Source organism: Leptosomus discolor, chromosome 5, assembly GCF_034619465.1.
Source record: "Leptosomus discolor isolate bLepDis1 chromosome 5, bLepDis1.hap2, whole genome shotgun sequence".
In the NCBI taxonomy this organism is placed as follows: domain Eukaryota; kingdom Metazoa; phylum Chordata; class Aves; order Leptosomiformes; family Leptosomidae; genus Leptosomus; species Leptosomus discolor.
The window spans coordinates 8,075,136-8,219,314 of NC_141395.1; the positions used below are offsets into that span (position 1 = coordinate 8,075,136).

The 144,179-nt window shown below is 39.1% G+C and overlaps 1 protein-coding gene across 1 annotated transcript; it reads right to left on the minus strand.

The window, feature by feature from the left end:
• Positions 1–2,352: 2,352 nt before the first annotated feature.
• Positions 2,353–78,184, minus strand: MGAT5 (alpha-1,6-mannosylglycoprotein 6-beta-N-acetylglucosaminyltransferase). The gene is made up of 16 exons (XM_086465359.1): positions 77,947–78,184; positions 73,811–73,978; positions 57,346–57,422; positions 55,792–55,881; positions 45,187–45,258; positions 43,950–44,111; positions 42,470–42,639; positions 41,439–41,573; positions 35,247–35,380; positions 31,326–31,459; positions 21,681–21,830; positions 13,912–14,058; positions 9,818–9,934; positions 8,943–9,017; positions 4,287–4,444; positions 2,353–2,551 (listed from the first exon to the last, which is right to left on the minus strand). Exons 1-16 carry the CDS (start codon positions 78,182–78,184, stop codon positions 2,353–2,355), a joined length of 2,226 nt encoding a protein of 741 aa, XP_086321485.1.
• Positions 78,185–144,179: the final 65,995 nt, after the last annotated feature.

Consider the following 144,179-nt stretch of genomic DNA (forward strand, 5'->3'; position numbering starts at 1 on the left):
ATCTCATGCCAAACTAAACTCCTGAAGAGCCTCAGGCTGAACGGGTAAAGGCAAATTCTGCTGTCGCCTTTACTTTCAGCACCACGTACAAGAGTATGTATTTGAATACGCAGGGTTTTCCAGTTGCGCCAATATGCACAGGTATGAGGGGGATATTTTATATAAATAAAAAATGAATAGTTGTGCCTGCTCAGACCCACTCCCAACCCTCCCCCCAGCTTTTCCAGGGTATTAAACCCATGCAAACTACACTGGTGCTGACTGAAGCAAATGCTGAGCTATGGTAACAGTCGGGATTTTCAAACTAGTTTGTGTTTGTTTTCTTTTCATACAAAAAGTTTGCCTCCCATTACAGAACCCAGCTGTTCTGTTTCTGGAAAATTAAAACACAGCAGATTTTATCATCATCACAATCCAGTTTCTGGTGACCCTGCTGTTCCACAGCTCCCACATACTCATTTTGGATACTCAACAACCTCTCAGGATCAAGTCCCTGTGCAGTCCCCAGCAATGCTATGGAGTGTTACAGGGTAACATCGTCAGGAGTGCTGAGGCAGGAAACTAAGAACTTGAAAAAGCGAATTCATTGCTTTTAAATTGAAACTGTGAAAGTATACTGTTCTGTTCTCTTGTCTCGAGAATTCATCCACGATGAAACAGCATCTCCCTTGCTTGGTCTTTGGTAGGTCAAGAGATACATCAATATGCACACATAGGTAATGAATGCCAGTTACAAGAAAAATCTGAACCAACCAGATATATCCAAGAAAGGAAAATTTAAGGTATCTATGCTTTTCGTTATTACCTGGTGATCTTTGTTAATCTTTATGAAAAAACCCTTCCCAGTGATTTGAGCTTTTTTCCCTGGATGGTCAGAGCACGTCCAAACTGCAAACCTGCAGACTACGACTGCGTTCAAACCTACTGCAGATCTGTTTCTCACTAACCTTAGCATATCATTTCCTGACTACAAATGGTGCTGTCAAGCATGCCACCTTCTGCTGAAAATAACAAAAGTTACCTCTATAAAAAGAAGGCCGTTTAGCAGATTTTACTTGCTGCTCTAAAAAAAAAAAAAAAAAAAAAAAAGTTTGATTTGAATTCTAAACTCTTGAATTGTTTTATTCTAAATTTGTAACTGGTGTGCCTGCTAAAAAAAAAAAAAAAGAAGAAAAAAAAGAAACAAACACCCCCCCAACAGAAAAACAATCAAAGAACCTATGAGATTGATCAATGCTCTCCTTAGCAGTTGTCTCCTCTTGTCCTTCAGACAAAATTTCTCTTTAAAAACCTAGCTAGTTATGAAGACATTTTACATTTCTACCATACAATAATTATAGTTAGCTTAGTTTAACCTTTCTATGTCATTCAGCAACACTTTAACTACTGGAAGCCGTAGCAAACTGAGGCTCTAACGATAATATTGCTCCAATGATGCTGAATACTTTTTGCTTCACACAGTATTTCTAGTAGACAGACTAACAATAGAAGCGTGGGCAAATTCCAAGGATTACTCTCTAAATGGGACCGGTAAACTGTCACAAGTCCATTCCGAAAATGGCAGTATGTTTTGTAGCTTTTCCACACTGAAGAATGCCACAGCACTAGTCAGTTGTCGAGTCACCAACATGTGTCACACAGTGGCAACTGCCTCGTTCACGATACTCTCTGTTCAGACTGCTCTGATGCAGCGGCTGTGATGCAGACAATACTTTGTTGTATACAAAGGTTTAAAAAAAAAAAAAAAAGGAAAAAAAAAAGAAAAGAACTGGGCCCAGATAACCCAGTAACAGGGTACAGAGCTATCTCGTGATTCCGAGCTCTTGTGAAGTAAACCCCGTTACAGCCGTTCAAGCTGAAGCAGTACCCAAAACAGTGCATCGAGAATAAAATGTCAGTCCTCCCTCCCCTGCTCCCCCTCCCTCAAGCTTTTCAATTTTCTACTGGAATGAAGTTGAGACCCTTTAGCTAACCATGATGGGGGATGTCCTAACGCATTAAAAAAAATAGAAAACACTTCACCCAAACAACAAAAAAAGAAGTTTGATGGGTCTAGGAATTTTCTACAAACTATTCTGTGCAGTCATCTTCAAATCACTGTAGAACATGAAACTCACTTCTCTTTGCAAACAGATGAAGGAATCTGAAGAGTTACACTGCAAATGTTCTCATAGTCAAAAAAGATCAGTTAGCTGTTTGCTATGAACCCCTCCTCCCTTAGTAGACAATTCTGCCCAGCAAGGATAGCTCTGCCTGCAGCGAAAAACCTGGACAAAAGTGCAGGAAGTAATAAGTAGCTCCTCTCAAAACTACTTACATTTTGTCCTCAACTCAAAAGAAGCTCTGCTGCTGCTATAGGCAGTCTTTACAAAGCGCAACCTGCCCCTTAATATAGTCTCTGCAGGGGCAGATTCTTCTGTGGGTTGGGTGGGATCCGGCACAGCTGAACAGCAAGAGGTCACCTTGGAAAACACAGTGCTTCCTTCTTCCATCGAAAGAGGGGACCAGAATATCATTTGCAGACTCCATGGTGAGACACTCGACGTTATGCCTAAAAAGCAAAGCACACGATCTAAATCACAGGGGAGTTAGCAGGAGTTCGGTACAGTTTTCATCCTTCCTTGCTAAAAATAAACCAAAATGCTATATTACATCCCAAGTCAAGTTCATTTAGAATTGCAGATTTTCAGAACATGACTCTCATTTCTTTTTGCCTGCGCAGATTCTTTCTGCAGAGGGCAGTACAGCCTTTCCAGCTTTACTCTGCTTCCTAAGGATTAATGAAAGACGTTAAAAAGGAAAAAAATGATTTTGACTGTTCCCCAAAACGTAACAGTTAAATACACCATGGATTTCTAGTAAGAAAAACCCAAAGAATCTGTGTTCAGGAGATATTCTCATTGATTTCAGCAGGGATCTCCTCCAGGCCAGCCTCCCGGTGCCAGGCAGCCCTGGGCAGCCCGAGGTGCGGTCAGCCAAACTGCGAGGATGAGGTGATGCTGCTGTGTCGCAGCAGAAGCCGGTCAGAGCAGGACCACAAGGAACCAAGGAACCGGCTAGCGCTGGCTGGCTGGAAAAAGAAAATTCAAGTTGCCCTTTTCTCTTTTCTGACCACAAAGCTTAAGCACGAGGGGTAGCAATTCCAGCAGAGGCTTGTTTTTCACTTACTCTGGAAACATTGGTAGCTTTCAGCATTTAACAGGGTTTTTTTTTTCCCACTGAATTATAATCCTGTCTAGACAGCTAGAAAAGAAGCCTGACAAAGTTTTTACATGAGCTGCTTCTGAACTCCACAACTTTTCAAACAAAATACAAAAATAAAAACCTTCTACAATTTAATTTAGCAGAAAGTGGAGACGGAAAACCTAGGAAGCAGATTCCCTAGCAGCCATTTGTTGGAGCCCAGCATCGAGTGCTTTGTTTTCATTCTGAAAAATACACTTTGTTCCCAAGGAGACAGCACCTGAAAACAACATTAATTTCCTTAATGCATAGCTGGAAAGCTTTATAAATTGGTACTAATACCTCTAATGTACAAGGGTTTCCAATTCTTTACCTAGGACAATACTGACAAAAGGTTTGCAGAACCAGTAATTGCTAATTGCCAATGAATATAGTGAATAGAGATGTTCCAACATGGATGTTAATCGCGACCGAAGAGAAAGCTCTCTGTATAAAAGCACTTGCTAAGTGCTGTATTTAAAATCATGTGAACAACTGACAGAAATCACACAATACGTACAGAGTTCTATTTACTGCCACAAACTGCGTTTCGTTCCTGACCCAGCTGATGAGCACAGTTGGGATGAGCCTTCAGAGCCGTGCGAGGTCGCCGGCGCTCCGAAGGACACGGCAAAAGCTATGGAACGGTGTCCCTGCTCAGCCAGGGCTGCCAAGGGTCCATCCAAACACCATCACAGTCCTGGCATCTGTGCCCAAGCATCTTTGCTCAGTGCAAGCAACCCAACACGGAAGGGCGCTGCACAGGGCACTCGCAGAGGAGATGGAGGGGGAAGGAAGAGATGTAAACTTCTGGCCTCGGTGCTGTACTCCTCACTGCAAAAACACATGCTACGTGGAACGGTGCTCTCAGCACAGCAGGAACTTCCACCATCCACTGCTGCGAAGGACTGACAGCTAAGCCCCCAGCTTGCTGCTGCCAAACAGACGGTACTTCTCTCCCCATCCTCCCTTCTCACAGAATCTGTACGCTAAACTTCATGTGTGGCAAAAACCACTACGATAAAAAAAGACCTAATAATGTATTTGCGCTTTTAAGTACTTACCTAAGTAGAGCTTTGTCCTTGTTGAGATGCTGGAAGAAGGAAGGCTCACAGATGAGCTGGCTTTCCTGGCAAACTTGTTTACAGGACTTTCCAGGTTCAGCAATTTTTACCTGAAGGGCACTTAATGGAGGCCACATCACCTGCCCGTGACAGAAATCCTGCAGTGACAGATCGTATTTTATTATGATGCATCCAGTCGCCTGACAGCAATTTTCACCACTAATAAAAGAAGTGGTTATCATCACCCAAATACTCATTTTGCAACTCATTTCAGTTGTATTAAAAATCAATAATTTAAGCTCAGAGTATTTTTTTTTTTAATTTTTTTTTTAGCATGAGGGAATGATCACCTTTGATTGCTACTCGAAACGTGGTAGTATCATCCTTCCCAAAGAAGCTTCTTCCCTACCTTTACTTTTTTTAATTTATCATAAGCAATTCTAGCTAAAGTCTCTTTACTTCCACACACCCAACCCGTTTTGGCTTTCTCAGTGACTCCTGTTTCACTAACCCGGTGCTGGCAGAACTACTTTTTAACAGCACAAGTATCAGGAGGAAATTCTGGTAGGAGAAGAATTTCAGTTACCCTGTAGGCGAGAAACATCTCAAGTGGCCCATGTGGAGAGCCACGTGGAAAGGATCAGGGGACTTGCAGTGCTATGGAGTGAGCAGAACTCATAAAAGACTGAAGATTCCTATAAAGCAACCAGGATTCAAATGGTTTGTTTGCTCTTCTTGGTTGAACTGCTAGTAAAGGTGTTCTCCAAACACCGAGAAGAATTGGCTATAAATAAATAATGCATGCAGTCAAGTGTCACCACAGCGGAGAGAGGGAAGGAAGAAACAGTATCTGAGCACAGCTGCTAGCGAAAACTATTCAAAGACAAGTTCTTACAGTCTTGACTTTAAAATGAGAAAAAGCAAAGAGAAAATTCTAATCACTGGTTTTATATAACATTCCATGACATTCAGCCGTTATTTCAACATTCAGCAACTGTCATCAAAAGGTTATAAAAAAACCTGGGCCCGGTCCATCACGGTTTGCTTTCTCCTGACAAAACTAATACTTGGAGGAGCAGGTCCTACACTGTGACCCAAAGCTTAGAAAGGCTGAACTACTTGAAATTTGAATGAAAGTAAGACCACAAATCTTTATTTACCAGTCCTCAATATCAGTTTGGTGGGTTTTTTTTCCTCCAGATTGCCTCTGCTGAAGGAGGAAGTGTTCATACTCCCAGGTCTAACCATAAATTTAGTATTATACAATCATGAATCACAAAACATCCTGATTGGAAAGGGACTCACGAAGATCATAGAGTCCAACTCCCGACTCCACACAGGGCAACCTAAAAGCTAAACCATTTATCTAAGAGCATTGTCCCAACGCTTCTTGAACACTGACAGGCTTGGGGCCATGACCACTTCCCTGGGGAGTTTGTTCCAGTGCTTGACCACCCTCTCAGTGAAGAATGTTTTCCCATTATTCACTCTGAACTTCCCCTGATGCAGCTCTAAGCCACTCCCCCATGCCATGTTCAAAAAAACTGAGTAATTTTAGAGCATATTTATGTTAGAATAATTTTAACAAATCTTAAAAAAAACAGGTTAACAACAGATGGTTGGAGGTACTTTTTAATGAGGTTGTTTCAAAAAGGTCATTTTGCTATTTGGACTTCAAGTGCCCTGCTTATTCTGTCCTTTTATAAATCAGTATTTAAAATACTAGATGCAGGAGAAAAACTATATAGGTTCAAAATCCAATCCAATACTGTAACACATACTAATGTAACATAGACAATACAATACTGTAATGTCAGGCTGGATTCACAGCCACTGCAGGCAGAAGACAATGTTTTTCAGAGACAGCGAATCACTTGTGAGGCTTCACCATTTGCTGGGGGCTTCAGCTTTTAACATCTCTTAGTCGGAAATCCTTCCCCAAAACCAGCCACAGCCTCCTATTTCCAGTCCACAGCTTGGTGGGAAGCCTCTCAGCTTATGCCACCCTGAAGCCCATCCCAGAGTACATCACCTTCACAGGTATCGGCACTCAGGGCTGTGTTCCAGTTTGCTGTCTCTGGCTAGTTTTCCTATCAACCATTAGAAGCAACCCAAATTTGGTCTCTTCACCCAGTCTATCTTGCCCCACAACTGCATAAAGGTAAAATGAAGAAAAGATGCTATGTAAAACAGAAGGTTAACCTTCACCAGAGACTGCACTTACATTTGTTTTACCTATAACCACAATTTCAAGGTGAGACGGGCTTAGCCCTGCTGTCAAAGGAGGTGTCCTCCTCCCTCTGGCTTTTCTTCCTCTTGGATTAATGTCCTCACTCCGCTCCCTTCACCAAGCTCTGGTGCTCAGCTGACCCTCTGCTGAGCCAAGCTGGTTGCTAACCGAGCAGAGCCCTGCCAAAACCATTTTCTGCCAGGTTACCACGCACTCCGCTTCACCACATCTTTCAAACTCAGCCTTGTCTGCTCCATCAGCCCAGCCTGCCTCATCCAGCAGCTCCCAAGTTTGCAACAGGGAACCCCGCGGCTGCTTCGGCTGCAGTTGCCTGGCTGCTCCCTTTGATGGCAGTGCCAATTTAAGCAGTCCCACCCTCTGGTTCCCACCGTACGCTGCCGCTTTGTGGAGCTGACACAACTGTCTGTGCAGCCACAGAGCGAACGGGATCAAGGGATGGATTCAGCAGACGGCACAGACGCACCCAACACCCACGCTGGGCTGCTGGCAGGGGTAGCGCGCGGGCAGGGAGTAGCTTGGCGTGAAAGCTGTTTCAATCCAGCTGAAGGTGGCACTGCTAAACGTGAAACCACAGCTCACAGTAGCTCTCTTGCTTATGACCCTAGAGACCTTCAGCCCAGACACTGAATATGAAGATTCGGGGAATTCACTAAACCTGTCTTGTGAACACTGTCCTCCCTGCTGATCCTGAGCCAAGGCCCCAGAAGGGGAACTCTGGACTACTCCTTTAAATCTTATGGTTTCACTGTCCCATAGGGTGACTTGTGGGTGAGTGTATCTGGGACCATCCTTTTCACATTCAAACATTCCCTGAAGACCATACTCTTGTGGTCAATGCACCCCACAGCCTCTGAACCAGATCAACTCCATGCATCTTTGCTCCTGTTCCAAGCTTGTGCTGCTTTCTCTGTTCTGCCTGACTCCCACCAACAGACTCTTCAAAATAAGGTCTCAACCTTTGTTTTTGCTTCATCTGACACGTTAATCAGGCACAGTGCTAAGCACATGCAGCTAATGATGATGCTTGAGCATCCTGGGGGCTGTGAAACAATAATGGCTTTTGAGAATTAGTCAAAGCAGTGAACAACACTACAATGCTGTATTTATTTCCAAGGAGCACGCAGTACAGGCTGGGGCTTAGTCCTTGAGGGAGGTCCACAGGGGAGAGGCAGGTTTGCCCCACAGATGCCATCTCTAGATGGTTTCTTTTTCTCCCTTACACTAACCTCCATTTCCTCCATTTGACAAATTCCTTCATTTTGAGAAAAACTCTCAATTATAGCTAACTTGGGCAGAAGAATAAGAAGCAGAGATACTTTTGCAGGCTATGTCATCAATACAGCAGCAAAAAGCATCAAGTGTTTATTGGCAGGAAACTGGAAATAACTGTTACACTTCTGACCTGAAGCCGTGTTATTCTTTGCTACTGTCTGCAGTACTGTCCTCTTTCAGAAATGCATGTACAGGAGCACGTGCAGTGCTTTTGAAAGAAATCCTGGAAGCTAATTGGCGTAACAGAGATGTAGGTTACTCCTATCCCTCTTCTGCAGCAGCCAGAACAAAAGGCAGAGCTGGCCACTGCAACAGATCCGGCCTTGGGCAGAAGTCCAAGCAAACATACCATTTCGAGAAATCAGCACCCCACAGAAATCTCTGCAGTTTATTACTCCCTCTCAATACCTTCTCAGCTGGCATAGGGACCAAAAGTGCTTTCAGTATCTGGTTTCCAAACCATTTAAAACTTTATCGATTGAAATTAATACTTGCAAAGCCCACTCAGAAACATTAGTCCTTAGCCTAAGTGCAATTCTACCACAAAAGTATCTCTTTATTTATGTGATACTTCATGATCCAAAGGTTTTTTGTGGGTACACAGTTAAGGAAGTCACATATATACTGAAAAATTATTTTGCTTTTCTGCTTTGATATAAGATCAGGAGAAGGGATGTTCTTTGTAAATCAACTGATCAATCAATAAATTTGAAAAAAAAAAAAAAGAGGAAAATTTAAAAGCTCCTACAGCTCCTGAAATTCAGACAAGTATATCCATTTCTGCAAACACATGTGGCAAATCAAAACCCAATGGCAAACTGAGAAGCAGAATGAATATTCTGGTAGCCAGCATTTTGCCTTAATTTCTAGTCAGTCTCTTTACACATGAAAAATCCCACTGGTGCCGTACCTGGAAGAAGCCTCCCAAGCCCCACATGGCCAAGCCCACAGAAGTGAATCTGAGTCCACGTGGACCTCTCACAGGAACTTCATCTGAGCAAACAGCTGCCCAGAGAAGGACTGCACAGCTCCTGCTTCTACTTGAACAGCAACAACCCTGAGAAGCTTTAAAATGGAGAGGGTCCTCCCTTTCCAACATGAAAGAGTGTCTAATCCACCTTAACAGTTCATACCTGTCTTTCAATAAATGCATTCATCCTCTGAAGCATCCCCTCACACGTAAATTCATAGGGCAAATAAGGGTCAATCTGTGGAAACATAGTGGGTTCAGGTTAGAGTGGTTTTTTGTTTAAATGAACTTTGTGGTGTGCTGTGCAGTAGCAGCTTGCATTCCAAATACAGCTTAAGCAGTAACAATAATGCAAACAAACTCGCTAACTCATTAACAATTTCACAGAACCATCAGCAGTTGAAGCTGATTTTTGCTCCTTTGTAAAGGCAATAAAAGTTGCTCAGTGGTTATCTTTAAGGAAGCTCAGGGTACGCTGCAAAGTAGCAGATATAAAGCTACCCTGAGACCCTATGGCACTCCAGAGCTCCTGTTTCAATAAGTTTCAGTTCTGGAGTTGAAGTGAAAAAGGAAACATTATGACAAAAAGGAATGTGATACCTTTGAAAATGACTTCAAGCTTTTTCACCCCCCTTGAAGTGCCCTCATTACAATTCCACGCTGCAAGTGCACAAGCACTTCAGTGGCAGTTATGTCAAGGCTACAAAATTAGTCAAAAGAGTTGAGCACGTATTTGGACAGCCTGCAATGCTCTAAGGATCAAGAAGAAAACCTCCTCACTGAATGCACAGAAAATACAGACTGTATGTATAATTTACATATGAAATTTGCAGTTCTATACAAATGCGCTCATGCTTATTTTTTTCAGGTAAAAACGTGACATAGCCAGTACTAAAACGTGATAATCAGATATCACAGATATGTAATTAAAAACTTTTTTTCCCCAATATCCTACCAAAGCGCAGCGCACTGCTTTAATTAAACTAACGTTAGGAAGCAGTACACAATACACCCTCAAATTGAGGACACCTTTCTCACCTTTTGATTCAAAATTGATTTCACAGCCTTCTCGACTTCAGAAAGATCATTGATGTCTACAGTCCAGACATGGGGCTTCCCAATGTAAACTTCCGCATAGGGATGCTGAGATGTCAACTGAAAGGAAGAAATGATACTGGTAAAAATTAATGCGTCAAGATATCCTTCCCTCTTACTCTCTTCATCGGACTTTTGGGATGAAATGCACTAGGATAATGCAAGAATTCAGCTAGAATCTTAACAGTCAGTGTTACTCCTTCTGAGTTACCTTTCAGATTTTTCTGTGTAAAATTCAGAGAGCGAATTTACTTGGAAAACTGAAAATCAGACATTAATGCAGATCACAAGTTACATTTGTTCACCTCTCATTTGTGGCTTTAGTCCTCATAACGACCCGCAGCACAGAAGACTTAATGCTTACTGAAATTACTTTTACAATGTGACCCTTTTCCCCGCAGCTCATTCACAGAGCAGCCCTGTTGTCACAACCCGTAATTGCCACCAGTCCTGGTTAGACCTGCATGATTGGCTTCAAGAGATGTCATCCTTGCCCTGTCTCACCTTCAGACAACATCCTCACCCTCTCTCTCCTTCAAATTTCAAACACTTCCAAGCTTCTGTGGTTAGCAGTGAATAAAGAATCATTTCTATCATATAGGATGAATTCTGACTTTTGCTGCTGATACTACAAGAGCGATTTGACTTCAGTAAGAGCGTTAATTGCTATTTTTCTCACCACTTTGCCAGAAAACAGATTCAATAAATACCCAAGTCGGTAACTAAGGAAAAGTTCTGTCACAGGTTTCCTTCAGAACTAGCAGGATGGCACTAAAAGTGATTTTTGTGACAGGTTGTACAGGAGTAAGGAACACGCAAATGCACACACTGAGAGGAAGCAAAAGCTGCAGAAGAGAGGGGAAGGTTTCACACTGGCCTCAGAAGACAATTCCTTTAAAAATAAATACAAAAAAACCCCTACAAGATAGATTATTCATAGACAATTTTTATACAGCTGCCTCTTTATGCATGATCCAAAGAAAAATCTGGACAGTGCAAAAGATCTGAAGTAGGAAACAGCGTCTGTGGGAAAGAACCTTCTCCTGCACTGGGCATACACCACACTTGCTCTCTTCCTCAGCGAATGCAAGAGACCATTTCAAACCATTTTTGCCTATTGCATTCTGCTTGCGGACAAGAGAAGCCAGTCTTACAGTTACAGACGGGATCAGCTGGTGCAAGTGTGTGCCCTGAGACCAGCGCTCCAGGGGGCTCTCTGCAGGCTCCCACCTTTGGCTGCAGGGCAGCGGGGTGCTGAGGGCTCACAGAGCGGCAGCTGCTGGGCAGGTACCTCAGGATGCTTCTGCACACAGACAGCTGCTGCAGCTGCCTACACTCACTTGCAGCCCACTGCGTTGTGCTCCCATCGGAGTATTTTATATTTCTCAAAAAAGTGCAGTGCTTCTCAAAGACTGACAGGTTCTAATCTTTTTTCAATAGTATTTCTACTGCCGCTAAACCTGTATGTACCTAAAAATTTGGTTACCAAGACTGAGTTCCCAGGGCATGTATGTCTGCACTTCAGATGGCAGAAGCCACATTCCTATTGCTTTCAGTAACAACAACAAAGTCTTCTATTGCACCTATAAAATTATGAACATAAACCAGAGTTTTGAATTCCACAAAGCTTTAGGAATTATGCCTTAAACCACTCTTTCTCTACCACCTCTGACAGACAGATGGCAACATTAAAACCAGATCTGATCTGGAAGACAAACAACAAATTCTCAGACTAGTAGCTGTTTCAAGTATTAAGAGTAACTAGCAACGTATTTTCATTGCACCAGTTGTTCTACATCTGTATTCTCAAAAAATACTATTTCCTAACACTGAAATGCTTTAATTAGCCAAGGCTTAATGTTTTAGATATTCAGAAGATACTCCCTCTGTCTGTAAGTAAAATCTATAAGAATTCTTATAAATAGATTTGGAATTAATTTCTAATTTCAGGTCTTTTTTCTTTTTCCTTCCTAAAAGCACAAAATGAAAGAACCCACGCCCACCAAGTACTCATTTTGACTAGATTTAGCAGACAATGTTTTCTTTGTTTGGCAGGGGTGGTGGGTGCAGAATGGAGAAGAAATATTGCTACAAATACAGGTACAAACCAAGTTGCTTGAAGGTGATTTTTTTCTTTTTTTTTTTTTTCCCTGTCTGTTTCCCCCAGCAAAATCATGTCCTAGGACAAAGCCATTGCTGATCTCAAACGAAAATTGTCATTTCCAGTTCTTGTACAGAGATTTCACGACAGGACCCCATCTTGCAGGTAGAGGGGAAACAGTTAACTCCCCCCCCCCCCCCCCCCCCCCCCCCCCCCCCCCCCGGCCCCATTCTATCTAGAACAAGAGAGAAATAGTGACTTGTAATGGTTACTTTACAAAAGTACTAAACACAGACTTCATTTTTCAAATTGGTCTATGGATACCCAATTTGCAGGACTACACAAGCTTTTTTTGTTCTCCTTTAACACTTGAAAAAACTGAGAGAAGGATTTAAGGACTTTCTTAATCCCAAAGAACCAGCACATGGATTACTGGCAATCGGATCTAAATGCAGTTGGGAAAACCATTAAGAGAAAAGGTTACTCTTAGGACAGGTCAGCAGAGCATGTGAACGCAGCAGTATTTGTGATGAATGCTCATTATATTTTTTGTACTAAAGCAGCCAACAGGGATTACTTGTCTGTACAAGTCAGGTGCACAGCATTTCTGTTAGTGCCGCACATGCCAGTGGGATTTAGCACAGCATTCCAAGCACTAAAATTCCTAATAAAGAGCTAAGTGGGTCCAGATTATTTACCGAGCCTGACCAGTTTTAGTGTCTGGGCACAGAAAAACTGGAAACAAGACAAACAGTCGAGTGACCCACCGAAGAAAAGCTCTGAAAGGCGCCAAGCCCAAGGAGTAAGTTTAAACAGAGGGGTTTTTTCCCTTATTGCTATCTCCTTTGTTAGCAATGTGAGCTGTCAGAAGGGGCGAGTTTGAACTCTTGTCCTGTACAAGCTGAATGCGTAACAAGATGAAAGGCAATTACCGTCCTGGATCATGAAATCATAAGGAATTTATGCTCCTGGTTTAAAATGGAAAATTGCCTTTTGCTTATCAACTAGCTGGCACTGCTCAGTACGCAATTTATATATCCCAGGCGTAACTTGAATCGGGCAATATGGCTGCACAAAGTTCTCATCATCTAAGTGTAAGCAGAGAGCTTTCCCTTCAGGTAAGCATGTAAAGAAAATACATACATACACCTATGAACAAGCCACGGTCACGGGCAAAAATGCTAACATCAGAAATGGCTACTTGACTGTTAAATGCTTGCAAGTGGTATAGGCTGAATTTTACTTATGTCAAAGAAAAAAAATATTCCAGTCAGTGCCAGTATGAGCGGCTAGTTTACTTAGCCTCATTTTTCTCTTACTAGAGTCTAAACACACCGGCCGTTTTGAAAGCTTGAGGTTTGGTTTTCCTGTTAAAGAGTCCATTCTCCAAATATCTTCAGTGTTTAAGCACAAACATGGTGGGCTGTAACCATTAATACCTTAGTTCAACAGTGCCTTGAGCAAGTCTTTTCTGGAGGAAAAAAAATAATCCCAAAACACACACAACCCACAAATGTCATTTTTATGATTTACTTAAACACCTATTTACTTCCTGCACAGCCCACGCTAATGTTTCTTTCTTCAACAAAGCAAAACTGCTTTCAAGTGACACCTTATGTACCAGATGACACGATCTGTTCCTGGGCAGAACAGCAGGTTTTCAAGTGAAAGCCCGGTTTATCATCTATCCATAAGAATTAGCTAAATGTATCTACAGGCAAATCTAGAGGTAAAGCTTAACAGTATGTTAATGAAAATTTTTCATTATCCTTTAAAAATAAGAACTGACAATCCCATCAGTGACTAAAGAAAACGACAGCTGCACAACTTTTCCAATGAACTGTGAACAATTATGCAACTTTTCCTATCTCGTGTTACTACAAAGAAATCCACAATCATTTTCAATAAAGAAATTTCCAAGATTGATAAAGCTTACCTCTCGGAGTGTAGGTTTGCCTTTGAAAAATTCTGTGTTTTTGCTACTTTTTGGTGGGTTAAATCTTAAATTTAGAAAAGCACATCCATTAGCAATAGCCTCTAAAGGAGCTGGCCCTTCATATGGAAATCCGAGACCAACGAACAGCTGAAAAATAGAAAACAAGGACTACCTTAATTTTTGTTCTTTACAAAAACCGAAAGACAAGAGCTAACTTAAAAAAATGCATTCTAAATGTACCAGCCTAAAAAATATAACATTAAGAATAAAAAGGGAGAAATTCAGCAGCTCACCCCCTCCTACCCAAGCAGTAATGGAATGTCCTGTAAAACACATTTGACAATCATCTTCTGTAATGAGCTGAGGTGGTTTTTCATGGATCTGAAGTAACAACGGAGCCTTTCAGTTATTTTTTTGGGGGGGAAAAAAAAAAAAAAAAAGTAATTTGGTGGCTTGACTGGTGTTTAAATGAAACTGCTGGGGCGCTCTTGCAGGTAAAGGTTTTACTGCAGCAAGCTCACAGAACAGCTACGCTACTGTTTTCCCCCACTCGCCCATCAGCTAACCTGCTCGGTTTGCCAGTACGAACGTGCTCCTGCCAAACCGATGACGCCTGCTAATTAAAACGGTAGGTGGCAGCAGACGTCAGCTGAAGACGCGGCACCCCAGCAGCAAGGGCTTGCGTAGGATTAAGAGGGCTCAACACCTCCAAGGTAAACTGAAGGAGGAAAAATGCATCCCAAAGCTATTCTTACATCAGGCGAGATTACAGGTGCTCTAGAAGAGGCACTGCTTTTCTCTAATGTAAAGGAATTAAATATTTTTTTCAGAGTTGTCTGGTCTTTATTTGGATCTTGACCCCTTTTCCTGGCCCAACGTAATTAAAATTCCTGTATTAAATACGGGATTCTTCATCTTTATCTGAATGTCTGTGTATAACTGAAGAATTACAAGCTCCGATTTGTAACAACAATTTCTCAGCACTGCGGCATGACTTACATACTCATATATATATATATAAACCTACTGCTTTTTTCAAGAAAATAAAAAAGCAATCTCCATAACAATTAGGATCATGTATTTAGAATGTATGTATCTGAAGATGCCAAATTATACTATTCTGCATTATGTTTTCTGCAACATGGAAGTGAATCCCAGTAACAGAAGGTTCAAAACCACACGCCCTTTCTAGGAGATGATCTTAACATTGATGCATAAACCTGCAGCCAGTATTGCTGTGCACAGGCACTGCAGCATTAGTCCTCTCCGACCCCTGGCAACAACAGTATAAATTCTGAGTTGGCTCATTTTAAAAAGGAAGTTAGCACTTCTCAGCACAGCTGAGGACATACAATTTTCACTGCGTGGTGCTGAATATTGATGTTTCAGTTTTCAATTTTCAGGTTAAAAAAGTCGTCTACTTGCAAAAACTTTCTCAGCTATCTTGCAGATTTAAATCTTACAGGAAACTCTCCAGTGGCTGATAAAAACCAGATTTGGAAGACTATCTCTACTAAAGCTAGGTTATCTAAATTTGGGGGTTATATATGGCATAAGATACAGTACCTTTCAGCCAGCAAATATATATATTAGATTTCATCTCAAAAGAGGCTTAATTTAAAGACAGGTACTATCTTGAAAATAATCAGTTACAGACACGAATCCATTTCACGCAATCTGCACTCATAATGTTATTTATTTAAACTACTCCTCAGTTCAGGCAGAAAACCAGCTGAGAACCCGCAATTAAAGTCATCTGAAGTATCAATTCTCCGGTTATCCTGCGTCTGTCTGTTACGAAGAGATTGCTGGTTTGTTTGCTTCGTTTTTCACTTTTTTAATGAACTTCTGCTGTGCGCTGCTGAACAGTTCTGTGTCTGACTGGGCCGTTTACTTAGGAGGAAGCTCCATGGGGAAAGAAGCATGGTTTGATGTTTTGACAGCACGGAGCACACTGTCAACGCTTAATCTATAATAAATAGCTTACCACCTGTTTCACATCCATTTTCCAACCTTACCTCTAAGCAGCACCACACCTTTGAAGGAAGAAAGGAGGATGCGTCTGATCACCAGAACGGTGCGTGTGTGTGTGCTGCCTGTTGGCCTGAGGTTGCAGCCTGGCTCACAGCTGCTCGCAGCCCCCCACTCCTTCTTTCAACCCTCCAAAATTCTCTACCAACTCCCAGCTGTGAAATCTAGACCCTGCTCCTGAAAATTGCCCTTTATTAACGTTCCTTGGTTAGGGAGATAGTATTTTTGTATGGTATAAAGAGCAAAACTGAGGGATGTCTTAATTGCCTCAAGAAAGTCACATTCATTATGATTAAAAAAGCAAGCATTAGAGAACACAGGCCATTTCTGTAACTCATTCTTATCGTGCTCTAATTTGCTAATTCTTTGAATTACATGCAGCTTGTTATTTCCAGAAAGGGTAAAACAATCTGCCGAGGTACTTCCTAAAAGTATGCAACAAATTGCTGCAAGTCGCTAATTGAGAAAGCAACGAGGAAAAAAAAAAAAAAAAGAAAAAATATAAATAACAGGCAACAATTTTCAGGTACCAGTGAAGCAAGCATCCATCCTCGGTACAGCTGAGGCTGTGTGGAACACAAGGCTGTCTCCCACAAAACGGTAAAGATTTAGAACAGACTGTTCCCATTATTATGTGATATAAACGTACGCTGTTGCCTTCACCCCGTAAGGTGCTGACTGCAGCTTTTAGGGTGCTCTTACCAGACACTATGGCTGGTAACACAGTCCACCGTGGAGAGGCACCTTCGCCCTATGGCTGAAGATCTATAACGCGAAACTGAAAATTTGACAACGTTGGTAATGTAACTGTGGGTACACATGGTTCAAAAATGTTAGATTTTCTGTATGTGAGTGTTTTTCTCACCTTTCAAATGTTTTCGAAAGCCAGAACCATTATTTTTCATATGCTTTAAGTGGGCACACACCACAGGACACTCTGTATGCTAACACCCCATATGGCGAGATGATTGCCAGGAGGAGTTTATAGTATAAAAGTATGTCTAAAGAAGATACCAGCAAATAAACACAGATGTACAATGATCATGGTAGCAGTGGTGTGGTTTTTTTTAAAAAAAAACATTTCCTTGTTTGCACGGTCTGCTACCCAGGTGGGTCTGTGCCTGTAGGTCTGCATGAATCAGAAAAGGGGATTCATATCTGCAATCTCCCTTGCCCAACTTGAGTAAAGCCAGGTGTTGAAACCCTTAAGCAGGAATACTTTGGTTTTCATAGAAAGGCTGCTCCAGAACCTCTTCTGCCTTTGCAGTGAACTGAACCCCTCCTGGTTTGGAATTTCAGGCTTTTGAGCTGGCCACCCAGCATCAGACCAGCTGAGACATCATTCTGTTCCGATTATAATGTAAGCACTCCTTTCATGGTGCAGTAGCTAAGTGAAGACTTCTCTGGCATGAAAAGTGCTTCATAACCATTCCCATGAAAAAACAGTGTGGTTTTGTTTTAGTTTTTGGAAGCCACTGGCTTTCAGTTGACACAAAGCAATTTGTGGAGTTCACAGCACCAGATCGGACTATCATTGAAACGAGTACTTGAACAAACGGTCTTTCTAAATGACAGCCAAAAGTATAAAATAAGGAGTGAATGTTTTACTTCACTGGCTGTAATTCTGACTACCTGAATATTTAAGAGAAAAACTTCATATTCCAGAGACTAAATGCTATAGCTCCATCAACAGGAGCGTTTATCTTCTCTTTTCCCCTTTCTAATGTTACTGCACTTTATCTAATTTATTCTGGTGGGTTGGTAGGTTCATCACCACTTTTGTATGCCTCCTTACAGAATTTATCTATTCTCTTCTGAACTTCAGAAAGAGAAGCGCAGCAAAGGTTAACTGTCTAGATATATTTTTCTCATGAATATAAAATACTTTCTGGAAAAGTCAATCCTTTTGTGATTGAAACAACTTTAGAATAGAATTGCTAGTTAAGTGTCTTTTCAGCTGATTTTGTGAAGCGTGTGGAAGTAAAAAATACATTACTTCATAAAAGGCAATATGAAAAAAAAAGAAGTTTGTTTTCCTATTTCTGCTTATCCAACATTGCAATGGAATTTTTCCCAAACTGTCTAAACAGGGTGTTGCTCCTTCTTTATTAATCACCATTCGGAAATTGTAAATTCCACTTAGTAAAAGAATTTGGACTCCCTCAGAAATTCATAGCAACTCTAAGTAAAAACTAGCATCTGAAACTTTCTCAAAAGGGGGAATATTTCTCAAGAATTCAGTACTGGTTCTTCCAAGAGAGTCTGGTCCAACTCCTCCAGCTGCCCACTTGGCAAGAAGCCGCGTAAGTTGGCAGGAAGGCTGCCAGCTCGCCTACCCTATTTTTCTCTGACGTGATGAATGGCTTTACATCTTCTCATTAGGAACTGTTGACATGTCTCATTTCTGTTATGCACTACACAGCTGAACTGGCCATGATGAATCTCAAACAGCCCCCTTCTGCTTGGAAAATGCACTTATTCTGAAATGTGTTGCTTTATAATACACACCAGAATGAAATGGCAGCTGCATGCTTCTGCGAATAACTATGTCCTATACCAACTACTGCAGAGAGACAAACACATTTAGGGAATGCAAAGCTCTGACCAAGAATCATGACTGAGCCATTACCTATAGGTATTTTGCTGTCTTAGGGTAAAATGAAGCATGGCAACATAACCTGACACTTCTGATCACACTGAATTTGTGATTTTGTTAAATTATGCTCTGACTTTCTGAAGACTAGATCATTTGTCAGCTGACCTAGCAAAAACTTGCTAACATCATGTTGAAATCACAAGCAATGAAAGACAATCCTTGCCCTTGGGTGTCAAAACATATGTTTAGAAAAAGAAAAACCTGAGTTTCTGGAAGTTTAAAGACAAAGCTTGTTGCTTGGAGACAGCAAACAGCAGGCCTAGATGGTTGAGGCGAGCATTGTACCCACAGATGTTACCACCCCGGAGTTACGGCTCCAATTGTTCACCTACTTTCAGCACACTGATTGTCTAGTGACAAAACCCCATAACTAAATTCATTATGTGGCTCTGGTCATGTTGCCTAGCGATTAAAGTGATTATGATTAAAAAGTGTCCTTGAACATCACTGGATGCATGTGCACACATACACAATGCTCCTCAGGGCACAAAGCTCCCATTCAAGTCAGTTTGATTCTTCTGGAAAACCTGCACTTATTTTAGCAATTCAACCCATGATCCGTTTGATATAAACACAATTGACCCCCACAGGCAGCAGATGGCTAGTAGAGACAGGTGAGTGGTCTTTTATGCTACACTACATTCAAGTATTGTCTCTTAAAAGACATCAAAACCTGAAACTGTGAATGTACAGGCCACAAGAAGACTTAGAGCAAGTCAGTCTATTGATCAACACTGAGAGGCAACCACATGCTAAGGCAGAACAGCCAGTGTACCTATGAGATGCTAAGCATCAGCTAGCAAAAAAAAACAACCCAAGAAACAATCCAAAAATTCACCTCCAACTGAAAAAATCCAAACAAATTAGATGGTAAATCTGAGTTTCCACTTTCAGTCTCAGGATCCTGCTGTTTTTCTTTTAAACTAGATATATTGGAACAGTATTAGACTGGAATAATAAATCAAAAACATGATGCAGTAAGCCATGTTTAATTTCATTTCATTTTGTTGAAACATCAGAAATATATTGCACTACCATTTGCCTGACAATAGTAAGCATTAAGAGAAGCAGATGGACTTTTAACTGCTTATCATCGGGTCAAGTTTTGTTAGCTTGGCTGCATCATAACGAATTTCCTTAAAAGGAAAACAGCTAACAAAAGTACAGAAAAGCCATATGATAATACTGTTTGCAGACTTAATGAAAAAGTTTATTAAGAAAGATTGTATCAAAAAGATAGTAAGATAAAAAACACTGGCTTGCTGATGCAGGGTTCTGAAACACACTGATGTGTTTCTCAGTGCCACCGACTAAGAAATGCAGCAAATTCTCAAAGGTTTTTCCCCAATGTTAGGAAGAAAAAAAAAAAATAACCAATGCACAGCAATAGTATAGAAAATCCTTAAAATCTAAAATGGTCATAGAACTCGGAAAGTAACACAGTGTAGATCCATGCTTTTCACAAACATACAATTTGTGAAAAATAAGCAACTTGCTGATCTCTGGAGTATCACAAGATAGTATCTTCCATCTGATATTGCAATTACTAGTCAAAACCAGAGTGACGTTAGTCTGGCTGCTTCCTGTGCCACAAAACCCATCTGACTGCGCTGTGCTGAGCTGCATAATCTGTATGTATCAACTTAAATTTTATCTAAATTCAGTGTATCTTTACATTGCATCTCAGATCACAGCAAATATAACCAGTAACAACTGTATGAGCTATCTACTTAATACTGAAAATCAAGCTTTTGAGTGTAATACATGTAAGATAAAGCATTAGAGGAAGACTTAGTCAAACATAACTATTATTATGAACTACGTAAATTACAAGGACCTCAGTAATTCTATAGGAAGCCCATTAGCTTATTTTACTATTCCAGTGAATAGAACACTTCTTTTTTCAGAAGAAAGTCACTGTTTGTGCTTGGGGTTATTACAATGTCAATATTCTTCCCACGTTAGTACTATGATTAACACAGTGATTTCATACTCCACACTGGCAAAAGCTGTGTAATCTCAGCATTATCTATGACGAAAGTAAATGTTGACTTTTTAATCTGCAACATTATGTGTATCTGTATGTGTCAAGTACATACACACAGTGGTTGCCTTTAAAAAGTCATAATTTGCCAACAGCTGCCACACAGAGATGTCAAATTACCATCATTTTCCCAAATATTTCAAAAAGAAGGTCTCTGCAGTCGTGGGGGAAGACTGGGAGGTGCTTTTTTCTTTTCTTTTCTTTTTTAATAGATTCTTCTACAGAAGTGCACAGCAAGAACCTACCAACAATGGGGAGTAAGCGGTGCAGTTCCACACATTTTGGTAATTTTAAACACACAACCACTTCTTTCACCAACTGAAAGTTAAACATCCCATTAAAATGTAATCTACTGAAGTGTTTTCATGTTGTAAAGTGCCACAAAGATCATGGGAATGGCACAGAAAACCCCACAAAGCATTCTAACCAAGGGGACAAAAGTTCATTTCTTTCAATGTATATACTGTCCCTTATCTTGAGTTCCCCTGACTATGGAGCCACAGGCAAAGCACACCACAAAAAGCACACTCTTTTGCTCGGTCTCTCTGCACAACTGAAGTAGAGAAAGGAACTGAATGGCGATGAAGTGCTTGCTTTTCTTCTCTTCTCCCCCCCGAGAGCAGGGCCGCTTTAGGCTAAAGTCCTTGGCAGGGCAGAGCAAGCATGCCTACTGTACAGCTTTCAGGTATTACCCAACTTTCGTATCAGGGATGTAAAACAAAGCACGTTCTCAGCTGATAAACTCCCTGAGCTGAATATCACATTTAAGAAAATGAAAAATGCAGTTACCCATATTTCTCAAGCTGGTTGTTAAATGTGTCTGTGACTGTATGTTTTCGTCCCAATTCTCCAATAATAGCTGTCAATCCACAAAACACGGACATGATGAAAAATGTATTCTTAGCTCCTTTACATTTGATCATTAATTTTTCCAATGCTTTTAAATTAGGAGCTCATTCGTAGGAGGTGAAATGCATGCACTTCAGCTACTGTCTAGCTGTAGCTATTTTTGCCACTACTCCCTTTTGACAAACTTACTTTGGTTTCTCTCAGTAGAAACTGCAAATCCCGCCCACTGAGTATACCGTGGTTTTTTACGTAGCCGGGAATATAAATGGTGCTTGTCCCGTGAACAGTTCCATGGACTTCCATGTAGGTGTGGATGATGTCCAGATAAGCTTTCTTATCCTGCAACAGCAACAATAAAATATTTTCAGCCTTTACACATTTCAAGCAGTAGTGTTCATCAGAGCTGGTTTTTTTTTATCTCCAGTACCACAAAAACCAGAGAGAAGTTCATTCATTCTTACACGATTTCTGTAATAGTTGATCTTTCATCACATAATTAATTTTGTTTTCTAATAGACTGGAAGAAATCTGCAGCTTTTTATTCATAGTATAGGTATAAATAAATCAATACCAAGGTCCTATTAATTTCTAACTGGACAAACAAAAAAAAAAAGTCACCATCAGACAGCCGTAGTCTCAGGATGCCTAAACAATACATGGCCTAGAAATACATGCAAAATAATTATTATCTTCTTCGTGAAGAAAAAGGTGAATCTCACCTTCGCAATATGCACTCTTGCCAACTGAATAACCGAATACACAGCTTTACCTAAATACCTAGTATCTGAGACCTATGAGATACCTAGAGATACTCCACTTACCCAAAGTTTTAAAGGCATTTTGGAAAAGACCCAGAGAAGAGTAATGGCTTGTGTTGCATTAAAAAAAAACCAGCATGCCATCCTAGTTTGCAAACAAGAATTACTTTCATTTTCAATGCCATATGTTTTTTGAGTTTTAAAGACTACCAGCATTCCAAAAGCAATTAGCCGTAGACTGTATTTACAGCGAGTATGCAGCACAGATCAGAGAGACTTTCCCTCAATATTTGCACATAGTCTTAGTAATAGCTCTAAAATCAGGCAACAAGTTTCTGTACTTCTTGGCAGCAAGGGAGTTTTTAGGAATTCTACTTTCACTCACTATTTTTGTCATGTAAATTCTGTACACTGTTCAACACAGCACTGTGTGAAAGCTGGCCAACAGTTTTACTGAAGTTCATTCAAAGGGCAAGTAGACTGGTGAAAATCCTGTCTTTTCAAATCTTGGAGGAGCAATAAGGTATCAGGCCTAGGTGAATGAACTTCTTAAAACTTCCTTGTGAAATTATTTGTTGGTATACATTCCAATACACAGGGTATTGAGTATCACATAACGACTGGCTTCTACCTCTAGCTTGCTCTGCTGGTGGTATTGTTTGTGATGAAGTAGATTGCCTGCCTCATTATTAAATGGCCCGGTCCTGCCAGCTGTGCCAAGGCTGCACCAACCAGACAACGTCCTGGGCTAAATATTAAATAAAACAGCCAACAAATGGAGACAAATGTGCTTTCTTGTTTCATGTGGCTGCTGTTATTGTTAATCAACACAATTTTTTTAAGAAACTAAAACATTGCTGCATTTTCCATTTTTCCTTTTACTTCAAATTTGAATTACTCCAAAAGAGGATGCTCCTCCCATTACTTGTAAAGTAAAATCGCATAATTAGAAACTGTTGAGAAGCTCATGTACTTTGTTAAGTGAGAACATTGTAGAACTTTTTCTTTGCAAACGTGCAGGAGAAATACAAATGGGGTAGCCTGGTCTTGTTTCTAGAATGCAGCAGTGGTGTGTCGCTTGACACACACCTTAACCCTGCCTGCCTGGCTCCCAGTACAAGCTGAGCCTATGAGTTAGGCTTCAGTGTTCTGAATGGGAAGAGAAGGCAGTGAAGCACAGGTACTACTGACATGATCTGCCCTCACTAAGAACACTAACGCATTTGCCTCAGATTTTATTGGCTCATATCACACAAACTGATGACAGGAATGCACCCTAACTCAAGAAAAATATGAGAAGCAAGCAGCTAGAAAGAACAAAACCAGGATTATCTAAAATTGCACTTAACGATTTCAACAACAGTTTTAGAAACCTGTTACAGAATATTTAGCTGCTCTAAAATAAAAAAAATTACATTAAAATGATTTAGTCTTTACAATCTTTCTAATGGTTCCTGAAGAACTGCATTATTGGCTGTTGCACTGTTGAAGAACTTATATAGGTTCAGAAAGCCATTATGGAAGAAAAATCCATGAATCACTATTGAATAAGAGATATACCACTGAAATCTGTAAAGAACAGGGAGCAGCATCTTCCCTTTGCTCCCTGTATATGAAACAACTGTTCCGAATTTTTCCAAAAGTCTTTCTTTCTTCTGAAGGAAATAAACCAAGAAAAAGCTCAGCTGAAAACTCACAAAGCACAACTCACAAAACAATCACTCCTTTAGTCCCTTATTCACTTTTCTGCTTTCATAACCATCTATAAAGTACCATAAAAAATACTAGTAGCGCCTTACACGCTGCTATCTCACTAACACTGGTCTCCTTTTGCATTTAAGCAGTCTGGAATTTCCACATTCCTTGTGGAAAAGTCATATTTTGAATCATAAAAGTATATATTGTAACAAGCCACTTCACAAAAATAATAAGGGCACATCATTCAATTCCAAACATTAAAAACATTGAATTAGAAAACAAGTGTAAATATGGCATTTATAAATAGAAAGGCTACAAGTAAATAAATCAAGAGCTAAGATTTGCAAACAAACCAGCAACATTCCTTCAACTGTTAATCCACTTCCTGAGTTTGCCTGTTTGGGTGCAGCTCTAAATATTATCTTAAATTATTTGACAGTAAACTCTAGATTTTTACTTTCTCCAAAATAAATTCAAAGAGAAAACATCGTGGGCTGTTGGCTAGGAACGCAAACCCAACATTCTCTGCTGCATTCAGGTCACACTGTGCTGTTCACCCACGTGTGCTGTCCATACTGCAAATCTAGTCTTCAAGCAGGAAAGATAACCACAACTACAAAAAAAGCAAATTATTTCTCCTCAGAACCAAAATGGAAAAGTAACAGTGAGTAACAGTCATACAAACCTTTTCTGAAACAATTTTTCAGCAGCTAAAATAAACATGCCATTCAGGAAAGTACTTTTTGTTGATCATTGACTGCAGAACTGTTATTCCTTTTCATCAATTATTTCCACCTACTTTTAAAAGCATCATGATAAGGCCTTTCTCATCAAAGAAATCAAATGACAACTGTCTGATAAAGCCTTTTTGCTAGGACAATGTTGACAAGAAGACAGTCTGAAGGGCTGCAATTTGAAGTTTGGTGGATGAAAAAATGATATATAAAACCTACAAAAATGTGTGGTAGAAACACGATGCATTAAGAACTAAACTTGGCTTTTAGTTTTCTTGAGGTAGTAGATAATGGTAATTATAACTCTGCTTTACCATCAGTTTGCCAGTCCCAGGTTATCACAGTATTTTGCAATTTTAGATTACTCAGGTTCCTTCAAAGAACACCAGAAATTCAGCACTGAATGAAACTAAGCACCACATACACAGAACTACAGGCCAGCTACGTTACAGAAGAGCTTGATTCAGAGTCCTAAACCGGTTTATGGGCTGAAGGTTCAAACTGCAAAATGTATGTAAAACAGTCCATACACCCAGTCTCACTTTCCTACATTGAAAAAGTCAGAAGCCAATGGTTTTATAGAGCTTGACAAACGTAACTCAGAAATGTAAGTACTGGGATAGATCTTTGTGTATACCCTAAACGCACACCGTTAAGCCTAGAAGTCCTAGGACCTGGGTGCTTATTTGCTGAAGTCAAGGTAAGCCAAAATCCAGTGTATGTGCAAAGTATGACAATTGAGATTGTGACACAAATGTAAGATTGGAAAATAACTCTTTTAGAGAGCTCTCACACTCTCCAAGACTTTTCAAGACATCTTTGAATAATGAAAATCCTATCTACCTGGGAACTAGAAGAGAGCACAAATGCTGGAGAATTCAAGGAACAACAGTATTAAGAGAATTAAACAGATATAGTGTTTAATTGTAACAATTTTACAGAGGTAAATCACAAAGAGTAGATGATGCCTCTTGGAGCTCAAACATGAAACATCCAAACTGCTAGCCACAGAGTACTTAATGCCGAGTACTGAATTTATAAATGGATCTGGAGAGGATTCAGTGATTTACGACAAGCATATGTGAAGTCTACACTGAACAAATTATCTGAAACTTGAGGTGCTAACTATATAACCATATAAACCCAACAAAGTTACAATAGTCAGTTCTTTCTGTACAAGTAAATCCTCTCTCACCAAATCGGCAGTGTTCTCTGAAGAAGGCAGTCAGCATGCAGAAACTCTTTCAAAGGTCCCAAAGGAACTAAGTCTCTTTGAGACAGAAGGGAATCACTCTGGTGAATGAACAGTCATCATGTGAAAGAGAACTGAGAAGTGACAAAGTGCGCAGTCAGTACATGCTATTTAGAGTAACAAACTTGCAACTAACTTCAAAATGTTGCAGACAAACATCACAACACCGAGCACTTGGGGTTGTAAAGCTTTTGAAAAAGCCCCCTCAGTAAGTAGCCTAAGGGATGGTGTGACTAGGAAATAGAATGACTGATAAATTCAGTGTGAAGTGATGCATGTGTTGAAAACGAGTCCTAGCTTCACATATGAATAATGGACCTGAGCTAACCAGCATCACTCAAGAACAAAGACTTTGCGTTGTGATAATGTACGATTCCGATCCATGAAAAAAAAAATCAAGTCCAATGTCCAGCAGCAGTCACTCCACACACCAGCTAAGTAAATGACAGGAATTACTTGGAAAGGAATAGAGAAATAAAGAGAATACAACTGAACTGTTCTGTAAAAACACAGTTCTCTCCCTCCTCAAACACTGTTGTGCTTCTAGTCCCTTTACCCAGAAAGCAGCCGAGAACACTGGAAACGGCTCTGAGAGGGGCAGGAAGGATCCAAGCTACAGAATGGTTTCCATTGTTACATACAGAACTCTGTAACGAATTCATTAATGATTCTTCAGCTTGGAAAAGAGAACTTGGCAGAATATCAGAGAGGTTTACAAAACCATAATTGGCATAAAGAACATGGATAGTGACTGACTATTCATAATGTCTTGATACAAAAGAAGCCAAACAAAGCTAGTAGGAGGCAGCTTTAGAAAAACCCAGAAGTTAATGATTCCTCCTGCAACAGGTCAGAGATTTGAAGGACTTCATGACAGAGGATGTTGTGGAGGCAAAAAAGTTTGCATTGGTTCATGATCAGACAAGTGCTCTGAAGTCACCTTACAAAAGTGTGTCAACAGCCAGTTTATCAACAGACAGATTCAGAAAATACCCTGACTTGAAAAAAGGTAATAGAGAGGATATATAAAGGAAGTATTACTTGACTTTGCCATGCTTCTGCTCTTCCTCAAATGTCCATTTATGGCTGCTTTGCTAAATATGAAGCACAAAAACCAACTAGAAGGAAGGGAAAAAGCAACGCTGCCATCAGCGAGACACGGATCTCTGAACGTAACTTCACTGTTCCTAGAAGTGTAATTTTTCCTCTCTGACTTCTCCTCATTTTCTTCCTCCTACTTCATGCAGGAGGGCATATGATGGGGAAATTACATATGTCACATGGAGCTATAAAGCGGAAACGTTAATAAGAACAGCCTTGGTTATGTACATTCCCACTGAGAACAAGCTGAATGTAACCATTTCCCATTCCCAATTCTTCAAAACTTGTTATGCAGACAGTATTCATTTAAGAAGAATGCCCATGTTGTCAAGTGGCATTAGTAACAAACTCACATATTATTTTGCCTTTAAATATATAAATACTTTTAAGACAGCTTCAATACACTATAATAAAACCAACTAAGGCAATCCTCATACAATTATATGTTGTGCATTGATGGCTATTTTCTGATACAAGCAAAATTCTGACTTCTCTCACAGCACCCCATAGAAAAAGAAAGAGCAAATAGCGTAAAAGGAATCTTCACTCTTTTTTCTTTCTATAATTAAGGGTAGAAGTATTGGAATAGTAAGACAGGAAGTTGCAGGAAGAAGAACAAAGAAAAGACCTAGACCGAAACTGGAGCTAAGATGACATGAAAGGCTTCAAACACTCCCTTTTAAGGGAAATGTTCTCTAATTAAAGCCAATTCTGATAATGGAGAGCATTATGGGTTTCACTGACATTTTATTCATTCCTTCTTCACTTAGGCAGAGATAGGACTCTCTTTATTTCTTAGTATTACCACAAATCCCAGAGAAAACCCCAAACCTTTGATTACAATGAACACATCCAAAACTTGGCAAATGTTGCCCTTGACAGCTTAACTCTGAGAATAACCTCTAGAAATGTGCCAAAATTCTTTAGAGCCTCCTATTTGTAATCCTCAACCCACTTAAGACTGGTTTAGCTATCAGAGGGAAGTAAGTAAGATGTATCTTACAGCCTCTGCAGCTTACTACCTTCCTGACCTCCAGCAAGATGCACCCAGACTTGCCCACTGTAATCTGGGATGAATGCCACCAGTCTCAGGCCATGGGCTGACATTTTTTTCTGTATCCAGCAAATCCAACAGAAGTCATCGCTGTGTTCCACCCCGTCACTCGTCACATTCATACCGGAGTTTAGCCCCATGGAATGATGTGGGAAGACAGAAGATTGCCTGTAAGCAATCCGTAATTCTCTAGCTACAGTAACCTGGTACGCGTACACAGGTTAAGCAGGTCTGAGCTAGCCTTGCTGACTCTGCTCAGCCATGCAGTGGAGCTGCGAATACGGGGACTTCTAGCAACAAGAAAGCTACATGTAATTTGGCATTTTATTTATTTTTTTTTTTAGAGGCCTAGCCAGATGCCGAAAAGGACCCACGCCCATGGCTAGATAAAACCATGATGGCAGTTAGCTATTCTAGTCACACTCCCAGGGAAAGGAGGTCTTGTCCATACCTCAGTTCCATTTCAACTGCTTGGTTTAAAGTTAAACAATTTCTTTGCAACTGCTACTCCCCAAAAGCACCTGAATCTGGGGACTGGAATCCTCTCCCCTCCACACTGTGCTTCACTAACGACTGATCAGATCCAGCAGTGAAACATGTACTCTCAGGAGATTACACTTTTCATTAATTGGCCACGTTCAATATAAAGGAGCACGATAAACAGATTAGTCTGGTTCCGTACAAGCCACGGTGGCAGATTAAAAGAGCACTGAACAGGGAAAATGAAGGGAACATGAAATAAGCAAATTACACAGACACAAGATTAGTTCAGGCTTTCTGTTGATCACAAGGATTGGATTTTATCACTCCAGATAAGACATCCCACACTGTCACCAATTTGAAGCCTCTCTGCGGTGATTGCACGTTACATACCAGAGCGCATATGGGCATGACTGCAGTTACAATCTGCAAGTTACAGTCTTAATGTGCTTGACATCACAAGCGTACAGTGAGCATTTTAAGATGGGCAGGTATTAAGTCGTACATCTTGGAAGAAACAAGACAGGCAATACTGACAGAAACGGAGCAGCAGTTCTAAAAAATGATACAAGGATCTTGGCTGGGAAGTCGTCTAAACACAAGTTCCTAATGGTGAAAAGGGGATACGTCTAACACTGCAGATAGTATTTCTTTTTGGTTTGGTGCTGGTATGGCCCACGTGTCCTTTGCTAACATTCACATTTCAAGATGAATGTGAATGATCTCGCAAAGGTCGAGAGAAGACAGACATGCAAGAACACTTAAGCATTAGAAAGCACAAAGCTCTCAGTGGTTCAGCACATACAGGCTTTTCAAGAGATGACTATGGGTTACTCTGACCTCAACCTATATATTCCCACAGGGAACCAGAACAAAAACATCATCAGTCCAGCAGGCAAAGTCCGTAACTGCTACTAAGACTGGAAATTACCATTTGGAAATCTGTACCAGAAATAACGTGAAGTCTTAAGGGAGAAGACAATTATTCAAGGATTTTAACAGAAGAAATAGCGGGGTTTCCATTGTGTGCTATTTAAAAATCAAGATTGAATGTTCTTTTCCAAAAAGCCATGGTTTTGTCTTAATCAGCCCATGAATATCCTGTGTGTCATACAGAATCTCAGACTAGGCAACCACAAATCTCCCCTCTGGGCATATAAGCTATTAATACATATTTCTGAATTCATGCAGACTGAATAAACCGAGAAAGATATATACGTCAGTGAAAAAAACCCCCAGTGACTAAGCAACTATCTCGTTCCTTAAATCCAACTAGTATTCAACAGGTTGTTCTGCTGATACATGCTACAAATCAGGTCAGGAAGTACAGGTGATTATCACATGCAACTATTCCTGAGAGACTGATAATGAGATCAGAACTAAAAGTACAACAGCCTCAGCTAGAAAAGACTCGAATGAAAGGATCTCAGCTCTGTTCCAGCGCTCTGCAGGCAGAGACATTCTCAGTTGTTCTATACCATGAGCCAAACAGAGTAACTGTCACAGTATTTACTATGATGCAAAGCAAGATTTCCTTTTAAGACACAGACTACATGGTTAGCACAATAAGCCTAAATAAAAACCTGAGAGATCACAATCGAACGCGTACAGCTAACATACCCACTTTTCTCAGGACAGTAGCCAAGAAGCAATCAGCTCTACCTTTTGCTACCACTGGCAACATTCTCTCATTTCTCTTAAGGTTTTTTTTTGTTTTATTTTGTCTCACAGATGGACCATTTACTCGTAGCTATAATTTTTCAAGAGTTTATTCTGCATAATCACAGTTATCAGACTAAATACTGCTTCTGTGGTTCAGAAAACTGTGCAAGACTGATATTCTCACGCCAATGAAGAGAAAAGGAACGAAAAGGCAAGACACGGGTGCTCTCACACTGTCATATTGTTTGGTCCTATGTATGGCACAGCATGTACTGATCGGTTACTTTTTCAGTTGACTAGAGGCTTAAAATAAGGTCTTTTTAGGTAGGAGGGAAGGGATACAGAGTATATGGACAGATAGAGCTAGAGGTAACTTGGAAGAAATCCAGTTATATTAGTAATTGCTTTTCTTTGAAAACTGCATGAGACACACACTCCCAGGTGTAGCAGCATGGAAGAAGGAGCTCCAGAAAAGGACAGTGGATGAAAAAGAGAGACCACTGTAAGCTTAACACAATATACTTTAACTTGGTGAAAATATGACCAAACCTTGGTGGGGGTGGTCTGCAGCTGTTGTCTGCAGGTGGGAGACAATACAGTAATTGCAATATTTAAGAAACAAAACTCTGATATTATTACAGGGAGGTAAAATGAGATTGAACACTTCTAGGGTCTTTAGTGAAACAATTTCCAGTTCAAAATGCAGCACATTTTTGGTTGTAGATATAAGAAAAGAAATATTTGAAAGACACATTTGCTTGTGACTGATTAAAGGTCACAAAGCCTCTGACCCCTTCAATTTCTCATTACTTTTAACAGCTTCTGCATTTTCCAAAATTATTGTCATATCAAGATTACAACAAATTTTTATTCTATCAGAAAGGTACATAAATAGCAAAGGATCCACATCAATCTAGACAGAAGTTTCCTCATCAGAAAGACTTCAAAATGTTCAATTTAATTATCTGAATATGTTTATTTTCAGAAAAAGAACTTAATAGTTCTAGAGAGAGGGGATACTTTAAAATTTAGACTTGTGCTTTATTATATTGATCAAAATAAATTTGCTCAAGTGTATGAGTATAGAAAACTCACCTTCCAGAAATTATCTACTTTGCCATAAACAAGAGATTGATTCTGCCTTTTGATGTCATTGATGTGTTTAATGTCACTGGAATTCAGATGCTGCTCTACCACAAATCCAAGGAAGCTGTTATCCGGAGTGTGAGCTGTAAGAAACAGACCATATTCAAAACCTTTGAAAGTATCAGTTAATGTTACAAAAGAGTGAATGTTGTCAGAAAAGTAGGTATAAGGAACATATTATTCAACAGATCACTTCCTTCACATGCATACTGAAAGAAACATTTGCTTGCTTGATTACCAAGAATAGCTCCTATCAATTTCAAGTCCTGCTGCATATGTCTACTGAAGCAGTTATTTTCTGGCTTGTTTCTGATAATAAAAATTCTGTAGCTGGACCGAGGCCAATGATAGTGATTTTTTGTGTGCTGAGCTTTATTTTATTATTAGAAATAAGAGAAACAGAATAAATGCAGCTTGACAATCTCAGAGATGCAATACCGACAAAACCCCTGGATTTATGCTTGTTAGCAAAGATGTGTTGCTTAATGCCGTAAATAAATTTTGGTAAATCTCTTGGGTTCACCACCTATACGGGCAGAGCCAGCAAAAACCATCCAACTCCCTGCATATTATGTATCCATGCTAATTACTAGCCTACAAAGTCCCACTATGCAGATCGGAATACAAATTTCACTGCTTAATTCACTCAGATCTATCTATCAGAAAATATTGAAAGGCAACAACTGAAGCTGGCAAAATCGTTGTTAATCCAGTGTCCAGACAAAAAAAGTGCATGCAAAAGATATGCAATTTACTCTTAGTTCTCTGCATTATTTTTAGCCTCTGTTGGTCTTTTTTCCAGCAGGACATGCAGCAGTACTAGCCACTGTTCTCCTCCTATGAAGACACAGGCCTATACGTCACAAAAAACTTGTTCTTTTGTTGTTTTGATTTTTTTTTTCTTTTTGTAGACAGCGTGTTTAATTCCAGGGACAGACTCCAACATTCAAGGCTTCAGGTAAAAATCCGTCCCTACTACATACTCCAACATGTGGGATTTTTGCACCTCTCTAAAGGCCTGTCATGGCCTCACAAGTTTACATAGAAATAGGCTACAATAAACACTAGGATCTCCTCCTGACTTCTTACTAAGGACATTTTGCAAATTAAAAAACAAACGAAAAAACCCCAAACCCACCCCGAAGACAACAAACACCCCAGCACTTACGATACATGCAATGCTAAACTTATAGTCAGAGTTATTAAAAAATGTAATTCCATTGCAATTATGAGGTTTTGCTTTTTTGATTCCTGAAAATCAGCCAACTGGATAATGCAGAACAGAGAAACCATACACAGAGCCCACTTCCCTCTGCCATTACATTTAGTCTTTCAAATGACAATTACTCTTTTTCACAAAAAATGCCTCAGCAACAGCTAAGCACTCACTTAGACCCAAGGACTTTTTAGAACTTAGCATAGCAAATGGCATGTTGCAAATATGCCTGAAAAGGGGCATTTTTCCATCCTTTCATATTTTTGGACGAGAAACTGCATGCAAAGGCGAGGCAAGGCAGTACACACTCAAAAGAAAAATAAACCTCTGTTAAAGTTAGCACTTGGAACTGGTGGAATTCAGTGCCTCAAACATTGACAGGAAGCATTCAGATGGATTTTTAAGTAAGATCATGCAGTTTTAAAAGTACCAGTGCTGTTATTTTGCATAAAAGAATTTAAATTAAAAAACCTAAAAAGGACAAAAAAGCCCTCATGCTTCTGGAGAGCCCAGCGAACACTCAAGCACTTGGTAATATGCCACAGGTTTGAATGTGGCTTGCTTGTTGCTCAGTAATAATTTTCTGCCCTTATAATCAGAGTTCTCAAAACATAATAGAGTCTGGGGATCTTGGGAAGCTGTCCAGGGTTCCAATCTGTCACAAAATCTTTACTGATGCATAACACGCACTTTTAATCACAAGCCCATAAAGATGGTGCTATCTCTGCAGCAGAGAAAAGCCAAAAATAAACTTCAAATATCACAAAACACACTGAATCTTCTGCACCTAGCATAAAAAGAAGCAAAATCCTTGAATAATCTACAGCGCTGGAATCATGCTTCAGAATGACTTTGCTTGCAATCTATTTACCACTTTTCCTGCAAAGAAAAACCTGCAGTCTTTTCCAGTATTAAAAATTGGAAATGGTTACGTGTTGACATTCCAATATAGTCATACTCTTTGAAAATTCATTATGAACTGATTTGCTCCACACAAGAGACTGTAACAGTAGTCCACACTGCCACAACAGAGATCTTCTCTATAGAGACTAACTTTCTTCTCCATTTCATGGAGTGGGATTGAGGAACGAACACACAGAGCACAGAGCTGCACCACAAGTATTCACGTAACTGTTTTCCTCAAGTGCATCATCACCCCGGTGCTGTCTTGAACAGGACCTCACACACAAATTTCCCGACAGCTGGACTACCTGAATACAGCACGATTGAGCTTTCAGCTCCTTTTCCATTGAGGACATAAACCAATAAATATTAGCAAATCATGTGGATACGGAACAAGCTCTGCTTACTGATATCCAGACACAAACTCTGCAACCACTTCCAAGCCACATTTCCCCACCATACGTTTTGTTTCTTGCTTCGAAACAACTGTGAATGCAGTCTTTTATCTTTTGAACAACCTTCACTTATATTTCTCTGGAAAAACTTGCACAGCAAATGCTGACAGACAAAATATGCCTTTCTCAAGAATTTTACAGGGCAAATGAAATCAAAAGCATGTCAGCCAGACAGCAGCATGTATAATTCTGCTATGAAAAGCAGCAAAGTTTGAAAGACTTCACTATGAAGTCTGATGAGAGAGAACAGTGCAGGCCCTGGCCTTAGTCTCATACAGGGACCATCACCAAACTTTGGAGGTCAGGCTGGTCACTACCAAGTGTTTCTTTACAGACTTGGGCTGAAAAGCTGCTGCACACAACAGCATGTACTTTCGTCCTTCCTAAGCCTTGCTTACCCTCAAGCTAACTGGCAGTTGTGAATCTTTCTGCAAGGTAACATAACTACTACTACAGCACGCAAGAGAAAGATCCTTGATTCTAGCACCTAGTGCCATAAAGTCAAAGACTAGAGTAGGTCACAGTAATATTTTAATCTGATCTAATTTAGACAGAATTTAAATTTTTTTTGTGTGCTCTGTCCCGTGTCCGTGTCGTCCCCTCCCCCCCAAGATATTTAACGAAGTTTCAGTGCTGAAAGCTACTACTTGTTTTTCAGCAGCTTTGACACTGCTGGCAAGTACATGTGAATCAGTTCACCTCAGGATGAATGCTCGCAAGATGAAAACAAACTAGGTGAAAGTTTGGAGAAATCCACAGAAAAGTAGAGACAAAAAAATACTTTTACTGAGTGCTAGTTTATTAATCGTGAATGTGAAGAAAGAGCAAAGGCATTGTACTGCTCAGTTGCTGAGGGAGAAAAACAGAAATTACACATCATTAACGTAGTTACAAACTTCAGTTTAACATGAAGAAATGCAAGAGCGCAGTTTATAAAAAGGCACTCTAGCAAGCTCCTCAGAAACCTATCACTCCATAGCAGGAGTTGAGAAGGCAAAACTAACAAAAGCAAACTCGCTGACACTTGAAGGAAAAGCCAATCACCAGTTTCCACAGGTACCCTGAGAATAAAGTTCCCTACCATTGTTTACATGAAGTTGACATTGTTATTTTCTGATTGATGGATGGAAGCACGATAGAGCTTTTGCACGGTCTACAGACACTTACTGACACGATTCTGCCCATTAGCAGCTGCATTTTATTAAACCATGAACTTGTCTTTCGTAATACAAAACTTCTCAATGACAGCATTCCTTTTTAAAGCTCCAAATTATTTATAAACACAAGGATACTCACGGAACATTGTATAAAACTGCTGTGGATTAAGGTTCCACTTTCCCCATGGTGTCTTGTGGCCTTTAGACTGGGCATAATGGGCATGGTTAAACTCTGGTTCAGTTCCAAAGGAATCCAGAACTCTTAGCATACACCTAAAAGAAAAAAAAAAAAACACAACAATTTACTGTAGGTACACATGCATATGTATATATAAGCATGTGTGTGTATATGTACATAGTTATGATAATTAAGATGTGTTTTGTTTTTGTTTGCAACTGTGGGTGATTTATAAACTGAAGGTACATTTTAATTTCAAACATTTCTGTTCATATTATGTTCACAAAGACATTACAATCAGCAAATTCAAGGATATATCAGACATTCAAATAGCAACCCTGGAGCTTATTTTGGGTTTCTTTGCTCTTACAGAACAAAGCTATGCTTTAATATCTATGTAGAGCTTATGGGATGCTACTGTGGTCACTTACATTCCTGGGGCTTGAAGCAGAGTTTAGGCAGAAGAAGAGAGGATTCTTCATCTATTTTCTAACGTTCTCACCCGTTACCAAAAAAATCAAATGCAACAGCCAAAGGCCACATGCCAAGAAGTTAAAAGCAGAACAGTACTTCATCTTTAGACAATAGTATTTATCCTCCAGGTTCTGACTTTTGGGTCAATTCGACCCACTGGAGAAGCACTGAAGACAGTTTAATTTGCTGAACACCTGGAGTCAGATAAGACCACTTACTTGTTTATGAAACATTTTGTCACAGACTTTTGAAGAAACAATATAAAAGTCAAGTGTCTGCAACAACCAGTCTACAACTGAAAGAAAACTCGGCATGGGATTACAAAGGGTCTGGGATGACAGAATCACACTCAGTCCTTTTATTTAAACTCCTATTAATTCCTTGAAAAAAAAATACTTCATTTACAAGCAGCTCCTTTCAAAACAGGGCCCATAACACGTGAAAGGCAGAAAAAGGCTCAGTATGAATAAGGTGACACACATTCTAGCATAGAGATTCTAGAAGTTATGTTTCCAAAATGCAGCCTGCCAAACCTTTGATATGGCTTGGACAGGAACTTTATGCCATCATACTGGCCACTGGCTCCACTGCAAAGGAACTGGATTACATGGCTCCAAAGCTGCTGGCCCTACCATTCTTCAGCCCTCCACAACCAAACTTTTCAGAAAAGCCTTGTACAAGATGTGTTCCTACATGACATGCCACTATGTTGTAAAAACATGAACTCTTATCACTGCACACTGTACCACTGGGCTTGTATGTACTAAGGAAGAGACACAACCTCACAGGTGGCAGAGAAGGGAGGTCGCTTCAAAAATTACTAATAAAAATGGCTGTATTTCCCAGTCTTCAACACTTCCCATGTTCAAAGCCCCTATACATTCTGTTCAGTAAAACACCAGGATTTTGGGTTTTAAATGTGAAAGAATTTAGACTCCAAAAGGTGAAAGAACTTTGCTCCAACCATTTTTCAGCTTTAAAAGATAAAATAATTTAGTCCCCAAAATACATTTACATATTTCTTATCTGTTGCTCCTTTCTCTAAAGTATCCATTAAATTGGGAAACAGAAAAAAGCCAGCAACTTTTAAATTCTCATATGAAATGCCACTTTTGTATTTGAAAGTACAAACAGAGCAAATTTCCTTTTTTTTTAATCTTCAGAGACCTTTCAAGCGAAAAGAAAAGTCAAAATATACAACACATTATGATTCACCAAACAACAAAGCTGACAGATCAGTTTCTGTGCAGTGTTTTATGTCAACTGTTCTCAATGAAAATATTTTACAACAGTGGCAATTATCTCTGCATCATACAAAATACTCCAGCAGGACCAAAACAACTTCTGCACTGATGAATCATCCAGTAACAAAAGCCCTCTTATTTCTTGGCAGGCATTAAAACAAAATTCTTATCAAGTATACAGCTTCTGGCCAGATACCTGAACACAGGGGAATGAAAAATGGGTGAAAGCTACTGAAAAACCTGCAACATTACTGGAGTTTGTCAAATCATATACGTGAAGAACAGAACGTCGCACGTGATCATCTCACAGCGCTTTGTTTCCTCTCTTTTCCTGTACTCAGATACAAGGTTTGTAGCACTTACTGTTCATAGGGATATGCATAACTATGTCCAATACACACAGGGTCTCTGAAGCAGGACAGGAAATGTGATGCAACGGGAACTAAGCTAAGCCAGAGAGCAGGGAAAAAATATTTATATGATTCAGGCACAAAGTAAGTCAGAAAAGAGAAACAGATCACGGCAGAAAATGCAAGTGTGTGCAGAAATGGTATGAGAAATCAAAGGTTCAAGCAGTGAACTTAAGCCCCGAAATGCAGCAGAAAAGAACTGGTGAAGATTCAAAATTTAGAAATTAATGTAATTAATGACAGTTATGCTGAACTGATATTTTAACATATGTAGGAACACCTCAATTGTCTGCCCCAGTACTATATTCTCCTGTTGTTTCACTTAGTGGTTTAAATCTTTCAACTGAACAATTTTAAACTAAAAGTTTGATTTTGCATACAATGTTTTAGCATTTCCAAAGTGAAATAATTCATTCTGAAAATGGCAAACCAGTATTTTTTGGTTTAAATCAGGTATATATTTTAAATAAAAATGTTAATTTAATGTGATTTTTAACTTTGTTTTTTCACTCCATTCCCCCTTCCTTTCTAAAATGTCACCTAGCTTTAGGAGTGAAGTTGCAGAGAATTACAACATGCCTTGGAACTGATGTCAGACTGATTAGTCTATACACTAATTAATTAAAAAGAGGATTGGTGGGTAGCAAACTGCTTATTGAAACATCCATATTAAAGTCTTCTTTCTTCTAGCATATTAGAAGTGATAATTTTGGGGCTTATAAAAAAATTAAACAAAGGTAACCCAGGATTATCACCATTTTTAATGTGAGCTCTTTTCCATAAATATTGGGCATAAGCACGATCTTAACTGGGCTGTCCTTGTGGAAGTATTTATACACATTTATTCATATCCTTCTCCCACCTGAGGTTACAATTTTTCTCACTTACATACTTCACCTTTGTTTAAACAAGCAATGCTGTCCAGCAGCACCCATTGCTGTCAGCAGCTAGTGCTTTTGCCAGCATAAACTGTTAAATAAAGGGTATGTACGTGCCAGTGGCTGCAGAACCCAACCAGTTCTGATTTGGAGGCTTTGCAGGTGCACTGAGCTCAGGCATAGCAACGTACCAGCACAGGTACCTGGACTCCAGACTGTTTTGGCTTCTGTCCAGCCAGCTCAGATCACGAGCAGCTCATATCTGCCTACGGAAATCCTTGCAGACACACACACATTAACATTCAGGCCGCTCAGTACTTGCATTTAAAATGTAAAAACTTAGTCACAAAATAACCCTCCTGAAACAGATGCATTCTAGAGAACATGTAAGAAGCAGGAATGTTGCTCATTTTTCAGGATAGCTGTCATGTTAATTTATTTCAAGAATAAAGACAGTTGGATTTTTGGCATATGGGAGTGAGTCATTGCTAGAGAGACTGTAGAAAAATGAAAAAAATACCAGATTTTTATGTGCTGTATGGAGGATGTGAGTGCTAAGAAAGGCAATGAGCTGCGCTCCTCAAACTATATTAAGCTACTAATTTTTATATTGCTTCACTGCACATAAACCACATTGAAATATCCAGACTTCAGAACTGAAAAATACAGCATGTCCAGGCATTCTTCTCCTTGAAAATAAGGTGCACTCAAAAATGAGATCTGTTTTGCTATATTCATGCTATTTACAGCACCAATTATACCACAGATAAAGCATGTACTCCCAAGAGTCACTGAGCTACAGATCTCAGACACACAAAATGGTCTTTCAGTTGTTCAGAAATACTCATCCCTCAGAGCAGCAGGGTCATTCTTTTGAGCTAGCAGTTCTAGAAACCTGATTTGCAATTACCTAAAATTTCCTCAGGCCTCAAGTTCACTCACATAAATTATACACTGCACTCTTATCAAGACAAGGCAGAGGTTTATTCTACCACTCTATTCAATCTGAAGTGAATAAACAAGTTTTCATTTATTTGTACTTGACTCTGGTCTGCATAAACCAGACTGAGCTGACCTGCATGTGTCTGCTGAAAAACTGTATGGCACAAAGCGCAACACTTCTTCCAAGACAAAAAATTATTCCTACTGGCATTCAATACAACTGAGTGAGAAAGCCAAGTTTATAAAGACAGCTTTATTTGTGGCAATGTTTATTTTACTGGAACGAATTAAACAAAACCATATAATTACGTTATTATAAAATTCTATTAATTATTATATGCTAGACTCTGGACCCCTGTTCTCTACACTGAACTTGAGAAACAGTATCAAGTAATTAGAGAGATTCCCAACAAATGCAGTCAGTTTGATGAAAGGTCTACAAAACCTGAATTATAAGTCATGATCCAAACCCCTAAATTTATTTTGAAGAAAATCAAATTGAAGGAAAAGCAGTGTAAGATATTCTTAAGGCTGGCAGAGAGGGGAAGGAAGTAATTTATTCCCAAGAACCATATCAGAAGAAGCAGTAACGGGCAGTTTGCAATAAATCAGGCAAAGAAAAACACTTTAAAGAAAAGCTTAACAATATAAAACAATGGGTGGGGCATCTTTTGCAGTCTTCAGTAAAAGTTTAGGCAAAAATCTCTCAGGAAGGACAAATACACTCGAACTACTATTCAGCAAGGCTACGGACTAGATGAGGTCCCCTTTCATCCCATAAAATCCAGTATTGTAGAAGAGAGGCATGAAGAAATTTTTTTTCATCTTCAAAAGTCTAACGAAAACTTCTATACTACTCAAGGTATTTATTTAGAGTTAAATTTAATTCTACTCTCCTAAACCAGAAAATGTCAGTCATTATCACAAATTAGGAATCAACGAAAACCAGATTGACAACTTAAGACTTAATGATTCATGAAATAAACAAGAAAAATTGAAGAGCTAATCTAATAATCTCAATGTCATGGTGTATTTCCATATTTTTGTTACAAAATATACCAAATAGGAAATTGAAAGCAAAAGGGAAGACATATTTTAAATTTTTAACTATGGTTTTACATCCAGGTCACAATACTGTATGTGATTGCCTAGTGACAACTACATTTGGCAGACAGACAACCAACTTGTAGCTCAGTGGAAAATGGGATTATCTTTATTAACAGGCTCCTAAAAACCAGAATATCTGTTTACTCTTCTGCTTCAAAAAAAAGATTAAGAGTAATCTAATCTGCAACGCTGATTACAGTACTCTCTTTAAACTTACATTGAAAAGAGCCAGTGCTCTAGAAAATCCTGAGGTTGAGAGAAAACAATTTTTCTGCCTGCAGTGAACACCTTTCAATACCTTCCTTCAAGCAGGATTTACTGGACTTTATGGATCATGAAACACAGCTAATTCGATTAGGTAAAGAAAAATCAGTCAGTAATTTAGATCTGGTTTTATTTCACGCTGATATGTATTCGTACAATACACAGGAGGCTTGCTGATTTAAAGGTATTGATTAAAAGAAATGTGCTTCTAAAACTGCAGAACCAAGAAGGCTCTACAAAGTAATTTCTTGTGGCCGCCATCTTTCATTTCTAATGGTACAGAAGCAACAACAACTGCAGTTCATTCTCTAGACCTACCCCTGAAGACAAGTCGTTGCCCAGAATCTTAAGGGATGGAACAGGAAAAGCTGCATTGTGGTTGTTGGGCAATACAACTAGTATAGATAAATCTCCACAATAGTCAATTCAGTATGGCCACAAACACTGATAAGCAAAACATGCCATTGGCATTCCAACTGAACAACAAACCCCAGTAATCTCTCAGCTCATCTACTAATTTACAAAACAAAAATTAGGGGGAGGGAAAGAAAGGCAAAGATCATGACTCAAAAAGATAATATAATTCATTAAGATTAAAAATGCTTGAATCCAAGAATCCCAGACTTGCTGGGGGGGAATAAGGATGGTACGCCACAAACAGGTAATAACCCCATTATTCCTAAGAGGGAAAGACAACAAAGAATCACATTTTCACTTTTAAATAAATCAAATTCATGTGAATGTGAATGTACTCACCTCGGTATTTTGACACGTGTTACTCAACAAAAGGTCTTTAATAAAGCACTTAAGAGGTCAAATAAGTGTTGTACTTACTGGTAGTGTACCCATGATGGACCAAGGGTTTTCTTAAACTGAGTGAGTCCCACAATGTCAATGTAAATGAGTTCTACAACTTTATCCCCCTGGGTAGGGCAGCCAGATCTGTTACCCACAACCTTCTTCATAATCCTAAACAAAGAGAGAAGGAATATGGAAAAGTATTACTTTCCCAATACCTTGAATAGATGCTATAATACTATTTATACCAGTAATTCCCCTTTCCAAAAAAGCTTTACTCTTATCTTTTCCAAATCGGGAACCATGTAAGAACACTCAAATGCTAAAGATGCTCAGCATTTATTAAAGAAATGTTTATACATCAGTAAAGCGCTAATTTAAACTAGATGAGGTTTTTAGTGAAAACAAGGGAGTAATATGGTTGGAATGTTTAAAAATAGAGTGCTTTGAAACTATTCGAAATAATTTCTGACTTATACTGACAGCTTTATAGTGTAAGGGCTCTCTATAAAATGATGCTGTCATGTTTGTTATAAAAAAAATGAAAGCTACAGAAAAAGCGTATGTGCTCAGGCTTAAAACAGATGTTTTATGCCTACTGCTGAACCAGTATGCAAAGCACAACAAAGATGAGTGAGGTAGCAATTTGACCTAATAAGCAATTAACTACACCAAAAGTAATGGGTTTAAAGGATTTAAACCTTTATTTTAAAATGAGATGCTGAGTGAAGAATAGCAGAAACTGAAGAGGAGGACACAGAATTAGGCCAGTCTGTAACATTTCCTATTGCAGTTGGTTAAAGCACCTGGAATGTCAAAAACTAAGCTGCTTAGTTTGAATTTTACAACATTCATTTATGAATTCTCAGGAGCCTGAAGCTACAATGAAAACACATTATCCTTTTTGTAACACATATACTCAGCTCATGAAAATAATCTTATCATCTGTTTAGTGAATTATCACTTTCATTTTATGCTTCGAGAAATTATATACTGTTAATAGAAGCTTCAAGAGTTTACAATTTTTTTTTTAGTTCCAGTTTCAAAAGCGAAAGTAATCTCCTTACTCCTTGAGCTCTGCCAGTGAAGCTGAAATCCTGATGTCATGGCCCAGTAAGTAGAGAGATGTAATTAAATCACTCCACTGGACTAATTCACCAAGTGGGCCACCGCTAAACGCATTTTCTGCGATCTTGAATCCAGATTCTTTTGTCAAAAGCCCCAGATGAACAAGAATCTGGAAAGGAAAGTCACATGCTAGTTACTAACATTAAACATGCAGCTATTATACCTCACAGCTTTCTGAACCTCTCCTCTCCATGTCACCAGAGGAGAGTTTTCTCTGTAGCTCCTTGAAATCTGTGCTTGCCTTTCTACCGAAGCACAGAAGTTGAGGTCCAAACACTTTGCTACATACTTGAACTGTTATTTGAGTGTGGGTACATAAAGTGCCGTGCATAAAAACTCCCTAATACCAAAAACCTTTTCCCTCACTCTTTGTACAGAAGCGACATTCCAAAATCCATTTTGTTCTCATCTCTTGCAGCTCCCAGAACAGACCTGGACACATTGAAATTAAATCATCATATGTTTTACAGAGCAACCTCAAAGGACTTTTAAAACCTGAGAATAAGCACTACAGCATCCCATCAAAACTGCCTGCGCAGGACAATACCGCTTCTGTTTATTGTGGAGTTTATGGGCTCTCAGATGTTAGATCTCTTTAATAAAACAGGCTGGAGGGCTGCTTGAAAGAGAAGGATTTCTCCTTGACAGAGGGTGAGCCTACTCAGGGACTCATACTGCAGTAACAAATATCTGGGCCACATGGAGCCCAGACCTCATGCAAGGACTAAGAATCTGAAGCAAGGAGCTGTGCTGCAGCCAGCCAGGCTTGAGAGAGGACAGAAAAATGACTGTGCATGGCCTGCTGTCACTCAGGACTGGCTGCAATAAGAATAAGGCAGCAAGGGACACTCGTTGTGTTTACAGCTTTCAGCTTTATCTTAACTAGTTGAGGTAATTAAAAAATAAATAAATCAAATTGTATAAAGGAGAACTTTTTCACTTTAAGAATCTCATGGTTTTTAAATTGAACTTATTACAGGTGGTCTAGACTGATCCAACCCAAAATTGTGGTCACCTTTAAGATGACTCAAACCCAAAACAGAAATAACCCATTTAAATTCTCAATTTTGGATAAAGATTATGTACAATTGTTGTTTTCAATGACTACGTAAAACACTCCAGTGTTGCCACCCTGAAGTAAATTCAGAGTTTCTCTCTTTAGAAACTTCTACATAGTCTGTATTTTATCCAAAATTAAAGGGGTTAGAAAACTTACGTAAAAATTGACTCATGGGAAGCATGTAAAACCATTTGTAAAGCAAATACGCATTGTAACAGCAATTTTAAACAGCAAAATACTTCTTGAAAAGATGCATGAGCCTTTTAGACATATTTGGTATTTTCACTCTGAAGTTACTTCTGGAACAAGAAACTTCAAAGAGTCTGTGTGACTGCAACTGGCAGGAATGAAAAAATTACCTTTTTTCGTTTTCTCTTCTCCAAATTTTGTTTTTCTGCAAGTGATTTAATTGCTTCAATCCAGGTATCAGCCATTCGTCTAATGCGTAACATCATCCACCTGAATTCCTCATGTCTTGACATCATTTTGTAGAGATTATCAAAGTTGATACGAATTTCAGCCTTTGATTGAAGCATTAAAAAAGCCACAAAACATTATTCTTCAAATAGCGTACTTTCCAGAAGTGGAAAACTTCTCACATGTGAACTCTGTGCTTTACATTCCTCATTTAATACAAAACCACTAAAGTCAAGTTGATATTTTAGTTCAAATGTTTAAGGTATCTTTAAACAGACATTTCTAAGCCACATAAATTACCATTATTTTTAGTAGTAGTATTTAGCAGCCCCAGAATATGTTTGCAATGTTTCACAATGTATTTATTTCTGCAACGTAAGATTTGATTTTGTTCATGTGCTTCGAAATGAGGTTAAAGTATCTCTAAAACAACAGAAAATCAGAACAGTAGACTGAAGATTCATGTGTATCATGAATCTTTCAAATACAAGGAAGTCTCCTATTATATCATGAAAGAAGAAACATCACCAGACTATAAATTTTGAAGGAAATATTCAGTTTAAAGCTAGACTGATCTAAGAACAATTGCTTTTACAAAATGAGACAGCCTGTATCTGAATTATGTAAGCAATGTTCATATACAGCCCAACAACTATCTCAAAATACCTCAGTGCTACATCATTAGGCTGTAACAATTTAGAAAGAACTCTGCATGCTGTTTTTGATGGGAAAAAATCAGAGGTAATCAAAATGTTACTCCAAAACCGAAATGTATATAAACCTCTTCCATTAAGACATTTTTATATATAAGGCCCAGATTTATGGGACCATAAAAATGGACAGTTTCACATATGGTCACTTAACTCTGGTGATCAGTCTATGGATTTGTAAATTTTCTCAGTATCTGTGTAAAATATTTCATAAATTTAAACACAAAAATGTTTTTAATGGAAATCTACCACCAAGACTGCAGTTCAATATAACGACTGGAGAAAATACATGATGAGCTACACACATACAGTCAAGGATGTTTCCCTTCAGTTTTGAGAAGCTGAGGAATAAAAATGGTAAATTTGAATCTTATTAGCATTTATGTGGCACAGAATTCCAGGATCTTGTATTGCATGTCCATGAATCACAATTACTGAATTATTTATCGTGTTTTAACATTGTTCTTACCACTGTTTTTTGATCAGTTTCTTCATTAGGATTTTTTGCTCTCCAAGGTAAACGAGGACACCAATTTTCAACCTGTAAAACAATCACAAGAAAATAAATCATGCTATTCTACTTTCAGCTGGTTTACCAAAGTCTCTCACTGCCTTTATATTACACCTTTCTATGGCTTAAATAAGGCATCAGCTGATTAGTAAGTCACTGAGAAGTAAAACTGATTTTTGCAAGAACAGCTTAAGAAGACTTTGCAATTCAATACTATTTTAACCTTGCAAATTTACAACGAAAAGTCGCATTTAGATATTCATTCATGATACTGATTACAAGAGATAAAACCCTTTAAAGACAGAGGTCAGCTGTTAAATGCTTGAAACAGCTTCTCTGAGCAGTTCCTAAATGTTTTCAAAAAGCATTAACTTTTTTATGCTTCTAGACCTTAAAAAAATACATATTTTGGAACACTTCCCATCTCCCTAGAATATCTTTATAAAAAAGCAAAGTCTGATAAATCCCAAGGATCAAAGTTCTACCTTGTAGCAATCTAGACAAAAAGTTGAAAGAAGAATAAAACAAAAACCTATTTGAAGGGTATAAGTAACATAATTATAAGTAACAATATCCACAAGTACTAACAGCTATATTTTGTGGAGAAACATAATCAGTGCAAATGCAATACTTCTACTATTGTCTACAAGGAAAAAAAAGTGCAACAGCTAATAGTTAGGGAAGAAACAGCAAACGGATGCAAGTCATTGAAAGCTCCTGTGCCCTCCCTAGGGATCTTGATTGTCCTGTAGAATCTTCATTATTCATGTGTCTTAAGAGATTAGACCATTCGCTTTGGGGAAGAAGGAATCTCACTGTTGGAGGCAAACCCACAAAACCAGAAACATAACTGTGCTCTGAAAAGGGAGAAACTCAAGAATTTATAGGCCAGCTAAGATACCCCATCACTACTGATTAAGTTCACATTCCCAGAGAATTAGAAGTCAGAGTTGGTCTTATAGTTCCTCCAGTCATAGACCTGTCAAAACACAGTTTTAGCTTAATCATGCGGCAGTAAGCCTGAAGCACTAGAGATTAAAAGCTTAAGATCATACCAACTGATTGCCTAGAAGACCGATCATATGAAAATACATTAATAGACATCATAACCTCATTAAACAGAAGAAATGTATCAAGTTTAGGTTCCTCAGACAAATTACACAAAAGCATTAATTCGAATGCTATAACTTAATCTACTCAATGTATTTAATGCAACATTTGAAAGAAGCGACTTGATCAACCTCATTTGAAAACACCTGATTCTTCAGTGGTCTCCAATTCTACAAACATACTAGAAATAGTAGCAATTAACATTTCTAACTTTTACTAACCTAAGTTTAGGAATCACTGCTAGAAAACAGTTGCAAGCTCCATATTACAAAATATGCAGAGTCCCAATCTCTTTTTTATTTTTAAATAGTACAAATAATTTTGAATTATTCCTAGCATTAAAACTGATCTAAATTAAGATATGACATTTCAAGGACTACTGTACATGCCCCCTTTCTGGCTTCATATATTCCACACTGCACCATTAGGCATCCTAAGGGAACTGAAGATTTTTCAGAGCTGCCAAGGACAGTTAGCTGCATGCTTCACTGACTGAAAAACAAATACAGTTCTTTTGTGCTTTTAGAATTATTCCCTCTAGTCTAAATTAAATTACATTAATTCTAATCACAAATAAACACTTAAGGAGTAAACTCAAAGTAGTATCAGTACACACAGTTGGTCTAGCACTCGTTTCTCCTTACTGATATTCAGTCAATTCCTCTATTCATTGGAAAGACAAACTTAACTCACTGGAGGATTTTTCAACACATACTCTTAAAAGTATAGCAGTTGCTTTGCTATTTTCAGGACTGATAAATGCACTGGGAAGAATGCACAGGCATTTTTTAATAGAAGAAGGAGAGAATTCTGCTCATTTTTATGAGCCAATGGCTCACAAAGACCTGTTAGATTGGGGGATAAAAAGTAACAATAGCATTAGGAACGCAAAGATGAAGCAAACAAGTCTGACATACCGTGGGAAGGGGAAAGAAGAAAAAAAATCTTATTAATTTAATGTATTGATATAAGCAAAAATAGGGATGGGGAGGCAAAATACTGACTGGCAAACCAGCCAAACTAGGATGCTTTTAATAGTGAATTTCAGGTACTGGGTAAAAAAGATTGCGGTATACATGTCTTAAGATGGAAACATTTATGGTGCAAAACCAGCCAAAATGCTAATACAAATTCTGTTGTTCAGAACATGAGTTAATTTTGCAGATAATTAAAGAATCAACAGGAATTAATAAGTCATGGTTCCAAGAGAAACTGAGAGGAAAATCAGAATATGATTATGATTAGAGTGACGGCAGAAGGCGTAAAGATTCAACACTGAAGCTCATGTACCAGCAGACACTTTTAGCTCATAGTAGATATTATCAGGTAGATACAAAGTGAAGAAAGCACAAGTGAAAAACTACAGCAGGGAAGTCCACACAAGTTGTAACATCTGTATGTAGAGGTGCCCAGTACTCAAGAAATAACGCACTTCCAACAAAAAAAAAGGTTTTCAGAGGGAACAGAGATATTTCTCTCCATCTCTGGTTCTTGCTTCCCTGCTCAGCAAGAGCAACAGTCTATATATGCTCTGGTGAAAGGGAGAGGGGTTTCAACCTACACAACTACACAAGACACCGAAGACTTCAGAGTCTTTGTAGAGCTATTAGGAAAGGAACGATAACATCGACAGGCTTCTCCTAGGGAATTAAAAAGCCTGCTGATTTGATGTTAATTATACAAGGTATCTACCAGGCTGTTAACTTTCATTGCTGCTTTCCTCAAAAAACACAGCAATTGCATTTTTATATGTATTTCAACTAAAAAGCTTCCAGTTAACTGTGTTTTCACATTGCACTACGTAAAATTAAGGTCTACAGGGGTACAAAGCCTCAGTAAAGAATTTGTGTCAGAATCAAAAGCAACAGTTTGCACTACCCCAGGTGAGCAGCAAAATGAACTTTGTGTTCCTATCTATTTAGCCCCATGTAATGATACACCCTAGTGCAGAATACATACTACTTCTGTTGCAAATAATTTATATAACCATCCTGTTGGCCTTTTTCAAGACAATCACTTCCTGCTCTGCTTTGCTCCTTCATTACTTGGCCTTCCTCTCTTGCCCACGTACCAGTATTCAATTCAAACTGAGCACTTCAGCATTTCCTGTCCAGAACATGCAATCTCTCACCTTTAAGCCTAGGAACTACTTCTAACTGCAGCTCTTGGCCGGCCCTACAGTTTCATGAGAACTTCGAATGACCCAGAAAGTGGGTGGGGTGGGTTTTTTTGTTTGTTTGTGTTTTCAAGAACCAAGTATTGCTACTTTGACTAATCACTTCAGGGTTTCTCATGCAGAACACCACAAGGATGCCTATAACTAAATGTGAAACCTAACTGGTTAAGTGATTTTCCTGGTTACCTTGCATGACCCAAAAATGGCCCACAACAGCAACTCTAGTTGTACTCATCATTTCTGACCAAGTCCTGCAGCTGCTGTTCTGTCAGATTCACACTATTAACCGCTGCCATGGAACTTTGAAAACAAAGGTGGGTGCTATAGTTACTGGAAAATGCAGAAGGATGCTCATAAAATGATCTTTCCCCCCCAAATACCAGTAAAAATACATTTTTCTCAGACATTTAATAAGAGAAGTACAAGTCAGGTTTTATTTCAGCGAGCACTAACTATACATGTGGGAGAAAAAGGTAAGGAATGTCCAAAACTGCTCAGATCCACTTGAGGGGAGGCCTCCAATCTCATTTGTCTTGTGTGACAAATAAGCACCAACAGAGACACAAGCTCTGTGAAAACACCTGGTGCCTGGAACTTGCTTTTCTCCCCTTGCTCCCAAATTGCCTAAAGAAAGCCTTTCACTGAAACTACCAAGGATGAGACAGAGATAGAGCAGGGAACATGAGGGGAAGAATTAGGGACGTTGTTTTGCAACACATTTTCTGGAAGCTCCCAATACAGAACATGTGACTGAGGGAGGAAAAAACCTGCTTTGATTGATAACTCATAACAAATAAGTTGCAGAAAATGCAACAGCATTGAAGTATAACTTGTCCCAGGCCAGGAATATTTATGATTAAATAACATGTACAACAGGGAAAAAAATTGTGTGTGTGTATACATACAAATGTGTATACAGATGTGTACGTATACGATTATAAACCAGAAGGTGATAGAGCATGTGCTAAGGCTGCAGTATGCAGTTACAAATCTGGTATTGCTCCATTCATATGCACCTTTTCTCTGTCATTGGCAATGATGACAGAAAGGGTGATGATATCACTAAAGTGGGTCTGGATGAAATCTCTGTCAGAAATATACAAACACTTCAGCTTTGTATTTGTTTAGGTACAGAACATGCAAGGAGCCCCAGGTTTGAGAATGGGGAAGGAGGGCAGTGGTGTTCGTTTGAATCCTGCTCTTCAACTTGTCTACGCCTTTCATTTGATCACCTATGACAAAACACAGAAGTTGTCTCCGAAGAAGGAAGCAAGACCCTTCTTCCCCCTTTCCAGGACAATCTTCCTCTCACAGGGTCAGCATCAGTTCGTTCTCTAGCTTATTCTTTCCACAGCAACCAACGATTACACTGTCATGCATGTGATTTAATAAGAAGGACATCACATCAGACTACAGATCAGCAGTTAAAGAAGATTGTTGAGAAGCAGCAACTGCATATTTAAAGTCTGACCATTATTTGAACGAGTGATATAAACGCTAAGCTATTATTCAGAACACACTACATTTATCTTTGTACTGTCATGTTTTTTAACAAGACCAGCTGTGCCTCCTGTACCTAGTGTCAAATTCACTGTCAATCAAATCCATTAGGTAGTCTTTGGTCATGCTCAAGAAACTAGATCCAACTGAGAAGTCAAGTGTTTCCCACTTGTTTTTGAATCACAGTAGCCACAGCATTGTCTAAAGCATATGTCACTGGCTCCACAAGGTTAGGTTGCACGGTAGTTTAGAAGTTCAAAATTTAAGTGCTACATGATTCCATATATTAGTGAAAAGCTGGTGTTCTGAACTGCTTCAGGGTGTGAATGCCTAGACCGCTTAAACTGAACTCGAGAGTTTCTCTAGTCCCTTATCATAGACTCTTCACAGTGACTTTATCTCTACCTAGCTTACTGGTAACTGAGATAACACAAAAAAACACCCCAAATGAAGCTAAGAAATTAGAAAAGCATATTTATAGAAGCTTTGTGGGTATCTGTTCCAGTAACCCTTCCTCAGAAACACAGTGAAACTGAAGGGAAGCCAAGATTGCAGCACTCACCTATAGCACAGAGAAAGTACTTCAAGCACAGTTGTAAGAACCTGGCAAACTGGGGTCGTCTGAGTGTCTTCCAAACTGAATGGAAGTATACTCTGCCAGCAGCTCTCCACACCCAAAATTTCAGGAAGTCCTTTATGCTTTTAAAAAGCCATAGTGGGAGTTTAATAAAGCAGAAGCTGAAGGGTACTCTCTCTAAATACCTGGGATAATCTTAATTTTGGACTCTTCTGAAGGGTAGGTGCAGACTGTCTATAGGGAAACTAAAGCAACTTTCTCTGCAGATCAGGCGAACAGCATTATTGCTCAGTGTACTTCTATCCATGGTAAAGTGCTGCTTTTAAGTATCTTATGTCAGTCCCACAGCAGGAAATAAAATAAACAGTGCTGCAATATCTGGTAAGAAGGTGCATCTTTACATTTATTAGGCAGTATGAAGGCAGGCAGAGAACACATAATGTTCACTTAGAAAATCCACTTGAGAACTTGATGTGAAAGAACTGCTCCCATTGGGAAGGTGACTTTCTCAACTCCTATAGAAGCTGTAATATCTGTACTTTGTTTAGCATTTCCTCAGCAATAGGCAGTCATTTTGAAAGTGCTACAAAATCTGCGGTGTGCAAGATGACTGCCTTCCTGTGTAGTGAAATGGAGGACTGTATAGATAACTTTGATTTGGTTGTTTCCAAAGGCAAACACCAGGTGTTAGGTACCCGCAGTCCCAGTGATACCGCAACATGAAATTTTATACATAACCATCAATCAACAGTCTCTTATCTAACTTCAGTAACGTGCACTAAATTTGACTCCTCTCTTACACTGGCATCTACACCTTTTCCAACAAGACAGAAGACGACTAATCCCAGTTCAAAGTGACAGAAGTAGAGAAGACAACTGAGCCCAAATTGCCCAAATGCAGACCAATATGCTAATGGATGACCTGGGGACAAAGTACTGACTATCATTAGCATTTCAGTTTCTTAGGGACACATGTAAGGTGACTGAAGAAGTTCAAACTGTCGGTGCTTTACATTTCAGACAACAATACTGTATTTGTCTGTTCTGTGAGTAATTGCCTAGAATTTAATGAAGCTGGTTTGATGTTATATTACACTGAAAAAATGCAAACCATTAACTTACCTCAATGTCAGAAATTAGCTTATGCATGCAGCAGAACTTGTGGAAAGGGGACACAGGTATCAGCAAGCTGCAGTAAACTAGCAAAACCATAAGGATTTAAGGAACCCCTATAATTATGATTTCCAGGTGTTTTTACTAAAATGTGCTTCAGACTACAGCTTGCATTCTGGAAACAAACCCATATTCAAATCACCTTCAGTTTGTGTTTTTCTGCTTTATCCCTCAAAGCAAAAGTAGCAGTGTAACAGAAAATACTCCTGCAACCAAACCATGCATCATTCTGTTTCCATCAAGTCTGAAGGACTGAAAACAAGAATTCTCTCTAGTTGTATACCAGCACACATGCAAAAGCTACAGGAGTCTCAAAGACTGGGGTTTGAAACAGTTTTAGTCTTCTGAAGTGTTGGACCCACTTCCAAGATGGGTACTAAAAATTACACTTGCACCTGAAAGGTAAGCTGGAGATCCAAAGCCTGGGATTTTAATGAGATCTGCCCAGTTCCAGCAGGTAAGCATCAATCTAATGACCCCTGGGGGGGTGGTAACTTGCATCACAGCTACTGGCTGACCAGCAGGAACAGCAGCAGTCCCACTCCTGTGTGGCAGGCAGTCCTCTCAGACTAAGCACATATCTAGATAAAGGAGCGGTAAGACCCCTCCACATTTTTTTTTTTTTTGTTAAGCTGGGAAACTGTGTGAAAAATTCATTTTCTAGAAGATATTTTTTAAAGATTCATTCATCATCTGCAAACTGACATTTTGCAGTGAAATGTATTTTTGTACTGTCTAGAAATTAATCTTTTCACATTTCTCCCCAGAAGCAACGCCATCCATGAGCACTACAGCTGTGCCAGTAACACTACAATGTTGAACAACTGGCCTTTTCATAACTAAACACTAAGTTTAGGAGAAAGTAACTCTTCTCCATGGGAAAGTTTGTATCATGGTTAAAAGGAGACAAGCCCCAACTATCCAGAAACCTTAGATTTAGCTTAACTTGCTTTTCAATTGCTACTTCTAATCCCTGTCTTGCTCTGTTACTCAAGAGAAGTGAGTCTGGTTTTGCTATTCAGGCCATTTGTGTCTCCTCCAGTCTTCAAAGGCTTCAGCACAATTAGTGTTATGGAGAGTGCACAGTTGCATATCGTCCACCAGGAGTGATCCAATGCCTCCAGCAAAACAGCAACAGAGAAGTGCAAAAATTCTTGAGCTCCGTCTGCAAGCCTGTATGAGGGACAGCTTTAAATAAAACCCATAAGCCTGGATGTGCTGGATAGCTTCTTGCTTTCCTTCTGGTGCCACACTCGCCTCCCATTGTGCTCCAGCAGCCAAGACACAAGAAGAGGGGGAGAAGAGCTTGCCTTCCTGCAGGAGTGCCATCCAAAGCAAACAGGAGGAAGCAGAACTGCTAATACTTTCACTTGTGGAGGCTCTGCAGAAGAGAAGACTTGGGGCGGCCTGGATTTTGACTGCACTGTTTCTGTTTTGCAGTCACACAGGGTGGAAACATAACGAAGGCACATGACAGATACCCCAAGACTGGGTTTTGTTCCAAGCTTTGTTTCTAAACTTTTGCATAAACTGTGGGCAAGTTACTCTGTGCCTCTGCAGTTCTGAACCATATTACACACCAAAAGGCATTATTTTGGGCTCCTTTGTTTACAAGTTTAAAAATTGTGTTACAAAGAGTGCTAGATGAGTGTAACATAATACCTTAACTGAACTGCTTTGGAAGAAAAAAGTAGATCCCAAGAGAGTATGAAAGAGCACAGGCTCTTGTCACACTAGATTGTAGAGGTGATTTTAAGAGCAAAAGTAGACATATGCACCATTTGATGCATATTCCGTCCTTTCAAACTGAGGTTGTGCATAATTTGATGTATATATTGACTTTTCAAACACAGCATGTGTACATAACCATCTCACTCCTATACTGTAACCTTGAAGTAAAAAAGAAAAATCTTAACAGTAACAGCCTTCCAGTACCCTAATGCATTTTAATATTTTAAATCAGCAGTTTTGACTTGAGAGCTCTGTAGACACATTTATCATTCAGCTGTGCAACCATACTATGAACTGTCAACTTCATCACTGTCCACTTTGACAAATTACTCCCACAACAGCATTTCCAAGTTATCCTTAGCATCCAACACACCTCATAAATCCACAACATTGTAGTGTTATTAGAATTTCGTTTCATGCTTGCATTTGCAAACATTTAAGCTTTCAACCTCTGCTGTCGGGCATTAATCATAGAATTAATTATAGGATTAAAAATGCCAAATTTAAACTCAAGGTTAATAACATGCTTGCCCAATATCAGTTTTACATTCTGTCATGGGAAAACACTTTAAAAAAAAAAAAAGGTACAAGACCTTTGTCTGAAGTTACCAAATATACACATAGACTAATTGTACTGTTGTTCCACCATGAAATGAGAAGTTGCCCAAATTCAATACTGCTGCGAAAAGAAAAATTTCAAATCCCTAGACCCTTGAAAAAACAACCATTTGGCATCTGTAATCTGCGTGCATTTTGTCATTAGGATGAGCTGAAAGACCAATTATGGAAAAACTAACAGCATGAACTGAGTTTTCAAAACTGACGATCAGAGAAGAATGTCATAGAAAATACTGTGATTTAATAGAAATAATATATGTCATTTAAGAATGTTAGATTCTCATATTCAGTCAGCATGTATCTTCATTTTCATGACACATCCGCATTAAAAACATGAAGCGCTTGCTGGTTCACAGAATACTGACGTACAAACGTAATTCAGCTGATGCTAAAACATAACCTTTCAGTACAAACTTAGATCAACTTCAGATGATTATGAAACTGTACCTCTAGCTTCTATGATAAATAACAGGATAAATAATACAGCCATCCTGTATCTTTTCCTTCCCCAGCTTTATAGTCCATAAATAAATCAACACTTAGTACTAGCAATGGAATGAGTCACATTTGTGATTCAACCCAGCCTATTTTATTTCTTCAGATATGTATTTCGGATATGCATTTAACTATTGCTGCTGCTTCAGGCAATGTCCCCAAAAGTTCAATGACAGTCAACTGAGTAATTGAACAGAAACTGCTTTCATTAGAAAAGAGTTACTTATATAATAGACTTACTGTTTTAATCTCAGATATGTAATTTAAAGACCCAGCCCTACCCCCTAATCCTGCAGAAACGACAAAATTAATATTGGTTTGCAATTCTGCAGCCATATTGGCTCTTGCAGTTCTTTATAAGCAGTAAGCCACTAGATATCGACACTACTTCCAAGATCAGCTGCCGTACATTATCAAAATTTTACTAACAAGAAAGAAGAGGTCAAATGCAGCTGACTTCTGGCACGCACACTACAAGCCAGTAATAGAGCTCATAATAATAGATTGACAAAATTCATTCTTGGAAAACAAGTGTTACTCAGAAAACAGGAAGTTTGTACAACAAACACCAGGGCAAGCACCATCCTGAGCTGTGTACAAAACCGGGCCTTTGGTTCTGATAGGTACTAAAAGCTTTAGCAATATATCTGCAACTTCACTCAAAACCTCACAACGTTCAGAGGGTTTTTTTTTGTTTTCTGTTCAGGTTTTTTTTTTGTTTTCTGCTAACAGACTCTGCAATTCATGAACAGTCTCAAAGCAGGATGTGGCCATACTGCTTAGGAGGATGTACCATGTAGTTCGACTTTCCAATTTTCACATTCCATATGTCTCCCCTAAAATGCCTCCCTATTACTACCTCAGGAGCTACACAGAAAGCAACAGAAGTGTTCCGAAGCAAGGAACTATGACTGAGATCCATACTTCTGTTTAACAGGATACCTAGTGTGGACTCCCTGGAGAGTTGCCGCTTACATCACTTCAGTTACAAATATTAGAATCCTCCAGGCTAGAAACCCCGGGAGGACTTGTGAATAATAGCGGCACACATCATAATAATTCTGTTTTAATAGCTTTTTCCTCTTCATAGCATTTTTCTGAAGAATGTTATGATTTCTTTTGAGAAAAGTTTGCAGTTACCAAAAATACAGATGTTCCCCTTCCGCAGATTAAGATTACTGACCTCACTGAGGTAAATAAAAAAGGAGCATGTGGACCCATCTACACCGTAACTTGCGTAACAGGGATCTGATCGCCACATATCTTTCATCCACTGTAACAGAACAAAACCACAGTCTGTTAGGTTTAAGTACCACATAATAACTCTATACTATCTCACACTGAACTCAGCAATAACAGGTGGAAGCTGCAAGCGATTATATCCACCAGATAAAAATCACAAATAACAAAAAAAAGGGATTTCATTAATATTTTGCAGCATACTGCATCTCTGCGTTCAGGTATATTGGGGAAGTAACTACATACCAACGTGAGCACAGTTTACACAAACCGGCAGCCAGGCAAGCACAGACAAATATCAAAAAGAGAATATAATCAGGATCCAGACATACGGGTGTGGCTGGAGTTGACTGCATTGCCCCCCCCATGTTTCACTTGCTCTGGAATTTAACAGATCATTTCAGTTACCAAGATTGAAATCTGTCTAATTCTGCCAAGAATCTGCCATTTCTGCAGAAGCATGTAATTAATTTAAATTCATATTTTAATATTCAAATAATGTATTACATAGTCACCATGCAGCCAGTTTGTCAAAAACGGATCAACACACAGACCAGAGATTTAAAATTTACAGACTATTTTTTTGTAAATACTCTTGTCTAAGAATTTTATTTAGAGAAAAAAGGCAACATAACTTCACATATACGTTGGTAGTTACTTGTTTTCACTTTCAGAAAAAAATTGTAATACTTGATAATGATATTTAAGTGTCCAGCAATTTTACTTTCCCCCCCCCACTACTAAAATAGTACCCTTACATTTTAAATGTATCTTGGGGAAAAAAGCCCAAAAACCTCCATTCTCTTCAAGTTTGTTGGTTGGGGTTTTTTTTTTTGGTTTGGTTTGGTTTTTTATTGTGTTTTTTTTCCAACCAAAGTCTGCTGCCTTTCAATATTTGGCCTTTCCAATTGCATTATTAGGAAAATACAGGATTCATGTAGAATCAACTGTGAACACCAAAGTTCTGGTTGCACTCTTATTGCAGTGCCTAGCTTGTGAGCAGAAGAGGCAGAATGCTTTTAACAGAAAAGGGGAATAGAAGAACGGGACACAGCTGTTGGCAAAGAGGGGAAAGAAGTGTAAACGTCTTGCTGAAACAGAGAAAGGGCTGGAGTGAGGTACATATGGAAGCCCAGTCCTGAGGTAGAGGAATGGCAGTGACTCACAATGGAGAACAAAATAGGGCTTTTCAAAAAGGAGAAAAAAACCTTCTGAATAACAAGACAGCATTCAAATAGTAAGGCATTTTATTAAATAATACAGAATTCTAATATAATACGGCATTTTATTCCTGTCTTAATAGGATGCCACTTTATTTCTCTGCAACAGCAGTATTAAAGGCTTGAGGCGAGCAATGCTGTTGTGACACACACTCCTCAGTATCCTCTTTTGTGACTCTGTTGTTCTTGCCTTACACCACTGTCTGACTAGCGACCTCTTGCAATGTATGTTCAGTTTTTAACAGTGTACACATAAAGATTAAAACCAGTTCACTTACCTTTATTTTCCCTTCACAGTGAGGAAAACCATCCATAGGAGGCAATTCACACTGTTCTTGGGCTCCATTTATGAGATCTAAAGAGAAATACAGACCATAACTGAATTTCATTTTACAGTTCCGACAGATAGCTTAATGAATCCTTCCTTTTATTTTCATGAATCCACAATCCAGACTGACTGGAGTCCCACTGTGTAATATTTGTTGTAACATTAAAAATCAGTGTGCTCTTTTTTGACTATAGAAGAAAATGGTTGCCTAGATTTCAATTCTGACTTGCTGTAAAAGTGCTGAATTACAAAAACTGGTCTATGAAGACTTAAAAATTAAGCCAATCCATACTGAGAATAATAAAAACCAAAACATCTTCCTAATCAAAGTGTGCTTAAAACTACTAAATTGTAACAATTTGATTCCAATTGTCAAACACTTTTAAGATGTATATTGCTCTTAAACATAAAAACTAGTTTTTCAAGTTCTGTTATCACTTTATCAAATACACATGATCTGAAACATGGCATCAGATATATGACCCAATTAATAAATGTTGCAGTATAATCTAATTTTACAACTGAGTAGCACTACATTGTATCTCATGAGAAATATTTCCTATGCTCTCCCAAGAAGTTTTTATTTTTTGCCTATTTTAATATTTTATCTTTCTAGATTTTTGCAACACATTAAAGAGTGTAATACAGAGCAACACTTCTAGCCCATGAGCAAATGAAAAAGGAACAGTTTTAAAGGACTTCATCACATCAACTCCAGGATGGGACTTTCTTCTAAGAACTTAGAAGAACCCTCTAATGCAGGTCTTTAAGGCAAGAAAAATGATTAACGTGGTGGAGAGATTCTTGCCAAAGGGAGCAGAGGATAAGGTTTTCAGTTTAGTTCATCTCAGAGTTACCCAAATTATACCTGCATCATTTCTGGCTTTTCCCATGGGCAAGAATCAAGATCATTAAAGTCATTCATCCATCAGCCTAGGAATACTTCATGCTATGGCAGTTACAGTGCACAACTTCACCCAGAATATGTTAATCAGAGATCTCAGAGGGGGAAAAAAAACGCTGCAGCATTAGAATAAAGCAGCAACAAGATCAGTGGATAAAAGTTAGAACATTGTATTACAATCAAAAACCACTTCCTGCTTTATCTGAAAATATATATATATATATATATATATATATATATTTGAAATGGTTTCTTTTAAAGATAAAACTTGAAATGTGAGTGAAGCACTGCAAAATCAAGTGGATGGGGAAAGAAGAATCAAGCCAGGAGGAAGACACTTACTTGGCAGTCTCTGCAGCAGCAGTAATTTGACAAACTGAGCTGTACTGCCAATAACACTGAAGCAAAGTAGTTTTTAAGATGACTTTGTAATTTCAAATCTATAAGCACTTCCAAAATATTCTCCTATTCTCCCTATCTTTTTATCCTAACAGAATTCTTGCAGACTAGACCACTGACATCTATCTACAGTTCTGATTTCTGCTCCAAGTAAGAACATACAGAGCATGCACACAGATATCAACAATTTAAAAGTATGTTCTAAATTCAGTCAGTACAGCTAGGCAACAATGGGACTTTTTGCTTTACTACAGTTCAGGAATCAGACCTTCCACTTGAGTCACACTGAAATCAGTGGCTGAGATCAAACAGTAACAAACCCACCTTAAACCAAAAAGAGGTATGGTTAAAACAATGGTACTTTTCAGTAATCAATAAAATGCCACTAGAAGAGCTTCATGGTCTAATTTAGATCTCCGTAAAACATAGAAAGTATCTGAAATCTATGATATGACATCAGAGATGCAGTTCAACCACAGGTAAAGTTCAACTTTCAGCATCAAACTGAACTTAGGGTTGAAAATTCTGAGTGTCTGGGCAATTCTATCTAATCAAACAAGTCTTTCTATCAATTTCAGCTGCACTTGGGCAAGTTTTACTTGTTAGGCTCAAACGTTATAATTTACTTCCCCCATAGCTACTATATATAGAACCAACCAACTGTAATTGGCAATTTTCAGAAAGGTAAGAGATAATTATTAAACCCTTAAAAAGAAGGCATTATCAGTGGTATTCAACATGCATTTCCACGTAACTTTTCCTCTGCAACAGTGCTTTCTTGAGGGGCACCCTTCCTCAGTCACTACCCACAGATCACCATGCCAGCACTGCTATTCTACTTGACTCTTGGCTGGATCACTGATGTGGAATCAGTAAAAAATAGGTCTTGCCCAAAAGTATTACTTGAAAGCAGAAACAATTTTTTCATTGGCACTACAGAGGAAGCAAAGCAGAGGTGGGAATGACAGTCCCCTGTGAGCTGCAGCTGCAGGACGTGCCACTGGCACAGCCTAGCAAAGCCACCTAAGAAAGCATAACATGCAGCCTTTGCACTGCTTGCTCTGGGCTAAATGATCTTCTTCTGCAAGATGGTCATTCCTCCTCAGACTTGATGTTACTCCTTCAGTTCCCTGTTTGTCAAAAGTAGGAAAACATTAAAGAGCTGCTCTTCTGCCCTTTGTGTGGATTGGAAGGTATAGCTTGCCAACATGAAGCATCCATGAACTTGGTTATTTAAAATAAAAGAATAAAAAATGTCTTCTATCTCAAGCTAACTATGCTATCATACGATGGCTTTCCGCTTCAGAAGGTTAGTCAAGCAAACCCTCTCTTCTTCTGAAGTCCTTTTAAGAACAGCGTAATACGTAAGCACAAGCTGTAATTCTTTATTTTACAGCATAAGTACCTATTGTGTCAGGTCTATCACTTATACCATATTGCATTTTAATGGGTATCTTGTGACCTGTCAAAGAAAGGAAGGATGGAAAACCCCACAAAATACAGACAATGGCCTCAACAACTGTAGTCTAGGTATCTGTCTGCTTTTGTCATGTGTAAACACATTCGCTGCATGCAAGTGCATTTTTGTAGATGGGCATTGATCTTTGTTCATTGTTCACAAAGTTTTACAGAATCCCTGTACTTGTGAGATCTACATGCAAGAATAAAAATTGCCTTCTTCCAACACTCATATGTTGTACCAGCCACACGTTCACTTCAGAAGATCAGCTGTGGCAGTACTACATACAGATACTATCCAAGAAAGCCATTCCTCCCAGCTCTCCCTGTTCCTGCCCATTCCAAAAAGTAAAAAGCAACAAGCTACAGATTTTATCAGGCTTCTGGTCTCCCCTGTGGTTACCTGCACTACGGCTTTTCCAGAGCAGTCCCACTCTTGCTCATCCACTGGGATGATTACATACAAACAGTATACTGATCTCTCCAGGGTGATCTGTATGTATAGGGAACACAGAACACTAACACCCACCTTTATCACCTCTAACCACGTTGACATGCTCAGTGAAGTACTAATGCCTCTGGTAGTATTTCCAAGTGTACCTGACATCTTTCCCCCTCCTAGGATTCACCTTCCTCAAAAATGTTAACATCTTTTTTCCACCATTACACACTCTGAAGACGCTTTACATGCCCACCAGCTCACCGCTCAGCCTTACCATGGATCTATCCCAAACACCTATATCAACTTTCACTTGCTTCATTCACAGCTACTGATCAGGTAATGGCATAGTGACGGTAACTCTATAAAGCTTAAATATAAATTGTCCCATGAAACAATTTACATAAAGTATTATCCAGAGCAGAACAAAATGTAGCAGCATCTGCACACAAGAGGAAATGAATGCGAAAGAACAGCAGAAGCAATAGAGAAAAGCAAGTCTGTTCCATCCGAGTACTCCCTAGACAAGCAATTTTTCCTCCGTGCCTGCAAATAGGAGGCTAGCTGATGTAATCAGACTGGAAATACATCTACACCGAGGACAGTTGTCCAAAGCTACACACTGCCTGCAGAAATGGTCAAGTCAGTATGGGAACATACTGGTTTCCACACATAAACTGAAGGATTAAATGCAAAAGTCTGAATTCACTTGTGAATAATTTTGATGATTCCAGTCAACTACTACTTGTACTGAAGCCGCACCCTTTCTTCTTGGCATCGTCAGTGCGAGTTCTAGGTTGAGAAATATCCCTCCAAACTTTTTTCTTCCTTAATGATCAGAACCTGTATGCAGAGTTACACGCCTGCTCCTCTAGCTGGTCACTAGTAACTAGATATGGAGGGTGTGCTGGAGACTGTTGGTAACAGCTAGTAGCCTGTGGGCAACAAAAAGGCTCCTTTCCCCATCCTTACTAAACCAGCTGTCCTGAACTACAGAGATAAACTTAGGAAATATCCTTGTAAAATTTCTGACCCCAACTGACTAAAAAAAGCTGGAGGAAGAAGGAGGAAGGGGGGGACACATTTGGAGCGATGGTGTTTGTCTTCCCAAGTAACTGTTACACAGGATGAAGCCCTGTTTTCCTGGAGACGGCTGAGCACCTGCCTGCCGATGGGAAGTGGTGAGTGAATTCCATGTTTGCTTTGCTTGCGTGTGCAGCTTTTGTTTGACCTGTTAAACTGCCTTTATCTCAGCCCACGAGTTTTCTCACTTTTACTCTTTCAATTCTCTCCCTATCCCACCGGGGGACTGAGCAAGTGGCTGTGTGGGGCTGAGTTGCCGGCGGAGTTTAAACCATGACACTGATCTACCTGTGTGGCTTTTCCGAAGCATGAAAAACAAGCATTGAAATACACATCAAATGTTTAGACTTTTTCATCATTCGGAGATGACGAAAAAACCAAAACCCTAATATTTTATGAAGATTCTGATTTAAAAAGTCTGGGTAGAAGTATTATGCTGTTACCAAATTCATGTCAGACAGTTCGTTCCTGAAGGGGAAGAATACATTATTAAGCCAGACATTAAAGTTACTTTTGTTGGAAAATAGTATCTGAGAAACCACAAGGATTTTTATCCTTAATTAGGGTTTATGTAATTTAAAATGCAAGTTCCAAGATCTCTTTTCCCAGACAAAACTCAGAACTTACAGCCCAAAATAATTAGAAGTACAGCAACTGCCAAGTCAGTACAAAGTAACAGTACTTAATACATGTACCTTTTTATTTTAAGCTTTGTGTGAGCCATGATATTTATTTTTATTCCACAGACAGCTGTTTTTGAAGTCATGCACAGCTTACCTCCTCTTGACTGCTCTCATGTACTAAACATTTATCTCATATGATGTTACCCTAAAAGTCAATGCACTGACAAACTGAAAATATGGATGTGACTATATCATAAACCTAAGAGGACACAGGTGTTACAGATATCCTGCAAAAAATGGAAAATATTGATAAAACATCAAGCAACTCTAGATTTAAAACAAACAACTCTTCAAATGCAGTGCTCTGTTTGTAAGGTCCTGGGATATTCAATCTATAACTAACAAACTCTATCCCCATGTTTAGAAAGGAGCCATATGTTCACTTTGCAAATGTCTGTGGCCGTTTAAAGATACACAGCTCTACATCAGAGATCGTCAGTGCAGAGCAGGCAAAATTGAACTTGTGAACAGTCATCAGTTATTTCAGTGCAGTCTGGCACTTTCGCATGAACGACTTGGCAGATTTAAGCTAAGCCACCCAACCTTGCACTGGAAAAGATACTTATCTTTTGTTACTCTGCATGAGCAACTATACTGGCTAAAGTCCCATGCCTTTGACACCGCTCTCTTTAAACATCAGTTCACAGGTACAGGTCTTGCAATTAAACTCCAGGTCCACAGGTTTCGTTTGTTTTAGCCAAGGCGTACAACACCCAAGAGAGAATTATGTGGTTAAAAGCACAATCCGTGATAGGGAACTGATTTTTTGTTTGCTTCCCAGTTACTCTTTAACAAAACAGTAAAAATAAGTGATAGTGACTGCTACATACATATTTTGTCCCTTCTTATATTGCACATCCTTCAAATAATGTGCTTTGTAACAGGATAAAAAAAATTCTGGTATAATTTCTTCTCCAGCAGACAGTTAGGAAGTCTAGAAATAATCCACTAAGACAGTAAGATGAGTAACAGTTATAATTAGTTACTCAGCAGTGATTGTTGTTTGACAGGTATTCTATTTGTCATAAAAGCCTTAAAATGGCAATATTGGTTAAAGCAAATGAAAAAGACACACTACTGATGAAATTACAAACTGTGACACCAGCATCCTATCCAGTCTAAGAACCAACTTTTCATTCTTCAGAAAATGGAAATACCTTGAGAATTTAACATGACACAAAAGTTTATTTACTTTGCAACCTTGAGGCGAAACCCCAGATTTTTAGACTAGTGCAAAAAAGCATAATAGACTTATCTTTTGACGACATTAGCACAGATAATAGCTCAATTCAAAGTGTTTCCCATCAGCAGATCTCATAAAATCAGGAACAGCCTTAGTATTAAAAGGACAGAGTAATCATATCTGATCAAGTCTAATCACCAATTTTATCTCTATTCATTCCGTTTCTAGTTTTGACCATTAAATAAAAGTACTATTCTTAATTTAATTCATGGAACCCTTCTATTGTTTCCATTCCAGTTCTGAAATCCAGTATCTATGGTTAGACACAACACTGTAGTTAAGGCTGGTTTAATTTGTGTAGGGTCTCCTTTCCATTCTCCCACTAGTTAACACATTCCCAATTTAACTCATATTTTTCATCTCCAGGTGATACAATTTCTTTCAAGAGAGAATTTGCAGCATGAGCTGAAAGCACTATCAACATATTCAATGAAATGAGCTAAAGGTTTCACGATTTTAAATGCAGAGCTCAAAATGCTTTCGACTGACATTTTAGAAACTTCACTAGCAAAGCATGGGTATGATTTAAAGAAAACTAACTTTTCTACTGCTATTCCGTTCTCACACCACCTGTACTACTGTGTTCCACTAGCACTACTGAAATCAATGCTGTCTTAGGAGAATTCAAGTACTCGTCAAGTGGTTAACCAAAATGCAGCCCAGGGGACCACTAACAGCCCCCTTCAGCATTACTAACACAGCTTAGCACTGCAGTGGAAAATATTCACGTGTGGTCTTCTGCACAGTCATTACACTGTGCTGCAACAGTGAGGCTTGAAAATACAGAATTCTCCTCAGCTCCATGCCAGTGCCTTTCTGGGAAGCGAATGGACAGCAAAACGGGAAAAACCACTTGATACCATATACAGTGTAGAATAAAAATACAACTAATAGGCACAATAAATATGAGTCGAAGCGAAGCATCACCCTGAAAAAGCTGTAAACTTGGCTATTAGAACCAATGCAGCCCATATCCTCTCACATCCAGTACACACCGACATTCTGCGGGGACAACCGGTTTGGTTTTTTAAGGCATGATCACACAGAACATTGTACATACTATGTTATCTGCAGAAAAGCCTACTGTAGTTCTCTTAAGACAGTAGCACAGCTTTGGAAAAATCAAAATAATATGCAGTATCTTCACTTTTTTAATCTAGTTTGTCTCTGCAAGTACAGAACTATGGGCTGAACAACGGTTGCAGACTGCTACAACTACGGAGGCTGTTCCCTGTGTAACAAAGTTGATAGGAAAGAGAGCCATGGAAGCAAATCAACTGATCATGAAGTTACCTGAGTCTTCCTCCCCACCTAAAACTCTTCAGTGTGTCAGCCCCAAGTCTTTAGGAAGAAGGACATGGAAATACCACGACAAAGGTCCTTATCACCATAGAAACGTTTAAAAAAAAAAAAGCAGGCGTGCAGCATTGCCAAAGCTGACTTGTCAGCCTGCCTTGCTACATATTCATGAAAGATGCCAGATACCTGACAGGCATCCAAGCCATCATGTCTTAAATGACAAGTAAATACTGAAATCTGCATCCTAATGAGTGCCTTTAAAGATGTTAACACTAAAGTTGTTAAAAGAGAACTCAACAGCCAATACAGCAGAACAAGTTAATACATAAGGTAGAAAAGCTACTCAAACTTTCAACACACACCAAAAATATTCTCCCCCTCTGAGCAGTGCCACATAAGGCAACCTGGTATTTAACTGTTCTTAGCCTCAGAAAGAGTTCTCGAAGCACCAACTATGAACAAGGGGGGTGCATGGAGGAGGATTTGACATCAGTCTTCACCTGCTCATTTTCATGGAATTGAAGATACACAATTAAAATCTTCCGAAGTGGCACTTTTCAAGGCAAAAGAAAATTCTGTAAACAACCAGTCTTGCATAGTTTTCAGTGCAATTATACTATCTGAGGTGTTAGATGGCTACACTTACAAAAATTTTAGCTTTTCACTGAACAAGCACAGTACAGCGATGACAATTCCCTCAGAGCACCTTGGCCTTTGCTTTAAATCAACATTTTTATTTTTAAAAAATTGTTTTGCAACATGCATATTCAGAATTAATACCACTATTCTTTATTAGTGTTTTAAAGCATAGGAATTGAAACAGTTTCTTTCAGTTTGCTTAAATTTTTTCCCATAGCTGCCAGAAGAACATAGCAAGAGTTCACAATTTAGGAAAAAACAAAAAAAAAGAAAAAAACCCCACAAAACAAAGCCCGAACCAAACCCAACCCACAACACACAAACCCCACACCCCCTGCTTACCAAAAAAAAAAAAAAAAAAAAAAAAATCACATGAAGAAAACAGAGGACTGATTCTTTGATCATGTTTGTGCAAGCAGATTGCCCTATCCAATGAAATATGCTTAGTGCAACACTGTCCCACAAATATCAAGGATTTCTTTCATAGTTGTCTTAGAAAAGCACAATTGTTTAAAAGGCAAGTTGCCTAAACTGAACTGACCTTGTGCCTGTCACATGGAACCAAGGACTCAGCTGCACAGAAGCAGCATGTAGACAGGCTCTGCCATGGTTTCATATTTCCTTATTTCCGTTTAATCATCTCCAAAACAGCAGCTTTAAATTTACCTAGCGTGTTACTTGTGGCAGTGGCTCAAAGCTTCCACTTCTAAAGGCTCATGAAAACTCTTATCTGCTAGGCACCCAAGGTGTGCCTTAATACTTTCTTGCGTGAATGGGAATACATTACTTCCCACAAATTCAGAAAAGGATGGCTACCAAATATCTTAAAACCTTTTCAGATACAGCTTGGATAAATAAAGACACAGGAGAGAGACAGAGAGAGAGAGGAGGAAAGAGGACTTTGTTGCTTCTGAAACCAATCAGCTGCACCCTTATAAGCATCTTTATTAACAATTCACTCTTTCCTAAACAAAATGGGAGGTCCTGAAAATGCAGCTGAAAATTGACAGTATCAAAACAATCAGATTGTTCAACGGTTTTGAGAAGGGAAGAAGAAAAAGGAAAGTATGCTTATGATTTTACACATGGATCTAAAGAGGGGGAAAAAAAAAAGTAACATCTAACCTCCCACTCAAGTTACCCAAGGTGCTCCAGGGCTTTGCTTTTTAACATAATCTATGCAGGCTCACCTGCTAGCAGAGGTCCCATCCTCAGTTTCTTTGGGATTAGGATTAAAGATATGTGTGATACCAAGAGCTCATGCTCTATTATCCTTTCACACAACCCAAAAAAGAAGAGAAGCTGGTTTGCTCTTGGGCTTCCCTCAATGAAAGATTCTGCAAAACTTCAGAGGAAGAAACCAGGTGTAGCACCACATTACAAACACTAAAACTAAACACGCTAAGGATATGAATACACAGTATAGTCTACACTTAAATTAACAATGCCAGTTGTTAGAGAGTCTGAAAAGGAAGAGAGCAGTTTCTGGTCTCTAAATGGGAACTCAAAAATTAATCAAATAGAAGTTTGGGTTCACCTACTTCAGAGACAGCTGAGTTACAGTCCTTGCTAAATCCTCAACATTTCCTCCTACCAACTGTTATCACCTTCTTATCATGAATGAATATAACCCAGATGGATTTTCATCAGATCCCTTTAGCTGCCAAAAACTCTACACACCACCACACAGTGGTATTTTCCATTGCAGATTTCACCACTGCCACCTCAGTTCTACACCATGCTTGACCCCCAGAGGTGGAAAAAAAATTTTTTTTTTTTTAATAAAGCTGTTTTTCTCCATGTCTTGCCAAATAAGGAGCATAACTGATAAAGAGACCTTTGTAAAGTGATGAATAACTTTATTTCCAAACAGTCCCTGAATTTTAAACACTTAATCATAATCTTAATATGTCTGCACGTCTGCTCAAAGTACAATTATAAATCTTGGTCAAAGAGTATGTTTTACTTACGCTTGGTAATCTCCAAATACCAGCATATCTCAGGATTCAGTATGGTAACGAAGAGGCTACTCTACTGAAAGCCAAAGTCATGGGCTTATAAGTAATACCTTATCACATTAAATCGCTTGTTCAGGCTACAGTGATCAAAACCATTCCTGGGAAGCCACAAACATTTCTATTAGGCTGTTACAAGGCATAAATAGCCCTGTTGGCTACTGTTTGGCCAGAGACTATTCAACTTCTGGTTTTATTAATAATCCTAAACCAAAGATAGATATTTTTTCAAATATCTTCGAATTTTTCAAAGTTTATCTCCCATGCCAGTGCCTCCTTTTCCGTTTGCTGACAGGCTCTTTCAGAGAAAGTATTGCTCATTCCTACATGAAGTAATTTATAATGGATTATCACAGCATAATATTCCAGGTTATAACACCTCCCGGTCCAATGCTTATCTGGACCTCCCCAGGCTTTGTGGCTCACATTGCCTAACACTTTCCACAGTCAAAGCTATGTTCTGTTTTGTTGAAGACAGTTTTTAAAAAAAAATAATAAAAAAAAAATCTTTGCTAGCCATCTACTTCCCTAATGTTTTTTCTTTTCCTCAAGGAACTGTCCTACTTCATGCTTCTGCTACCAGTGCTATCATTTATTCACCAAGAAAACCTACGGAAGTTGCTGATAAAAGTTTCAGAAGACATTTGGCAGCCCTTCAAATGACATCCTAACTAGAAACAGTAGATACAGTTGTTTTAAAAGGAGCTACAAAACTCATTATTATTAGGTCTTTTTTCATCCATACACTTCAGAGGAAATTTTTCACCTGCTTTTACACCTGTAAAGCTGCAAACGCTGTGTAATGCATTATTAACACCGTCATCGAGTTACTGGCAACTGCTGCCCAATAGCACAGAGCAGATCTGTTCCTTAGGGGAACGTAAACTACTCAAAACTTAATTGCCCAGGGTGCTGCAGTGACCACTCTCAAAGTCTGGACATCTACACCCCCAAAAAGAGTATTAAAAACAGTAAAAAGCACACAGAAGATTTTTTTTTTCTTCATTAGAAAGAAGGATGATAGATTCCATGTTGCAATAGCAAGAGCCTGTGGCAACTGAAGGTAGTTTTAGCTCAAATGTAGTGCATTAGAAGAAGTAACCTTGCAAGTTTATTAATTATAAGGAAGAAATTTCCTGGACCAACAGACATTTTGCCGTCAAGATGTATACTGGGCAGAAATTGAATACCCTCTGAACTCGGTTCATTGAGAAATGTCAGCATTTTAAACACATTGATTTTTCAACCACTTTGCAACATACGTTGTCTTCGTCGTTACCTGGATTATTTACACAGTCACATTCAAACTTGCACCTGAGCATAACTAAAAGCAACGTATATATGAACTGAAGAAAACATCCATACATTCTATTACTACAAATATTCCCTTTTTATACTATTATTCTAGTTGTCTATACAGAAAAGGTGTTTCTTTTAAAAAATCCCTATCTTGTCAATTGCCAGTGTCCTTAATCTCACAGAAAAAATTTCTCAATCCATAAATCTCAGTCATAGTCACATACCAGTTGTGCTTATTAAAGTCAGATAAAACCATAAGCTGCACAGATTTCAGTAACTTGACCCTGGAACTAAGCCAGGATTCTTGCATTATCATGGTCCTCTACTTGTAGCACACGGACACCGTTCTTAGGACTGCTTTCTGAACACAGCAACACACCTAATAAAAGAAAATTGTATTTGCAGAGAGGCTTTGGGAGGAGAAGTGCTGACTGAACATTATCATCTCTGTTCTTCCTAGTTTGCAGATACTAGAGTACTATTTTTTCCCATGAAAGTGTTACTAATACTTAAAACAGACAATGAAGAAAAGCTCGTAGCACATCCAGATTGACAAGTTTAGCTTGCCATGGCAGTCAGTTTTAAATTATAAGAAAAATATTATGTTTCGCTCGAGCTTGTGTCCAGTCATAATTAGCAATGAGGAGAAATATTTACAGTATGATCACCTTCCTGTCATTCTATTATGTCTTATTTTATCACTTGTATCTACTCAGGTAGCATATAACACACAATAAACTTTACACAAGGTCAGGGAGGACAAAATGCAGATTTCAGGATGATTAGTGACTTTACAAGGTTTACAAGCAGTGTCAATAGACGCTAAGGTGCAGCTTAAGCCTGCACGAAGCTTCATTTATTTCAGAAAGGCTTTCCATAAGTAAAGAGACATGATTATACAGATTATAGAATCAGGTCTCAGTGTACTGCGACAGCTTAATCCAAAAACAATAAACACATGAAGTAGCTCCACTGGAAGCAAGGCTCTTCTAGGAAAGCCTGCTAAGGACACTGCACTGTTGCACTGATGGATGAGGTTACAAAATGGTAAATTTACTTCAGTTTTAAGCAGCGACTCCAATGCAAAAAAAATTTGCAAAAAAAAAATTCAAGAAGCCTTTAAAAAACACTTCTAAAAACAGTAAGCATGGTGTTGTTAGGATACTCCATAAATACTATTGCTGTCCAGACAGAGTGAAGTTACTAACAATAGCTAACATTAATTTGTCTAAAGGCAGCACTAAATTATTAAAGTTGATAAAGGGAGAAATGGTAATCCTAACATGTTTGCTTTCTGTGATCACTTCATAGCATAACAGCTGCATAAACTATTATAAAGAAAACAATGGAAGTATCATGTGTATTTGTACACATACATGTTTCAGCTCCAGTAAAATGACAAATTGTTGGGTAACAAAATGCCTTCTCTACAACAATTTTCAGATCATCTCAACTGCTCTAGCACAATAAAAAAAAAAAAAAAAGGATGCTGTTGAAATATTACAGACAAAACCAACAGTCTAGCTGGCATTGTAATCACAGTTTACACATCTGGCTGATTTTCAGGAAGGAACAATTCCTTCCTAACAGAGAAGGTATTTGTATCATGATTTTACTGGAATCATATGATTTCCAGAGTTTGCTTCTGTTAGGAAACTGCTGTGAAGACAGCAGTAGAAACAAGTTTTTCATTTCCATTTGGCTGCCTCTGATCAGAAGAATTTCCACTGATTGCTTCAAATGGAAGAACAGTTAGGCACTTTAACACAAGCATTAGCTTCAAGCTCTATTCTACCCATCGGTACCATTCAGTCTAAAGATACCCAAACAGTAATATTATCCAAACAGGCACCAGACCAATACATTAATCAAACCTTAAGAAACTGTTTCCTAAAGGTTTTTCTGTTGTTGCTGTTTAACATAGTCACTTTAGATATTTTAAACATAGTGTACCAAGTCAAAGGTAAAAAACTGAAGCTCTAATAAGACAAATAGTGATCTTTGCCACCGAGCAAGCCTCAGCTAAAAGCCATGTAAACACTGCAAACTGAAAACTCCTACCAAGCTCCTTAAACGTTGCTCGTGAGTACTAAAATTGTGAACCTAGTGAACTCCAAGAATAACAAACAAAATTCAGTTCACCCTAAGAACTGACTAGAGATGTTTCCTAGTCAGATAAGAACAACGATCCTTTCCCTATAAATGTATAAGCAACAACACGAGCATGCTTCTTCCAATTATCTGAAAATCTACTGAAATAACAGCATCAAGTCTCTCTTTTGTCCAGCTACAAAAAGAAAATATACAGAGATGTTTTTTATTTTATATATAGGCCAGAAACTATAACAATACTGTGCTAGCTCATTTTCCATCCAAGTTGAAGATCATTCTACGAAAATCTTGTGTTGTATTCCTTGAGGCAGCAACAGGGTTCACCCTGTTAGTAGTCTGCAGGTGCTACACCTCTTCAGTTACTTGTTTCTACTCTGCCTTCAGCCCAACCAAGACAAGAGACACAAAGGGGGAAAAAAACAAAACAAACAAACCACAACAAAGGTACCACAAGGCAAGCAGTAGTAAACCACACACATACAAAGGGCGGTTGTAAATGCCTATAAGCATATTTTTACTATGTGGCAAGAGACACAAAGATCTGTCTCACCAAGAGATAACATGCCTTTAACGTACTGGTATAGACAGGTTTAGAGCAGCTGACACAGCAATTCTGCTGGTATATTGTACTCAGGTTACCACCTCTACCTCCGCTCTCCCAGACTTCCTTTCAGTGGTATAACCCTACACCAAAGGCAGCATCTGCTTCTCTGTTTTGACAAATTTAAGAGGATAACACCCTCTCAACAGAAGTATTTATTTTTACAGGAAACCCAAGCACAGGCAACACTTAGGAGCACAGCTATCAACCTGTTTACCAAGCTGCCCTAACTCTGCTGCTCTGCTCCTTTTTTGGGACTGCAAAGATCATTAGCAGGGCATAGTCAGACCTTCCTATGGGTCAGGACAGACTGTATCTGTTTAGACTTGGTGGCAGAGCAAAATACAGGGCAATAGATGGGGCAGTATAAACAACAAGATTTATTCAGTGTACCAACCACACTCACAGCTGGGAACACTAAGGGAACTGAGACATGCAGGTGAAGAGGCCAGCAAGGCATTCTACCACCATAGGATGACTCAAATACTTTGAGAAGTTTCAAGACTAGCAAACAGTCCATTCACCGAAGACAAAATAACTGCTTCAAATGACATTTTAAAACATATATTTATTTAAACTGAAGGTACCAGGTAGGTCATCTCTGTGTGTCAAATCGTATGAGCTATTAAGCAGAGTAATGAACGATATTTTTATATCATAACCAGTAACAAACATAATAAATGCTTTCTTTCAGCTAGTAACCAATAAAGTACATATGGTAGAAATGCAGAGCAGATTCATACCAGCTCAAGTGATGAGGCTTAAAGACAAAACGTCTGCCCAGTTTCATTGTTCTAATGTGCAACTATTTAAAGTATGAAACACCTAATATGAACAAGGTAGACCATACCCCTTTGGCAGAGAATATTATTTTCTTCAAGGTGTTCAAGTTACCATAGGAAACAGTCTTCCTCTGAGCTTGTGAAAAACCACTGGACTTCTAAGATTGCCATTAATACAGGCTAGACTTTGAATTTTGTTTCACAGAATCATAGAATGCGCTGGGCTGGAAGGGACCAACAAAGGTCATCTAGTCCAACCCCCCTGCAGTGAGCAGGGACATCTTTAGCTGGATCAGGCTGCCCAGAGCCCCATCAAGCCTGATCTTGAATGTCTCCAGGGACGGGGACTTCATCACCTCTCTGGGCAAACTGTTCCAGTGCTTCACCACCCTTATGGTAAAGAACTTCTTCCTAATATCCGATCTAAATCCACCCATTTCTAGTTTAAAACCATTGCCTCTCGTCCTATTGCTACGTGCCCTTGTAAGCAGTCCCTCCCCAGCTTTCCTGTAGGCCCCCGTCAGGTGCTGGAAGGCCGCTATAAGGTGTCCCTGGAGTCTTCTCTTCTCCAGGCTGAACAACCCCAACTCTCTCAGCCTGTCTTCATAAGGGAGGTGCTCCGGCCCCCTGAGCATCTTCATGGCCTCCTCTGGACCCGCTTCAACAGGTCCATGTCTTTCTTGTATTGAGGGCCCCAGAGCTGGATGCAGTATTCCAGGTGGGGTCTCACCAGAGCAGAGCAGAGGGGGAGAATCACTTCTCTCGATCTGCTGGCCACGCTGCTCTTGATACAGCCCAGGATGCCATTGGCCTTCTGGGCTGCAAGCACGCATTGCTGGCTCATGTCCAGCTTTTCATCCACCAGTACCCCCAAGTCCTTCTCGGCAGGGCTGCTCTCTATCACATCATCCCCCAGCTTGTATTGACTACAAGGATTGCCCCAGCCCAGGTGCAGGACCTTGCACTTGGCCTTGTTGAACCTCAAGAGATTCACATGGGCCCACCTCTCCAGCTTGTCCAGGTCCCTTTGGATGGCATCCCGTCCCTCAGGTGTGTCGACTGCACCACTCAGCTTTGTGTCATCTGCACACTTGCTGAGGGTGCACTTGATCCCACCATCTGCATCACTGATGAAGATATAAAACAGCACTGGTCCCAGCACAGACCCTGACGGACACCACTCATTACCCGTCTCCATCTGGACATCGAGCCATTGACCACTACCTTCTGGATGCGACCATCCAGCCAATTCCTTATCCACTGAACAGTCCACCCATGAAATCCATCTCTTTCCAACTTAGAGAGAAGGATGTTGTGGGGGACTGTGTTAAAGGCCTTGCAGAAGTCCAGTTTGCCAAGACATTCCAAATATCTAACACCGAAAAATCATGTTATGGCCAAGAGACAAAAAACACAGATTAAACAGCCCATAAGTATTTTAAAGAATAGCCATACCCACCTGCTACATTAAGCTTTTCAACTGCTCCTAAGCTGGGAGCAGGAGTGGTAGTATTGTTGGTAGAGTTTGCTCCTGTTGCATTAAGCACAAGATTTTCCACCTTGGACTCCAGCTTCCCAATGCGCTGCAAGATATTATCCAACAAGACAGCAAGTGTCTTCTTCAAATCTACAAATGAAAATGAGAAGTTAAATCGCTTAATAATGCAATGCACACTGTCAGACAGAATCAGAAACAGATATAAGACTGGAATATATATATAGACACTATAGACACTTCCTCAGTGCAAACTGTTGTCATTAGCAGTTCTATGCACTAATGTTCCGCAATTTGTTCAGCCTCAGATACAAGATTCCCTGGGTGTGGAACTTGTCTTCCTGTGTATTTTATAAAGTGCACTGCAACTCATATACATACCCTGTATTCAAGGTGAAGTGTGCATCTTTACGCGTTCATACACAGGAACAAAAAAATGCATGCTTTGTAGCAGCCTAAGTAATAAGAAACTGCTTAAATAATAATGAATCTAAACCTAAATCCATATTCAAGCACTATCCCCCCCAAAAGGGACAGTTCTGAGCCAGTACAAAAACCTTCTCCTGCATCTCCTGCACCACAATCAGGTTCTGCACTGGCAAAATAAATAAATAAATTTTTTAAAAAAAAAAAAAAAAAAAAAGTTAAGCTCAACCTTTCTGTATACACAAAAGACCACAGATCACCTGTTTCTTTTCTTCAGTGTGTTGGTGATTGCCTCTACCTATCTTTTTAGTCTGACACAGCAATTCCTTGGCATGGAAAGCAACAAACAATAACAGGAGTCTGTATATCAAACAACAACCCAGAAAGGAATTCTCTGATATTTTTTCTCTCCATTTTCTTTCGTTCAGATTTCTTGAAGTAACACAGACAGTTGGGCAAGCTAGAAGAACTCCGTGCCAGAGGGGAAAAATAGACCGCTATCAGACTAAACTGCGTAGAGTGGCAACAAGCCAAAGAAGATGAAAGTATGGGGTTTCGTTAATTTACCCTCATCTCAGGATTGAAGAATTTTATATGACGAATTTACATTATTTTCCCATTTAATTACATATAATAATTACACGTGCATACGTATAATACATTTTCTGCTTTCCACAACTTTAGAATCAAATAACTTTCTGATCTGTAATACAAAATTTCTCCATACATCTAAAGAGATTCCTCTGCCCCTACATCAGTTGTATTTTCCCATACTTACTTTGTGCTCCCTTTGTAATTTTTTTCCATGACTAGCCCAATTCTTGTGCAAATGAGAGAGTAAATAAGAAAAGGCTATTACTTTTAGAAAGTTTATGACTCTTTTTTTCCAAATAAAAGGAGAGTTACATTTATTCCATGAAGCCATAAAGTAGATCTTTTTCTTTATAACTGCGTGTTTTCCTTTGTCCTTTAAAGATCATAAGACGGGAACTTAAGCAGTAATGATCTGGTCTATTTTAAAAGAGGTCCAGAAGTCACTTAATGGTAGAGTGTCCAGAAAGAAAAAGAACATGTGGAGCAGGGATTTAACATGAACAAAACCATGGTACAGAAAGAGGAAAAAATCTAGGGAAAAAAAGTAGTTAAAAAAAAAAAAGAGGAATGCTGAGGAAGAAACAGCATACATAAAGGCATACACAGATCATAAAGAGAAAAATGGCTAAACATGGTAATATTTTAATACTGATACCAAAACACTGATACAAGAGACTGCTTACCGAACAAAAAAGCAGCTGGAGGCTAGTTTGAGAAGGGGAGGGCAAAAGGACAGATTCACAGTAATTTTTGTAAAACAACTGTTTATTGCTATAAAAAAATCTAATACTCACTGTGTATATTTGGACTACAACTTTTAAAAGGGAAGTGTTTGATCCACCTACCTGACAGGTGAACATGGGGTAGAAAGAAAAAGTGACAAGATGAACAAGCTGTGCAATCACAATTAAAGAATGACTGAAAACCTTTTGGGTGGGTAAAGGCAGCCAAATCAAGCAAACTTAAAACTTCTTGAACATAGAAATCATGACTGTGCTCGCTAATAGCAATCAGAGGATAAGATTAAAAGAAATAAAAAGGCTAAATAGCAAGGGCATTAATTTTCAAGAAAGAGTGATCCAACTTCTACCAATTATCATTAACGTTAGTCATTAATGTGTTTATTCCTGAACAGCTAACCTGATCATTTGCTAACAACAAACCATTTGGCATGCCAAACAGGACAAACTAACTTACATATAAAGTAATTACCTTACTCAGTTTGATGAAGTATTGTTTAACATGGTGTTATTCACTCACCATAGCATCTTTCCCTCTAATATTTTAAATAAACACATTACCATTATTTTGCGTCCTTCCAAACTCCTTAATTGAAAACACCTGTCCAAACTTCTCTTTAAACTTAAAATTTGTCTTAGCCACAGAACTTGAAATTTCTACACATAACACAGCCTTACCTTCACAGAAGCATTACAAAGTTATTTACCCACTTTCAAATGCAGTTTAACTTCTCCCAGGGAACCTGACCATGGTTGGGCAGTGAGTGAACTTATTCCTCAATGGGATTTGGAACAGGAAATTAATGCCACAGGCAACAAGCTGCAGGGGGAACTTAGCTTACAGGTATCCTGTACCCTCAGAGCTAGCTAAGGCATGTATTAATGCAGTTACCCTTCCATTTCTGGAGACATATTGTTTGGCGTTTTTTGTTTGTGGTTTTTTTTTTTTTCTTCTTTAATTCACCTACCATCAAGCACCCTCACAAGATAATGGGACACTGATGATGGCTATATAGCAGATAGGGCTTTGTTTAAGCCTATGCATACAATTCTCTAGGGACTTCTACTTGCTTGGAGGTTTTCAATCTAGATATTGATCGAGTACCACTCTATGTAGCTCGTGTTGCTTTGTAAGATTACAATACCAGTATAGTTCAACATGCAGTCACAAATCATTAGAGTTACAGAATAAGGATGGCTCGTTATTTAAACAACAAAGCAATGTAATTGTTAGCTATGTTTGGGATGATAATCTCAGGCTTACAGGCAAGCACCTTTGCACAAACTCAACCGTTCTCTTTTTAGAGGAAAAAAGTGGTAACAGAAAAAAGAGACATGGAGAGAATCACCCAGCAGGATATTTTCATTACATGCACCAAAAAGTAAAGAGTATTAAGAGAAAACTAGAGAAAAAGGTACAGCTATTATCTGTTGCATCCTTGTCTTCATTCTTTGTCTAAGCCTACAAAAATATCTATCCAAATTCTTCAGTGCTGAATATTAAGGCAACTATAAAAGGAAATAAATCTAGATCACTAATTAGCCATTACCTTTCCAGGTAGCCCAAAAGTACATAGGTAAGCAGAAAAGAAAGTGACTTTAAAAAATGCTAAACAAGTAAGGTGTATGAAGTGATCTTATTAGACTGAAAAGGGGCAACAACTAACCTGAAATTGGATTATATTTTTATTTACATAATATCTGGTAATATGCTTTGTTCTTTTCTGCATGCTTTGTCTCACACATGCTCACAAACTTAACTCTCACATTGTACAAAATGGAAGGCTAAGCATTAAAACTTACTGCTGAACAAAGCACTGAAACCCACAAAAAGAGTTCTCTACCCTGAGGCAAATACGTTATATTTAAGCTTAATTTAAGCTTATGTGAGATAAACAAATTTAAAAGTCAAGTAAATTGACTGAACAAAGAAGTGAAATGGGAAAGAAGAACAAATAAACATAGCAAGTCTCTACTTTATCAGCAAGGCAAGTTCTTCCACACAGAATTTCTTAGATCACTGACATACAAACTGAAAAGCCTCCCAGGTTTCTCAAAAAGAGCAAAAAGGTTTTTTTAAATGAAGTTCTAAGAAATAACTTGAGGCATACTAGATACAGCTATTAGACAGATGTAGTAAAAATAAGCAGACAACTTCATTTCCAAGTGACTGGAAATGTAAAATTTTTCCCATTTCATACTTACAAATGAAGACCGTTTTCTCTATCTGTGCAGAAAATCCACAGTGCAAAGTATTGTCAATCGAGCAGCATTACGAAGCAAAATGTTTCGACAGCTTAGAAAAAAACTTAATCAGGTTATCATGTAATCCATACATACCGTATGCTGTCACTGTCCCAACATAAGGTCCATCAACCACATTTTTATTTTCTTCGGCTAATGCTTTGATGTATCTTTTGCTGAGATCCAGAATTTGCTCACGCAGGACTGAACTGCTTTCGTGTTGCGTTTGCTGCTGAATAGTAAAATGCAGAAGCATCATTCCCCAAATGAAGCCAAAAGTCACCAGGAAAAAGCCGAGTTTCTGGGAGGACAGCTTCCATGGAGAGAATGCCATGATTCCCAACGGCCTCACACAGTTACTACAAAGGTTCCTAAAGCATGAAGCCAAACAGCAAGTTCATGGTCCAGGTATATAAATATCACAGAGCAGGACTCAGTCTTATTCCAACTCCTTAGTCAACGTATATCTGTATTTCAGTTCCATCCTGCTGCAAGAGGAAAGAAAAGCACAGTTACCACAACATATTAGAAGTTTTTACTAGCTATACTAGGTCTTCACTCTAACTGGTACAAAACAGGAGTAGACAATATGCTTTCTTTGTAAATGTTTAATCTGTATGTATCAACATTGTACTGCACTAGCCAGAGCACAAAGAAGCTGAGAAAAGCACTGGAAAGAGAACAAAGAGGCAGCGATGCGCCTGAGCAGGTGTAGAACACCTCTCAGTATCTGGATCAAATTCAATGCTTGAAGGAGTTTCTAAGCTGAATTTCAAGGTAAGGCTGCTTCTACATAATTTTTTGTGTGTGTGTACACAAAACTTTGTGATGTTGCCAGTGCAGCAATTTAAGACAATTCTCAACATAATTCTGTTCTCAGAAAACAAGTAATTTTAGCTGGCAGTGACACTGCTTGGAGTTCCTGGCAAGAGCTACAGCATATGGCTAGATAGGTGATCAGGAAATCAGACTCCCTCAGGGGTAAAGAGGAAAAGAGAAATCTACATTATTTAAGCCAATACACTCTCCTGGCTTACAGCGCCAGCAGACAGAAGGCTGGAATACTCTCCTCTTGCTCCTGTGTGGCCTCTGCCATGCATACTTACTCCTTATTCATAAAACATAGTCCAATGAGTTTGCTCTTTACAATTAAATTCAAAACACATAATTCTGAATGCTACATGTGTTTAGTATGTAATATTAATATTCTTGGAGCTTTTCACACACTAGGGAAAAAGAACTGTAATAACGGCCTTCAAGATACAGCAGGATCATCTTTTCATGGTAAAATCGAAGATAAAACCTGGCATAAACAATCCAAAGGCAAAAAAATCTCTGGGATGAGGGCTAGAGGCAGGGTCCTTAGCAGAAAACCCAGCGAGAAGAAAGGTAATTAAAAGGTAATTAAGTGTAACCTATCATGTTAAAACACAGATTGGTAAAATGTTATCCTTTTAACTTCATAATGCTCCCAGACAGGATTAGAGAACATAATGTTCCCTTCCATTCTGCACTTGCACAGATAATGCAGATGTTACTCTGTTTTAATAGGATAATTACACAGAGGCCTGCTAGCAGCGCTCTCTGTTTGTTAAAATTCCCTTTGGATCTTTTGCTTTCAGTTGAACCAGCAGTTCCGCAGAGGGACAGAAATGCCTTTGGACCATTCATCTTGCAACATGGCTTGTGTATGCATTTAGCATTATTGATTATTCTTGATCGTAGAAGTGAATATGCATTACACAGTAAACTAAACACAGACAGGGCAGTGGCTGTACCATGCATTCATGTTGCCAAAAGAACAATTTGTAGCCATTGTTTGCTTAAGGAGGAATGGTGCAGAAAAAGGACTTGCAAGTACAGTGAAAAAGATTATAAAGCCCTCAAGTTGACTTTTTCCATACCTAAAATATATCAATAAAGAAAATGAATGGTCTCGACAGAGAAAAATGAAGGACTCTGCTTAATGCTGCTCATCCACCATAAACTTCAGTTAATTTTCCAAGAAAAGGCAGAGGGAAGCTGTGCTTCTTTCAGTTTATTTAACTATAGCCTTGGGACACTCTTGGGCTGACTAAAAGGCAGAGAATTGGTATTTCATTAAGAAGTGAATGCTTTACTATTCTCTTGCAATATCCAGTGTGATAAAATACAGAAATATAGAAAATTCCATAGTTTAAAACAATGTAACAACTTTAAAAAGGAATCAGAAATATTCAAGATCAACTCCCTAAGTGACTTAAATTTCAAGTAAGAACTGACGTCTTCTACAGCAATAAGATCTGTTGTTTCAACAGTCAATATTTCTTTCCCCAATTATCAGTTGTTTGTGAAGTGGAAAACACTATCGCCACCATGTTTCAACAGACAAGTGTAAGGTTTTTTATGACTAGTTGTTTAGGGAAAAGACCTGCAGAACATAATTAATGTTAACAACAGCAATTAAAAAATGCAACTATTTCACGGTCTTCTTTTTAAAGTTCTAGAACAGAAACAAGGATGATTACAAAAACCAGTGTGTGTCTAACCTATAAGAATGATCTCCTTACATACAGCTGTTGACTTTTCTATGCGGTTTATCAACGGAAAAGAAGCCTTAAATCCACTCAAAAACTGTTAAGAAGGTAGACAGGAAATATTAAAGTTTTGCCATAAGAAAGGATTAAAATTCATTGACAGACAAGTGCTAAAAGCAAAGACAAACAAACAAACCCCAAACAAAAAACCAAACCCACAAAAAGCCTCAACACCACAAGCCAGCCCTTTTTTTACTGCCATTTAAGCAATTCCAGCGGATAGCAACTTGATGAATGCCCAACAACATGTATGTTACTAATTAACTTCACAGCACTGCTGGTGCCCACAGAGGTTTGTAAAGTGCACAGGAGAAGAATCTCTGTCCTTCCCACCGCTTCTACGGCCAGATGCACACCCACACTGACTTCAGTATATGTTTAATCCTAGATTTCACAGATGTCAAGGACTGCAACACAACTATTACACGGTTAATGATTCTCACAAACCTATAACGACTCATTATTTGGTACCTAAGTGGAAAGGGGTCAGAAGGTGACAAGGACTTATGTGGAATGCATGAAGACAGCAGCACAGAAACTTCTCTGTGGTACTCCTGTTTTGACAAGAAAGTAATAACTTAAGTGAGCAACAGTTGAAGCAATAAACACACATTTGTCTACAGTAATCACTCACGGACTTCGACAGTCCCTGCTGACTAATTAGCTTTCTGCCCATACCAAGTAAGCTACTCCCAAACTTAAGGTGGTGGAGTATTTCCTTTATTCTTCCCCTTGTCTTACAAACGTTCTCAAAGGAGCTGATCCTGTTAACTATCAAGGCCTTTTCCTAGTCTAGTCTCCAAAATGCACAATGGGAGTCACATCTAAAGAGGATATGGAAACACATATTTGTATGTGCCTCTAAAGAATGACAGGCACTTTTTTTTTTTTTAAGCTTTGGAAAGAGGTGGTCTCACTCTAACACACGTCTTGAAATAATTCCAGCACCTCTCTGGAAACTGGGTATGTCACAGTTGTGAAGTTGTTTGTGAAACCGTTAGGAAGATAATTCCTCCCGATTTACTGAGAGTAGCTAATGTACCAAAACTAAACGCCAAGTGTGAAAAACAGGGTGAAACTGAAAAGATACACAAAGCAAGAAAACCTTTAATAAAGAACAGCTTTGTTATGTTCTTCCTTAAATTCAACTCTAACTAGCCAAAATCTCACAGCAACTGAATCAACACACTGGTGTTTTGTTTTGTTTTTTAAAATAGACCAGTTACACCCTTCGTAATAAACATACCACAATTTAAAACAGAACTGCCTCTACCCTTAACAAAAATGATTAGCATATTCCTTTGGGAAAGAGCTAACCTTACACCCACTTACATAGGCATAAGAATTTTAATAGTCTTAGTACTTTTAGTATTTCAAACAGCTTCATTAAAACCACATTTTTTCTGTTCTATATTTAATAACATCCTGCTCAACAGCTGGTCAATTCACTAGTTACAGAGGATGACATCACCATGCCTATGCCATCACAACAGAAAAAATCCCTCATGCTATTTAGAATCATATCGGGAATGTATCCCAATGCTAAAGTGATCAGTACATCAGGGATGCAAACCACACATTTCTCAGCATTTGACACCTTTTTTTTTTTTTTTTTTTAAAATGCTTAAAATAGAGTACAAACAGTTAATGTTCATGTGAATAGACTTCGGTGACACATATCTATATATTCCTCTTCACTTTTCGAAAAGGAGAATTAATCATCTACAAGAGATTCAGCAAAGTCTCTTTATAAGTACATACATATACACAGCTTGACGCTCTCTGTCCAACCTGTGCCTATATAAGAAATGGTGCTCACTCAGGGTAAACTTGGAACAGCACTGTCCTCAGGATAGTCAGGATTCGACTGTTCATCACTAGCTCCACAGTTGTAAAACCTTAACTCTCTGTAGTCAAAGACAAAGCTGTTGCCCCCATAAAATTAGCAGCAGATTGAGTAATATTTACTTATTAGCTTGTTATGGACTCAAACATAAGCAAACTTATACAGTATGACTACCAAACAATGTAGATGCATTTTTGTACCACGTGGCTCAGTTAAAGTAACATTGCCACTGTTAGGAACAGGCCTCAGACGTTAAGCCAACTACGTTCCTATGCCAAATGGACAAGGCCCAAATTCTGGCCTCTTATGCTTAGGAGAAGTTGTGTGAGCTAGAGGTGGGTACCAGGTGCCTCTTATTGTGGCACACAGCTTAGGAGGTAAAAACAAAGGCCTTGAAAATACCAGTACAGGTTGAAAGCAGAGGCCCCAGAGCTATAAGCAAATCAGTGATGGTCAATTACTAGTGTCAAAGATGAAGCACAACCTCGAGATTTGGAAAAATTCTGCTTTTCTTTCAACAGCAGCAAAAGCTGAAAAGCAGGAATAAAAGCGCTAAGCAACAAGAAAAGGCCTTGAACATCTCACTGTCAAGGACCATAGCTATCAGTGCTATAAATACATGGGATCAGCTCTGTGGTACTGCGTGCTCACAATTAATTTATAATGAGACTGTTACAGACTAATTGCTTTGAATATGCAGTGGCAATGACTAGCAATGAGTAAGAACTATCCATCAGCAACATGTATTGTTAGTAAACACCAATCTAGTGGTTTTGTTACAAAGTTTAAAGCTGGTTTAAAACACTTTAGTTTTAGGAGCCTTCTAAACCTTCAGTCACAGCAATCTCTCGTTCTCTCCTTACAGATCTCCGCACACATCTAACACGAATTCAGTTGCAACATTGTGCCACCATGTCTGACCCCGCACAATCTGTTATTGTATCACAACCAGCTCACAGAGGTACTCTTAAAAACCCACACATCGAGATACTAACACAAATACAGATCTATTTTCCAGACTTTTTTCCTGAAGAGGGCATGCTGCACTTCTGTTTGCAACTGTTAGATTCTGCAGAACAACTTGTTACAGACCAACAGAGGACAAACATCAAGATGTGAATTTCTTCTATTCTAATAAAGTGTGTGTGAACCTAAAAGCTAATGATAATTCAAGTGTCAATCCAGTGGGCTGCCAACACACCAGAGCTACAGCCAGAAAACACAGTTGTGAGTGAAAACACCTGTCGTATCCCAGCACTTTTCTGCTAAGGGATGCCAGGAGTCGTGCTTCATGCAGAAGCTGATGTAATGCATCTTAAAAGGGATGGGCAATCTTCTAAAACCTCCTTTCTAGGAGTAATGAGTCCAAACTGGGACTGCTAGGTTTTAACAGTTTAAACCAGACATGATTTAACATACACATAAACTAGAATTCCAGGCTGGTGTTAACCACTGTCTCCTACCGCAGCTGCATTGCCTAAACAGATGTGCACTACATCCCAACTGAATGCAAATTAATGGGTTTCCTGGTACTGCAGTTCTTTATTCCTGCAGGAATATCTCAGCAGATGTCCCACCCCAGTTGGCCAATCTGTGTTCTGAAACAGCGCAATCCACGCTGAAGACACCCTGCCCCCCCGCCCGAATTTTACTTATGGCCAGATGTTGGCTTTCTTTAGTCCTTTTGGAGGCTGAATCTACCTTTCCTTCTTTCAAAATACAGCATTAACAACGGGATAAGCTACAGCTTACTACTTAATACAGTCAAGTGAAATCAAAGAACAGTCATATGTCATATGCTGTGTTGGTAGAAGATAAGAAAGGATAAACCAGATCAGATAAGAAAAAAGAAGCCTGATTTCCGATACGAATAGTCGCATTTCAACTCTATGTGTGCTCATACTCTGTCAAGCATCCTCGTACCACACACATTTTGACACCAGTACTGACACAGCAATTGAATAACCAACAAACTTCAGAAATATGTTCTACTAACATAAAACCATCCACACTTCTAAACAAAACTCAGAGCCCTCAGTTGTTACACTGAGTTCAGAAGCCGTTCAGTTGCCGTTTAGTCACTGACCGTGTCAAGCGCACAAAGCGGACAGTACGACAGCCAAAGGCTAACTCCACACCTGCTTAGGTGAGAAGGGCTGTATCCTGCCCTCCTAGCCTGACTGGGTCACAACCACAGACGAAAAAAACTACAGCCTTGCAACCTTCTGAGAACTTACATTAGCTCCTAATTTTTTCTTCCAAGAGATAATTCAGCAATATAACATTTTACAAGTTTTCAGAAGAAAACTAAGTATCACACACTAACCTGAAACACCAACGTGGTGGTTACTCTGAAGAGATAGAAAATATGATCAGAACAGAATTATTTTATAACTAAGTCTGGAAGACTCCACTGATTTCAACAACTAATCAGTAAACAATTGATTTATTTCAACAGTTCAAGACATAAATTTTACGGCACCTCAAAACATTTTTGTTAATCCTAAAATAAACTTTCATCATTCAGTTGTGATCAGTCCTACAAAAGACAATGATAGCATGTTCTGGAAGGAGCATAAACATGCTAGCAAAGCCAATAAATAATATTAACCCACACTTGCAAGCCCAAAGTCTAGGTGAGGCTTTCAACTGGCTGAAGGTGCTACACACTCCCTACATACCTCGCAGGCAGTCTCTGTTCCCAGCACCCCAGGAAGAAGAGGTGGCTGAAAAATCATGCAACTATACCGGACTCATCCGGGAACAGATGTTTACACACATTTTATAATTTAAGTTCCTTAGTATATAAAATACATGCATAAATCCATTTCCATAGCTGAATTACAGAGTTCAGCTCTTCTGCTGCTCAACTTTATTTTCAGCAACACTTCTGCCAACCCATTCTTTCCTTCTAGCTGACAGATGTCACTACGTCTTCTCTCTCACCATCCATCTACAGTTGAAATGGCACCACACACTGTGCCTGAAGTGGCAATTTGGGATGCAAACCCATGAAGTGAGAAAAGCAGAACAACACTGGGTCACAACACTAGAAGCAGGACAGATGGACTGAGGGAGAGTAAGAGTATAAATACTCTGGGTTTGGGTTTTTTTAGCGGGGGAGGGGGGAGGCACGTTTGCTTTCATGCATGTAGTAGAAATTGGCAGGAGGTGGTGGGATGAGAGTTGAAGGAGAGAAAAGCAGCCTTTGATAAGATGACATAAAAACAAGTGCATTTTCATCTTGAGCAAGCAGCTTGCCTTCACTATCAAAAATAAATTTCTCCACTTTCAAACAGTCTGGGTGGCAGCTCCACCATAACTTCCCCATGTGCGTCTGCAGTTTCACAGAGCACTCCAAAATGTTTCCAGTTTTCTACCTAACACATAATTTTCTGTAGTTTAGTCCTACAGAAATTAAACCATCAGATATTCTTCCTTTCATGTTGTTTGCTTACCCTGGTATTTCAGGGAGGAAAGAGTAGAAAGGGGAAGAAGGTTTACATGGAAGACAAAGGAAAAAATGATTACAGGAAAATCCATAAGGGAAAATCCTTACAAGATTGAAATCCTTACGGTTCAAAAATTCTTTATTGATTAAAAAGGCAATACATTTAAGGTCATAATCACAAAGTAACCTGATCTTCTTTTAATAAAGTGCTTAGAGATCAAAAAAAACCTGAATGAATTTTAGGACTAGGAATAGGACTTCCCTGAACTTCAGAAAACCAGAAATATTCCTGACCTTGATATTTACAGTTTTACAGCCATTTACAGGCAAAGCACAGGGTACATTAAAAACCTTTGTCTTGTTGTTGCATTAAAACAAGATGCCCAAAATAATAAAAAAGAACATCTTGGGATGTCAGAATGCTGATCAACAGACTAGGAAATAGGTTGGGTTTTTTTTATTTTGCAAGAAAGTAACTTAGAGAGACTGAGAGCCCTAGTAATCATCTACAACATCCCTAAAACCAGCGAAAAAAGTATGCACAAGTCATGCTTTCGTGCCTTCAAGAGTCCCTTGTAACTGAACAAACAAACCTTTAAGTTACTTCATTAATTTTAATGAATTCTAAAAACAGAACTCCTGGCCAGTAAGTTTTATCATATTTCTAGTGTGGATACAAGTACATACATTTTTCTCTCCCCCTCCTCACAACAACCCTCAATCAAGGCTAATACATGACATTCTCTTATACCATTCCCAATTTTACATTGGCATTTGTCCTCTGAAAGGCATAAATATGGCAGCTGCCGAGAAGCACGGCCTCATACTTTTCAGATCACCTGTAAGTTCTCCAAAACCATGAGCAAAATGTCCTTGGTTCTTACACAGCAATTCTGTGCATGCAACCCAGTATCTGGTAATTCTCTCCTGTCTCTTTGGGACACGGCATAACTGTGCCCAAGAGTTACAACCATCATTATGAACTTACTTGGAAAAATTTTTTATTTTATTAAACAATAAAATTAACTTCAGCATATAATCAAAGCAAGCAAATTAGCACTCCAAGAAGAAGTAAGTTTATTATATAGAAACTGGATCCATTAGCTCATTTCTTGCATCAAGTAGATACTCCAGGCTCCAGTCTCACCCACTGCTATTAACCACAAATCAGCCTGTTACATCACATCTTGCAGTCCGTCCAAGACGGAAAACAAGTAACTCTCAACAGCATCTCTGTCCAACTCTCAGAGGAAAGTCAAAAAGTTCTTTGTATTCAGCAAGAAAGCTCTCATCGATGTGGATGCCCAATTATCATCCCTTGTCAACCTGATGGTCAACACACTAAACGTAGTCTTTGGCAATTGTGCTGGACCCCAGACAGACAGCTGAAAATAAAGTACAAGATTTAAGGAAAGGTCCAAACGTGCTCATACTCAAAATACTCACTGCATCTTACTGAAAAAGTTTTTCAAAATTAGAAGACAAAAACCTAAGTGCATCTGTGTGAGAAAATTAACTTCCTTGAATTTCTTATGATTTACTGGCATGGTGGATAATCAAAACAAAGAGAAATTCTCATTAAATCGGGTTTAAATAAATTGTCCCTACAGGATTCTACATTTGAACTTTCTGTAAGGGTCAAATGCCAATGGAAGAAGATACGAGTCAAGTTAAAGTACAGGAAAACTGAAAAGAAATATATAGGAAATTAGTATGTGCATGCTATTAGCAAGTGTACATCAGATCATAGGGAGGAAAAAACCCAACTATCTAAGCTGAATATTAAATAAGTCTTCAGAAATATTTACTTCTTGTTGCTTTAGAACATCTTGAACCTGGGTCAAAGTATAACTTTTCTTCCAAAGGATTTGTTCTTGGCAAGCGTTTTGAACACATTCCAGCTTATGTGGCTAGACAAATGACTGAAAATACAAGCTGCATCTCCAAAGCACAAAATTTAATGGAATTAAAATTTCAACACAGTCACCTGTTTGGAAGCAACAGTGCTGCTAATTATTCCATTGCTCTAGTTTCTGCATTTAAGCCCTACTCTTTGTTACTGAAAAGGATGAAATTGCAATTTGCTTCATATCTAATTTGAAAGTTAGTAGGACAGCAGAACATTTAAACCTATTTCCTGTATCACCTGTACCTATCCTATTGATCAACATCGGCATTTATCAACAGCTGATACCACTAAAGATTAGAAAAGCATTTTCATTTAAATGAAAGCTGTTAACGTTTTATTTCTCTTTGTAAGCACACAGAAATCAGCTTTGCATAGTATTAAAAAAGACAATCTATCCCATCCTAACTGATGAGTGACTGTAGTGTTACTGGGTCAGTAACAGCACCAGAGCTACACAGCTCACTTTTTTGTTAAACTAGAACAACCTGTTATCACAAGCACAGTATTCCCGCCGTCAAATGTTTAAAGGGACACATATGTAGTGCTGTACATGTCCAATAAAGCCCAGTAAGAAACCTACAGTCACACAGGACAGAACTTTAAAGCAACAGGAGGTTTTGAAAGCAATGCTTTTCCTCCAAAAGCACAGGACCAACTATCTTAGTGGGAGAGAGCCACTGAGCAATTGTTAGAGGAAGCATTAGACAAACATTTTGATAACTACACAGTTCTGATCCACCCAGCCATAAGCAAATAATATGAGCCTTCACACAAAACCTTTCTGCACATGACTGTCACAATGCTGCTATGAATTTTAAAGCTTTACTATAAACTACGACAAATGTCAAATGAATTGGCCACAACCATGACAGTATTTTCAAAGGAGAGTCAGTACCAGGCCAACCGTGACCACATTCTAACCTGTCACCTATTATATCTGCAAGATCTAATAAACTATACAAGCTTCCTTTGCAAATGTATGAGCTGTACTTAGTATATCACAGGACACAACTTATGAACTGTTTTGAATAGGGGGAAAACAGCCTCCCCTCTTTCGCCATCCCTAGACAGATGTAGAACAACTTGTACTGGCAAACTCTGAGGAAGTTCCGTTTCAGCTGTAGCCTTTACAGAGCTAAATGAAGAAAAAAAAAAAAAAAAAGGAAAAAAAGAAGTGAAGTGTAGAAAACAGCCGGCCTAGACAGCATAATGAAAGCGAAGCAGTAATACCACTTTGTAGTTTCTCTCTAGACTACTGCTAGGCAGGAAGAGGTGGGAAGGCACATCTCCCCCAACTCAGAAAATAATACGAAAAAACCCTAGCAAGCAACAAAGGTTTCTGGGCAGATGTTCTGAATAACATAGTACTAAAGGATGGATGCAGAACCCTGTAAGCTCTCTTCATTGCTTATACCTCAGCACTAACGATATTCCTCTTTTTAGCCTCTCTCACTCCCAAGTTTTCAGGTCCTCTAGATAGCTATAATCTACTATTTCCTGAGACAGCTATTTCATCTGCTGGTTCTGGTCCACAGTGCAATAATGGTTTGGGTAATGAACTTTCTTTAAGGCCTCGAGGATTTTTATATATCGTCCAAATTACTGGAAAGGCTTCCTTCCCAAACCATGTTTCGTTGAGGCTATTGTCAATATTCACATTCAGTGTTTGATACCAAAAAGTAGCTTCATTTTCAGTGCTGAAAACAAACCTTTATTCCTCCTACACTGCAGTTCCAAAGTAAATATAAACGTTAACATTTTGGCAAATTTAATTATTTACAATATCAAATGTTTGAGTGGTCATGGATTTCCTCTTCCTTCTCAAAGGTTCTAGGTAAAATTTACACAAGAAAGTTATCCTTAAATAAACCAGGAAATGAAGCCTGAAGTCTGTCTTTAACAGACATAAAATCACACCTTAGGTCTGGAAGTCTCTATTTATGTTAGCAAGTATGACAGCAGAACAAGAGCGTATCTACAAAAAAAAAACTGTCAGGTTTTTAGGACCTGACTTTCACACCACAGGATTTCAGCTCAGCGGTGTGGGAGGACAGTGCTGTGGATTGTATCTAGTCCGGTCTTAACACTAAATACCAACAGTTCAAGGTCATTATTTGCATTCCTGGAATATTTTCATTAAACAGGAATTCAGTTTGTGATCTCCAAGAGTACTCCACTATATAAACCAAAGTGTTATTAGTAGGGTTATCAGTTCACTTAAAAAAGAACGTCTCATTCAAACCTATGTTTGAAAACATGCTAAACTACCAACCTCATTCATTCCATAGACGCTCATCACAGAAACTGACAGGGAAATAAACTCATAAACCAATTACCTGCAGCTACTCTCTCCAGTAACATAACACAATTTGTAACGTTAATGGCAAAAAAAGCTATACAAAACCCCCTATCCCTTCCTTTACGTGTATTTTGGTTACAGACTGGCACACAACTGCAGACTTATTAAGACAGAATACACTTGAAACCAGAGTTCAGCTTATGTTTGAATAAGTTGTAACTATATCAAAAAGTGTTTCTTGAATTCCTGCAGCATGGTGACATGCTAAGGCTGCCCAGACCACATAGGTCATTTTACAATTGTCTAACCATTGCAACAAAATGCAAATATTTCACAAAACAGTAGTAATTTAGTTTTCTGCATTTTATTTTTTCACCACCACTTCTGATTCCATGTTTTTCCTTACTTTGCTAGCAGGGGCCTTCTGAGACAACTACTAATTTACAGAAGACTTGCAGAAATTTCACCACCTGTTTGACTGAAATTCCAATGGGAAGGGGAAGTTATGAGGGACAAAACTGGATGACAGAAAGTGCCTTGTTTCATTGGGAAATAAGACTAGAAAAATCAAAGAGGCAGAAATTTTGTATTCACACATTTTAGGTGTAACAGATTACAGATAAATAATATCATCAATAACAAAACAAAGCTCAGGTCTTCCTTTTAATTACAAAAATTAATTCGCAAATGTCATCAGCATTTCATTGATGCAGTAATCAATGCCATTGCAGAATAGCAGATACAGGTAGAAAGCTGTAGAGAAAACAACAGTAAGGTGGGTGAAAACCAGCTTGAAAATCTGAGGCATAAAAAAAAAAATCACTATAAGAAAGACTAAGTATTAAGCTGGTTAAGAAACTGAAATGAAGCAGGGAGAAGAAAAACAAATGCCCTGAGCGAGGAGATAAGGTAACAAAACCTTTCAAAGCAAGTCTAATAGACAGTAAACAAAACTAACGTTAAGGAGATGAAAAGATAATAGAAAGAGCAGCCTGGTAGACAAGGGCTAAACAAACTGAATGGCTGAATACACTGGGTCACACAACACCAAGGAAACAGATCAAAGAACATTAAATTATACTAAGTCAACATTATGAGTGATATGCCAACAGACACCAAGGAGATTACAGGTACAACTGCTAATGCATAACTAATACATTTCCATACACAAATACGACTACAACTATTGACAGAGGAAACAGTTTGCTTGTCAAAAGAGTTATTGGTGTTTCCTGATATACTTAAGCTGCTTTCACCTCCAGCAAGGAATAGGTAGAGCTTTTCGTTTATGAGAAAGCCACAAAGAGTGATTAGAGCTTGCTATTTCAAGACCTTCCTTAAATAAATTATCCAAGGTAACGAGAAACTCCTTCAGAACTACTATTCCCAACATTATTGTTAGTCTTGTCAATATATCAACTTTACAAAAAAAAAAGAAGAAAAAAAGAAATGCTCATAGGTTCAGGTCTTTACCCAATTTACCTTCCAAACACTTGCACTGATTTACACCACAAGTATCTGGCCCTTAGTGTACAAATAAGATCTGTTCCACTACTACATACATCCACAAGTATAATCATTTCTACAGCTCTCAGTAGTCATGAAGGACAAAACACAACATTATCTTTGCATAAGACATTATGGGTCTATGCTGACGCTGCTGCACAGGCAGTAAGAGGATGCTGGAGATAATAATAGGAAATAAAAACACAGACATTGCAAGAACGTATTCAAGATTTACATGCAGGATTATGTCATTTATATAAAATATTTTCTTATTAAGCATTTACAGCTCAGTAACTCCAACGTCTACGGTCATGTTAATTCCTTAAATAAACTGGTGAACACTACCTCCTTCCATGTGGTCAGCAACAATTCAGAGTTGCTTTAAACTTACATTTTTCAAAACTGTAAGTAATACTTTCAAATGCCCCCAAACAGCCACCCTCTTCAACACATTTTACACACAGACGTAGGCAGAGATACTTGGAAACACTGTACACCCACATATCTAACCACAGGTGACAGAAGAGATAGAACGAACTGTTCTTTATGGAGTGGGGATTTCCATTAGTTTCTCCACGTTTATTTTGAGAATAAACTCCCCTCAGTGGTTGACAATGCATAATTAATTACATTTATTGATACTGAGTTTAGGCCACCAGTCAAGTGTTCTCACATTGAATATTGCACAACAGTGTTAAGAGAGTTTTTTGATACTGTCAAATCTGAAGACAGCCAAAAAAGAACATGTTTTTAAACCCACATCCACAGCTGCAGTTCAGGAAGTACAGGGTAAGGGGTAAGTGAAGTTTTCTACAGGACGAGTCAGCTGGCTGCTCTGTTTCTGTTACTAGCCCAACATCATCTTGCAGCCTATCCACTACTTTCAAAGTTTGTATGCATTCACTTTATCAGGCTTCCAGTTTCTACTTTGCTGACGACAAAATCTGCTTTCTGAAGGTTAGTAAACATACCTCATCACAAGCAGCACAGCTTTCATATCTCGTACTGGGAATCATCCACACCGTTATGTTTTAACAGGTGGCTGCGTAGTGAGTGTCAAGCAAAGAAACACTTACTTGCATAACATCCTTTCTGCATTTTTTATATAAGCACAAACCAAGAATCACATCTTGATAGAGAACAGAATGACTGTGGTGCATATCAGATTTTTCAGATTTCATTATCAAGTATGGTTTAAATATCTCATCCATTCCCTCCTCCCCTAAACTTCAATCTCCAAATCTAACAAAAGAACAACCCACCAAATACTTGTTTTAGAGATGCAACAAGTTTTGTGAATTTGGCTGAAGCATGAGGTTGCAATACGTCAGGTCTGCTACTTGCGAAGCCACAACGAGAGCTGTGCTTTGGCCTGCAAGGGAGTCAATGCTAAGTACTGAGAAGTAAAACCCACCTTGTCATGCCATTATCTTAATCATGAAGTAGATAGAGGGCTATAAAACAGAGAAAGCTTCTATCAGCATGACCAAGAGAAAAGATAACAGCCAAACATATCTGTGTCGTTAAAGACTTTTCCAACAGTCAATGCTTTCAGCTGGCTTGCAACCTGCACGGTACTCAACACACTGACTACAATAGCTCGTGATTTATGACTGCAAACCAGAGCTCAGAAGATAGGTCTTGTTAGGCTCTAACACAGGTAGAGTTTCATTTTCAATAGTTGCCCTAGTTAGTGACAGAGCAACTGACCAGATGTGTACCCAAATAAACATTTTTGTACCTCATTCTCAATCTAGTTAACATAAAAATCCAAAAGGTCCATTACTAGGCCTCACTCGGTTTGCAGCACAGTGCAAAAATCTGGACTGGCAAGTCTGATTGGCTTCTTTTCCCCAGTACTAGAAGAAAGACCATACATGTTAGATTTAAAATGCAAAAGGATGCAACAGACCTCAAAACCCCCCTTGCAACTCCACTCAGTTTCTGTGGAAAGGAAGGAAACACATAGAAGTCCTCCTCAGCTAGGTTTTGTGGTGGAAGTGGGGCAGAGTGTTCCTCCTTCCTTCATTTCATGAACCTTCAAGTAACATGGTGCCAGCACTGACCAGCATGTACCATCTGCATTTGCCTATCACCTCCCTGTGCTCCCTCATGACCTCTTCCCTGCTGGCCCACAAGGAGGGAACCCTCCAGTGCTGGACCACCTTCCCCACATGCACCCTCTTCCCGCAGCAGTAAGGTGCCACAACGGGATGGGGAAGCATGTAAAGCATTAAAGGCAAACATTACAAACAGCATTGGCAGAAACATTTGTCTCTGATGCCTTGAAGCCTCCTCCTACCAATTTCGTCTAAGTACCAGTCTGTATATAGCACCCCTTAAATGATTTTATACTACTAAATGCATTGTGCTTCCATCATATTATGGAACCTAGTTCCTTTATATTTTCCAATTAAAACAGGATGAAAACCTCCTTTTCAACAGCTTGCTCTTTTTTTTCTCTGCCTGGTAATGAAAAAAATGGATAGGCATTCTTCCCCACATTAGTTGTTATTTTAGTTTTTTGAGGGGATAGGGAAAATTATTACTTGATTTTTTTTATACTTTCTCTCAAAACAAGGGACAAAATCTGATATAGCCAGTCTCTAAAAAGAATAATGGTAATTGTCATTATTTAGCTTTTAGTATTATAATGAAATAGATGTAAAACTTCATAAAAACCCATTCGATTCTCCACTGAAGGCCAGTCATCTCTGAGGCAACTCTCAACAATCCAACACAAAAACTTCCATCACTTTAGAGTAAGAAGTTTAGTGGGGAGAAAAGCATTAAGTGTATTTTTGACAAACATGCACAACATGAGACAATTTCCACATATGTGTATAGAGATTTAAAAAAACCCCACCATACAGGACTCTTTGTAAAATGTGCTTTACAAAAATACAGAAGAAAACAACCTTTAAGACTGCATGATAATGAAAAGATAACCGGGTATACTGGCATTTTTCCCTACTTTATTCAACATTTCAGTCTTCTTAGGGGATAGGGAAAAGGGAGCAGGAGTTTGAAGGACAAAGGAGGAACCAAGAATAACAAAGATCTAACATTAGCAGTAGGTGAAGGATAATTGCCTCAAAAGTTTCATGGGCAAAACTGAAGTGACATTGCAAGCACTGCAATCAAATAAACATCAGGGAGATTAAAAATGCAAGCCAGCAAGCCTTAGGGAAGTGTCAGCAAAACCATTAACAAAAAAACTCACCACACTACAGCCAACTCCAAGAAACCTGTTTTCAAAGAACAAGAGCAGATAGTTTTCCCTTCCAAAAGGAGAAAGGTGCCAAGACATCCCACAATTTTTATTCAAGAACCTTGACAAGAATTCATTTTTAAACTTAGCATTGCATAACTATGAAAAAAAGTCATCTACTGAATTAAATTTATTTTAAATAAAAATATATTCACTAACATTTCCTATTCTTCCTCCTCCACTGACTTTTTTTTTTTTTTTTTTTTTTTAATTTCAATATGGCAAGAAAATTTCAGAAGATCAGGTTTGGAAAGAATATTACATTAAATACCTGCTGTATTTCAAGAAAATGGGACTGGCTAAAACAAACCAATCCAAACCCAAAACAAAAAAGAGTGAATTGAGGCAAGGAAGAAAAGCAGCAACCCCTAAGTTTCATCAAATCACATAATCTTATGTACTACTTACATCAAAAAGAATTAAAAGAAACTAAAGGAATAATAACATTTGTTAAGAAGATAAGGCTGGTTGCGAATTCCAATGAAACACCCATTACCACCATTTCATCTCCATTTGACCTAAGCTTCCAATCAAAGCAGGAGGGAGAAACGAGCTTGTCTAACAGTACTGTTAAAGGCTAAATAGTTAAGAAGTTTTGAGTCAATATATAAGATGAATTTTGTGCTGTGACCTTTCAAGTAACACATATATGCAAAAAAAGATACACAAATAAAATGTGATTCCGGGGAATCAAAAACCCCCACAACCCTGACCACATTTTTCACAAGTCAAGTTGCAATTTCTATTATATTTTTCTGCCTGGAGAAGTACAATGCAGTACAGCCTGTAGAATAACAAAAGAAAAGAAGAAAGAAGTTACCACAATTGCTACGTCCTAGCCAAGCGGTTTCACCGGAGTACACAAATGTCTTATTGTACACACAAGATTTTTAGAGGCAGACCTACCCCTCCAGACTACTATTTGCATTACAGTAAATCCTATGTATGGATGAGGAGACTTTGGCTTGTCATATGACAGTACCAAGGACAAAGATATGTCTTATGCCCAGCAGTCAAGCTGTGCAGAAACAGATGATAAGGACAAGCAGTTGGAGTGGAAACACAGAACAACAAACCTTGGGAAGTAGTGCTAACAAGACTGGGAGTCTCACTTCTTTTTTTCCTGTAGACATCATAGCAAAGTAAGAGTTTTCAGAAGAGATCTGACAAGAACAGTGAAGTAGTTTTGCCAAGATTAAAGGGAGAATTACCACCTGCGCAAGGCGGAACAGGGGAGAAGCAATAAGACGCTTTTTATAGAGTGTGTCTGATAGGAAAGTCTGATGTGGGCAGCACACGGCCCAGGTGGAGGAAGAAAGAAGCCCTCATTGAGAATAGGATGGGGGAAAGTAGAGACAAGATTATGTTTCAGTGGGGAGAACAGGAGTGAAAGGAAGGATGGGTAAGGGGAACACAAAGTAGGATGTACAGGAAAATACAGAACTTGAGAGCTGTTAGCACAGCAAGGCCACGCTCATGAAAGTCAGAGAAAAAACACGTTACACCAAATCGATATTAGAATGGGGGGAGAGGTTTTTGCCTGTTAAAACAATTATGTTATATGACAGGATGAAAACTGCCGTAACTCACAAAAAGTATGTCAAAACTCTGCAAGACTCAGGGACCTTTTTTTTTTTATGTCCTCACATTCAGAATTTGGAAGGAGAGGCTGATACTGTGGCTAGGAAGGACTGGGAATGGAGATAAAAATGGTTTCAAGAACATGAAGTTTGATTTATTAGCATATAGGAATTACATGCAAAAATATGTCATTGCAAAAAAAATACTCATTTACAGCTTTTATTATTAAATAAAAAAAGCTATGTCACTATCCACATTTAATTACTGTAACTGTTAAGGAACGAGAACAAATTCTGAATCTCTGCCAACACCAACATTTTCCTTTACTACAGAAGCGTGCCTTAAATGGAAGTAACACACAAAGAAAAATAAGGGAGTTTTTGTCACTCATGCCAGATGACTGACAATAAAAAAATGCTCAGAATTTGTTAACAGATTCTAAAATATTTCTTCTTTTAAGTTTCAAAGAATAGATGTCTCAGAGGTGTAACTACAGAAGTGTGGTTTTTTTAAAAAGGGTCCTTTTTTCATTTATCATTAAGAACTTTTAAAGCACAAAGGGTTTTTTTCCTGAATTTTCATGTGTCAAAGAATCCCACAGAAATCCTTCACGTTATGCAAAGCACTGTCCTTGAAAGCTTTTGTTGTTTCTCCCCTTTAGCCCACAACATTAGGATTTCTTACAATTAACTGAGAACTATAAGGCAAGCCCTAAAAAAGAATTCCCTTTAATTATGGCAACTGTCAACAGCACAGCAAAAATTAAAAATTTTAAAGAAAACTTAATAAAGATGCAAAGAGGCGTCTAAGAGACTTATGAACACGCCAAACATACACCCACTGCACTTAATGAGACACTCTTGAGTACTCCTTGTAGGTGTCTGAACACCTTCTGCAAATCAGACTCTAAGGATACGTCTGAGCATACTTCGCACCTGTAGTCCTCATCAACGTCAACTTGGTATTGTGGGCTTTTGACACCTCTAAAAAAGCCTACACACTTAAGTCACTTCTGATTATCTCCATCTGTGCACATTTATTCTTGTATAAAAGCATCTCATCTCTGTTTATAGTTTAAACCACAAGCCTGGACCTCGGGCTCACACATGGAGACAGAAATACTAAGAGCAATTTATAAAAGAGTAGGTGTGAGGTCCGAATGTTTCAACACCAGCTTCCCCGCCCCCCCCCCCCCCCCCCTTAATGTGCAAAAGGGGAAAAAAAAAAAAAAAAAACAACCCACAAAATTTTTTTTAGGATTTTGTATATTATACTCGCTACATTTGGAAAGTCAATTTAAATCACCTCTGTAACTCAAGAATTCATAAGAGTAAGAAAACTTTTCTTGAGATTTGAGAACTGTTACTGAAAGTTATCGTTTCAACTACTACTTGTGATTTGCCTAAACACTGGAAAAACTGAGGGGACCTACATTTTAAGCTTTACATATTCCCAATTATCCTCATAGCAAGAAATCATAGTTTATTGCTCTGCTTTTCATATTGTATCAGTTTTCTACCTAAATTTAGGATACTTTTATAGTAATATATTTTATATGTTATGAATATGAATACATCCATAATATATATTTTTTTACATATGTGACTGCAAATGAATGCAAAAATAGTTCTAATACAGACTAACATCCCAAATGAATGAAGAAGAATCTGCGGAGAAAGGAAATACATATGTGATGGAAGCTGTGGGAAGTAATTTTCCATCACTTGTCTTTTGAGAGGGTGGTCAAAAGCTGTTTAATTCTGGTATTCAGGAAAACTTGATCATTTCAAGGACTATTTGTTTTCACAAGAAGTGTATATATTTGGTAAATTATTTCTTGGCATCTTTTTCAGAACATTCATATTAACAGATGGAATAAAAATGTGGCTCATAGGCAGGACGGACTGACCTTTTAGGACAAGACGCATTTAACTGACAGGCAAATGGGACAGCATACTCTAGGAACACTGCAAACTTCTGTCACCAGGTCAGTCACTCAAACCTGGAGACCTAACAGTGTTTTAACTTCCTAAAGTCCTGCAGACTCTTAATAAATTCAATAAAACATTACAGCCAGGACTTCTTCAACAAAATGCTAGTAAGCTGCCCCTGCAGGAGAATTTGTTGCCATTTCTACAGTTAATATTATTGAAAAACATGGCCTTCTTGAAAACAGGACAAGACTGATACAGACCCTGCAGGGGCTGCACCAGGCAGAGACTTCTGTTGTGCTTCCTTGAAACTCATTAGCATTGCACAGCTGATGCCACAGTGACAATGACAGCCCTCAGGGATCTGACACAGGTTGCAGTCAAGGTAAGAAGAAAAAGATTAGAAGACAAACTTTAAAAAACATTTTACACTTTGTAAACTGAAGCAGATTTAGTTAACAGTAGAAGCAGGTGAAAGGGTTATCACCAAAAGGGCTGTCAAGCACTGTAACAGGCTGCCCAGGGAAGCTGGTGGAGTCATCACTCCTGAAGGTACTGAAAAGACGTCTAGATGTGGGGCTTGGGGACACAGTTTAGTGGCAGATTTGGCAGTGCTGGGTTAATGGCTGGACTCGATGGTCTTAAAGGTCTTTTCCAACCTAAATGATTCTGTGATCCTACGATTTTCCTGTTGAGTTCTCCAACAGGTCTACTTCTGAGGGCTGGCTGGATGCTACAGTGAGCCTCCAGAGGAACTGTACCAAGATTAGCTTTTTTTAGAGACGCCAGTGAATTCGAAGTGAAGAGATGGCTTGACTACTTGCTTGTTAGGTGAAGGAGGCTATTTTCACTTTGAAGTAGTTGCAAGAGCTTCTGCTTACTTCAAGAGGACACAGTGCTACCCACACTGTTCAGATATGAATTCTAGTCTGTGTGCTCAGTATTAGCTAGCAATACACTCTTGGTAAGTAATCGCAAAATACTGTTCTCCCTTACCACCATCAGTGCTGGTAAATATAGCAGTCTCAGACCTCAAGGTTAGCACGAGGAGTCAGAGCTCACGGGTGCTTCTGTTGTGCTCCCACCAATACACACTGTGACCACAGCAGGCCAGTCTCACTCTTCGGGTTCATGAAACTCACAGCCTGGCTACCCATAACTCACGAATATGAAAGCTATCCTCAACCACTGCGGTGCATTCCATCAAAGGATATAAAACAAAATTAGAAAGCTACCCAGAAGTGCAAAACATTATTTTGAGGGTACACAGATTTATTATTGGATTACTTACAAAGAATTATGTATACGGACAGTTGATTTCTGTTGCGTGAAAAATTAATCTGTTCTTTTTCCAACAATTCATTTGATCTTGAATAGGGAATTATCAATGCTGGGCATTCAGGGACAGGAAGAAAGAAAAAGAAGTATCACTGGTACCAAGTAACAGACTCAGTCCAAAATAGTCAGAAGCCGGTCTAAGGAAAAGGATTATAAATTTTTTAAAAAATAAATAAATAAATCATGGCTTGCAACAACTTAAGAAGAAATAATTTCCATCATTCAGAAATCCACCTTAATGATGCTACTTAACTTAAAAAAGTGCATTTGTTTACAGTACTGAGAAAATAAAGACTACTATAAAAATCATCTCCACTCACACGTCTTTGTTTCTTTTTTTGTTAAGTAATGAAAATAGCAGACAGTTTCATTCAGGAAAATAAAACATAATACATTGAGTGACTACACTGATAACACTTGAGAAGAACAACCCACCATTGAATGCACTTCAGCCTCTTTTTATAAATCACTTTGCAGCAGTATAGGAAAAAGTATTACCCAAAAGCAGCATCTCTGTTTACATTTCTGTTTTCAGCACTATTTCAGATTCAGCCTGATCTCTCCATCACCCTTTAACTCCTGCTGCTATGCCTGGTAATGACCCATTGCTACAGCCTTGCAAAGTGACTAAGTCTTTAAATTTATTTTTTTTTAATAGAATCAGAAAGAAAATAAATTAACACTTTTCAACCTCTCTAAAACTCAATCATTTGGCTGAATATGGACAAAGTGTTTCTCACCACAAAAACTGGGCTTGTTTTCAAATACCTGTTAAGTCGTAATTTACATAAAAGCAAGATCGTTTTTGACAGTGTAGGATTTCATATCCAGTTTTTAAAATGGCACTTGGCCTTTCCCCGCTCTTGCCCCTTATAGGTATTTAATTGCCTTAGTCTACTGATACACTGAGCCACTTAAGAATCATTACATAAGTCCTACACAACACACATTCATTACATCTACTCTAAGATTTCATATGTACATATAACAAGGATTTTTATCTAATTTTAAATTTAGATCACATGTTTTTCTCCACTGCTGTAAAGTTTTTATTCGGCTTCATAAGGGATTAATTTAATTATTTTTGAAGTAAGTCCATCAAACAATTCACAGAAATACTACAAGGTTTGTGATAGTACTCACAGACTCAGACGTGCTGGTATGTATTTGGAATACTCAAAGACCACTTGGAGGAGTGATGACCTTTATGATAGCTTTTATATTCAAATTTATCTTAAAAAATTATTTTAAAGCATCTTGTCTTGTCATGAGACACCATCGAGAAGAGTCCAGCCCTGTACTCTTTACACCCTGCAATCTGAGATTTATAAACATTAATAAAATTCCCTCAAAGCTTTCCCTCTCCAGGCTGAACAGTCCCAGCTCTCTCAGCCCCTCCTCTCATCCCAGAAGCTCCAGTCCCTTAACAGGTATAACCCCTCCAGTCAAAAGGTTAAGTAGGTAAGGTGACTTATTTTGACAAGACTCGAAAACCACTCAAACCCTAACACTTCAAACCAGCCACACCATCCAAAATGGTGGACATGGAACATGGATATTCTAGAAGTTTAGAGAATATTCCTGCTAGCACAGTATCATCTGTGAAAAACCTAACACTATTCTTAACATTGAAATGGTACTTAAATACACTATAACATGAAATGCTGATCATAAAATGATTCAGGGTTTGAGAACAATTTACAGTCTCAACTGTGTGGTTAACTGTGAAGGTGTTTTGAAAAAAAATAGGTATTTTAATGCTGCTTACACTCATTTGAATAATCACATTGTTACTACCATAAGCCTACATTTGCCCATCTGAGAAGTCTTCATTTGCTGTAAGCGAAGCATTTTTAACACAACTGTAAACACCAAAGAACAGCATCAATGTTAGTCTCTATGAAACTGGACTCAGAGCTAGTAACACCAGCAGCAGTCAGCGTCAACCCAAGCGAGAACATACACATTGGAGATGCAGTCCAAGGTACCAAGCTGGTATATTGTATGGACTTGTAAAGGATTACTAAAACATTGAAGAATAAGTAAGTTTCATGCTTCAAATATCTATTCCAAGCATCCTATTTGGTCTACGCACAGTTGGCTTTTCCTAACAATCCATACAGATAAAGAATTTTGGAGCCAATACCGCAATTCTTGCAACCATTTACCAGAAAAAGACATTAAAATCTTACATCCCTTCATCAACACAATTTCTACCACGTGTCAGATGCAAGTAAATGTATTTTGGCCAGAAACCTTGGCTGCATTTAGCCAAGTAGATGACACAAGTCTTTTGAAATTGCTTTGAAAGAACTGTATCCTCAGTATGAAAGAAAGGATAGTTACAGACATTACTGCACTCAACAGCTTTCCATAATTACACTATTTTATCAATGACATTTTATGCAGGTTACTACAAAGCCCATTCTGTTTCCCAGACAATCCCAGAATACATTGCACAGCATCATTAAGCAAGCGTGTGAAAAGCATCTACCTTCACCCTAAGCAATTAAAGACAAGTTTGGTCAATTCTTGTATTTAAGCTTAGGTGTACACTATTCTGTTGTTGCCTTATTTCAGGACCCTTTTTAAACAGCTATCTTCCATTGACTTTTTTCAGTGATACCTTCTTTCAGGTACCTTCATAGAATCATTAGGTTAGAACAGACCTCCGAGATCATCAAGTCCAACCGTTGACCTAATTCTTCAGAGAAGGATTCTGGTTTTCCTGTGTTGCCTTAGGATATGGCAGGAATACGCTGGAAATTACTAGAACTTGACTAGCAGGTCTTAAAGCAGATAGAAGCCTCCCCTAGCGTAATGAAGGCGCTTAATCCCATGCATCCACATATAAATTATGTCAAAACCACTCCCACAAACAGCCTTTTTTTTCATGCCTCACAATCTGAGTTCTGTGATTAAAAAACAGAACTTGGGTATCTAAGCAGCATAGCCTCTTTCCACGTGACCACTGCCAGCATTTCTAACCAGGTAAATAAAGAGCATAAAGCTGAAGCTCTGTGAGACTTACACAATGTTCAGATCAGCTGCATACAGACAATTAAATGAGTCTGACAAATCTCTATAGCTTCAGCTTTTTCAGACTTAGAAAATGTTCAGAAGTTAATCAAGTTCTGCAAATATTTGATATTATTTATTTCTATATTGTGGGAGCAAATAAAAACCACAAGTGATATACAGAAACTGGAGAGAAAAGAGTAGGGAAAAGGAAGATTCTATGATAAGATGGTAAGGAAGCAGACATGGACAGCTGTTAAAGCAGTTCTGAAAGACCAAAGGAGGCACAGAAAGCCTCAGTGAGAGATAATGCTCCATCTACTCCAGCAGCTGCTTGATGAGCGGTAGGTGAATCAGTTTCTTCCCTGAAAGCACCAGAAATAACTCTCAAGGGCTTGTGTCGAAGGCGTGTGTGTGCGTGTGTGTGTGTGTATAAAAACCACACTGATCTGCATATCTGCAAAATTTGTCTTGACTTGTGTGGGAGAACTCTGGGGAGTTACCTGTTCTTTCCCTGTTAACACTGCCCACAGAACTGCAGCCTTTTCTGCTTCCAGGAGACAGGCGCATGATTATAACTGTGTGTGCCAGGATGCAGGGGTGTCACATAAGGCATCCCATCGCCCATGTGACTGTGACATCCTCCTACTCCCCTCCCTTTCACTTCAGCCCCCAATACCAATGAGATGAAGACCTCACCAAGCCATCACAGGAATTTTCTGTGTAACAGCAATAGAAGAGGTTTCAGTATACAAAGTACATATTGCAAGGGCTCTTTCGGGGAAGTAAATCTTGGGGCAGGGGGTCCCACAGAATTTACATCAAGCTCAGTCCAATATATGCCCTTTCACCAAGAAGGGCAAAACCTATTAATATTAGCATGCCACCCAGCAACAAAAACCACACTGTTTGAGCTATTTTCAACACAACACAGTATTCCTCATACATATCACAATTCTAGCGCAAATTCTCATTTCTCCACCTCGCGTTGGCTTCCCTTCCCATCAAGGGGCACACAACAAAAAAGGAAACGAAACAGCTACAGGATCTACAATCCTACATGTAACACTCCAACATTCAATCTACAATGGCTTTTATTGTTCTGCCTCTTTACACTTTTTCCAGAGTTTAATAAAAATTCACAAAGGTGACCTCATACAAAGGGCTGGTAAGCATTTTGGACTCAATCTGTAGAAACAGGTGACAAAATGCTTACCTTCTAAATTAACACACAAAGCAGATGGCAACCCCACACGACGTGTAGAACAGAAGAGCAAGGTTCTCTCTGCCATTCGTTACAAGCACATGAAAGCAACTACTAACAAGGAGAAAACATCTGGAAGATAGTGTTTATATATGGAACACAGTTGTTGAGTAAGCAAATGGAACCGTGAATTTGCATTTGTTAGTTTATCTACAGTCTGCCTGCTTTGGAAACAGCTACAAGACAGCATAAGAAAAATCCAGAAAGGCTCAAAACATTTTTGGGGCAATATGTATACAATGCTTTTTTACATACCTCTTTTAGAGCCTGTGCAAAATGAACAACTTCAATAGAAGATTTTCCTTCTGTTTAAGCATTAAAAAGGTGCACTTTTTAAACCCATCCACACAGAAAATCATTATGTAGAAGGCAGCCACAGCATGAGACAGTATGAAAAAAGCAAACAATCCTTTGCTTTTTCTGTACACTTTCCAGTTGTCATGCTAAAGCAAAACAGGAAGAATTTAAGGACCTGTCAGTTTTCAGATGAAAATCCTATTCATAAACAGGATTAGCTGGTAATCTAAAAATATCAGTCAGTAATCTCCAAAAGTCATAAGCTCATGTACCCCACAAAGTCCTATACCAATCACTAACTAAAAGAAATTAGGTCAGAATCCCAATCAGATCCCACTAGAGTAGCACCAATCTTCTTATTTCAGAGCTGTCACATTTTAAATCTTTCATAGTTTCCACATAAATTATTAAAAATAGAGGAGGATCTTTCTTTGAACAGAGACTAACCAAAAGTGACATTCCAGTTTAATGTTACAGTTTTAGAAAGGCATATTAAAAAGTTTCTCTTCAGCCACTTAAGATACATATCTCCAAACACACTCCCTGTCAAGCAAACAACAAAATCCATCTACCAGACTGCTTTAGGGTTTCCTTAAAATGATCTGGGAATCACATGGCAGTAACTTCTGACACTAAAATCTGATAACATAATTTCTTTCTTGATCAAATTTCGTGCCTAATTTCTAGCAGATTGACATACCCTACACACAAAACCAGAGAAGTTGTTCTTATTTCAATTCTGCATATCTCTAGCCTCTTCTCACAGATGAGCTGCACAATGGAACTTGAGAGATGTATAATATGACTCAGCCACTGGTCTGCTATCCCTGTACATTCCCACACCTTATTTACTATATATAAAACACAATAAACAGCACGTAATATCCCCAAATCTTTGAAATCTACTGATATAAACCATACAAAAAAATCACTGATACTTGTAGGGCTGTGGCAATTGGAGCTGGCATTACTGCATGATCAAGAGATTTGGACCCCGAATCTGTTAAAATAAGTCAGTGTGAGGTTTCAGCCTCAAAGAGTTCTGTTCAACTTAACTAGAATTTACAACAACATATATCTTCTACAAAATCTTCCAGTGTCATTTACCAACAGACACATTATCTGTTTAATATTACAACCTACTATTGTAAAGTACTGAGATTGTTTATTATATTACCAAGCGATAAAATCTTATTACAATATCCAGTGATAATTATCAAGTGATTGATCAATTGGTCAAATGATTGATGCAAATCACTTTCTGTAGCGTAGCCTAGTTTCCTTTCCACAGTGCCAACAGTCTTCTGAGATGCAGACTCCAAGATCTTACCTATGTGTAAAGTATTTGAGCATATCACAATAATCTGCACCTGGAAATCACCAGCTGCACTATTAAAGAATTGGCCACTTCAGGTTACGCTTGACTGACTGCCATTTGGGCAAAGATGACAAAGATTCAATGAAAGCAGCTCATTGGTACCGTGTTCCCAGAAGTGGCATCACTGACTTAGTGACAATTATCACCATGGCATCTATGGCTTTTCAACTTGGTCCAGTACACTGACTGATACTGCTGGCAAGGAGAGGCAGGTAATAGCTACGACCAGAAAAAAGTTTCAGCTACAGCTTTTAGATATAGGCTGTCTCTTTCCCCAGTGAGAAGCAGCATGCTATCCAAGACCTACGGCATCTTCAACTATAAAATTCACACTATATCTACAAACTTGTCACCAAAACCAAACCAACTGGATAACTAACAACAGCAAGACACTTTAACACTCTGATTTTGATTAATTTTACAGTGACATTTATGAGCTGTAATGAGCATTATGAATCACTGGCATAAACCTACTTAATGGATAATGAACTAGAGGGCAAAATAAGTGGTTTGACTCCTAATTAAACAATTCTTTAAATTTTTGCAATGCAGAATAAACCTCTTATTTAATATCATTTTTGACTTTCTATGTAACAAGTTGCTGTCTGTCCCTGGCTGAGTTAGAATAACAATCACAAGCCTACAGACTGGCAATTCCTCTGGGAAGGGACATTTATTGCCTGCAGTTTGAGAAAATACAGAAAATGTCATGAGAAAAGCCAAACAAAATCTTCACTCCTCACACAGAACCACAAAAAATCCAACCAAAACCCAAACCCTACTCAACGAGTTAACTAGTGGCTGCGGCCTCATCAGCAGTCACAAGCTCCCTTTCCTCATGTGCTCTGAGCCCATCAGAAACTGAAGTATTGTCAGCATAATCTGGAAGATGAACAAATGCTCTGTAAACACGGGGTACAATCAGAAGAGACAGTTCCCCTTCTCCTATTTGCACAACTGATATTGACCCAAATCACCCTGAAGCAGCAGGGGTTTTGTTTGATCTTGTTCTGTTTTTTTTTTTTCTCCCTTGGATCAGCTTGCTTTCGTGGACCATCTCTGCTAATTTCAGCTGCAGTCCTCAGTCATTCTGATCAAGAGAAATCCAAATGTCTTCTCAGGAACCCCTACTCACAGGCATGTAACATCACACTGCTTAACTCTGAGCATGCTGACAAACCAATTTTGCATATTCTTGTCACAGGCAACGTAGAGAAATCTGAGTTCTCTTCACACCACAATCTAGCAGTGCTACATAAAAAACAATCAAAAACTGCTGTGAGGACACCATAATTAGCTTCATGCTCCCTCATGATGGGATATTACAGATATGAGATAAAGCAAGTGGCAAAAGCAGCCAATACAAACTCAGTTTGAATGCAAAGCATAACGAAGAGCTGTGTGACCTAACCTACGCAGCCTGTCAGGGAAAACAGACGTGCAAGGCCTTCTTCCTTGCAAAATGGACAGACAAGGTTTGCCAGGACAGTTAGGTTTTCTTGCTGCCACAGCTGCCAGAGCACTCCTGCTTGGCTTTTCACTTGTCTTCAAAAACTAGAGGAGAAGTTCCACAGAAAGGGTTAAAATTATCTCTTTTCCTCTTTCCTCCCCACCTCCCCTGGGGCTACAAATTAATCATAAAAGCTTGGGTGACTATAAAAGCCATCAACAAGAGACAGGCAGGAGTACAATTAAATAAATCCCGTAATGTAAAACCCAAAATGCAGGCAGGTAATTGAACACAGTATCCCAGGGTTGATTCCAATACAAGCAAGGTTCCAAGAACATCATATTACAATCTAAGCCTTAAAAGCAAGTTTCTTTAGACACTCAAATCAAAACATTCATTTTCTAATGCAGGAAAAGCAAGCAGCCCAAAGCTCCAGCTGAAATATGACTGTTCTAGTAATCACCTAACCTTTGTTCACTGTTAAAAGCTTGACCCACAGTGTTAATGTTTGTAATGCTACAAAGCATTAGGCCTCCATGACTTGCTTACTTTCTCCTTTTGAAGTGGGTACCAAGACTGATGTTTCTCTTCAAAGAAAGAAACTTCTAAAACATCTTGTCAGCTCTACCCAAATGAGTATTCTTCAAATGGACTGCAGAGCTCTTAATTTAAGTTCCAGAACAGTACAGATCCCACGATGCTACTACTTACCAGTTCATCCATGAAGCAAGTACTGCCAGTGACACAACAACTGAGGGGGGTAACTCACAACAACCCTAACATTCCCCAGGAGTTACATTGTATTTGTTATGAATCAAAAACATTTTACTAATGCTAATGTCAGAATTATCTTTTGACACAAAATCCACAGAACTTAACACAACTGTAAAGCATCAATTAGACCTCTAGCAGCTTTCTGATTGGCAATATTTAAACAAAAAAGTACTGCTTTTATGAAGCACAGATGCTCCATAATAGGAGGTCAAATGAGCGAACGTATGAAGTCCAGCTAATCAAGTATGTGCCAATATACTGTGGACACCTTATCCTGCAAATATATTAATGGATGTGTGCCAGGCTACTTCAAAGGAAGCTGCTGTGCAAGTCATAACTAAGCCTTCCTCCTGATCACAAACACGCAACTTCCTTAACTCCTGGAAACAGGCACTCAGAATTTAAGGGGGGTGGGGTGGGGCAGGGAAGGAGACAAAAAAACCCAACCCCATACATGACTATTTTCTGCCAAGGGCAAAATCATCAGGAGTTCTAAAAAGGACTGAGATGACTCTGAACATTTTAGAGGAGGATGTTCAAGGCATATTCAGCAAAAATCCACTTAGAACTCAGAAGTCAAAGGGAACTTCCACAACAGTCATAAATGCTCCATTTAAAAAAAAAAAAAATTAAAAAAAAATCAGGGCAATGTTAGAGGAAAAAGTGCATGCACAAAAGGAAACAGGACAGGACAGGACAGAAGAAGAAAATAGTTGGCAGAATAAGAAGATCTTTAGATTGAAATTGGGAAATAGATTTCCTTCATCTTCCTTTTGAGCTGTTAATAAACCTGTAATGCATTTTATATCTCTGTTGTACTGCTCTGTCAGAACCAATGTTTAAATTAACCAGGATTTATCAAATGCTTTAAGTACATAATCTAATATTAGATATACTCATTCAAAAATACAGTTAGTGGGTTGTTAATGTTTAGTGTATAGTCAACATTAGTGGGTAGTTTTGCTATCCTCATAATTAAGATCTTGAAAAAAAAAGGCTTTTTTGTAACTATAACAAACAATAGTTAGGTTTTGTCTACATGTTTATTTGAAGGTCATCATAATGGGCCATAACAAAGGAATTTTGATCACCTAGGTTAAAATCTGACGAATTGTAAATAAAGATCACAACTGCTTATATTTGAGCTGAAGTACTTATGTTGGAAAAAAGTGTATGTCCACCATCTGGTGCACAGTAATTACAGAAATTAAAACCTCATTTCTGTGGCCTGCCTTTGACAATTTTTACTGATACAGTAATACTTGATCTTCTTAGGGAACATAATCTAAATTCATGCTGTTAAATGATCATAGGACTATCCACTATGGCGTAAGCAGTTCATTAAGCTGGAATCTTTAAAAACACTTGCTTGGCTCCCTAGTAATAACGGAAACAGTTTCTGTAGTTTTACGTCATGCAGTTAAATTTAATCCACAGTCAAGGCAAGTTAATTTCACACCTGCTGAGCGATATCCTCAGGATGGCACCACAGCAGGTCATTAATTTTCCTTCCTTTTGATTAATTTCACACCATACACTGGACACAGTCTTTCGAGTTACGATGTCTGAGTGCAATGTTTAATTCCTGTAAAGGGCTAAATCAGTTTTTGACTGCTTGCCAAAACGCAAAGAACCCAGATGTGATACAAGTGAAAGGAAGCTTCGCTAGGCTCAGCACTGAACTCTGACACTGCTACACGTGTGGTAGGACACTCTCACTCAGCAGTATATTTTAAGTGCATTCTTGAGCATAGCCTTAAAGTAAAAATTCTAGATACGACTTACTTTTGAGGAATTGCTGATAAAAAAACCCACAAACGTGCAGCATCAGTCATGCAGACAACAGTGACACTACTGAAACAACTGAGAAGTCAGCCCTTTTTTGCCACAGAACCCCTTCCATCAATTAGTTACTGACTTTATATCTAACAAGATATAAAGATTTACTAAGACTACCATATCTTCTGTTTCCAAATTAAAAAACAAAACAAAACAAAACAAGAAGATTACACAGGATGAAAGAAGGGGAAGGAAAAGGTAACCTTCAAAGATGACAATCGCAGCCACTGTTGCCACCACAGCAAAAGGGCAAGTTATGTCATCTTGTCCCTCCGTAGTCAGTGAAGAAAGCTGGAGCCCTTGGTGGCCTCCAGACCCACATGAGAGGGTTCAGCCAGACAAGACAGCTGAGCTGAGCCAACAGCTCACAGCTGGGCAACAGCCTACTCTCACTCCACACTTATCCTACTGCTCCAAGCCACTCACTTTCACACCCTCCTTTGTGCTACATGTGCCAAATCAACAGATCCCTCTGAGCTGATTCAGATTGCAAAAACAAAAGAAGCCTTTTTCTTACATAGCTTTCTGCTTGTTTTACAAACCAAGCTGTCTAACAGATGGGTCAGGTGCGTATCAGAGCTAGTGAAAATGAGAAGGATCTTTTGGTAGCAAAGAGGTGTTTAGCTTAGCTCTTCTTCCCCTTTTAGGAAGCGATTCAAAGCAGCAGCCCCAAAAGCCTCATACTCTGTATTGACTATGGAGGGACCTGACCTTCCTAAACTCAAATTAGTGAGTGCTCTTATCCCTTCTTTTCCCTTTCTCCACACTCCACAATATTCTACAGCACAGCTAACATTAAGGAACCGTTAGTGTCCATAACTCATTCAAAGCTTCATCTCTTTTGTTCTTACTTCCCAATAGAGTATGAGCAAATTTTTAGTCTCTTCCTAATCATGAAAAATAATTTAGAAACCAAAAAAGTGCTTGTGCTTACCAGCAGCCATTTTTGGTAACAGAAGTTATTGGAGTGCACTCAGAACAGTGGAAAGAGTGAAGGGGAAAACGGTTTTGTGATCTGATAAATGTTAAGTCACGCAGAACACGTGATTCAGTATGCATGGCTTCAATTTCTGAGTGCGACAGGCTGAGGCCAGAAGATATATGCTATTCTGGACCCATCTCCAACCAGAAGTCATCGCTTCCTCACATCTGCTCATGGAATTAATGTGAGTGTTCCCTAGACACTTCAGTCAAAATAAGTTGGGCAAAAAGTAATTTGCTATTTCAACTACAAAGCTGGTCTGGCTATTTTGATTAGCATAGTTCAGACAGTACAAACTGGCTCTTCCATCAAGATTGTAGGAATCTTTCCTACCATCGTTCTGTTGTCCTCTTCTTGTTCAGCACGCTGCCATCATGACTTACTATCATTACTTGATCAGAGGCTCCACATCAAGCTGGAATAGATAGTCATCTGTTGTCTATTATAATGGTTACCTGTTTATTTGCCAACACGCAGTTTTTAGCATGAACTGAAAAATTTGACTGTCAACTCCTATAAAGAATTTAAATACAGGATGAACCAGAAGCTGGATTAATAGGACTTAGCTGCTGAATGGATAGTCAAAGTAAATTATCTCAATCATCAGAAGTTGCAAGTTGGATTTTTTGCTCACAACTCCCATTGCTGGCAACCAATTATGCCAATTCTGACAGAGTCATGAGTATCAAAGGAAGAGCTACAGTTTGGACATTATTTACAGCAGTATGTGCTTTTTCCTTGTCATTGCATTGTTCCCATTATGAATAGGAAAGAGAACATTTCAGTCCCTTCCCCAATTACCCAAAACACAGTATAAAAAAAAGAGTTTGAGAGATAACGAAGGTTTTGATCTCTACATTTTCAGATCTGTAGAGGACACCTAGGTGCACTTCCCTCTGTATCTGTCAGTTCTAAAGGGCTGCCAAAGAAGCCATTCCCTTTCTACCTAAAATCTTGTTGTAGCTGTTATCTCTCAGGCTCCCTTCTCCTACACAAGCACGCAATCACTCTTCTCTTTCCTCAGTCTGACCTTCTTCAGATTTGTCTAGCTGGTGCTTCAGAAAAAACTCCAAACAACGACCATCAACCAAAAATCCATAACTAAGCCACAAAGGTCATGGCACTCAAACTCTATCAACTTCCTCTCCTTCCCTGAAAAGGGTGGTATTTTCAAAGAAGAGAAACTTAAGCTTCCTTTCTATTTCATTTTAAACCAGAAGACAAAAAAATCCCAACTCTCAAGCAGGGTCTTAAGCTGTTTTTTCTCCATCTCAGTGTCATGGGTTAGGACACTCACACAAATAAAGAATTACAGTGAAAATTCCCCTATGTGCATAGATTAACACTTACAAAATCCCTTTAATTGTTGTAACAATTTGTAAACTAAAACAAAAGTGCAATAAAGAATGAATTTTAAATTGCTATATGTTTGCACATATCATTATGTATGTCACCGTATGTCAGGCAGAATCTCTGAAGGTAAAACTCAAACAAGTGATTACCACTGAAGCAACATGACGGAGAATAAAGTAGACAAGCGATATATTTAGCTTCATCCTATCTTTGTCCCTAGAGGAAAGTGTTCCTTCTAGTGTGGGAAGGGGAGGAGGAAAAAACCTTACTCGGTATGTAAAAAAAAAAAAAAAAAAAAAGCCTAGAAAATGAAGGCATGTTTTCCCCCAACACTGATGACCCACTTTAAAACAGTCTTATATAACTATAAAATGAGATTATATTTGCCTTGCCATGAATTTAATCTTATGTTTTTCAGACTGAACCATACCAGAGGGTTATTTTCCTCACCTACCCACCATAGTTTTCTGAACTTTCTTAGTTTAAGTAATTCTGTCCCCCTCCACCTTTTCAAATCGACTAGGAAAAAAAACCCAAACAAATAAAAAAAGACACACACAAATCTGGCAAGGTAATTTTGCACTTGGCTGAATTGTACAAGGATTATATAATCCGAAGCTATGTAGCCATGTTTAATACCTATTACCCTCTTAAATTTTAACCTGTCCTGGAATTCCCTCATGCATGTGCTTTGGCATGTTCTCAAGAATGTACATTGAGCTTTTCTCCCTCCATGCTGGGAACACCGGTCAATTCTCAGAAAACATGTATAAACTGAAGCTTTGTCATTAAATGAAATGTTTTTCCAAAACCAAGCAGAAATGGATCCACTTCGGTAAGTGTTCTCTAAAAGGGCCCATAAAACCTAACATTAACACATCTCTGCCACTGCAACAGAAACCAGTCCAGATGCTGTTAATAGCTATATGGATGGAAGAGGAGAAAAAAAACCAAAACAGGTCACTTACAGCAGAAAATCTTGCAGTGTACAAAGTAAAAAGCTCCTTCACACACTAGACAGAGATTAATGTAATTTGAAAACACCACATGCATACAACAAATTATCCATATATTTGTCAAATATTATCTGAATCACAGGGACAAGATTTACAAGGCAGTTAAGTCAGGCTTCCATGGTCCATTCAAACATATTACCTTAGTTATTAGGTTAGTTCTCCAGTGTTTCAACAATACAAATGCATTATAAGCAATACAAATATAAGCATCAAGGCTTCCTTCCTCTTTCTCTGCAATACCAAAAAAAAAGCTCTAAAAAATACCTCCAGTTATGACAAATGGTGCCATTGACAGCTGAACATCAGCTGCTATGGCTACAATCTACATAACATCTTTCTGCTGTAGTTGCGTCCTAAACTCTAGCCAACATCTACAGCAGGACATGTCCTACTGCAAACCACTTTAGCATCCTAAATCCAAATGGTTTCCAGAATCAAAAAGGAAATTCAATAGGCAATATTGTCCATCTCTAGAATGGTGACGGTAAAAAAAAATGTGTATTTTGAACATGGGAAAATTAGGAGAAATATTCTCAGTACAAATACAATGATAGAAGGATTTCCTCAAAAGGAACTTCTGTTAGTAGCAAGAATGACATTTGGTTGCAGTATACCATACACTCTACCTAATGTTTAATTAGATGAGTAAGTCGTAGAGAAGACACTGTGTATCAAAGATGCAAACCCAGTGGAAGTACTTCTACTTGCTGATTTTCTTCTGGATCTCCAGGGCAGGTTCAGCATCCATTCTCCCAGCCTGCATCAGGAAGCCAATATTATGAAAATACTCATTTGTTTTATACTCACTGGGGAAATGTGCTGGCAAACACATTTTTAACAGGTAAGTTGGCACAAAAAGTCTTTCTCTTTCAAACTCTGTATCACTGTTTTATCTTTGTAACAGCCAGGATTTGGCAGATAACCTGCAGATAACTATTTAAGGCACATTTCAACATTCAAAGCAGCCATTCTGCTTTATAAGCTACAACCACGAGGATCCAACATAGACTATCCTACCACTGTATCATCTTAGCCTACTGGCTTACACCGGTGCTCCTCTGCAGAAAGTAGATAAACCTGTATTTAAGCCACGTGCATGCGGAGTACAACAGTATCTTTAACTGGGGGGGGGAACAAAACCCAAGAGTAGTCAGTCGCTCAAGTTCTTAAAGATAAGAACTGTTCATGCTAACAGCCTGACAAAAGCAAGCATTTATTTTTTTCAACAACATTTCCCTCTGTATTTCAGAGGGATATGATATTTCTTTCTACAGCTTTGTATCACTCAATAGCTTCCAGGCTTTACTCCAAGTTAGGCTGATGTTTTAGTACTGAAAAAAGACGTATCCGACAGTTTGGACTCAACACATGACCTGAGGTTTAAGTCTGAAGAGTGCTTTGGAAATCATCTCTGTGCTCTTATAGTATCTATTTAAATTCAAAGTTACACAAGAAAGAGGATCTGTGTGAAAATGTTATTGATGTGACAAAGAAAAAGATGCAAGATCAACTGGTCTTCTGAAGACATGCAATCCTTTCTAGAAATCATCTGTTTTGATAATTAGGTAGTGAGCAATCCAACAGAAAGGTTCTAGTTCATCTTGCATCAATTTTTAGTTGATTATAACAAAGATTCAGCACAACTGTGCATATACCATTCAGAGATTTCATCAACTTTGACTTCATTGTACAGAAAAAAAAAAAAAATCCATCCAGTTTTGTTGGGTGAGTGGGGCGGGATGAGGCGTTCTGTTTTAGTTCAATTCTAGAAGCCACTGAGTTCAGTAAATACGGACATTTCCTAAATGATTTCATAAAGAAACAGGTTACACAAACATGAGAAAGACTTTCAGAAGTACACTTAGGGGGATGGGAAGGAATCCATGAGGTAAAGCTTAAATCTGTTGTGTGTGTGAAAAAATTTCAAGTCATATGGTGAAATTTCATCCTTGAAGATCAGATGTTTGGAGAAAAAAAAAGGCAAAAGCCATTAGAAGTCTGGATTAAGAAGTGGATTTTGCTTTTTTTCCTGAGCACAGCAGAGGATACCCAAAACACTTCTCATACACAAGTGAAATCCAGCATGACCAACAACAACAACAAAAAAACCAAACCCAAAATAAGCAGAATTGAGATAGCTGAATTTGAACACATCTGCTGAATAAGAGATGACAATTCCCTAAAAACTTCACAGTCTAGTGGAAGGCTGTTTCCAGTGCAGAGCAGAACATAACATACATATGCTGCCTGCAGCTCCTGAAGACCAAAAGAAAACAGAGCACAACACGATTAGCCCTTCAGTCTTTTAGGACGTGGAACAGCGGAGGCTGTGGTAACAGCAATAATTAAGTAGCAGTGACAAAGAAAACATGATTCAAATTACACAAAATAGGGAAGGAAAGAGACAGACACAAGCCAAGATGGAAAGAAAAGTATGACCAAAACCCTGAATCTGTTTCACAGTATTCTGGAGAATTCCTAACACTTCTCATTTTTTTATTTTTGTTTTGTTTTGCTTTTTAATCAGTTTTACAACTCAAACACTGGTGTACTTTATGTGATATTCTAAATATTTTTTTTACAAGAAAATAAAGACCTTAACACTGTAATAAACTGGACAACTGTCAGCAGTACACTCAGCCACACACACAAGCCAAGTGAGAATATACTAGCAAAACCCAAAAAAGTATGCTAATAACATTTGACAGATTTCTTCCTCCATTTGTCAAACGCAAGGATGACAGCTGGTCAGTACAAATTAAACAATGAAAAGGTTTTAATCCTGCATTTTTGTGGCCTGGACAAACATTTTTATCCTGAGGAATAAGCTTGATCCTCGTAGTACAGTGAAGGTGGACACATCGAGCACTAAGGTTCCTAGAGTAATTTCTGCCAACCTACAATGCTGCATCAGCAGCCTTTTTAATGAAATGCCAAATTTTAGTTATTTAAAAAATAAGGTGGGTGGTATATTCAAAAATATTCTGTAGCTTGTGAAAGGGGCAAGAGTACATTTTCACTAAAAGAATCTTTTCATAATACACATCCAAAATCAATAGCATGAAATCTGAGTTGTATATCAGGAATTTATACAGTGAGAAGGATTTTTTTTTTTTTTAAAAAAATTGGATAAACATAAAAATGTATACTGATAGAATTTACATAGAGGAAGTCTTGTCAGGAAAAAAAACAACAACATTAATTTGCTAGACAAAACTGGGGCCATTTGACCTACTAGATAGAGCATTAACCTGTATTAACCCTCTGTTAACCTAACATTTTAAGAAGTACTAAGAACAACATCTTCTAAACCAGGCTGATGTTCAAACACCCCAAGCCAGTACCGTCACTGAAAGAAGCATCTTCAAACCTCTCCAGCATCCTTCCCCAGCCTGTAAGATGAACACAGCTAGGGAACACTGTCATTCTGAAACATGAACGGTCAAACATCAGAAAGCCATTTACAGCCACAAGAGTCTGTCAGCCAGTTCACTGCACTGCCACATAAATGCACTGAGAGGAAATGGGGAGAGATTGAGATCAGGGCAAGAGATTGGTATGAGGGCACAAATCTCATCTAACTGCAGTCTTGGTGAAGACTAGGAAGACTAATGGCATTCCCATATAAAAGCACCACCAAATGCTGGTATTAATTCTCCTCTGACCAGAGCACAGAACATTCGATTAGCAAAAGGTATTACAAATTATAAAACAGCGTTACAAGACCACTGAGTTACACAGAGTACTCTGAACACCATATCCTGAAGTACCAGATTATTAGTTGGGCAAGAGAAAACAAGTTTGCCATATGCAACTGAACAATATGCAACGGTAGAACAAGACCTGAGGTACAAACAACAGTCTGAATAGAGACCAGGACAGTTCTAACAAAAGAGAGTACTAATGGTGGATGGGAAAAAAATCAGCTGTTCAAACACATGGCATGTAGAAAACTTGTACCTCAAATGCAGAAAAAAAGGCCCTTACTAATTTACTTTTTTTTTAAACCCCAAATCATGAGAAATCAGATTCTTCAAATTGCCATCTAACTCCCCTTTTTAGGTCTAAGAAATGCAAAATTTATGTAGAACAGTTTTGCCCATATATTTAAACACTATTTTTCAAGCACAGCTTTTTTAAAAGGTATCCTTTTTTCCATTTTTAAGACTCACTGTTTTCTTGCTCTAGGTGCGGCCACAGGCATGCCAGTATCTCAGTATGTAAGAAAGTGTTCTTAGACATGTTTTAAGCAGCTTAATCAATACTGGCATTATACAGTGCACAAGCTATGCAATCAGTACATATGGAAATGCTATGTCAGGAAATGAATCAAGGTACAAGGACTTTAATAGAAGCTGAACAGAAGCTAAACCTGTTACAAGCTTTTGCTCTGTATCATCCAGTAGAGCCCTCAAAGGAAAGTTGAAGTGCACACTTGGGCCTCATTGTACTAGTTTCAATATACAGAGCCAGAGGTTTAAATAGCATCAACTCAAAAACAGCTTAAGTAAACTGCAATATACCTTTTAGACCAGTACAGAACTTTACTCACTGCAGTTAAACACCATGACAAAAATCCATTCCTTTCACTATAGGCTGGTGCCACACTGAATCACTGTAGGTAACGCACCAACTGCGTTGCAACAACTGCTCACTCACTGGATGTTCAGCAGCCACCATGGATCAACTAGTGAACTAAAACTCCAAACTTCCAGTGGGCAAGTACTGTTTTCACAGAACTTCACCTCATCTGCTAGAAAGAAGCTATCTGTAATGGACTCCAGCAGAGAGACCAAAGCCTTAATCATCTTCCAGCCTGAAGCTCCTCCTTGCTCCATCAAACATTCTTTAACTTACTGTTGTAGAGAATTCTGGTAACACAGGTTAGGTGAAAGTTACTGTAAGCTTCTCCTCAAAGGAATCATGCGTAGTCCTATAAGATTATCAATCCAGAACCCAAGGAGAGTCACTCAAGAGACTCGAAGATTTCACAAAGATTAACAACTGGGGTCATAAAGTGAGATCAATAAGCTTCCCCAGAAGTCTCGAACCACTGAGATCTAGATTGAGACATATGTCAAATCACTCTGTCAAACAATCATGCAACTCAGTTTCATTTCTCACATCATTAAAAAAGTCAGAAGTTTTTATTTTACTGATTATCCAATTTATTGAACATACAACTGCCAAGCTACTGTAAAAAATCCAGGAAAGTATTCCAACATGAACTACAGATTACTATCTTAACTCTAAGGAGTACAGTTTATATTTCTCTTTCAAGAGTTAAGTTATGATATCAAAACAATGTTTTTTTTTCTAGAACTCTATTAGAAACTCAATTGATATCTAAGAAAATTTTTATTATAAATAACAATCTCATTTTATTTTAAAGTATAACCAGAACATATTCATTTAACTTGATTACAAGCTCTTAAAATTAGACTAAGTATTCAGAACTGGTTGATTTTATCCCTAGTACAATAGCTGTTAGCTTGAGTACAGAGACCACTGAAAGCATCTGCAGCATTCTCCTCCTGCATGCTTTTTTCCAGTCCAGTAAAAAAAAAACGCTGCATAACACAAACAGGTGTTAAGCGTAAACAGAATGATACTGCACTTCACCATGTTCTTGGAGGATCAATAGTACTGACTGAGAAACTGCATTTCATGAAGGGATATACACAGAAGGAAACTCCATTTTTACAAGAACTTAAAAAAAAAAAGAAAAAAAATCAACATGCTAGGGAACCGATTGGAAAAATGTAGCTTTAAGAATCCAGTCAAATATCCTTGTCCTGGTCTGGCTGGGACAGAATCCCAGCCCAGCCATGCTGGGCAGGCCGTTAGCAGTTTGAGTCAGCCAGGGCAGCTGACCTGAGTGAGCTACAGGGGTAGCCCACACCATAATCTCATGGTCATTTTACAGGGGGAAGGTTTACTGAAGAAGGGGAGCTCCTGCTGGAGTTTTGGCTGGGGTTCCTCCTGCTCCTGAGGACTGTGAGGGCCAGACATTCTAGGCTGATTTTGTATACTTTATTTGCTCTGCTATTTAAGTAAATCTGTCCTTGCTTCAACCCTCTGATCTCTCCTTTTCCCAATTCACCTTCTCAACTGGGGAGGGGTCACAGGGTGACAGAATAACTGCTATAGTTTAGCCCTGGGTATGGGCTAAACATAGACAATCCTGTACAACCTAGGCTGAAGTCTGAGTGGTAAAGATTGAGAAATCTTTGTCTTCCCCCCACCATACAGAGTGTTCCACACCCTTTTCCTGTTCTATCAGATCAGGAAAAACAAATACTGATTTCACTGACAAAATCCTCCCAAAATACAGGAGTAACAATTCTTAATTAAATCAAAGGACAAAGAAAATCATTAGATATTCTAATTTGACTGTATGTTTATCCAAATTTAATGCCCAATTTCTAAATTTAGTTTGACTTCCAGACAAACAGTTTGAGTCTTAAAAGCCTCTCTCAAACAATTCATTTTGTTCAGTCCTCCAAACATTTTTTCAGATTTTTTCCTGATCTCTCCAGAACTTTTTCCACAATCCCTGCAACAGAAGTATGTATTTTAACATTTCCTACTTAAATTCCATCAACACACAGGGACTAAGAAATCATCATTTTTCTGCTCCTAGTCACTGGTTGCAAGTATGCCTCGAGACCTCCACAATCCGAGCATCAAACTGATGCCTTACTTGCTTGCTCACTTGTTTTGTAAGCATCTTATTGCTACCCAAGGAACAGCCATCCATTTTGCAGCCCCTCTCCCTGCCAAAACCATGTCTGATTCCACTATATGCCTACCATTAGCCAAATGCATTTTTGTCAGGATTGTTAGTGTTTCAAAAGCAGAGATGCTGGAGGGTTTTGGAGGTGTGTCTTCATTTTTTTTCTTTTTTTTTTGGTGTGCCTGTGTGTGTGAATTCAGTAAAAAAGTTTGTATCCACATACAATGTATTAGTATGTACAGAGAACACTGTTGTCAAGCTCCTTTAACTTCACTGCAGGAGCTTGTCAAATAGGTGTGAAAGTTTCTATGTTAAGAATATTTCAGGTTTTTTCTAGGCATGAAATATCTGTCTGCTTAGTTTCTCTCTTTTCTCAGGGAGAAAGCTCCTTTGCCAGGTGGTTCAAAAATTCCAAAATCAGGTGAACAGCAAGATAACACTCTATATTCTTTTTAGGAAAAGGGGGTCCATTTTAATGTACAATTTATACCAAAAGCAAGACTGAAAGAAAACTCATCCTGAGAATCTGAAAATGACGAAGATCTGGTTGCCACTGTTTGCTGAGTACTTCTAGACAAATTCTAATGTCTTCTGTACTTATTGCTATTTTAATTATTAAAACCAGCAAGCTTTAATTACATCTACAGAAACGGGCAACTCAAACCAACCTTGGGAGAAGCAAACTATTTCATGGTTCGTGTTACTTGGAGTAGTATTTTAGAGGCATTAATACTGGAAACATTTATTTTGGGCAGAAATAGCCTTCATACTGCAGTATACTGAAACAGCGTGGGACACTCATTCTACAGTTAGGTCATGCGAACACTTTCATTCAGCATTCAGTACAATCAAATTACAATGTGTTGGCATAGAATGAATAAAAAACGTCAAACCTCGGTAACTACCAGGTTAGAAACATTCCTCACATTTATTCTAGGGTTTTGGTTTATGGGTTTGTTGTGTTTTGTTTTTTCTTTTTAAACAAGCTCTACAGAAAGTAATGTATTGGTGTGTCTGATACAGAGGTCTAACGGCACAGCACAAAACTATCTCAAGAGCAACCTAAAGCTAGTATTTTCATTCTTCTTAATCTACAATACAGAAAATTAAATTGTTGCACAAACTGTACTTGAACAGGACCTATCAAGAAAGACTCATGAAGTCACTTAAAAGCTTGTTAGGAGGTAGACAATCTGTTCATCGATATGTTACTCACTGCAAAAAAATCTTTGTTCAAATTCACTGAATGAAGGAGTTATATATATTTTTCTTAACTCATGCATCCTATGTAGACAAGTTTTATGTGACTAATGAAACATTTCAGATAGACCATCTTCAATCAAAACACATTTTACAAAAAAAAAAAAAGTCACATTAGCAGAGAAAATACAAGTCTAGTTACATGGGTCGTTAATACTTGAAATTATTTTCCAGGTCTATCACATGCATACTACAGTCATGCTCTGCAAAGTTCAAGGGAAACTTCCAAAAACTGCATTGAGGCTGCATTAAACTGTATTAGTTCTCTGCAGAAAAGGAACAAACACACAGAAAGAGCAAGGGAGAAGACGAAAAAAAAAAAAAAAAAAAAAAAGAAGCACAAGACAGCATTTTAAACCCAAGAGAACTACTGCCTAAGTGAATATATGCAGATACCAAGGATCTTCTGTAAGAATATGTTAGTCCACTTTAGTCACACATTACACACAAGAGGACTATCACATAATGTGATAGAGTCCAAAGGTTCACAGTCTTGAGATGTCCCATGTCCAAAAAACATCCAGATCACAAAATTTAACCTTAGGCAGGAGTGGTAACTCACTACAGCTTGTACCTTTTACGACAACTTAGAATCACAGAATCATTTAAGTTGGAAAAGACCCTTAAGATTGAGTCCATCCATAAACCTAACACTGCCAAGTCCACCACCAAACCATGTCCCCAAGTGCCACATCTACATGCCTTTTGAACACCTCCAGGGATGGTGATTCCACCACTTCCCTGGGCAGCCTGTTCCAATGCTTGACAACCCTTTTGGTGATAGGGTTTCCTAATATCCAATCTACTATTTGATTAGTAGCTATCTGAGAATGCTTTGATAAGACCTCAATACAGGTTATATAAAATGCTGTACCAGTCACAGTGCACATATGACTTTTCTGTTGCCTGTCAGGGTTGTGTTCCTCCCTTCCCTAGGAAACGGACAGGAAGCATCAATAAACTTCACTGGCCAATTCTAACAAGACCGAAGAAAAGGTTTTAGTTATAAAACTATTTTAGGGAAACATCATCACAAGGAATAGTTATATGGCAAAAATTTACATACAAAGAACTTCAACAAAGCATATGGCCCACGAGCAAAAACCAATAAAAGTAAAATCAGGTTCTGCCTGCTACACGTAACCGACGAAAATCCCTTTGTCTAAAGAATAAGGTCAAAAGAGGTGGTTGATAGCTTTCAAAGATTACAGGCTTTTATCAGGATAGAAAAATCAGCACGACAAACGTCAGTAGGTTAGACTAATAAGGTTAAACAGTTTGGAATGCCTGTGGGATGTATGAAGAAATACAGTTAGCTAACAGGAATAAAAGGACCTTGTGAGACTCAAAGGGCCAGGATCACAGGCTTCTTAACTCATACAAACCATAAATAATAAATCAAATGAATCGCAGCATTGAGTTAAGCATTCCTCATGAAAAGGACTTTTCTACTTGGAGTACTCTAAGAGGGAATCCCTGTCCCCTCAACTAACTTCCTCTTCTCTGTTCTTTCACTGCAATGTCTCCCTCGTATGCAAGCTGCCACAGACATAGGAAAATGCCATAATTTTAGCAGAAGTTCCTCAAAGGAGTTACATTCTGGCCTGAGAATATGCATAGGACTTGGGCTTGATGGATTCAACCAATTAAAACAGACGAGACTTCTTGTTGGAAGGCAAGCACAAATACCTCAAAATTCACCTCAGGACAGCTGAACTATTCTAGCTTGAATAGAAGAGTAGAGCTATCCACCCTGATAAACGTTTGCATCATCACACAAAGCCACTGCCTGACATCTGGGAGGCTGTGTCAGCACTTGTGTCACCAGTTCTCCACTTTGGTGGCTCCTCCTCAAATGCCATCCAATTAAGAGAGCCTACATCAATATCCAAAACCCTTCACTGACCTAATGTAAGTTTGTGTAAAACTCTAGTCACCTTCACTTTGTAGCCAAGAATTACAATATGTGAGTTATCAACTCACATGAACAAACAAGAAATAGTCAAAAAAGATGGGGTCAGAAGTGATGGAAATCAAGCCACTATCAAAACATGATCTGAATGAGACTTATTCCTCACAGAAGTTATACTTCATTGTATTAGAGGTCTGGGCTCTTCAAGAAAGTAAAGTGAAATAGATAATGAAGCCTTTAAAACTTCAATAATGTATGCCAATAACAGGAGGCTGAACGAGGAAAACAAGAGGTTTTGAGTGTGCAGGCATATACGCAGAGGCAAACAGACAATCCAACATTTTCTTCTGAAGTACAGAAGACAAAAGATTTCTTGGGTTCTAGTGTTAGGGTTTTTTTGTTTCTTTAAGTGCATGTGCATATGTGGTATATGAAAGACAGAGATGCATAAATACTAACTCAGCAAAAGTAGAAAAGAATAAAGGATGACCTTATTCAACTCCAATCAGTTGAGAATTTTCTGAAATTGAAGATGCAGTATAGCAAAACTGCTTGATTCCTCAAAGAGTTTCCACTCATCAGATTCCCAGATGATTAGCACTGTGTAGCATTTTCATTTCCTTCAGCAGATGCTTCCGTTTGTTACTAGGAGTTGCTGTGGGAGTACTGCTCTGGTTCCCAATCGGACTAAGCACAACAGTTTGCAGATGCTTTGGGAATAATGTAACACAACTGAAAATACTATCAGAGCCCGTCTTTTTTGATATTCATCACATTGTATTTCTTTCCACTATCTATTTAAGAGACAAAGCATAGACTAAGTCAGACAATTTCTTGGCAAATAACCATAAAGTAATGTTTGCCACCAAATCTGCTTCATCACTGCTCTTCTATCAATAAAACTGAACTAATTCTTCCATTCTCTCATGAAACACCAAGGCAGTCTTTAGATCTCAATCTGCTCAAAACATAAAGACTGCATTCACATAAGCCTTAAACATACCACATAACTAATAATCAAGTTTCTGTACCAGTGAGGGGCAGTTAATGCCAACTACTCCTGAAGTTCTATTAAAATTTTAGAGCCAAGATGAGGAAGAAAGCTGCATATTAAGCTATTTTATTAAACAGAAGCAGAGTGAACTTAGGACGAGCGCGGCATACAATATCAAAACCATAACCTTGCAAATGAAATAAAAAAATAATAACATTTCTAACTTGAAGAGAAATGAGTGATGCCAATAATATTGGCATTTTTAGGGAAGCAACTGGCAAATTCAGGGAAGTGATCATGCCCCTCTACTCGGCACAGGTGAGGCCACACCTCATGTGCAGTTTTGGGCCCCTCACTACAAGAAGGACATTGAGGTGCTGGAGTGTGTCCAGAGAAGGGCAACAAAGCTGCTGAAGGGCCTGGAGAATAGGTCTTATGAGGAGCACCTGAGGGAACTGGGGTTGTTTAGCCTGGAGAAGAGGAGGCTGAGGGGAGACCTTATCGCTCTCTACAACTTACCTGAAAGGAGGTTGTAGCGAGGTGGGGGTTGGTCTCTTGTCCCAAGTAACAAGTGACAGGACGAGAAGAAATGGCCTCAAGTTGCACCAGGGGAGGTTTAGACTGGACATTAGGAAAAATTTCTACACTGAAAGAGCAGTCAAACATTGGAACAGGCTGCCCCGGGAAGTGGTGGAGTCATCATCCCTGGAGGTGTTCAAAAAACGTGTAGATGTGGCACTTGCAGACATAGTTCAGTGGACCTGGTGGTGTTAGGTCAACAGTTGGACTTGATGATCTTAGAGGTCTATTCCAACCTAATGATTCTATGATTCCTTAATAAAATTCTACATATTATCTCAAGCATACAAGTTAATGGTATAAAGCTTTTTTTTTTTTTTTTTTTTTTTTTTTTTTTTTTTTTGGTAAACAAGGGAAAGGAAGGGAATATGGTTGGAGGAAGATGACTGGAAATTGGAGAGTAATTGTTTTTATTCTAAGTCATTTTAGGAATTCAGTACACTTCATCATTTTGCCAGATTCTATTTCATGAAGCAGATTAAGGATTTTAGATGATTTGCACTCAGTGTTGCTGGCTGCTTCCTAAGTTTTAGGCAGTTTAGTTTTGGGAGCTTAAACAACCTGATCTTCTTATATTCAGTCACTTTGTCTTCCAGCATCTTTTCAGTCCAGGCTCTCTAAGCTGCCTTCCTCCTGGACAGCAAGATGGATTTATCACCCAGAAAAGAGGAAGCATATGTTCTTATTTAATCCTTATTCTGCTCTTACAAAATAAATCCGTATTCTACATAAAAGCAACAGAAAACAGTCTGCATACATTAAATTATGAAGAACAGACATTCTTTTCACGAAACGTACGACTCCATGGGCCATTTTAAGAGTAAACTATTCCCTACATCATCTCATACAGGTAAAGAGCAGAAAGCAGCAGTGAAAGTTACCTTATATATAACAAAACCACCAGAAAAAAAGTGAAGGTTTTTTTCCTACTATTAAGCTTGGTACAGCCAGTAGCTACACGAACTGTGGGTGTTGCAATAAGCAGAGTTTCTCATGAAGAACAGACTCATTACACAGAGATGAAGAAGGAAAAAGGTAAACCACCCATTCAGACTAAATTTGACCCAGTGTCCCCAGGTAAAATGGCTTCAATAACAACAACTAACCGGTTCCTCCTTTTTTGAAAGCTTTTCAGTCTTTTATAAAATGGCAAAAGTATTTCGAAAGAACTGAGATCGCCTCATTGATTTGGAAGTAAAGACATACCCCTAGCCTGCAAACAACTTCACATGCTGTCCTCCTGAGGATAAAGATTAACAGATACAGTACCAGACATTCCCTCCACTCTACTTGCATTTTCTATACGCAAGGCTGCTTGCTGAGATAAAGCACTTACACTGCACTAAGTCAAAATTCATTCCCGCATTTAGGATTATGAGTCATGCTGTTGAAAAAGCTATCATACTATTTCATGTGGACAAGGTGACAGAGCTTTCTGAACAAATAAGACCGTATATTAGAATAACATGTCAAGAGTGAAGCTTCGTTTAAAGAGTATTCTACTCTTGCTGTGCTTATCAAGTTGATGTATCAATACAAAAATTAAGAATTCATTCTTTCGAGTTTACTGACCACAATGCCAGAAAGAGCAATATCCTCTCAGAAGACAAGACTGATATTACACCATATCTGGAGAAGGTGGAACTTACACTCCCGATGTGAGAAGCAAGTAAAGCCTCTACCAAGATTTAGGTCCTCAAAATAGACTGACATTTATTTTCCTCCTAAACACATTAAATAGTAAGTTTATCTTAAACACTTGCTAAAACTCAACAGAGACAATAAAACAGGCCCCCAAACTTCTTATTTAATGCAGGTCCGCACACCTGTGCAATCACATCAGGTCAGCCACCACTTTCCACAGAAAGATAAATCTTTAAGATCAAACCATAAGATGATGTTGAAGTGTAAGAAATACTGAATCTGACAAAGGAAGAGCACTGTTAGTTCCAATCTAAAGCTCAATGCACCTCCGGCGAAAAAGTAACAGACATGGCAGACGAAAGCACAGCTGGCTCAGAGGTGACAGTTTTCAGGAACCTTTTTCTCAAATTCGCTTACTAGAGGTTTACAAAATCTGAAAACAAAACCAAGCATTGGGTGGAACCGAGAGCTTGTAAATCGGATCGTTACGGGGAGATTTCAACAGACTTTCGCCCGAGATTCATCCTCCCATCCACGGCGAAGCCTGGCACCCGCGCTTCGGTCGGTAAAACCTCCGCCAGCGCCGCTCCGTTCCCCAGAGGCGCGCCCGCCCGCTCTCCCCGGGAGCCCCCCGCCGCCCAGGCACACGGCGGGCGGCCACCGCCGGGCTCCCCGGGGCCGCCCCCCCCCCCCCTCCGGAGACACCTCCCGGGCACCGGCGCCGCTGGGGGGGGAGGCAGCTGCCGCCCGCGGAAGCGCTCCGCGCCGCGCCGAGCGCGGAAGGTCGTTACGCAAGGTGACGGGGGCGGCCGGGCGGTGGCAAGGACGGGCCCCGCCGCACCGAAGCGGCTGCCTCCGCGATCCCCCCCCCCCCCTGTTCCGCACCCGCACCCACCGCCGGCCCCACCTCGCGGCGCCCCGCGGCACCCGGGCAGGCGGCTCCCCCGCGCCGGGCCGGCCCACGGAGGGGGCGATGTGCCCGGGGGGGGGGCGGGGAGGGGGGCCGGCCCCCGGTCCGCACGGCTGCGGCGGCCCCGCCGGTGGCGGACCGGGGGGAGCTGAGGAGACCGCTGTCCCTCACGGCCCGCGGAGCCGCGGCGGCCTGAGGGTGGCAACGGCGGCGGCGCACCCCCCCAGAGCGGGTCTGGGCGCGGCACTGGTCCCCCACCACCCCCAACCCCGGCGCCGCCTCACCTCCTCCGGCGCCGCCTGTGCGCAGCCCCCCGCGCCGAGAGGAGCGCATCGCCCATGGTCCTCGGCGGAGGCCGGCGCGGGCTGAGGGGCGGCCGCCGCGCCCGCCGTGGGGGCCGGGCTACCTGGAGGCGGGCGGGCGCAAGGGAGCGTCTGCAAACTGCCGGCCGCGAGCCAGCGAGGGGGCGCGCGCGCGGCGCGGCGCGGCGCAGCGCAGCACAGGCACAGCGCAGCAGCGCCCGCCCGCGTGCAGGCGGCACGGCCCCGGCGGCCGCGCGGGGGGTGGAGGGGGGCGCAGCGCGCGCAAACGGCCTGCCCGGCCGGAAGCGCTTGTGACAGGCAGAGGCAGAGCGAAGGGAGCGTGTGCAAAGGGCCCGTCCGGCTGCGGAGCGCGCGTGCGGCGGCCGCGGGGGCGGGAGGAGGCGGGGGGAGCGGCGCTGAGGGGGGGGGGGAGAGCGGCCGCGGGCGTGAGGAGAAAGCGCCCGCCGGCGGGCACGGCCGCTCGTGCGCCGCCGCTGCACGCGGAGGTGGCTGCGGAGGCGCCCCTCAGCCCGGCGCCCCTCGAGGGGCGGTGTCGCCCACCCCCGCCGCTGCCTCGACCCCCCGCTCCTTGGAGCGGGCCCTTTTGTCCTCACGCTTGCTTGCGGGCGGCCCGGCCACCGCGGGGCCCTGTCAGCGAGCGGCCGGTGCCCCCGCGTAGCGGCGGGCAGCGCCCAGGCCTAGCGGAGCCCGCTGAGGGGCCGGCGGGGAGGAACGGCCCGGGAAGGCGCCGCTGCCGCCTGACGGCGCTGGGCAGCCTGTCAGCCGGAGGTCAGGAGAGCAGGGACAGATAGGCATGGCTGGAAGAGCACTGGCTGACCGCGCACCCCGAAGCGGCTTCCTAAGAGCCCTCTTCTGCCTTCCCCGGGCTTGCCCGCCAAAATCTTCACAGCCTCGACATACCTAAGGGTAGGCGCGGACCTTGTCATTGGGAGCAGTTGCGGTTTTGGCTGCACTACAGTGGACGCATTACATCAGCTAACAGTTTTCGAAGCATAGACACAGGTATTTGTGCCAGGACGTGTAGGGTATTCGTCTGCTTCTGGGGTTGTCTTTAAAACACACTTTACAATCTACTAGAGCTTCAGTGTTTGGGAGCCATTAGAGCAAAGGAAGATAATGTGGCTTTGTAATGAGAAGATGACTATATTTTGTAGTGGCGAGACAGTTCTCTATTTAGCACAGCTTCTGGAGAACGGTATGTTTTCCCAAGCCTGCAAATACAGACTTAGGGGTAGCTAATAGAAGGTGGGTGACATCTGGTGGCCAATCCTACTCTGGCGTTGCTAGAGGCTTCTTTCATAAGCAGTAGATCAAGCTCGAAGTAAAAAAATGTGTTTCTGCTTACCTCTACGACCTAATATAAGTTAAAGGAACAATAGGTATAGCTTGTAATAAGCTACATAACTTAGAACTGGTAACGATATTCTTCCCATGCCATGAATCATCAGAAAATGGTTGCATAAAAAACCTCAACCAAAACAAAATGAAGTAAGCGGGCCTTTTTTTGGTGACAATTCAAAAAAAAATCTCTGCTAGCATTCAGCACTATTCATTTTGGGTTTCTCCACACAGAACAGAAAATGGTGATGTGGGCAATTCATGCTGAAGGACACTTTTGTACTCAGAAGCATCTGCAATAACACTGCAATTTGGAGCTTCACTTTTCACCCAGCATTATGCTGTGTTCTGGGTTGGAAACTCTCACTGGCATTAAATGAGAGGTGAGGGATTTGAAAATTTTGCAAGGTGTTGAATGATGAAGGCCTTGGACTTCTTTCTGCCTAAGAACGGTAACTTTTAAAAAGATCTGCTATGGTTTGTCAAAGGGGCTCTTGCAGATGAAATAATGGCATCTACAATGCTTTTGTTCTTTTCCATTTATTACGCTTTTAATTTGGGAAGCTCATATGAAGGAGCTGACTTAACATTGCAGTCTCTTTGGAGTTTGCTATGTTCTGTTACAGAAATACTGTATACCAGAAATTAACAGCCGTCTCCTAGCAGAGCTCTTACTGAGGGGCACAGCAGATCTCATTAGCTAACAGTTTTCAACCTGAAGCGTACCAACCAGATCTTCCGCTCAGGAACAGGGAGTTACACAACATGTTTTACAGTATAGGATGTCTGACATAGCTAAATGAAAAAATATGGCAGAGGTGAGCAAACTTTTTTGATTGATTAAGTGAGAATTGTATAGGAGAGTGGACTCCCTACTCAAGGAGCATTCCCTGGGGAAAGGTTGGGTTCTTGAAGCGTAGGGAGCAAGGGGATGAAAGCAGAGAGAACATAAAACCCAGCAGCATTAAAGTACGAGGAGAATCTGAAAGCAACCTGGCACTTACCAGTTTCTTCCCAATTTTAGTGGGTAACAAGTAGGCCACCAATTGTTGAGATTTAGCTGTTGCAGGCCTGTCCTACATTCAGCATGGAACTTCACCCATCTGCTTGCTCATTCTGTGCCCAAGGGAAGAGAGCGTAGGTGGAAGCCGCAAGTGAGGCTGAGTAGGACCATTAAGGCCTGTTAATGCAATCAGGGCCATGATGCTGGCATCTCACCTTGCCTGGTGGCATCTCAGAGCTACAGACTCTCTCCGGCTCTAGGACTCTGCTGAGTGATCCCATCATCCTTGGGTGCAGGGAGGAATGGCGTGGAAGTGCTACACTGCAATTTAGGGTGCCTCCTGAGGGTGCCCTATCTGTTCAAGGATCTGCCAGGAAGCATACTTCCCAGAGGAGGTAGTCACACGCCACCATGTGACGCCGCATGTCTAGCTGCCCTACGTACAAACACACGTGTCCTGTGAGCTGACATTCAGCGATGACAGAGTAGTTGGTAGGTGTGTTGGGTGTGTGAAAACACCTACACATTCTATAAGGCTAGCACTGAGGATCTTGTTTATACCTGTGGTTAATGGAGAGCTTTTGGGTTACTCTGAGGTCTGTCTTATTAGTGAGGAGAACAATTACATTCTGATAGAGACATTTGATGTATTACCTACTGATACTGTTTTCCTGCTTGGTTTTGTGCCCAAAAGTTGTGGGTACAGCCCTGCCCTGAGTGGATAACAAAAACTCACTCGTGTGGTTGTGTGCCAGTGAGCTTTGGATTAGTAGAGAACTCGGGCAGACAAGGTTAGGAAGTCACATCTATACTAACTTCTGCTTGCTTGCTGTAAGCGACATAAAAGGACAGAAGTAATCTTTAGAAGACATTGAATGCAGTGGGACTGTTTAAGGAATGTTTATGTAGTGAGACCAATTCTTTTGCACTTCTCAGAGTTTTGGAGAATTCTGATTATGGACCAGTGGATGATAACCTACAATGTAAATGCATAGAAATCACCAGTGCTAACTCCAGAATTGCTTAAAGTCACCTTTAAAGTTAGTGCTCTTGTTGAATTTTCCATCTCTGTTCGAAGAATAAACTACTGTAACATGGAGAAACATGTCTAGAACATAGAAGAATTCTGTGATTATTCACAGACAATACTTACATAAACCTTTCCTTAGGGAGGTGTGTGTCAGCTGTTTCCTTTTGCCTTGCAACACTGCATGACAAAATTACAGCACACATACAATAACATTTAGTTTGTCTTAATAGCAAACACTGTTGTTATGACATATATTACTGGAGAATATAGATATATACATTATTTTTAATATAGAAATCTCTTTTTTCTGAGGTGGACTACATCCAGCATTCCTGCCTTCGTTCCAGTTGATAGCTCCCTCTTGTCTGGGGTAGGTAGTGATACAACATGTTACACTTCTTGGATCACTGCAGCAATAAAGCACTTGGGATAGGACCTAGAGAGTATCTGCATTAAAATCTGCATCTCCTTCAAAGCCCTGTTGCCTGGTCTTTGGAAGGTCTCCATCCCTCTGTGCAGCATTTCTTACCTTCTTTTATACACACCCCCATACGCTCCTCTGAATAAAGGGTTAGTTGTTAGCTTTGCAGATACTAAGTGGATTCTTTGGTGGTAGGCTGAGTATTGTATTATTAATGTTGAACACGACTTCAATAAAGTTAAAAAGGAGAAGAGAAAAAAGAATAAGGAAAAACTGAAATTTGAACCAGAGATAAGACAAAAAAGACCCTCCTGAAAAATAGCTTTGTCTCTTCATTGCCAAACACAATACCTATGTCCTAAGGCTTCCAACATGCTTTTAAAGCTTTCTGTTTGATGTCTCCCTCAGCTTTATTGATACAAATGAATTTACTGCAAGATAATAACCGACTCAAGCCTCTATGCTGGAGATCAGAAACCTTACACGTTCTTTTTCAAGAATGGGTCTTACTTTTTTTTTGATTGCTCTGATTTCTCAGGCCCTCCTGTATGTTTTTTGAACTACAGTACAATATAATTCTGGAGAGCTGTCATATTCAACCCTAATAATATTCTGATCACAAAGTGAAATCTTAAAGAGTCATCCTCTCCCTCTCTTTTGCTTGTTATTCACAATTTGAAGTTACTGTAGGATAACCTTGGTGCAACTCTGATTAAATATCAGAAGAGTAGGAAATAGAAAATGTTCCTGTCCTTTCTTCATATGCAGGTAACCCCCCCGGTTTTTAACATGAGTGAGACTTTGCAGTTAGGCTTTAACTCTATCCTTTCCACCAAAGTTTTATGGATATGAAAAAGTCAGATTTTTAAAAGGTATTATAAACTCTGCCCAGTACAAAAGAGCAAACCCATAAATTATTATCTGACTCTTGCCTTTGAAGGTTTTATTCTGTCCCCTGTTCATAAATGTAACAACTGGGCTATAAAATTTTCCATCACCAGAAAACATTGATTTATATTCCAACGGATCTTCCCATTACCACAGACATTGTAAACATAAATTGTACAAACATTTCCATTAACTATGTGCTGAGTTACCAAACAGAAAATAAACCCTTGTTTTTAGGTACCAAACCAGACATTTCTGATAGGTATTTAATGTGTGCAGTATGTATACTAAGGAGCTCCCTGTTTGCAGGAAGTTATTTGAGATTTCTTTTCAGACATCACAGTAGTGTTTCAGTGCGAAGTGGTGTGTAACTGTGAAATTTCATAGGTACACTATAAATCTAGTAGAGCTGATTCTCCACTGGCTTCTTCCCTTTGTAGTGGTTAGTGAGAACGGTCATATTTTATGTCCATCTTGCACAGGTTTGAATGACTGCTCAAGGTGCAAGAGATACTCTGTGTTCTCATTTGAATGCAAATGGAAATTGCATCATGATTTATTTTAGAGATTTCATTGGACCTGGGGGAATTCAAGACTTTCCTGAGGAAACAAGTCACTGGCTACTCATGGAGATTTGCCAAAGAGACTGTGCAGCAGATAAATGATTAAGGTATAAAAGGAGAAAGACTGAGGAAGAACAAAGGCAGTAAGGACATAGTAGAAAATCTGGATGGTTATTTGTGTTGATGTTCGCTATGGAGGTGGTAACGGTGTAAGTTTCCCCTCCAGTATAATCTTTATGGAGCTATTGTCTCAGACTGAAGAATCAATAGAAGAATTTTTGGATTTTGAATCAATAAAATCAACAGTACCAGGGCTTGATGATATTTGTCCAAGAGTTTTGAAGGAACTTAGGTTGGAAATTTCTGACTGGTTGTCTCTGCTACCTTGTCTAGTCATCCTCTTTTCATAATTATCAGAAGCACCAATTTCAGAGAGGTCTGTAGTGGTAACTCTGAAAATTGGAAATGGAGGGCTTAGTCTGACTTCTGCACCGATGATGCATAAAAGATAGGAGTAGCAAAAGATAGAAAACAAAAATAGAAATAGGGATATGGGATCATTTGTCGCTGTGGAGGGAGCGTCACCTGGAATCTCTCAGGACCTTGTTTTGCGACCTTGCTTTTCAGCATATTGGTAAATGGTCTAGAAAGGGAAGGAATATTGAGGTGACAATTGCAGATGATATAAAATTGCTGAAGATAATAAAATCTAAATCTGATTGAAAAATGTTGTAGAAGGATACCGTCATACTACATGACAGGAAAATAAAATAGCAGATATAATTTAGTGTTGATATGACTTTGCATAATAAATGCAAAATTACTTTAAAAATGAAAAATGACCGCCTTTATAATCAAATGGACTTTTGATATTACTAATCAGAAATGAGATTGTGAATTTACTTTGAAGGGTCTCTGAAAATATCAGCTCAATGTTCAACGGTGATCAAAAAACCAGAATGTTGGGAATTATTAAGAAAGGATTTGTGAATAAAACAAAACATCCTATGTCTGTGTAGATCCATGGTACACTCAGATTTGAATCTGGCAGTTCTTTTTCCCTGTGTCAAAAAAGATATAGTAAAGCAATAAAGGGTGATAAGAGTGATCAGAGACTTTGAATTAAATCATATGAGAAGAGAGGAAGCTGACTAGAAATTGGGAAAGAGATCACACTTGAGAATGAGATCACAGATCACACAAGGATGAACGAGGCAGAATTGTTCAGTATCTGTCACAGCAAAGAAACCTGTGGCACCCAATGAAATTTTGAATAGTGGATTTCAAACAAAATAAATACTTGTCCAGGCAAAATCTAAGTTAAATTGTAGAATCTGCAGGAGGCTGAAAATATAAATCGATTGACAAAAAGGGTAAGAGGTCCTTCAGTGGCTGTTAAATAGGTAACAGCTTTAAAGAAGCGTCTAAGTCTCTGACTATTAGGAAGCTGGGAAAATATTCCCTGGGAGACATCATTCTGTATTTGTCCTGTTTCTTACACTGTTCACCGAAGTGTCTGCTCATGTTCTTTCTTTGAGATACTGAGCAGCTGGTCCTTTATCTCACTCAGTGCAGCTGTTACGATGTCCTCATTCCTTCCTTTTATTTGCTAACTCATCTGGGGATGTGCTTCTTTTCTAAGGTCTGACTCCCTCACCTTCACAGGAATGACCTGAACAGGACACAATGCCTTTTTGGTGAAATTCAACCTTGTCAAGGCACAGAATAGCTCCAATTCAACAAGGCCTGACAACTTATAGAGTCAATTCCTCTTTCCGGCTTTCATAGGTTCCCATGCAGCTCCTGACATATTTTGAACAGTGAACTGGAATGACTTCAAAACAACAGTCTTAAAAAATATTCTGGAAATGTTACTCTGCTGTGTCCCAGATGAACTTTGTGTATCTCCGTGCCTCTTTACCCGCAATGTAGCCCCAGTCATTTGGTGCTGTTGTACTGCATCTTACAGAGCTGTGTTTCATGGACAAAATCCCAAAAATCTTGATAGTGAAGAGTCAAAATTCTGATTTTTAACTACTGTGCACCCTTACTGTTATAGTGTAGTTGTGGCCAGTGTAACAAAGCGATGAATTTGGATCTCTGCTACATTATCACTAGTGTAACAAAGACTCCAGGTCAATGCCAAAACTGAAATAATTAAATTAATTCTTTTCAGCTTTAACTTTGTTAAATGTCTCTGTATTCCTGTTGTTATTTGATACCCAAACCAAATACTAGGAGCCAAATAAACTGTATTTTTGAATCTGGTTTTACTGTTCGAACTAGGATATCAATTGTGATGTCAGCATCAGGCCTACTGCTTTAAGTGACAACACATCTAGGAAATACCCTTTTTCCTCTAAATCTCTTGAACTTTTGACAGGCTCACAATCTGGATATTACTGTTGTACATGCCTGTAATTGTTCTTAAGTGACCCTTAATTGTTCTTCTTTCTTTAAAATATCTTATTAACTAACTTGTTCATTGGAAACTCAAAAGGATATAGAGCCTCAGAAATGTCCTTTATCAAGTTTACTCTTTGTTAATGCTAAATGCATTATCACACAAGGGTGAAGAAAACACATCATGTAGGCAAACACTGAAATTGGCATCTTTCTCTCTCAGATAGCTGGGTGACATTTCACTTATGCGAACTGTTAAAGCAGGGTGTTAAAAACAGATGTAGTTTTCTTTCTATCTGCTTAAAAGAGAGCTGTTGTCACTGTTTTGTCAATTGAAATTTGAAAATGGGAGGCATTTGATTTACAGAAGACACAGAACTGGAGACTGCTTTATAAAGCTAAAGAGATAAAGATTCTAAAACTAAAGAGCTAAAGATTATAAAACTTCACAGAAAGGAAGCTGTTTTCCCTCAATTTATGAACTGTGACAAAACAAGTCTCTTGCTTCAGCAGGAGGTAGGTGAAGCTTCTGTAATTGTTAGAAACAAACTCAGACTGTGAGATTTAGATCATCAGCTTTGAACACTCTTTTCCCCTCAGCCCCTCAAATGAAGGAAATTTTATGTAGGGTACTGATTCACTGTAGTGTACCCCATGTCTGAAACCCTGGAATATTTTCCAGCACCAGGAAATTATTTACAGTAGGTCTTGTCTGTTTATGAGATGGGCAATAAAGGCAGGGTTCTTGGCCACATGATGAGAACTTACCTGTAGGCTTTCTACTGGTTAAGCAGATCTAGTAGGTCCCCTTTGGTCTAATTCAAAAATCTTAAAGGTTGAGAGTCAATGAATTCCAGGCTGATGTGTTTTTATATTGTTACTCTGTAAAGAAAAAAATCAGGTTGGCTAAGGTCTGGACAATACTGAGCATGTGTTTGCACTATTTGGAGGTAAGTGAAAGTTTTAGTGGAATTTTAGTTGCTAGATAACCACTGAATTTTGTAGGTTACTCTAAATGATGTCTCCATCAAAGTGATTTAAAGTATCAGCTGGAAAATTTTAATATGACTTTGGTGAGAATCTTTTAGGTGCTTGCAGTTGTCTGGAACTGCATTTTGCAATCTGTAGTCCCTCAAAGTTTGTACAACAAAGATTATACATGCAATCTTTCAAGCGCTGCAGAATTCTCAGAGGAATGCTCATCCATCTGGAATTTCAGTGACCTCTGAGTCTTCTCATCTTGTTACTGGACACGTCTGGAAATAAGAGTGTCTGTGAACAGAATTCCTGCTGCAAAAAGGGGAAGAGCACCTTTTACATTTTTTTGAGTTTGGTGCTTGAATATGCAAAGTGTATCCCAAAGTCAATATTCACTTAACATACTTAGAATTGACAGAATGGAATTCCTAAATTGACTCTTACAAGAATTTACCAAATTAAATGTCTTCATTATTTACTAGGAGAATTATCACATCATCTCTATCCTACCATTGCCTTCCATGTTTTACCTTCTGCTCCCAAATCTCTTGTTATTTTAATGTATTTTTACTTTGTGGGCTGGAGATCTTTTAACAAAGGACTGTTTCTGTTTTGCAGATATATAATACAATGGGCTTTATGGAAATGGACTACACTGACTGTAAAGTATCTTACCAGACACGCTCCTTTCTTTGAGGTGCTTTTCTGGAACAGGGACATGTTATGCATGGCAAAAAAATATTTGAAGAGACATTCTTACAAGAAAGGAAGAATTCTGCACAAGGTCTCTTAAGATAGTAGGCCTCATAATGGTAAATGCAGCCACTGGACATGCACCAAGTCATTTGACCTTCTGCATATGCCAGCCTACAGTACTGGAGCAAAAGATGTAGTAGAAGCATTTACATGTGCTGTGAGAGAAGTCTTGCACTGGAAAGTCAGGAAATGTAGGCTTACTGAAGGGAAAATACTCCCTTGTCAGACAACCCGTTTAAATGGAAAGCAGTCTACCTGGAACATGGGAAAGTTTTTCCTTATTCAGAAATGTAGTTCTTTCACAAAGACAAAGCCAAAAACCTAAACCTGCAAATGTGAAAAATAACAATACATCTTTATCATTTCACCCAGGTCTCCCCTCTGGCAATGTATAGACATTGTGAGACACAGCTGAAAAGTCAAAGCTGGATCAGTTATATTTAGTTTCTGCAACTGTAAGATTCAAATTATTCAGGATCACAAAAGAGAGTGAATTGCATATCTCTCTTATCAAATAAGAAGTATTAACAGAAAAAGTCTCAAGAGGGAGTATCGATCAGCACACATGAATTCAGGGAAGTTTGGGTTTAAGTAATGAATGCTGACTTTTTCCAAGAACTAGACTTAGTTTGAAAAAGATTAAAAGTTTTCTAAAATTGTTCTTTTCTTCGTCTTTACCCACTAACTTTATTAAATCATTTGAAAAACTCAGTTTCCTACTATGTTCTGTCTTCTGCCATCACTTCTGCTGTTACTGGGATCTGCCACCTTTGGAAGAAGTTCTGTATTGTAGGTGGCAAATAAAACTAGTTATCAGTGGAAGGTTTTACAATGAAGCTTAAGGAAATCACTTTCTAATGTAGGAGGATCCCAGGTTATTCAAGGCTTTGTAAATGTGACAAAGACCAACTTGAGCTGCAGCCAGAAAGGTTTTGGGATCAAATGTGGAACATGATGCAATGAACTTACGGTGACTTGTCCAGTTTAATCAATATTGTTTCTACATGAAAATTCTGCTAGAAAATGGGCAGGTACATTTTCTTCTGGAATTCAGGTGTTCTGTGGATTGTTCGAACACTGAAATAAGCCTGTGTCTTTTTTTTTTTTTTTTTTTTTTTTTTTTCATATTCTTTGCTATCATTATAAAAAGAATAGCAATATCTCAAGCAATATTCAAGAGGACAGTCTCCAAATCCGGTTCTCATGTCACTCCAGTCTTTGACCCATAACAGTCCCTGTGGATACGAAGCATTTAGATATGCTTGGTTGTCCCTGGAGATACATCCCCATGTTGAGCAGATGCAGTCAAGCTTTTGAGTTTTCTATTTCAGCTGAGAGCCTGAAATTTTAATGTGTTCCTAATGAGGTCCCTGGCTTCAAATGACTTTCCTCTCTGCTTTCCTTGGACGTTCTAGAATATATTTCCCATAGGTGGTTGTATCTCCTTAGACATACATGACTGCCAGCGTGAGATACAAGGAAAGATTGGGTGGCTTCATCCAAATGTGTGGAACTGCGTATTGACCGGATTTATAGCTGAGATACTATTTCAGCATCAAACTTCTAAATATCTTCTTATTTATTGCTAGAGAAGGATCAGTGGACAAAAACGTTTAATACAGACTCCATCAGGCCAGGTTGGAAGGTGTGACTGAGAATTTCAGGTTATAACCCACTGACCCTTAGCAGCCTCACATTTGCACACGGTAGAGGCCCTAGAGGAAACCATTTAGATCTTAGCAAGGTGGAAAAGGTGTCTGTCTAGGGGTAGTAATGGATTACCATTAATTTACTGTGTGTAACATTATATATTTTTGGGTTACCTGTGTAGTTTAGGAGAGTAGCAGGTGGTTTGGGACATGCCTGCATTTTAAGTAAGTCTGGCTAAATAATATTCAAGTTAATCGTTTGAAGACTTGTTTTTTTAAAGCCTATAGGAGCTAGGGTTATTGACAAGCAACAAATGCAAATATTCCATCAGGAGAGACAGTGTTTAAAGGAATGTCATCTTTTAATGTGTATTACAGGGAGGCAGAACAATGAGATATAGGTTGCTAGCGGGAAAGGAGGTATTTTTCATATGCTGGCTAATTTACCATTAGTCATTGCCTAAAAATACTGCAGGTCGAGTTACATCAGTCTGTCAGATCAGGTGGATGAAATGTTTACTTTAGTAAATGTAATCTTGCCCTTGCCTGCTGAAGCTGGGGTTGAAAAGCTAGGACGGTGCCAACGGTGTGGTAATGACCTGTCGGCTCAGATAGGGGTAACAGCAGATGATTGCAGCAGACGTAAAGCAAGGTTCAAACTGCTCTTCCTTCAGAAAGAACTTGTAGAGTGGTGTAAGTTCTAGCTCACAGGCTTAGATGCTCTGTGATCCATCAGTGAGTGGGTCTTTGACAGTTTTGTGGAGAGCTCTAGATTGGTGTTTTATTGTAAAGGAGCTTAGAAACAGTAAAGTCCCTTCTGTAAATATACACACCACTTTTAGTTGTCTCTTTGATATCAACATTCCTAGATTTTCATATCACTGAAAGTCCCATGAACAAAAATGTCCTGTATGAAAACAGCTGCTAAAATGGAGACTAATTTAACAGCAAAGTCTGGACAAACAATATTGACTCCTGTAAACGTAGAAGCCTGTAGGCATTTCCCTTTTAGAGGGCATATTTGGTTTAGAAATACATAACGTACTGAAGATAACCCAGTGCACCTTGTATTTAAAATGTTTATTTTACATTTGCGTTCATGGAAATTAATCATAAATGTACTCATTTATATGTGCTTGTTCAAAAAAGTGAGAAACATTCTCACTCTCCTGTTCTGTTACTTACATGCACAGACTTACAGCAGTTATAAATAGAAAAGACCAGTCCAGGACATGTCTATCCTGCTACAAATGTAGAATCTTCTCCCATGCAGTGTATTTGCTAATGTTGTTTTATCTGTTTTTAAGAACTTTCCTATTTCTTACACTTTATTGAGCTTGACATACCATATTTAACTGATATTCTGGAAAGTAACAGCTGTTTCTTTGCTCTTATCTCATTAATTCCTTTGTTCTGTTTCAGGTAGTTACTTTCAGTTGTTTCCATTTACAGAATTCAGAAAAATTCCTCTCCTGTATTTCTTGATTTTTCAAATGTTTGGGAAATAACATGTTTTAGTATAAAATACAAAGCTAATAACCTTCAATAGGCTGCTAACTTGTCCCTGAAAACATACTTGTTTTTCCTTTCTCTTACAAATTTCTATACAGCTTTCTTTTCCTAAATGTTGTCTGTGAATCCTTTCTCATTTTTCTACTTCTTCTGCTCTTTCTTCCCACTAATTAATTTCAAACACCAGCAGGGATTAATAGCCGACTCCTTTCAAGGGAGAAGATGTCAGATTTTGGATAAAATCAAGGATTCCAAAGAATGGAAATCTGAACTCACAGTCAACTATCATGTCAATGATTTTTGTCAGAGCTAGAGAGAGTTCAGATGGTTTGCTGATCTCTGTGGGACATTCTGCATAATCTGCTATGAATTAAGGAAAATAATTACAAAGTAGACTGGAAACTATGTGAAATGAGTTATTCCAAGCTCAGCAGATTGTTCAGCAGTAGGTCCAGAAATGCTAGACTCAAAGGATAATGGGATTATAGGCTTTTATTAATTTCAGTAAAACATCACTTCTACTCTTTTGGACAGTCCTTTTCAGGGCAGCTGACATAAAAAATACCACCAGGAAACATGAATTAAAGCAGTATCTTTATTTGAGTGATTGTTTGCATTAAAGGCTGGTATTCAGAGTTTACGATAGGAGAGCAGGTAGATCCAGGTCATGGACTCCATGACTGTTCCAAAAGACTCTTAACATATGATCTTAAAATTTGCTTTGTCTTCCTCAGTAGTCATGTGTGAATCTGAAATTGTTGCACAGCTTGCACATAAAACTTCACAAAGTTAATGCCAGAGAATCCAGCTGCTTCTCTATGTTTCAGTCTTCATATTTAAAAACAGTTTTACTGCTAACCTTGCTTTTTAATCTTGTTCTTCTTTGGCCAATAGAGATTTTGAGCCTAATGGCTGTGACAGTGTCCTGTTGAATATCAATCATAAGGGAAGGGAGTCCGCCTTGCACAGCATAGGAAACTAGTTAAAGGGTAATAACATCTTCTGGTTTTGGGTATAAGCTGATTGTCAAAATGGAAAAGAAACGTTGCCCTTATGGGTACTGTTGCATAATTGCTTATCGCATTGTGAGGATTTGCACCTTCTGCTGAGATACAGTAAAGACAGACTACCAGGCTTGATGGACCAGTAGTCTGATCTGCCATGACAACTCTTTATGTTCTGATATATGTGACTTGTCAGTGTCTATACTGTAAAGATAAAAATTAAGCTATTGGTGAGTGAAGGATAAGGCATGTGGAAAGAGATTTCCAAAGGAACGGTTTTCAGTTGTCAGTATGCAGTGAACCACCGTCGTGGAAATGAAGCAATACATGGCAGCAGTCTACGTAGGACAATTTACCATAACCATTAGAGTTCACTTATTTATTTTTATTTGCTTCATTCTATGAGAAAGCACTGCTATATGAAATACAGATAAGGCAGCTCTTTTAGGGAGACGAAACTTAAACTGGGAAACTGTTTGGGTTTGGAGTAATAATTCACAAGTTAGCTGCAGTTATGCAATTGGTAAAAATTTCTCAGTACTTCATAGAAAAATACTTAGAATGCTGAAAAATTGTTTGGCAGGTCCTTAATAATGCATTTCTTGAGGCAAATGTGTATAGATATGTATGGAAGTTGATCATGTAGGCGGTGTCTGGTGGACATGGCTGTTTTTCTCTATTTAAGAACTGTTAAGGGTCTTTGTAACTGGAGTGTAATTGCATAAATGTATGTGTAGATGTCTCGTCTATTTGAAGAGCTTGGCTCTGTGAGATGCTGAGTTCTGTAAGGTTCTGTGAACTCTTAGAACCGTTTTACAAGGGCTCTAAACAAAACAAAAGACGTCATTGTTGTAGCTGATTTTACTTTTGAAGTAATCCATTTTTGTTATAAACAGAATGAAATAAATCCAGCATCCTTAAGGACTGGCAGCTCCTGCTAACTGCATGATTTGAGGCGGAATGAAGAAACAACAACAATAAATGACTGGAAAACATTGCAAATACAAGGACTGATGAATAATGAATCTCATTTAGGGCATTGCTTTGCTACCCACTTTTCCGAGAACAAAGAGGTTCTAATTTGTCACAAGAGGTTTCCATCAGACACCTCCTGTTGGATGTGGCAGGCTGTTTTTTCCTTTGCATTGTAGTGGCTTCAGTCACAGTTCATGCTGTGTCCTGTCCTGTTGTCCAACCACGACTTCAGAGGCTTCATAAATGCAACATGTACCCACCTGTTCTGGAAAGACCACATACTGAAAATACTGCTTAAGAGGAGGATTTATTTTTAACTTGTTCTAGCAGATATTTGGCTTGATTAAGAAAAATAAAAAAATAGCTCTCTTCTGTCATAGAGCATATTATCATATTCCTTACAGGCAAGTACCTTTAAAATTATAGTAAATGAGGCAGTTTTACAGTATTTATTTTAAAATGAGTGGTTTTACATGTTATAAATGCTTTAGGGACATGAATAATATATAGCAGATGCCATCAAGGATTCTGACCTGATTGCTTTTATTCTTTCTAGGTTTTTTCCCCATCATTTAAATTAGGAAAAAAATCTTTTCATGTATTGTTAGATCTTTTTTGTTATTCTTAATCTTTTTTATCACTTTACAAAGATATAGTAAAACTGCTGTTACAGAAGTAAACATGCATAGCATGTTGTTGCCTGGATTTGGCATAACAGGATTAATTGTCTGGGGCCGAATACTGAGGTAGCTTGAATTTTAGAATAATGGATTTTAATGCTTAGCTCTTCCACAGAAATTATATAAGGGACTTTGTCAAGTCAGTTTGGCCCTGGTCCAGCAAAAAACTAAACATTTGTGCAATGAGAAGCTGACGTTTATACATTTGAAGGTGCATCAGGTTGTTAATCGCACTGTGCCTCTCTTTCTCTCTTCCTCTTAGTTTTTTATGGTTTAGACAGTAAAAACCCAAAAGACCTTTCAGTGTGTAGAAACTACATCTAGCACAACAGAGTTCGTGGTCCCTGCTGATGTCAAGGAAATGCTATTACACATCCTGCTCACTGCACTCTTGTTGACCCTGATGGAAATGTTTGCGTGAATAATTTGAGCTCTTTGTATATATTCACACAGGAAAATGGTACTGCCCTGGGAAAAAAGAATGGGTCCTCCTTTCCTTGCCGGATACACCTTCTTTATTGTGATAGGTTTGATCTCTCAGTGGAGCTTTCTATTCTCTGACCTTAGTGTCAAAGTACTTCTTTTTTGTTGTTTGGTTTTCTTTAACTTGTTCCCAGATGTCTGATGCAACCAATGGCGATAAAAGAAGTCAAATCGAGAAAATTAGAATTCTATTAGAAGCCACAGAAACAATTCCCTGAGCTGTCCGTTGGCTTAAATAACTGTGTACGTAATTTGCCAAAAGACATTTAATGGACTGTTTTAAAAGTAAAATCAGCTACAGCAGTGGTGTCTTTTTTGTTTGTTTTTTGTGCCTCATTATCTCAACAAATACATTGTTTTAGTGCTTTCTTGTATTATGGGGATATGCACAGTTCAGACCTCTGTAAACCTTAAAGGATCAGTTTTTAAAGAATGAGTGAATACGCTGTTTGTGTGTGTACCATAGAATGTTATAGTTCTATACTATCGAGTATTTTTATAAATATAAAACCAGAGGAAAAATCAAGTACAAACCAGTTTAAAACTCAGTTAAAAAGAGACGTGGTCCAAATTATCGATGAAATTTTCACAATTCTTGTTTACAAATCCGAATTCTGTGAATGTTTTCTATATTTTTTAACTACCTATACTAAAAGCATCTCTAAGAACATGGCTGAAGTTGGTGCAGTCAGATTCTGTAGTGAAAGCTTATTCCAGGTAGAAGTGCCCATTAGTAAAAATCATTTATACACTTTTATACAGTGACGTGCAAATCCCTGTTCATTTACATATATTTATGCCTTTGGAACAATAGTGAGACAAAAGAAACGTGTGAAATTAGACTAGGTGAGAACAAGAAACAGATTCTTTACACCTCAGCAAAGAATTTGCCTTTGTGCACCAGCACTCCAGTTTCATGCCTTTCTCTTGGACGCCTTTGTAACCCATTCTGTAGTAGGACAGGTACGTAGTTGAACTAGCAGTCTCCGTGCTGCAGAGGGGAATTCCCTGGCATAAATTGGTGCATTGGCTCCCTGGGGCAGAGAAGTCACTGTGCCAAGGGGACGGGGACAAGGGAGTGCTTCTGGGTGGGACATGCTGAAGGACGTATACCTGCAGAGGATGATGGGGGGGAAGGTTAGTGAGTGTTTCTCCAGGGGGGTTTGTAGAGCAAAGTGAATACTCTTCCAAGAGCTGCTGTACGTCTGT

Coding starts and splice junctions, on each gene's coding strand:
- MGAT5 (XM_086465359.1), bottom strand. CDS start 78,184: ATGGCATTCTCTCCATGGAAGCTGTCCTCCCAGAAACTCGGCTTTTTC. Junction 57,423..73,810: donor TGAAAAGCTTAATGTAGCAG/GTGGGTATGGCT, acceptor ATTTCTCTTTAG/ATCTCATAAATGGAGCCCAA. Junction 2,552..4,286: donor AAGGACAAAGCTCTACTTAG/GTAAGTACTTAA, acceptor TTTGCTTTTTAG/GCATAACGTCGAGTGTCTCA.